The sequence below is a fragment of the Cavia porcellus genome, unplaced genomic scaffold (assembly GCF_034190915.1).
Source record: "Cavia porcellus strain 051 isolate PalLab524CR breed Dunkin Hartley unplaced genomic scaffold, mCavPor4.1 scaffold_17, whole genome shotgun sequence".
NCBI lineage: Eukaryota > Metazoa > Chordata > Mammalia > Rodentia > Caviidae > Cavia > Cavia porcellus.
In genome coordinates, this window is record NW_026947500.1 from 52423853 (window position 1) to 52568031 (window position 144179).

Sequence of the window (144179 nt, forward strand, 5' to 3'; positions counted from 1 at the left end):
ATTGTATCTAAGAGTCTTTCAAGCCACCAAGAAGAGCCCTTGGAGTTTAGGGGGTCTTCTATGTAGAGTATCATGTCATCTGCAAACAATGATAATTTAACTTCTTCTTTTCCTATCTTTACCCCTTTTATTTCTCTTTCTTGCCTAATTGCTCTGGCTAGTACTTCCAGTACTATATTAAATAGGAGTGGTGATAAAGGACATCCTTGTCTTGTGCCCGATTTTAAAGTAAAGGCTTTCAATTTTTGGCCATTTAGTGTGATGCTGGCTGTTGGTTTGTCATAAATGGCCTTTATTTTATTGAGGTAAAGACCATTTATTCCAATTTTCTGTAAAGTTCTTATCATGAATAAGTGTTGGACCTTATCAAAGGCTTTTTCTGCATCTATAGAAATGATCATGTGATTCTTATTTTTGGCTTTATTGATAAGGTGGATTACATTTATTGATTTGTGTATGTTGAACCATCCTTGCATTCCTGGGATGAATCCCACTTGGTCATGGTGTATAATCTTCTTGATGATTTGGTGGATCCTATTTGCCAATATTTTATTGAGGATTTTTGCATCTGTCTTCATTAGGGAGATTGGTCTATAGTTCTCTTTTATAGTTGGGTCTTTCTCAGGTTTTGGTACTAGAGTAATATTTGCTTCCAGGAATGACTTAGGAAGGATTGCTTCCCTTTCAATTTCATTGAATAGTTTGAGGAGTGTCAGCATTAGGTCTTCTTTATATTTCTTTTTTTTTTTTTTGTATTTAAGAGGAAAAAGAGAAAAACACAAAACAAAACAAAGCAGTGTAAGGTTACATATAATACAGAACTACAAAAAAAAGCATAACAGTAAGAAACCACCTGTTAATAGATTACATATTATCATCTTGGAAATAGTTGCTCAAATCACAGTATCAAAGAATACAAAGTAGACATTCAAACAGAGAGACTACAAACAGCTGTGTTCAATGATCCAAAAACATTAATATAGTCAGCTATTCAACATCCCTATACACACTTGCTGTTATATCCGTTAGAGCTCTTTTTTCCCCTTCCTCTCTTTTTACAACAAAATTTACACATTTTAGATTTTATTACTCCTTAGTCCTTATTACTTTTTTGGGGGGGGAGAATAAAGTCAAATATGGCAGAACCAAGCTGTCAGTGAAAACCAAGGATAGACTTAGCACATGATGTAGAACAGAGTATACGGTTATTAACAATAGTTATCAACGTTATCTCTTGTTTCCTTAAAAAGATTTGTCTATCTCATTAGATATTATAAAGTTGGACAAAACAGTAGAGAACAAGACCAATAAAACTTAGACATTGTAAACATTACAGGACTTCCAAAGGAGACAATAGTCAAACCAGAATGGGCATCTTAGTGAATCTTACTGCCTTCAAAGTAGTTGCCTATACCTTCAGACCTGATACTATCCCACAGAATGGAACAGAGTCTAATCAGTCAAAACAAGATCGTGGGAGCATTACAGGACTTCAAAACAAGTTAATAGGAAATCGAAAAGAGTTACTATTATATATCCTAATTTTTAAAATTTTTCCCTTAATTAAAATAAACATAAGAAATAACTAAATAATTTTTTTAAAGAATAATAGTTACCATAGTGTCTGTCTTTTTCCTTGAGATATTTGGATAAAACTTCATATACTATAGCTTCAAATATTTCCATATCAAGAAGCCCGGAATAAAGCCTTTCTAATTAATAAGTGAAAATTTTATAAGGCTTCAAGGCCACATAATGGGGAATCATGATTGCCACATATTTTCATATATTTGAATCATTACTTACATTAGGGAAACTATTCGGTATTCATACATGCGAGATTGATTTATTTCACTAATGAGTATGGTCTCAAGCTGCACCCATTTATTGATAAATATCTCAATGTGATCCTTCTTTATAGCTGAATAATATTCCATTGTATAGAAATACCACAACTTTTTTATCCATTCCTCAGTTGATGGACACTTGGGTTGTTTCCAAGATCTGGCGATTACAAATTGTGCTGCTATAAACATAGGTGCACATAAATCACTGTGGTATGATGCTTTCAGTTCTTCTGGGAATATGCCTAGAAGTGGAATAGCTGGAATAAATGGGATTTCCAATCCCAACTTTTTGAGAAACCTCCAGACAGACCTCCACAAAGGCTGTACCAGTCTACACTCCCACCAACAGTGCAGGAGAGTTCCTTTTTCCCCACATCCTCTCCAGCATTTGTTGTTGTTGGTTTTCTTGATCCTGGCCATTCTTTCAGGAGTGAGATGGAATCTCAGTGTGGTTTTAATTTGCATTTCTCTGATGACCAATGATGATGAGCATGTTTTCATATATTTATTTGCCATTTGCATTTCTTCATCTGAGAATTGCGTATTCATCTCAGATGCCCATTTTTGGATTGGATCTTTGAATTTTGCAGGTCTGAGTTTTTTTTAATTCTTTATATGTTTTAGACAAGAGTCCCTTGTCTGAGAGACAGTTCACTAAAATCTTTTCCCAGTTTGTGGGTTTTCTTTTCACTATGCTGGAGATTTCTTTTGACATGCAGAAACTTTTTAATAAGATGTGGTCCCAGTTATTGATTCTGGGAAGTGTTTCCCGTGCGGTTTGAGTCCTGTTCATGAATTCTCTACCTACTCCTATGTCTCCAAGGTTTCTACCCACTTTGTCTTCCAATAGATTTAGTGTTTTTGTTTTAATATTCAGATCTTTGACCCATTTAGATTTTAATTTAGTACATGGTGATAGACATGGGTCTAGCTTTAGTTTTCGGCAAATGGAGAGCCAGTTTTTCCAGCACCATTTATTAAAGAGACTATCGTTCTTCCAGTGAACCTGCCTGGCTCCTTTATCAAAGATAAGGTGGTTGAGTGTGTTTGTAGTTGTGGTTGTATCTTCTAATCTATTCCATTGATCTTCGCCTCTGTTTTGATTCCAATACCATGTTGATTTTACTACTGTTGCTTTGTAGTATAATTTCAAGTCAGGGATTGTGATGCCTCCTGCTTTGCCTTTGCTGCTTAGAATTGCCTTTGCGATTCTAGGTCTCTTCTGGTTCCAGATGAAATTTAGGAGTGATTTCTCTAGATCTATAAGGTATGTTGATGGTATTTCTATTGGGATTGCATTGAATCTGTATAAGAGTTTTGGGAGAATGGCCATCTTCACAATGTTTGTTCTTCCTATCCATGAGCAAGGGATGTCTTTCCATTTTCTGAGATCATCTTCAATTTCCTTTTTCAGTGTATTATAGTTTTCACTGTATAAGTCTTTCACTTCTTTCATAAGAGTAATTCCTAAATATTTCATTTTTTTGCTTGCTAATGTGAATAGTCCAGTTTCTCTTATTTCCCTCTCTGTAATTTTGTTGTTCGTGTATAGGAATGCTATTGATTTCTGAGTATTGATTTTGTATCCAGCCACATTACTAAATTTATTTATTGTATCTAAGAGTATTTCAATGGAGTTTAGGGGGTCTTCTATGTAGAGTATCATGTCATCTGCAAACAATGATAACTTCTTCTTTTCATATCTTTACCCCTTTTATTTCTCTTTCTTGCCTAATTGCTCTGGCTAGTACTTCCAGTACTATATTAAATAGGAGTGGTGATAAAGGACATCCTTGTCTTGTGCCTGATTTTAAAGTAAAGGCTTTCAATTTTTGGCCATTTAGAATGATGCTGGCTGTTGGTTTGTCATAAATGGCCTTTATTATATTGAGGTAAAGACCATCTATTCCAATTTTCTGTAGAGTTTTTATCATGAATAAATGTTGGACCTTATCGAAGGCTTTTTCTGCATCTATAGAAATGATCATGTGATTCTTATTTTTGGCTTTATTGATATGGTGGATTACATTTATTGATTTGCGTATGTTGAACCATCCTTGCATTCCTGGGATGAATCCCACTTGGTCATGGTGTATAATCTTCTTGATGATTTGCTGGTTCCTATTTGCCAATATTTTATTGAGGATTTTTGCATCTGTGTTCATTAGGGAGATCGGTCTATAGTTCTCTTTTTTAGTTGGGTCTTTCTCAGGTTTTGGTACTAGAGTAATATTTGCTTCCAGGAACGACTTAAGAAGGATTGCTTCCCTTTCAATTTCATTGAACAGTTTGAGGAGTGTCGGCATTAGGTCTTCTTTTTATTTCTTGTAGAATTCTGCAGTGAATCCATCTGGGCCTGGGCTCTTCTTGGTGGGTAAGGACTTAATTACATTTTCAATTTCAGTAACAGAGATTGGGTTATTCAACAGTTTTATATCCTCTTGATCTAGCTTTGGCACTTCATATGCTTCTAAGAATCTGTCTATTTCTTCTGTGTTATCAAACTTTTGAGAGTAGAGGTTTTCGAAGTAGGTGTTGATGATCTTCTGTATTTCTATTGGGTCTGTAGTGATTTCTCCTTTTTCATTTCTTATTGCATGAATTTGAGCTTTTTCTTCCCTTTTTTAAATAAGGTTGGCTAGGGGCTTATCGATTTTATTTATTCTTTCAAAGAACCAACTCTTTGATTTGTTGATTCTTTGGATTGTTTTCTTAGTCTCTATTGCATTGATTTCTGCTCTGATTTTTATAATTTCCTCTCTTCTTTTGGCTTTGGGCTTGACTTGCTCTTCTTTTTCTAGCTGTTTGAGGTGTAGCATCAAGTTATTTATTTGTATTCGTTCTGTTTTCCTGATGTGGGAACTCAGTGCAATAAATTTTCCTCTCAGGACGGCTTTCATTGCATCCCACAGGTTCCGGTAAGTTGTATCTGTATTTTCATTTTCTTTTAGGTATTGTTTAATTTCTTCTTTAATTTCCTCTGTGACCCACTGATTACTCAAGAGTGTGTTATTCAGTTTCCATGTGTTTGTGGGATTTTTGCAGTATCTTTTATCATTAATTTCTAATTTCAGAGCGCTATGATCCGATAACATGCAAGGGATGATTTCAGCTCTTTTCACTTGTTTAAATATGTTCTGTGAGCTAATATATGGTCTATTTTAGAAAATGATCCATGTACTGCTGAGAAGAATGTGTATTCTGATGTTGTTGGGTGGAACATCCTGTATATGTCTATCAAACCCATTTGTTCACAGGTATGATTCAGTTCTGTTATTTCTTTGCTCATTTTCTGTCTGGTTGATCTGTCCCTTGGTGTCAATGGCGTATTAAGGTCTCCTGTTACAATTGTGTTACTGATAATTTGAGTTTTCATTTCTGTTAATAATTGTTTTATATAACTTGGTGCTCTGGAGTTTGGTGCGTATATATTTAAGATAGTTATCTCTTCCTCTTGGAGTTTTCCCCTTACAAGTATGTAGTGACCTTCTTTGTCCTTTATGGTCATTGTTGGTTTAAAGTTCACGTTGTCTGCAAACAGAATGGCTACTCCTGCCTTTTTCTGGATTCCTGCTGCATGAAGAATTGTTTTCCATCCTTTGACTTTCAGTCTGTGAGTATCCTTCTGGGTTAGATGGGTTTCCTGTAAACAGCATATGGTTGGATTTTGTTTCTTGATCCATTCTGCTAGTCTGTTTCTTTTGATTGGTGCATTGAGACCATTTACATTAATGGTTATTACTGTTAAATGCTGGTTAATTGTAGGAATGTTATCTCTCTGCTGTTGCATCTTTATCTTTCTGTTCTGTTTAATTATTTGCTTTGCTTAGTGGTTTTTTCCTTTGTGTATCTAAACTGTCTTTCAATATTTTTTGCAGGTTCGGTTTGGTGTTCATGAAGTTCTTCAGCTGTTCTTTGTCATGGAAGTATCGTATTGCACCATCTATTTTGAATGATAGTTTTGCAGGATATATCAGTCTTGGTTGGAAATCATTTTGCTTTAGGATCTGGAATACTTCACTCCATGCTCTTCTTGACTTTATCGTTTGTGCTGAGAAGTCTGCTGTGATTCTGATAGGTTTTCCTTTATAAGTGATCTGTCTTTTCTCTCTGACAGCTTTTAGTAATCTATTCTTGTGTTGGATTTCTGGGATGGTGATTATTATATGTCTGGGTGTAGTTTTATTTTGGTTATGAGTGTTTGGAGTTCTATATGCTCCACTGATCTTGATGTCAGTTTCTGATCTCATGCTTGGGAAATTTTCAGCTATTACTTCTCTAAATATCCGCTTGACATGCTTTATGTTGTCTCCCTCTCTTTCATTAATCCCTATCATTCTTATGTTATTCTTCTTTGCATCGTCTTGCAGTTGTTGAATTGTTGTTTCCTGATTCCTTGTTATTTTCAAAAGATCTTTCCTTTCCTGTTCACTAGCTGCAATCCTGTCTTCAAGGTCTGAAATTCTATCTTCACTTTCATTAAGGCGGTTTTTACAACTTTCAGTGGTGTTTTTTATTTCCTGTATATCTCTGTGCATCTGCATTATGTATTCTGTTTGTTTCTTATATTGCTCGTCTAGGGATTCTATCTTTTTGTTTAGTTCCTCCAATTTTTTATCTGTGTTTTCTTTAGATATATTTAGAATCTCTTTCATTTCTTTTATCATTTCTTCTTTTATCTGGGAGATTATTTCGAGTTTGAATTTCTTTAAAGCTTCCTGGAGTTGTTTGTCAACTTCAGTAGCTATTATGTCCGATATATGAGGTGGATGGGATATATTTTCTTCTATATACATTGCTCCTAGGGTTTCCTGAGATGGGCTGGAGGTTTGAGGTTGTAATTTGGTCTTTCGTTTTGTCATTTTGTATATTTCTGTGTTTCAAGTGTTATTTTAAAGCTTCCTCAGGATCTGTTGAAAATCCCCTTGTATGCTTGGAGCTACTGAGCCTCTGACACCGCACTACCCCAAACCATTGGGCCTGCAGAACCAGTGTCCCTCCTCTGCCTGCACAGAACTCCGCAGTTCCAGACAAGCTGGGCCTCAGGGACACTGTGCGCCCATCTGCCCCTTGGAAGATCCACAGCTCTTCAATTGCAGCCAGGTTAGGTTGCTCTCCACAGGCCACAGTGCCTCAGGAGCCTGTGATCCCTCCCTGCTTGCAGAGATATCCACAGTCCTCTAGGCAAAGGAAGGGACTTCTGCAGGCACTCCAGATCCGCCCAGCTCTTCCTCTGCAGGCAGATGGCTAGGTGCGGCTGGGCTCGGGGGTTAGTGTAGGCCCGCCCATCTGTCAGGAGCTCAGCAGACTTCCAAGTGTAGCGGGGGGGGGGGATGGGGAGGCAGCTGTAGTGGCCTCTAACCCACTGCTCCACTTCACTGCACCCAGAAGCCTGGGGGGTCCGGAACAGTCTGAGATTTGGGCAGACTGTGCTGGGCACTCACCACAGGCTGAGGTGCCTCAGGAAGCTGCGATGCTGTTGGGAGCCGCAGCCCCGAGCCCGGTCGCCTCACTTGGCGGACGTGAGGCCTGTAGTAAAGAGTGAAGCCTGAGGTAGATTGCCCCTCCCATCGAGCACGTTAGTTTCCTGCTTACCGCGTAAACAACCCGCTCAACAATATAGTCTGCCTGGCAACTGATGATGTTAGCCAATCAGCTTGCCTTGCTTACTTTAACATGATTGGACACTGTACCCGTATATATACCGGTGCCACCCCTGGGCGGAAGAAGAAGCCAGGTAGAAGCCCGGAAGTAGAAGCCCAAAAGGAGCCGCGGAGAGCGGACCGGTAGAGGCTTTGGGGCAGACTGAAGCACAAAAGGAGCCGCGGGGAGCGGACCAGAGGAGGCTTCAGCTGGGAGAACCCAGGGCAGGCTGTACGGAGAAGAAAAATAAAAAGAAAAGGTTGTCCACTACCAGACTTTGTCGTGTGTCCTTCCTGCCGGCCGGGAGCGGACATCGACATTTGGAGGCCCGCCCGGGGACTGATCACCCCCGCGACGTGGAAGTGGACAACGCTCCAGTACAGAGCTGCGAGACAGGTGAGTTGGGGATAAGCCTGGGCTCTGGGTGGCGCGCACCTACAGGGCTTTTAGACTCCCCTCAGGCTCACGCGTAAGTGGCGGATTCCTTGGGCCTCACGCGGTGAGTAACATATTAAAAGATGGGAAACATGTTAGGTAGCAACACTAAGAGCGAGGGTGGTTGTGGAGAAAGCTCTCAAGAGCTTACAAAAGTACGCAGGGTATCTGAGCAGGCCCAGTCAGGGAGCTCCCGAGAGGGGTCCGTTAAGGGGAACAAGGATGCTAAGGAGGAGGACGGGGCTCTAGCCTCGGAGTCGTCTGACTCCGAGGACGAGGGAAAGTTGAATGGCAGGGAGGCCAAAGAGACCAGCTGTCAGGAGCCTAAGTCGCTCAATAAGGAGTCGCAGGGTTCTTTTCCAGCGTCACGCCGCGAATTGCGCTCTGCTCAACCTGGTCTGCGGAGGAGTAGAGAGCTCCTGAGTGCGCCCCGGCGCGAGAGGGAGGCGGTCCCTCGCCACGAGGCGGCCGCCTGGGAGCTCCCTCCCCTTTCGCCAGAACAGGAAGTGATGCACGGGCCCCCATTTTCCGCCCAATCACGGCCGCCGTCTTATGCTCCGCCGCCGGCGGGTCGGTATTTTTACAGGCGGCTTTGGCAGGGGGGACGCTTGTCTCATGAGGTACATCCACCTGGGATAGATAGTGGCCCCTACGGGATATTTCCTGTACAAGTAGCTATGGGCCAGAGACGCAATGCATGGGAGCCTTTTGAGATAAAGCAGATTAGAGAACTTAAAAATGCAGTTACAACCTTTGGGCCGACTGCGCCTTACACCATTGCCATGCTGGAGAACCTGTCTTCTGGGCCCCTCACCCCCGCGGACTGGATTCAGCTGGCAAAGGCCTGTCTGCCCTCGGGCAGTTACCTGGATTGGCGAGCCTGGTACGCAGAGTTCTCTGCAGAGCAGGCTGAGAGAAACGCCAATCGGGGAAACCGGGGGTGGAACAAGGAAATGCTTATGGGAGAAGGTCGGCACGCTGATGACCAGACCCAGTTCCCCGGCGCTCTCTGGCGGGGAGGAGATAGAGAGCCATCCGCTCCGCCCTGGAGCTGTTCTCCAGAAGCGGCTCCCCACCGAGAGGCCGCTACAGGGAACCCTCCCTTCTCTCAGCCGGCACAGGAAGTGACGCCCCGTTCCACTCTGTCTCGACCGCAGTCCTATGATTTTCATGGGCGGCTACTCTGCCGAGCAGGCTGAGAAAAACGCCGGTCGAGGAAAAATGGGCTAGGGATTTAGCTTAGCGGCATAAGCGCCTGCCTTGTAAGCAGGCAATCGCCAGTTCGATCCCTGGTACCAATAAAAAAAAAAAAAAAAAAAAAAAAAACCGAAAAAGATAAAAATAAAAATAAAAAAATAAAAAACAAAAAGGGGGAGTAAGCCAAGGCCTGCCTCCAAAGGCGCGGTTATCTATGGCATGACAATGGATGGGCCCGGATCCGGTAATCAGCTGGAACCGAGGCGCGGTTTGTGTTTTCCCACAGGAATCGGGACGAGAACCACTGTGGATACCGGAGAGACTGACACGGGCAACAAAGCCCTCGACTGAAGATCAGACCTGCCCTACTGGAGATCCATCACAGACCAACCAATAAGATGAATAGAAATAGCGGTAGCCCGAAATGGACAAGAAGATCCTCAGGCATATGCATGGCTTGCTCAATTGGCCCACGACCGAGTCTAGATATGGCGGGCATCCCTCATTCTCCTCCATAAGGTGACAATACACAGCAGGGTAGGTGAGTCAATGACGGGTAAGAGCGTGCCTCCCCAGCACGACTCGACCTAAGCCAGGCCCTACCCCATCCTGCACGTAAGCCGCTGGACTGTTAGATGCTGCCCAGGTCTAAATTTCTCTCCGAGGGGATTTCTTTACGGAGAGGAAATGAGTGCAAGCTTGTGTGCATCCAGGTTCCGTCCAGTTTGTGCCTGGCCCTAGAAAAAGGACGAGGGCCTCAGGGCCTTGGCAGACCATGGCATGGCCAACCAGGGTCTAAGCCAAGGACCTACGGTGGGCCTACACATAGGGCATAAGCCTCTGCACCCAGTCCAGGAAGGGCTACGATGCGCACATTCATAAAAAATAAAATAGGGGGAGATGTTGGGAGCCGCAGCCCCGAGCCCGGTCGCCTCACTTGGCGGACGTGAGGCCTGTAGTAAAGAGTGAAGCCTGAGGTAGATTGCCCCTCCCATCGAGCACGTTAGTTTCCTGCTTACCGCGTAAACAACCCGCTCAACAATATAGTCTGCCTGGCAACTGATGATGTTAGCCAATCAGCTTGCCTTGCTTACTTTAACATGATTGGACACTGTACCCGTATATATACCGGTGCCACCCCTGGGCGGAAGAAGAAGCCAGGTAGAAGCCCGGAAGTAGAAGCCCAAAAGGAGCCGCGGAGAGCGGACCGGTAGAGGCTTTGGGGCAGACTGAAGCACAAAAGGAGCCGCGGGGAGCGGACCAGAGGAGGCTTCAGCTGGGAGAACCCAGGGCAGGCTGTACGGAGAAGAAAAATAAAAAGAAAAGGTTGTCCACTACCAGACTTTGTCGTGTGTCCTTCCTGCCGGCCGGGAGCGGACATCGACACGATGCCTCCCTGCTTGCAGAAGTATTCAGTCCTTCAGACAAAGGAAGGGACTTCTGCAGGCACTCCAGATCCGCCCAGCTCCTCCTCTGCAGGAGATGGCTAGGTGCGGCTGGGCTCCGGGGTTAGTGTAGGCCCGCCCATCCGTCAGGAGCTCAGCAGACTTCCAAGTGTAGCCGGGGGGGATGGGGAGGCAGCTGTAGTGGCCTCTAACCCACTGTTCCACTTCTCTGCACCCAGAAGCCTGGGGGGTCCGGAACAGTCTGAGATTTGGGCAGACTGTGCTGGGCACTCACCACAGGCTGAGGTGCCTCAGGAAGCTGCGATGCCTCTCTGCTTGCAGAAGTATTCAGTCCTTCAGACAACGGAACGGGCTTCTGCAGGGACTCCGGATCCGCCCAGCTCCTCCTCTGCAGCGGTCTTCTTTATATTTCTTGTAGAATTCTGCAGTGAATCCATCTGGGCCTGGGCTCTTCTTGGTGGGTAAGGACTTAATTACATTTTCAATTTCATTAGCAGAGATTGGGTTATTCAACAGTTTTATATCCTCTTGATCTAGCTTTGGTATTTCATATGCTTCTAAAAATCTGTCTATTTCTTCGGTGTTATCATACTTTTGAGAGTAGAGGTTTTCGAAATAGGTGTTGATGATCCTCTGTATTTCTATTGGGTCTGTAGTGATTTCTCCTTTTTCATTCCTTATTGCATGAATTTGAGCTTTTTCTTCCCTTTTTTAAATAAGGTTGGCTAGGGGCTTATTGATTTTATTTATTCTTTCAAAGAACCAACTCTTTGATTCGTTGATTCTTTGGATTGTTTTCTTAGTCTCTATTACATTGATTTCTGCTCTGATTTTTATAATTTCCTCTCTTCTTTTGGCTTTGGGCTTGACTTGCTCTTCTTTTTCTAGCTGTTTGAGGTGTAGCATCAAGTTATTTATTTGTATTCGTTCTGTTTTCCTGATGTGGGAACTCAGTGCAATAAATTTTCCTCTCAGGACGGCTTTCATTGCATCCCACAGATTCTGGTAAGTTGTATCTGCATTTTCATTTTCTTTTAGGTATTGTTTAATTTCTTCTTTAATTTCTTCTGTGACCCACAGATTACTCAAGAGTGTGTTATTCAGTTTCCATGTGTTTGTGGAATTTTTGCAGTATCTTTTATCATTAATTTCTAATTTCAGAGTGCTATGATCCGATATTATGCAAGGGATGATTTCAACTCTTTTGCATTTGCTTAAATATGTTCTGTGAGCTAATACATGGTCTATGTTAGAACATGATCCATGTACTGCTGAGAAGAATGTGTATTCTGATGTTGTTGGGTGGAACATTCTGTGTATGTCTATCAAACCCATTTGTTCACAGGTGTGATTCAGTTCTGGTATTTCTTTGCTCATTTTCTGTCTGGTTGATCTGTCCCTTGGTGTCAGTGGTGTATTAAGGTCTCCTGTTACAATTGTGTTACTGATAATTTGAGTTTTCATTTCTGTTAATAATTGTTTTATATAACTGGGTGCTCTGGAGTTTGGTGCGTATATATTTAAGATAGTTATCTCTTCCTCTTGGAGTTTTCCCCTTACGAGTATGTAGTGACCTTCTTTGTCTTTTATGGTCATTGTTGGTTTAAAGTTCACGTTGTCTGCAAACAGAATGGCTACTCCTGCCTTTTTTTGGATTCCTGCTGCATGAAGAATTGTTTTCCATCCTTTGACTTTCAGTCTGTGAGTATCCTTCTGGGTTAGATGGGTTTCCTGTAAACAGCATATGGTTGGATTTTGTTTCTTGATCCATTCTGCTAGTCTGTTTCTTTTGATTGGTGCATTGAGACCATTTACATTAATGGTTATTACTGTGAAATGCTGGTTTATTGTTGGCATGTTGTCTCTCTGCTGTTGCATCTTTATCTTTCTGTTCTGTTTAAACATTTGCTTTGCTTAGTGGTTTTCTCCTTTGTGTATCTAAACTGTCTTTCAATATTTTTTGAAGGGTTGGTTTGGTGTTCATGAAGTTGTTCAGCTGTTCTTTGTCATGGAAGTATCGTATTGCACCATCTATTTTGAATGATAGTTTTGCAGGATATATCAGTCTTGGTTGGAAATCGTTTTGCTTTAGGATCTGGAATACTTCACTCCATGCTCTTCTTGACTTTATCATTTGTGCTGAGAAGTCTGCTGTGATTCTGATAGGTTTTCCTTTATAAGTGATTTGTCTTTTCTCTCTGACAGCTTTTAATAATCTATTCTTGTGTTGGATTTCTGGGATGGTGATTATTATATGTCTGGGTGTAGTTTTATTTTGGTTATGACTGTTTGGAGTTCTATATGCTTCACTGATCCTGATGTCAGTTTCTGATCTCATGCTTGGGAAATTTTCAGCTATTACTTCTCTAAATATCCTCCTGACATCCTTCATGTTGTCTCCCTCTCTTTCATTAATCCCTATCATTCTTATGTTATTTTTCTTTGCATCGTCTTGCAGTTGTTGAATTGTTGTTTCCTGGTTCCTTGTTATTTTCAAAAGATCTTTCCTTTCCTGTTCACTAGCTGCAATCCTGTCTTCAAGGTCTGAAATTCTATCTTCACTTTCATTAAGGCGGTTTTTACAACTTTCAGTGTAGTTTTTTATTTCCTGTATATCTCTGTGCATCTGCATTATGTATTCTGTTTGTTTCTTATATTGCTCGTCTAGGGAATCTATCTTTTTGTTTAGTTCCTCCAATTTTTTATCTGTGTTTTCTTTAGATATATTTAGAATCTCTTTCATTTCTTTTATCATTTCTTCTTTTATCTGGGAGATTATTTCGAGTTTGAATTTCTTTAAAGCTTCCTGGAGTTGCTTGTCAATTTCAGTAGCTATTGTGTCCGATATATGAGGTGGATGGGATATATTTTCTTCTATATACATCGCTCCTAGGGTTTCTTGAGATGGGCTGGAGGTTTGAGGTTGTAATTTGGTCTTTCGTTTTGTCATTTTCCTATATTTCTGTGTTTCAAGTGTTATTTGAAAGCTTCCTCAGGATCTGTTGAAAATCCCCTTCTATGTTTGGAGCTACTAAGACTCTGGCGCCACGCTACCCCAAGCCATTAGGCCTACAGAACCAGTGGCCCTCCTCTGCCTGCTCGGAACTCCGCAGTTCCAGACAAGCTGGGCCTCAGGGACACTGTGCGCCCACCTGCCCCTTGGAAGCTCCACAGTTCTTCAATTGCAGCCGGATTAGGGTACTCACCACAGGCCGCAGTGCTTCAGGAACCTGTGGACCCTCCCTGGCTGCAGAGATATCCACAGTCCTCCAGACACATGGAGAGGCCGATGCAGGCACCCCAAATCTGCCCAGCTCCTCCTCTGCAGACCAATGGCCAGGCGCGGCAGCTAAACAGGCTGGGCTAGGCTGGTAGTGTGGGCCAGCCCACCTATCGGGAGCTCAGCAGGTCTCCAAATGAAGCCGGGAATGGGGAGGCTGATGTGGAAGCCTCAAACCCACCTCTCCCCTTCATTGCACCTGGAAGCCTGAGGGAACTCCAGCAGTCTGGGTGCAGATATCCAGAGTCCTCCAGACACGCAGAGAGGCTGGTGAGGGCACCGCAGATCTGCCCAGCTCCTCCTCTGCAGGCCTATGGCCAGGCGCGGCAGCTAAACAGGCTGGGCTAGGCTGGTAGTGTGGGCCAGCCCACCTATGGGGAGCTCAGCAGGTCTCCAAGTGAAGCCGGGAATGGGGAGGCTGATGTGGAAGCCTCAAACCCACCTCTCTCCTTCACTGCACCTGGAAGCCTGAGGGAACTCCAGCAGTCTGGGCGCAGATATCCAGAGTCCTCCAGACACGCAGAGAGGCCAGTGAGGGCACCCCAGATCTGCCCAGCTCCTCCTCTGCAGACCTATGGCCAGGCGCAGCAGCTAAACAGGCTGGGCTAGGCTGGTAGTGTGGGCCAGCCCACCTATGGGGAGCTCAGCAGGTCTCCAAATGAAGCCGGAATGGGGAGGCTGATGCGGAAGCCTCAAACCCACCTCTCTCCTTCACTGCACCTGGAAGCCTGAGGGAACTCCAGCAGTCTGGGCGCAGATATCCAGAGTCCTCCAGACACGCAGAGAGGCCAGTGAGGGCACCCCAGATCTGCCCAGCTCCTCCTCTGCAGACCTCCCAAATTCAAAGTTCTATTGCAAAAATGGGCATCTGAGAGAAATATACAGTTCACAGTTGAAGAAATACAAATGGCAAATGAATACATTGAAAAATGTTCAGCATCATTGATCATTAGAGAAATGCAAATTAGAACCACACCGTAATTTTATGACTCCAGAAAGAATGGCCAGGCCCAAGAAAACTACCAACAACAAATGCTGAAGAGGCTGTGGAAAAAAGCAAATCCTCTGCCCTATTGGTGGGAGTGTAGACTGGTACAACCATTGTGGAAGTCAGTCTGGAGATGTCTCAAAAAGCTGGGAATGGAAGTCCCATTTGTTCCAGCTATTCCACTTCTAAGCATATTCTCAGAAGAACTGAAAGCATCATACCACAGTGATATATGTGCACCCATGTTTGTAGCAGCACAATTTGTAATAGCCACATTTGGAAACAACCTAAATGTCCATCAACTGAGGAATGGATAAAAAACTTGTGGTATTGTTATACAATGGAGTACTACTCAACTATAAAGAATGATCACATTGAGATATTTATAAATAAATGGGCACAGCTTGAGACCATACTCATAAGTGAAGTAAATGAAACCTACATGTATAAATGCCAAATAGTTTCCCTAGCATAAGAAATTGTAAGAATATGTAAAAGTATGTGATAATCATGATTCCCCATTTTATGGATGTACAGCTTTAAACTTATAATGTTTTCATTCATTAATTGCAATGATTTTATTCTGGGCTGTTTGATTTTATTATCTGTGATGATATTAGCAACTGTTTTGAAGAAAACATCATAATAGCTAGTGCTGATTTAATATCATCTTGTTTTGAAGTCCCATCAAGCTTTTGTTCTTCTGTCTCCATGGGTCTTAACATGTATATTATTCGATTTTATTATGTGTGATTGTACAAATGAAACTTTTATAGACAAATAGATAATATAGAAACCATTGTTCATTTTCTTTTAGTTGGCTCTAAATACCCTGTAATCCTGTCATTCTCTGGAATGGTTTTACATTGTCTTGATATGTTTGATGCTGCAGTGTATGAAGTTATACTCAAATATTCCAAGGAAACAGACACCATGGTAACTACTCTTATGTCAGGATATCTTGTGTTGATACACTATGTTACTTAAATTGTTATGTTCTGACCTGAGCTGTTGTGTTGTTATTTCCTCTTTTATCTCAATCTCCTGTTTATTATTTATTTATTTGTAATTTTATTTCTTTAGTTAAGAGAAAAATGAATTAAAAATAGCAGGATATATCATAGCAATCACTTTGACATCTTACTAAATTGATTTGAAACCCTGTATTACTCTCCCCATCTTGTTTTGACCGATTTTACTCTTTTCTGTTTTGCTTGATAGTATCAAGTTTGATGGTATAGGCAACTACTTTGAAGACAATAAGATTTACTATGATGCCCATTCAGGTTTGACTATTATCTTCTTTGGAAGTCCAGTAATGTCTCCAATGTTTTGGTTTCATTGGTTTTGTCTGTACTGTTTTGTTCAATTTTATTATAACTGATGATATAGGCGATTCTTTTTAAGATAGCAAGAAGCATTATGACAACCTTTGTTGATCACCTTGTATTCTGTTTTTACAACATGTACTGTGTCCATCCTTTTGATTTGAATGACTCTCTTTTGTTATGTCACATTTGGTTTTATTCTTTTCAAAAACAGTAATAAAAACCTTGGGAGTAATAAAACCCAAAATGTGTAATTGTTATTGTAAAAAGGAAAGGAAAAGAAAGAGCCCTAAAGGATATAACTGCATGTATATTTAAGTGTACAAGATAGATAATCATATTACTGAGTTTTTGTTGGATCATTGAACAGAACTGTTTTTAATCTCACTGTTTGTCCTCTTTGTATGCTGTAATTTTGTAACTTGAACAACTATTTCTAAGATGACAATATGTAATCTATTAAGTAGTGATTTTTTACTTTTGAAATTCTATATTTCTTGTACAATTTTTCTGTTTTTTACTCTTTAAATAAAATTTAAAAAAATAAAATATGATTTTCATTTTTTGATTTTTAACAATTAATGTAAATTTCTGTATTTGTTCCTCTGTGTTGTTTTATAGCTTTTAATAAATAATGATATGTATACAGTGTATGACACAATGTCACGAGGGATGTACAGGTAATAAAAGAGTTACTGAGTAGGTTGTTACAAAACAATGACTTCTACTGTGCAGAAATTTAATAGATCCATCACTTTGCATTATTACCCTACTTGATTTTGTATGAAAAACAGCTGCAACTCAAAATTTAGTATCAAATTCAGGAAAACATTGCTACCTATATTGTTCGTATTATACACTAGTTATTTAGACTGCTTCAAACTTAATAGGTGCTTTAATTCCTTTAACCTGCCTCTTCCCACCCTCTCCCTAAATAGCCACACTTTTGTCCTCTACTTTTGTATTCTATCTATTTATTTCAATTTTTAATAACTGATGTAAGTGATGTGGTACAAAATTTAACTTTCAACTTTCTGTTTCACTTATTTCTCTTAGCATAATTGTATACTTTACAACTTGCGTGCAACAATGGACTATATGTTTCAACCAAGTTAATTTTTGATTGGAAGGCTACTTGAATACTTCAAATATTTCAACTCTTGAGTTCTTTGATGTCATATTATTTTTATTTTTTATTAGTGTGTTTTTCAAATACATGTTGATCACATTCTATGACCATCCCATTGAAGCTAAGTAGAATTTGGCTTGGTTATTATTTAGTACTTGGATTGGCTACATGCATACACTAAGCATTTACTGAAAGCAACAATTATACTTTTACCTACAACAGAAAAAATTTCAACAACAATGATATGCAGCTAACTATCTAAGGGTTAACAAAGGTTAATGACTATACTGGTAAGATAGATGGGTGGTAAATGGAGAATGCAAGATGAGAGTTTGAAAACTTAAGGAATAAAGATGAGAAGGAGAAGAAAAAGGTGAGGTAAAGGATTATACTAAGACTTTAAAAGATAATAAGAGAATTAACTCAAGGTGCCTTTTCAGCCTGAGTTTAAACGTTTCAGAGATCGATGTCTAACCTATTCTCTATGGACAGCTATCTTCTGTGGCTGTTGCTCTCAGGCACTGTGGGAGGGGGTGGCCCCAGGGACCCTGAAGTGAAGGTGTTTTGGCTTTTTTCTGAATCTCGCTCTTCATTTCTCAAACACTTCCCTAACTGGGACTTGATCAAACTCTCACTGGCAGCAGAAGCCTCTTCATCAGTGGCCTGCTATGCTGCTTTCAAAATTCCCAAGCACTGTGGGCTCCTCCCTCCTTTGGCCAGTGCCACTGCCCTATGTGTGGCTTTTCTCCATGCAGGTGCAGGTCCTTGTAGCTTGCTTTGTGTCTGTGAAAAAGAGTTATTTCTGAAACCAAGGCAAGCTTCCAGATTGCTTCAGTCTCTTCTCTACATTGTGAGTCATTTTTCCAACTTCTCTGTACCTTCCTCTTTTCCCCCTAGATCCTTCTTAATTCTCAGTAATCTAGTTGTTTATTTCTCTTGATTGAACTGCTGTTTTCTGGGCTCATGATGGTGAGTCTCAGAGACGCTGTGTTTCACTGCTCATTGCTACACTGCTCTTTTGATTCCTCACCTATGTGGATTTTGATCTTATGTTTTCCAACGTGCTTAAAATATATTTTGTATTTAGAGTCTGCTAGTCACTTTAATAAAAGTATGCAACTGAAAATATATTTGAAGTACTGATACCTCCTTTTGCTTGAATATCTATCTAAAGCTTCTTAATCATCTTTCTATATTTAGGCCTTATTCTTCCCTGCTTGTAATGTGTCCCCTGCTCTTGTCAAATCTGTCAAAACCCATGTAACTGCAAATTTAATTCTACTGAAATATCACTCTGGAAAGCACTTTAATCCTCTCTCTTGCTTGCTAAAATTTCTATTTTTAATCGTCTCTTGACCAATCACATTTCTGTATCTTACAGTCTTTAAATAATAAAAAGTCCTGTAAAGAGAAGTTTGACTGACAGTGCAGGCCACAGCATCTTTACTGACCCAGAAGTGAGGTGGCACAAAGAGATACAGTGCACACCATAGCAACTTGACTGATTCCCAGTCTGTTGCGCTCCAGCCAATGCCTCTGTCACCCCCGGGCCACCAGCAAGACCTGTTGCTGTGGGCCTGGGAGTGAATTGGTACCCACTGGCTGCCCCCACACCTGCCCCTGCCACTGCTGATGACCTGGAGGGGAGGTGACACAAAATGTGCTGCCATTGCCACTGCTGCTCTGCTCCAGCCACTGCCACCTGGAAGGGAGATGTCACAATGTAATAAGGTACAGGCCACAGCACTTGAATGATATGGAGGGGAGGGGCCAGCATATGTTGTCCCTGTCTGAAACTCACTAGCACTAGGCAGAGAGAAGGGTCAGCTAGCCAGCACACTTCAGAAGAATTGGGACAAACAAAGAAAGAAACTGAGGGCTCCTGGAGAAGCAAAAAAGATGAGAAGAAGAAGCAACAACAAAAGTCCCAGGTTCCACCCTTGAGAACATGGACTCAGGACAGGTAAATACAAAGGAGAATGAGAACAGCAAACATACAATATCAGACACAGCACCAGTGGACATAAAGAGATATATTTGGGACCTCATAGATGAGTTCAAAAGTGAAATATTTAGTCAAATAAAGCAAGATATAAGAAAATTAATAAAAGAGATACTAAGCACCCCTCAAGCAGACACAAATGGAAGAAGGGAGGAACTCAAACAATGGAGACAACCATTTGATACATAATATAAAAAATACAGAATACATGAGGCAGATCCAAAGAGATCATGAAGAAATTAAAAACTCTATGGAAAGATGGCAAATCAACTTGAAAGAAACTAAGGATAGATTATCCAAACTGGAGGACAGTTTTGCAATGTGGGAGTAGGAAAGGGAAAACCTTTTAAAAATAACAAGTAAACAAGCAGTAACAGTACAAAGGCTAGAAGATGACAAAAGGATCTATAACTTGAGAATAAAGAATATGAAGGAAGAAGCTGGGGTACAAACAAAATAACTACAAAGATTATTCACAGAAATAATTAAGGAAAACTTCACAAACATAGGAAAAGGAAATGATATACTGATATATGAGGCCTACAGAACTCCAGCCACCTACAGCCAAAGCAGAGTTATATCCAGGCATATAATAATCAAGATCCCAGAAATTCAATATAAGGTCAGAATATTAAAAGCTGTTAGAGACAAGAAACAGATAATCTATAAAGGAAGGCCCATCAGAATAACAGCAGACTTCTCGACACAAAACAACAAGTCACGAATGGCCTGGAGTGAAATATTCCAAGCCCTGAAAGAAAATAACCTCCATCCCACATTGATATACCTACCCTGCCAAACTGTCTCTAGAAATTAATGGAGAAATAAGATGCTTCCAAGATGAAGATGAACTTGGGAAATTTGCAACCACCAATCCAACTCTAAACAGAATACTGCAGGGCATTCTAGAGAGAGAGAAAAGTACTAGGATTCCAAGAAGAGTGGCAGAGAAGCCTCAGTGAATGGAGCAGAAAACAGAATGAAGAAAATGAGCAGACAACTGATGGCAAAAAAGAGCATAACAGAAATGAGGCAGAGAAGATTTTATTCAAAACTGAAATGATTGATAGTATCAAGTCTGAGTGTATAGGCAACTACACTGAAGATGAGGAGACTGTCCGATACACATTCTGGTTTGATAACTGCCGGTTTTTGAAGTTCTATACTATATGCAAAGTTGTATTTTTATTGATACTGTGAATATATCAGTACATTTCACTTGTCCTATGTCTGATGATATAGCCAATTATATTGGACATAACAAGAGACAACACAGGAACCATGGTAGAACTCTTTGTATAGTCTTCTTGTATGTTTAGTTCATTTCATGTGTTTATAGGAATATGTTTTCTTTTGCCTTGCTTTGTTTTGTTTCTCCCTCTAATAATATAGAAAGGATAGAAATACATGTTAAGATTCGTGCGTGTGCAAGTCTATAAACAGCTTATGAGAACTGATTATATGACACATGATGAAATGAACAGATATTTTGAAGAAAGAGAGCCACTAAAATACCCAGTGCTGATCCTGGAGTGTCATAATGTGAAAGCCAGCAATAGTATTATTCTTTGTTTAGAGTGATATTAGCCTGCTTGTGTTTATTCAATCTCAACATAATTGAAGACATGGATAGCTGCATGCGTGTTTAAGAGTATAGAATTGATAAACATATTTCTAAGTTTTTGTTGGATAGTTGAACAGAACTGGGTGCAATCTCAGCCTTTGAATCCCTACTTTATATGCTACACTTTAGTATCTTGAATAAATATTTGTAAGAAGATAATCTGTAATCATCAACTAATGATTTCTTACTGTTTTTTTTCTTTGAAATTATGTGTTATTTCTACCTGTTTTCTGTTTTGTTTAGTCTTTCTTTAAATTAAAGAGAAAAGACACTACAGTACCCAGTGCTGATCACAGAGTGTCATGTTGTGAAATCCAGCAATACTATTATTCTTTGTTCCGAATGATTTTAACCTGCTTTAGTTTGTTTAATCTAAACATAAATGAAGATATGGATAACTGCATGTATGTTTAAATGTATATGATTGACAACCATGTTACTAAGGTTTGCTGGAGAGTTGAACAGATCTGTTTGCAGTCTCACTGAATATCCACTTAACATGTTCCACTCTTGTACCTTGAACACCTATTTGTAAAATGACAATATGTAAACATCAACTAGTGCTTTCTTACTCTTAATTTTTCTCTGAACATATGTATTATTTCTACTTATTTTGTTTTGTTTAGTCTTTTTAAAAATAAAATTAAAAAAAATTCCTATAACAAGAGCACAAGTGTTCCTGAATGCTCCTATATATCTTCACCCGATCCTGAAGTTCACCACTGTCCCATGATTCCTCTGGTCTGTGAGTTTCTGGAAGAGAAGGCTAAACAGTTATCACCCTGCTTCATTTGTGTTTCCCTGAGATTTACCCGCCTGCCCCTTCATTTTATGTAGCAAATATGGACACTATCATATCTATACCATAGTTGGCAACTTACCTGATCCTGAGGATGGACAACTACTGTATTAAAATCAGGCCACTTGTCCACCAGAGCCTTTAACTTGAAGGGGTTCCCCTGGTTCATGTGGAAGATGGTCCCATAAACCTGTCCCATTTCAACACAGTGGAAGAAGAAGCACAGAGCCAAAGTCAATATTGTGCTTGTGTGAAAAAGTGACTCACCCCTCTGAAAGTAGGCTGTGCAGCGATTAGAGTGTTTATTCCAATCCTTAGGTTACATTTTATTATCCCCCAAATAAGCAGAGTTTTGATGAAATCATAAATGAAATAAATTATCAATCACTCATTCTTGCACCACTTATTGTTTTTCATTTTTTCATGCATACACACAGTTATACAAAATTATCTTACATATATTTGTTTAACATCTATTATTCCCACATACACTATACTTGACCATATTTCCAGGTCATTAAACACTCATGTATGTAAAGCATACTTCATAACTATATAATACTTACTCTATATTTCAATTTTTACCTCTTTTTTGTTTTAAAGAGAATAAAATGAAACAAAGTAAATCCAAAGAGAACAGAGCAAAGTAGATCAGAGTGAAACAATGCAAATAATACAGGATTTCAGAAAAAGACAGCAGGAAATCAACAGTGGCTATCATGTCACTTGTGTTCTTCTAAATAGTTGCCCATACCTTTACTCACAATATGTTCATACACATCAAAATAGTATAAAAGCAATCAAAACACAAGAAAGAATGCCTCAAGGGCTTTCAAGACCAGATGCTAGGAAATCAATAATGCCTACCATAATGTCTCTCATTTTCTTCAAAATAGCTGCCATAACTTCATACATATTGGAATCAAATAATTGAAAACTGAATAAAAGCAATTAAAACTAAAAATAAAAGCATTGTTAACTTTCAAATAAAAATGATAAGAGGTCATCAATGTCTACCATTGAGTCTTGTTTTCTTCAGTGTAATTGTTTCCCTATCACACATATTAAAATCAATTCTTGTAAACTCTTTAGATGAATTTCTAGGTATACATAAGCATATACATGTGTATCTATCCTTTCTCTATTAGACAAAAAACAACAAATAAATAACTATATCTAAGAGCCCAAAACAATAACATTGTAGGCTTTCAAAACAAGGTGGCAGGAACACAATTTTTGTTCTCTTTCAAAGTATCTTTGTAAGTCTTTGAATTATCAGATACAGGCATGCAAAATTGATCTAATCCTATGGATGTTACTTGTTATTTTCCAAGAACTAGCAGAATTAATAGCACAGTCATCTTAGTAATCTTTATATATATACAAATTTATATCTTATTTTGTTTCTCTTCCTTCTGTTTTCTTTTTCCCTGTCTGAATTATTTTTCCTCTTTGACCAGCTTCTTACCCTTTCACAATATTTATTGAAGATTTTGTGTCTTATTTACTCTTTCAGTTTCTTACACTAGGGAGACAATATGGTATTTACACATGTGAGTTTTATTTATTTCATTTATAAGTATGGTCTCATATTACATCCATTTATTTATAAAAGCCTCAATGTGATCTTTCTTTATAGCTGAGAAGTAGTCCATTGTATAAAAATACCAGGTCTTTGTTTATCCACTCTTCAGTTAATGGGCATTGGAGCTGTGTCCAAGATAGCTATTACAAATTGTGCAATAAATATAAATATAGATGATATAGATATAGATATAGATATAGATATAGATATAGATATAGATATAGATATAGATATAGAGTGTGTGTGTGTGTGTGCACATATATATCACTGTGGCATAATGTTTTTTAATTTTTCTGGAAATATGCCCAGAAGTGGACTAGCTGGGTCAAATGGGATCTCTAATCCTGGTCTTTTGAGGCACCTCCACACTTATTTCCACAGTGGTTGTACCAGTCTGCACTCTCACCACCAGTGAAAAAGTGTTTCTTTTCCCACAGACTCTCCAGTATTCGTTCTTGGTGGTTTTCTTGATGCTGGCTATTCTTTTTGAGTAAAATGGAATCCCACTGTGGTTTTAATTTGCATTTTTCTAATGACCAATGATATTGAACATTTCCTCATGTATTTATTTGCCATTTATATTTCTTCAGCTGAGAAGTGTATATTCATCTCACATGCTCATTCTTGGATTGTGTCTTTGAATTTTGGGGGCTTGATGTTTTAATATTCATTATATGGTCTAGATAAAATTGCTTTGTCTGAGGGACAGTTGATTAATGCATAGGTTGTCTTTTCACTGGGTTGCACATTTCTTTTGTCATGCAAAAACTTGTTAACAAGATGAGATCCCAGTTGTTGATTCTGGGAAGTAGAATGACATTTTGACATTTTCACAAAATTTTTTCTTCCTATCCATGATCAAGGAATGTTTTTCCATTTTCTGAGGTCCTCTTCAATTACTTTTTTCAGAGTACTGTGAATTTCACTGAATAAATCTTTTACTTCCTTTGTTAGATTGATTCCTAGGTATTTTATTTTTTGGATGCTACTGAGAAGGGTCTTGTTTCTCTTATTTTCCTCCCAGTGAGTTTGTTGGTGTACAAGAATGCTATTGATTTTTGAGTGTTGACTTTGTAACCAGCTATGTTACTGAATTTGGTTGTTATATGTTGAAGTCTTTTTTTTTTTTTTTTTGAGATGGGGTCTCACTATGCAGTTCAGGCTGCCCTTGATTTCACTTTGTAGCCCAAGCTGGTCTCAAACTTGCAACGATACTCCCACCTCAGCTTCCTGAGTGCTGGGATTACAGGCATAAGCCACCATGCCCAGCTTACATGTAGAAATCTTTCAGTGGAGTTTTGGGGATCTTCTATATAGCATGTCATGTCATCTGCAAATAATGATGGTTTAATGTCTTCCTTCCTTATCTTTAATTCTTTTATTTCTCTTGTCTAATTGCTCTGGCTAATACTTCCAGAACAATACTTAATAGGAATGGTGATAGTGGACAGCCTTGTCTTGTTCTTGATTTTAGAGTGAAAGCTGTGAGTTTTTGACCATTTAACATGATGATGGTTGTTGGTCATAGGTGGCTTTTATCTGGTTCTGATAATGACAGTCTACCAATTTTCCATAAGGTTCTTATCATGAATTAGTATTGAATTTATCAAAAGCTTTTTTTTTTGCATCTATTGAGATGATCATGTAATCCTTATCTTTGGCTCTATTGATATGATGAATCACGCTATTTGATTTGCATCTAGTAAACCTTGCTTGAATTCCTGTGATGAAACCCACCTGATCATGTTATATGATCTTCTTGATCGTTTGCTGCATTCTATTTGACAGAATTTTTACATCTATGTTCATTAGGCAAACTGGTCTGTAGTTCTCTTTTTGTTTGTGTCTTTCTCTGGTTTTGCTTCCAGGAATGAGTTTGGAAGAATTGCTTCCCTTTCAGTTTCATTGAAGAGTTTGAGCAGTGTTAGCATTAAGTCTTCCTTGAATTTCTTGTAGAAATCAGCTGTGAATCCATCAGGACATCTGGGATTTTATTTATTGGTATGGTTCTAATTACATTTTCAATTTCATAAACTAAAATTGGCTTATTAAACTGTTTTGTATCTTCTTGCTCCAGCTCTGATAATTTATGTTTTAGTAGGCATTTGTCTATTTCTTCTATATTATCAAACCTATTAGTGTAAAACTTTTTGACGTAGGTATTGATGTGCTTCTGTACTTCCACAGGCTCTATAGTGATTTGACCCTTTTTATTCCTTATTGTCTGAATTTGAGTTTTTCTTTCCTTTTTAAAATAAGGTGGCCCAGAGGCTTATTGATTTTATTTATTCTTTAAAGTACTAACTCTTTAATTCATTAGTTGTTTGTATTATTCTCCTGGTCTTTATTGTGTTGATTTCTGCTGCAATCTTTATAATTTCTGCCCTTCTTTTGGCACTGTGCTTGGTTTGCTCTTATGTTTCTAGATGTTTGAGTTGTAGCATTAGGTTGTTTGTCTTTGTTCTGTTTATCTGATGTGTGAGTTCACCACAATAAATTTTCCTCTGAAGTCTGGCTTCTTTGTGTCCCAGAGGTTCTGGCAAGATGTATTTGTATTTTCATTTACTTGTAGATTATTGTTTAATTTCTTCTGAGGCCCATTGGTTGCTGAAGAGTGTATTATTTAATTTCTATGTGTTTATGGAGTTTTTGTAGTTTCCTTTGTCTTTAATTTCCAGTTTGATAGCACTATGATAAGATAATATGTGTGCAATAATTACAATTATTTTGCATTTACTTAAGCATGTTCTGTGGGTTAGTATATGGTCTATTTTAGAGAATGTCCCACATGCAGCTGAGAAGAATATATATTCTGACGTTGTTGGGTGGTATATTCTGTACACACCTTGTAAGTCCATTTGTTCACAATCTTGATTCAATTCTCTTATTTCTTTGCTGACTTTCTGTCTAGTTGATCTGTCTCTTGGTGTCAAAGGGGTGTTATTGCTTGTTTTATTTTTCATTTCTATTAGTATTTGTTTTACATAGCTGGGTGCTCCCATATTTGGTGCATATATATTTAGGATTGTTTTCACTTCCTTTTGAAGTTTTCCCCTAACTAAATAGTGACCTTCTTTATCTCTTCTGATCACTCTTGGTGTGAAGTTCACATTGGCTATAAACAGTACAGCTACCCATGCTGTTCTTTTGGTTCTTGTTGCATGAAGTACTTTTTTTCTATCCTTTGACTTTCAGTCTATATGTTTCCTTTTGGGTTAGATCCATTCTTGTATGCAGAATATAGTTGGATATTTTTTCTTGATCCATTCTGCCAGCCTGTATATTTAAGTGGATGAATTGACTCCATTTACATTAATGTTTATAGCTGATATATATTGACTCATTTTTATCATTTTATGTTTCTGTTGTTGGTTGTTTACCTTTCCCCTCTCTTTAGTATTTTTTAAATGTCTGCCCTGCTTAGTGGCTTTTTTTTTCTATTGACATTCTTGGAATTGTAGTTGTTTTTATCTCTATCTAGAATATTGCTCAGTATTCTTTACAGGGTTTGTTTGGTGGTCATGAAATTATTTAATTGCCTTTTGTCATGAAAATATTTTATTTTTTCATCAATATTGAAGGACAATTTTTTCAGGGTACATCAGTCTGTTTGGGAAGTCATTTTGCTTCAGAATTTGAAATAGTTCATTCCATGCTGTTCTTGACTTCATTGTTTGTGTTGAGAAAGTCTGCTGTGATTCTGATAGGCTTTACTTTATTGGTGTTCTTTTTTCTCTAACAGCTTTTAATATTCTGTTCTTATGTTGAATTTTTGAGATGTTGACTATTGTATAACTGGGTGCAGATTCATTTTGGTTATGGCTATTTTTGAGTTCTGTATGCTTTATTTATGTGTATGTCTGTTTCCTTTTCCACGTTTGGGAAATTTTCTGCTATTCTTTCTGTAAATAGCCTTTTGCTACCATTTGTGTCATCACTTTCTTTTTTCAATCACACCTATCAATCTTGTATTATTTTTCCTTACATCATCTGGTAAATGTTGTACTGTTATTTCCTAGTTCCTTGTTATTTTGAAATGACCTATCCTTTCTTGTGCATTATCTGCTATCTTGTCTTCTAGGTCTGCAGACCACGTTCATTAATGTGGTTTTGCCAGCTTTTGATGGTCTTTTTAATTTCCTGAATGTCTTCTTGAATCTGTTTCACATATTCTATTGTTTTCTTATGTTGTTCATGCAAGGTGTCCATGTTTTTGCAGTGCTCCTAGATTTTTAAACTAGGTCTTCTTTAGATGTGTTCAGCATTTCTTTCATTACATTTATCATTTCATCTTTTACCTGGGAGGTTGTTTCTGATCTTAATTCTTCTATAGCTTCCTAGAGTTGGTTCTTTACTCCAGTTACTATCATTTCAGAAGTTTCAGGTGTATGATTTACATTTTCTAATATGTCCATGTCTCCTAAGCTTGTTTGGGATGGGCAAAAAGTTTGAGATTGCATTGTGATCTTTCATTATGTCATTTTCCTGTATTCTCCAGGTCTCTAGTGGCTCTTAGAAGCTTGTGTGTGGGGGGTCACAATGGGTGGATCTTCAGCATGCCTCTCATGGCTCGCAGAATTACCCCACATGCTTGACATCAATGGGCAGGGCCCTATCAGGTTCTGAGTGGTGTACAAAGGCTGAATGGCATGTGGAGTATACTGGGAAGGCTTTTAGGTCATGATACATGACACACAAAAGCTCCCCAGTTTCTTGGGTTACCTGTGTGTGGTGCCACCAGGTTCCAAGCAGAGACTCACCACTGCACAGTTAGGTAGAGATTGCTGCAATCAGCTTCAGTTCATAAGCCATGGCTCCCAGATACCTGGAAGATGCCTTATGGGGCCTAACCAGGATCAGGTGATGACCCAAATGTCCTGCAGTGTTCAAGATGCTGGGCAGGATCCTAACAGGTTCCAGGCAGAGTCCTGTGGCTGCACAGTTAATCTCTGTGGCAGGCTTCAGCTTCCACGTCGAGGCTCCCTGTTACCTCAAATATTTTACATCTTATTGAAGACTTTTTCTGTTTTTTCAGATATTTTATTCTCATACCTGAAGCGAAATTTTTCCTTAGATCTTTGAAAATATAACTGTTTTTACAAATTTTAGAAGAAAACTTTGAAGATCAGATATCACATGTTTAGAAGTCTCTTTATCTCCTAAATATTTACACATTACTTTCCAGAAATTTGACATGGCCTCTCTCCTACTTAATAAGAAACAGATCACAGTGGTATAATCCTGGGCTCTGGTGACCAAACTCCAGAAACATCATGCATTTGAGAGTTCCACATTCCTGTCTAGAATGAGGTCTTCAAAGACCAGAGATATGAAGAGTGCTGAATAAGTTGAGGAAGATTTGCCAAGGTTAGAAGCGCTTGAGCTGTGAGGAAAAGGACACTCAGTGTGCACAGCAGCACGGTCAAGTGGAGAGCACGATCTCTCAACTGATGGAGCCAGAAGATGCCATAGGAGAAAGGGCGATGGAGCAAAAACCATTTTACCAACTAAGCCACAGCCTGCTCCTGAAGTTCCCTGTCCCTCCTTTGCAATAGTGCAAGTTAGACTAAGAAAAAAGGGAAGCAAAATTTTCACTTCACCACATTTATACGGAGTTCTTAAGTACTCTGTCACTGGGGAAGCTTGATATGGCAACTGAAGCCAGTTTTTGTCGAAATAATGATTACTTTTCCAAACACTGGAATTTGGAACTGGTGATTTTTAGATACACAATTTAAAAATAGAACTGGAGTCTGTGTTTCTCTCTCTCTCTGTCTCATTCTCAGTCTGTGTCTTTCTCTCTGCCTGTCTTTGTCTCTATCTCTCTGTCTCTCTCTGTCTCTGTATCTCTGTATCTCTGTCTCTGTCTCTCTCTGTCTCCTTGTTGCCATCTGACTGAATGAGATTTGATGTGTGACACAAGCTTATACTCTTTTCAGTATTTACTCTTTGCAGACACAACACCCAGTGCTTCAGGCCACAATACACAAATCTTTCTCTTAACAGAGATTTAATAACTGCTGAATGGAAATATCTACCATTTTGACTTTCTGGTTTTACTAATTTTACATGAAATTGCTGAGACTGAGCTCAAAATTTTGCAGTGCTTCTCATAAAACACTGAATTTGTTATGTCAAAGACATCTACCTCAGGACTCAGCCCGCTCAACAGCTCCCTTGTGTTACCTGCAATTGATCAGTGGTTGGTAGTTACCTAAAGCTCATGTGGCTTAATCCATAAATGACCTTTAAACAAAGCACATGATCAGTGGCAAAAGTTAACACAAGGTAGAATATTTTGCCTTTCTTACCAGAGTTCCTGTTGAAGAGACTGATGTCAGAGCTATACTAGACAAATCAACTTCCTGCTGCCCATAGAAGTCCAGGTAGTTGAGTCATTAGAAAAAAAATGTAGACTAACAAGGTTGTACAACTAAAGGTTTGTTTCTCCTTTAGTTTTTGTTTTGCTTAGGTGTAAATGGTACTGCTTTTTAACTTTCATGCTCAGGTGAGCATTGATAGTGCATAACAATGGAACTGATTTTTGTTATTTAATATATTAGAATTGACTCCTGTCACCTTGCTGAACTTATTACTACCTAAAGCTCTTTTTGTATCTTTCATATGATTTTGTAGCTTAGAAAATCATAATCTCTGTGTGCTTCTTCTCTCTATTTTGCTTCTTTTTGCCCACAGTGTATTCATTTCCTGCCTTTTATATTGGCTAGACCAACTACTGTTACTGTGAATATTAGTATTGAAGGTAGGTATTGCCTTGATGTCCATGGTAGAGAAACCCTCTTTCACTATTTAGTTAAATAGTAGCTGTAAATGTTATTCATTTTCTTTCTATCAGATTAAGGAAAATCCTTTTTTTTCCTAGGCTACAGTGGTTTTATGTTTATTCAGAATATCAAATTTGGTCAAATAATAGTTGTATAACTGTCAAGTAGATCATCTTGATTTTTTCCTTTAGTTTGCTGATATAGAAAGTGACATTATTGATTTTTGAATGTTGAGTCTTCAATTCTTAAGATAATTTCCAGTTGTTTGTGATACACTAGTTTTCGTAAATAGTGTGTTTGACCTCATGCTATCTTGTTACTATTTTTGCATCTGTGTTCACGGATGGACGTACTGTGTAGTTTTTACACTGTATATCTCCAGTCTTGCTATCAGGGTAATTCTAATCTCTTAGAATGAGCTAGTCAACATTACCTACCTTCCCCTCTTCTGGAAGACTTTGTGTGCCCTGGCACTATTTGTTCTTCACCCATGTGGTGGAAATTGGTCATGAAGCCATCTGGATGAGCAGTTTTCTTCTCAGAGTATTTTAAGTTACAGAAATAGGAAGATTTCAATTGTAAATTCTTTTTCAGTGACTTTTCAATGTTCATATTTTTTACAGGATAAATTTGAAATGTGTAAGCATGGTGTTGTTAAGAACATCTTTAAAGGTTTATAATTTCCATTGAGCTAATAGTGTTGTCTCCTGTTTCATTCTTAATATTAATAAATTATGACTATTCTCTCTATTTCTTGGTCACTTTGGTCAAAGTGTTTTCAACATTATTAAACTTTTCTGAGAATCCAGTTTTGGATGAACAGATGATGCATAGAATTTAGCTATTATTTTACTGTTTTCTCATTGACTTCTTCCTTTCCTCTTCCTCCTCTTCCAGTTTTTCCTTCACCCCATTCTCCTGTTTCCTTCATTTCACTCACTAAAGCAGTTAGTTCGTACTAATTTTTTAGATTTTAGGCTGGAAACCTAAATCATGTTAGATGACACTATCCATTTTTTAATTTTTTTTTAAAATAGCATTTAATGCCGTGCTTTTTCTAGTTGTCAATGATGGACTTAGGTCTCATAAATTGTATTATGCTGCACTCTCATTTATATTCAGGTAAAATACTCTAATTTTCCTTGTGACAGTAAAGGATGATATATTTAGAAGTGTGTTTATATCATTTGCAGAAGTTTAGGACCTTCCAGAAAAGTTTTAAATTTTAATTCCATTATTATTGAAGGACATTATTAAGATGATTATAATCATTTTAAAATGTTAAAAATATGTACTTCATCCAGGGAAAAGTATGTCTTAAGCACTTGAACAGCATATGTATTCTGATGTTATAAAGGAAATATTTTGGAAAAGTCAGTTTGAATTATTTCCTTACTTTGTTTAAGACTTCTATGTACATGCATATTTTCTGTCAGTTCCATAAAATACAGTAAGAAGAATTATACTGGCTACTTTCTACATTCGATTCTTTTTCATTTCAGCTCTATGAGATTTTATTTCCTGTAATTTCAGGCGCTGGGGCTGGTTGGGGACATGTCTCTGAGTACAGGAGTATTGGTCTCATTCTAAAGACATTTCTTGCTCACTCAAATCTAAAACTATTCATTTGAGACTGGAAAAAACACAAATTGATTTGTTCTGTTCATCAAGAAGGAACAGATAAGTGGATGTTTAAGAAAAGCAATTAAACATGAATATGATAGTTTTAGTCAAAGTTTGAACCTTTGAAAACTTCCAGATTTATATAATACAGTTTTCAGATAAGTAGCAGGAAATGTTTTGATTCATTACACCCCAAAGCTCAGATAAGATTCGAGTTGGCACATTGGCTATGGTCTTGGTCAGGTTATAGAACTGAGGGGTATGATACACATTTCTTGGATCAAGGCAATGCGATTTAAATGAGATAGTACATGCAGAGCACCTACCACACAGGTTGCTGAATGCTTTCTTCCCCACTTCTTTTATAGGCAGCTAAATGTCCTTATTTTTCTCTTGTGCATGTTCCACTCTTACCTTTATGGATTCAGGCAGGTGCTTCACTAAGGATTTCTCTAGCATCTGTAGCATCTGGGGACTTTGCAAATGGAGCATCCTGGTGGGTAACTTAACCTAAAGAGACAGTTGAGAAACATCAAAGAACTAGAAGACTGAGAAGTGATGAAGATGCAAGAAACAGTTCTGGTTAACTGTCTGGGCTCTAGTCCTGCTGTTTCTTGGATGGTCCACTCACTGAACTTCCTACTGTAAGAAAGATGAAGCAGGAGCAGGGCTGAGGTCTCTCTCTCTCATCACCAAAATCTTTCTTCACTTTCAAACATATTTCTGTAATTTTTCTTTCCACCTTTTTTTAACAAACAGATTTGCAACACGTAAAGTTGCCCCAGGATTAATGAGTCTATTATCAGAGAATGCCTGACCATTGTTTCAGTTTCCATTCATATCCAGGCAGCTCAGCCACTCTAGGATCCCCAGCTTGCCACTCAACTCTCTGATGTCTTGGTTCCTCATCTAACAATGGCAGTAAATGGTCACTTAGTTCACAGAATGAGACAAGGCAATAAGCCAGTGAATGTAAGGCTGAGCATCAGGAGAGAGCAAGTCCTCATGGTTAGGATGACTACTGGTCTTCTTTTCATCATTAACCATTTTATTTGCATGTATCAATAGGGTAGAGTGTGATAGCTTCATCCACACATACAGTGCAGGAGGAGAAATCAATGTTTACAGTTCCCATTTGTCTTCCAAACAAGCAAAAGTGAGCTCACACTGTCATCTAAATGATTGTGCTTAATGGTTTTTTTTCTGACCAACCATGGTGAATTTCAGATGAACTGGTAAACCCTAAATGCAGGTGACCCATGTAAATAGGCACATAGCACTTCAGATGGCTGGATTTAAGGCCACAACAATGTGCCTGGTTTGTGCAATACCCAGTTTGTACGAGGCAGCTGAACTATTATTGCTAGTAGTCTTGATATTAGATACCAAAGACAAAAAGATATGTTTAAAACTTTTCCTCTGAGTCTTTGCATAGAAGACATAATGATTCTGTGGTATAATTCAAATTTAAAAGAAAAAAAGAAAATCAAAGAAAAAAGTTTGATTATTAGTTAACCATGCATACAATTTACATTTATGTTCTATGTACACACATATATTGTTATATTTTTCAAGGAAGTCACTATTTCTTTTTATTTAAAAGGTCTCATCAACATATAAGGCTTAGAAATATGTAATATAAATAGTTCTATATATTTCTGTTAGTGTTGTAATCCTTCTTTGAGGTATAATTCACGCTCAGTAAAAGTCACCAATTTAAAGTGCACAGTCTCATACAGACTGATACGTGTACATACAGCAGAACCAGTATCCTAACAGGGAAGCCTACCTTTTCAAACAGAGCCCAAAAGTCCTTTTCTGCCTTTTCCCCATCAACCTCCTTTTCTCTTCCTCTGACTCTGAGCCCAAGGTATTCATTAACTTGTTTTTGATTCTACAATTTTCCTTTGACAAAATGTCAAAAATCTCAAATTATTTATTATGTAGCCATTTCAGACTAACCCCTTTTATTTACCAGATCGCAGTCATTGAAGTTTTCAATGGGATGGTCTTTTTATTGCTGAATAGCATTGCAGTATAGGCATTGTCGATGGATCAGATTTTTATGTATTAACGTTTTGGAGCACAATTCATTGCCTGTAATTTTGGCCAATTATCAATATGTTATTATAAAGATTAATGTACTAATATATGTATGCATGCATGGTTTTATTTACCACTGAGAATATTTCCAGAGCTGTGTGGTAACTGAATGTGTAACATGATAAGAAACTCTCCTCACTCTCCTCCAAAGTGAATGTGCTATTCCACATTTTCACAGTAATGCATGCAAGTCCCATACATTTCCCAGGATCTCACACACTTCTGTAGACAGAGGTTATCTATGCAGCCACACTCAGGTGTCATTGGTATACTGGATGAAATTCTTAACAATACCCTTGAATAAGAATTTCAGAAAATTCACAGAGCTTATTCACAAAAGGTAAAGACCAATGTGGAATTCAGCAGATGCTGTTCTCGGAGGAACACACAGCATTGAAATTTGCTTGCCCCTGTGAGTTGATAAGATAGGAATGATCAGGAAAGCCTTCAGGCTTCATCTTGTTCTGGAAACAGCTTGCTGCAAGGATCCGTCCTTCCCAATCTGAGACAGGACTCCCACATGTCCTCCTTACTTATCCAAGATCCGGCCACTCATGGATCTGCAAATCCTCATTCTTTGCTCCATAATTGATGAGCTAAACTGTTCATCCTCATTCATAAATATGGAAGTGTTTGTTAAGAACGTTCTTCTTGTCAGACATGAGTGGTGACTAGGCACAAATTGAGGTGATGCAAAACCCTGTTAGAGCAAAGCCACCTTTGACCTAACTTGATTGCCTCACTGCTACCTTCTGTCTGCCTCTTAGTTTTTGTTTTGTAATGCGCCTGGTCTTTTGTGTGTATGCATGTGTGTGTGTGTTTGTGTGTGTACTTAGCTCCTTGATGTCAAGGTGCTGACTCCAACTAGCTCCTTCTAGAGTCATTTGACTTCCAAATGCTCTTGTCATGTGTTCAAGAACTTTCTATTGTTACATCACTAGTTGATCTTTCTTGAACACTGATTCTGGGGGTTGATCTAATACAATCTGAGATTTTCAAAATACTGTTGATTGCTATCCATTTCTATGGGTTCTGAATTAACAATATTCCATTTTACCTATTGGTCTTGTTGCTTGAAAATACTGGAGAGTGCTTTGCCTCTGGAATATGATATTTCCCTGAACATTCCTTTAGTGGGACATGTACTTTAGCTCCTCGGAGGTGTCTTCCTTTACATCCTGCCTCCATGTTGCCATAAAACCTAGTTTTTATTTCCCTTACAAAGTCTTACTCCCACAGTGAATTTTCCTCCATTTCCTCCTTCTGGGGTGTGAAACGCTTGCACAATCAATTACTTTCTTCGCTCCTCTAGGATCACATACATATTTCAACCACAAATTTTTGAATAATGGCTTAGAATTGGTCTTCTAGCTTTAGAAATCGTCTGGACAAGACCTCAAGATTTGTGCTTCATTCTCCAATATTGTTGTAGTGTCTTACACAGATTTAGAATGTGTGATATGTCTATTTAATGATGTCATGTTTGAGGTAATTCTATCAACACAGCCATTTAGTCTTTTTGCTTGCTAAATGCAAAGATTCACCTATTCATTCAAGAAAGAAGCTGTTCTCTGCTTATCTATTTTCCCTGAATTCATAGGTTGAAATCCTGACTCCCAGGTGACACAGGCCAGAAGTGAGGCCTTCAGGGATTATGTCAGAAGCTCCATTGGAATAAAGCCCTGAGCATAACAGAAGAACAGAGCCCAAGTTTTAGAAAGTCTCCAGACAATAGTCTAACACGTCTGAAGGCTAATTGGATATTTTTTTCTAGAAGCATCTCAGAGCGTTACAAGAAAATAAGAAGCAATGTGGAGTTTGAAAACTCCATATGGAAATGGTAATATCCAAGTACTGCCATGTACACAGGGGACTGCGTTCTATGCACAGCTGCACAGGCACCCAGAGAACTCACGTTGGCTGCTCTGCTGCAGTTGCCTGGACAGAGAAGCCCAGGGAGTTGGCACACAGTGGAGAGTTACCAGCATTCACCATGCACAAAGGCCAAGGAGGGCAACTTTGGAATTCTGACCAAGTCAGGGTAATGCTCAGCCAAAACCAAAATTTTGATGAGGAAAACAATCTGTGAATAACTGTGCTGAGCATTGATAGCTACCTCATCATATTTGTGCACATTTTCATATACCACATATCTGAAACTCAGGAGGAAGCATGCAGTAATTCTCCAAGTCAATGATTTCATAAAAATTTACATAATTACTTGGTCAACTTGTATTTAACCTTTATATTGCAAACTACTTAGTACTTTTATGAACAAATAGGTTACATAATCTCCCTGGCCATCAGTTACCAACCTCACTACTTTCAGATGTTTCCAAAGAATTACACAGGAAAATATTTGCAAGGTATATGTAACTCTGTGTCACATGTCACCTGATGTAGAATGTTTCTTGCCAGTGTCTACTAGTTTTTCCCTCACAAACCGACCAAGTGCACACAACCACATATCTTCATATTTATTTAAAGACTTATAATAAATGTGGACTTCACTCAGCCAAGAATTTCTACGAGTTCTAAAATATTATCCCAAACATGATCATTACGTGATTTGTTTTTCTTTTTTTATTTTAAAGAGAAAAAAATAAAAATATAATAAATCAGAGCTTCAAAATGAGTTACTAAGACAGTTGCAATAATTAATTCATTGCCTGTTGTTTTCTTCATACTAGTTGTTCAGAGTGTAAGATACAAGCCTGATCTTCTCCCCAAACATTAGCACAAACTTTTCTTTTCAATGAAATAAAGAAGCACCCTGCACAGCTGTCTTATCTTGTATATATGTACATATTACTTTCTTTTTTCCTTTCTTCCTTTACCTTTTTCTCCATCATGGTTTGTCTGGTCTGATCTGCATTTTCAAATCAAGGAACTTCCTTTTCACCTGATATAATTCTCAACACATATAAGCCCAGCAACTCTTATCCACATTTGTCAGCAGTATTTTGAATCATTTCAGTTTGTTATGAAGCTAACAGTAAAAGAGTAGACCCAGAGCTTCTATGTTTCTTGGTTCTCACCTGCAATTCTGTCTTCTTTGTCTCTACAGCTGTCTCTAGGACAAGAAGCAGCACACTCTCCCAGAAGATTAATATAAAAGGCCTAAGAATGCAGGTTTTGAAAGATGTTCTTTGATCTGATTTTCTAGAACATGCTGAGCTCAACTTCCTAGAGGAACACACCCACTGACCAGTGCCATCTGGGTGTAGACTCAAGCTCCTCCCTCAGAGTTGTACATGGACGTAGGTGGCTTTTCAACTGATGTTTCAGCAAAGAACTTTCATTCTAGGGCTCTAGTAAAGCAGCCAGAATGCCCATGCCACAACGTGAGTATTAAGTTGTCTGGAGATTTTATCCACCAGTTGTTGTAGTCCATGGTATGGATTGTATCTACATATAAACCTTCATGCGGTCACAAGTGGGGTCTTTTCAAGGTGGATGGATCTGGGATGTGTGCTTCAGGGGTCCAGAATGTGATTCTGGGATAGTTTCACATTGCTGTGCTAGCATGAAGCTGCCCACCATGGGTGCTAGTGCCACCGCCCTAGGGCTGGGAAGCCTGCATATGCTGAAGGGAACAGAATAAGGTGGCTGCTTCTTGCTGGCTGCTTGCAGTTTGCTGCTTGCTGCCTTGCTGCCTCTGCCTGCCATGAACTGTTTACCCTCTGCCATTCCTCTCTGCCGTGTCACTACTTTTGAACCAGCCAATTATAAACTGAAGCCTCTAAAAATAAGGAGCCAAATAAACAGTTTCTCTTTTGGGTATTGGGCATATTATCTCAGCAACAGGAGGAAAGTAAAGAAGATAGTAAGCTCAGAAAATCCTTGGGAAACATGCACAATGTAGGCAGTTTCTGCCAGAGTATGGTCAGGCAGATGATTTCTCTGCCAACTGCCATTGGAATCTTTGTTCCCCTGTAGACATCTTAGAGCCTGGCCTTTACTCCCCACACTCTTAAGAGCGCTCTGCTCTCCGTCAGAACCTCCCATCAAGCTCAATGTAGAGCTTGTTGGGCTTGTCTAGCTCACATCTCTTAACATTTCCAAGTGCCTCCTGCAAGTGAGTTCCATTGCTAACCCACAGAGTCAGACACTTTTACAGCAAAGGTCCCAATCTTGGTGCAAATTTAGTGTACTCCTCAGCTTCTGGTGCTGAAACACAGTACCTGACACTCGTGAACTCAAGGAGGGGAGACATCATTTGGTTTAGTTTATGATGTGACTTAACCTAGAGGTGCCTGGCTGTGAGACAGAAGCATCATGGAAGGAGATCATGGTAGAGCACAGCTACTTATTTCATGGCAGCCAAGAGCCAGAGCAGAACAGGGCTCCTGAGGAAGGAATGATAACTAGAGATGAAACAGGACTTACAGAAAAATGAGTTTTCCTGTTAGAAATCCCCTCTTCCCAGCAGCTATAATTCCTTGTTCTGTTACAGTATATCATTTGCTATTGTGTGACTGTAAGCAAGGCCTATGACTTGTCATCATCTGTTTTCCTTCAATAATACAGGTAAAGGTGACATGTGTTTTCCTGTATTCACCATAAGCTGAGTCTTATGACATGCTGAAGTTTGGCTTCTTAGAAGGCCTATCATTGTCTTCCTTCATATAAACCTGTTTCATTGCCTACAAGTTCTTGATTCAAGATCACACTTACTCCTGGACTATGTGAATGAAACTGGAGCCTTTCCTTTGTCTGATAATCAGTCACTGGGGCCAGAGTCCCCGATGATGCAGGTGTGTCCCTAATAAAATCCTCCTTTCTCTCCATTATTTTCTCTCATATTTGTATCGGCAACAGAGATAGGCACCAAAGAATTTCCTGTGTGACTCATCCAGGCAGATCCAGAAGTGTGTCCTCCTAACCCTCAAATCGAGTCTACAGCCCATCAATTGGACACTACACCACAATCACTATGCATACATACAACTGCATGACTTTTTCTTATTTGGCAGCGTTACTGCAAAGAAAAAAAATCCAATAAAAGCAATGCTACAAAACTTCAAGGCAATATTGTGGGAGAGTAACTATAGTGCATTGTGTATTGTTAGCTTTAAAGTAGCAAATGTACTTTTTAATAAGGGGGAAAGAAACCGGGGAGAAATGGTTTTTAATGACTCGTGTGACCTTGCATAAAATGCTCCATCACAGAAGATATTATAATCAGTGGAATTATTCAAAGAGAGAAAAATCATATGATCCCAGTATATGGAATCATCAAAGGATTCAAAGATATAGATACAGAGAACTAAAGTGTGCTTTACTCAGAGAGGAGGATGGAGGTGAGAAATGACAGAGATGTAAATCAGAGGATACAAACAGCTGTTACATAGAATGAAAAGTTCTAGCGATCTAATGGGTAAAGTGTTGAAACTGTCATTTATACAAAATGAGATTTTCAGACATTGTGGGCTTGAAAAAAATGTGCAGTTATCGGAAATCATGTACCACTTAATTTGCATTGTTACAGTAACCATTTTCCTATCACCATTGATTTCCCAACCTCATACTATGGGCATTAAGTATGCAGAATAAGCTTCTCCTGGGTCATATACACCTACAATCATATAATTGTGAAGTATCTAACATGATTTCTTCTCATTTTTAGTAGTGCATGTTAGTTTACGTGTATGATCAGTTTCACTGCCATATTTTCATAAATTAACATGCTTATGAAGCCGGAATGTAAATAAAGGGCTTCTAGTAGAATAATCACTTTGTAATACTTGCAGAACTGGCAGGACACTTGGCCCACTGAATAAAGAGATCAGAGAAAAACAAACTATATGCTACTCAAGGATGACAAGACACCACATCTTGACAATTAAGAGATATGAGACAGGAGTTCCTGGAAAAGAAATGAGGCAGCCCCTAGGAGACTAATGGAGGCAATAGGATCCAGAAATACAGAACATGGGACACAGACTTTGGCCACTTCAGAAAACTGTGGTGACTTCAGAAAGGTGCAGGCCATGCCAGGAATGCTAGACCTCAAAAGTAATGTGGCTTCAAGAACAAGACATCCCATTGACCATTGGCAGTGTTTCCATAGAGCTCAAACAATGCCCACCCTTCCCTGCTGCTTGTGACTTATTCATTCTGTCTATTTAAGTCACATCACAGCCCTCCAACACTTTTTCGTATTCAGAGACAGCTTCTCAGAGGCATGCAGTTCCACTGGTTCCAGTCACAGGGCATAGTGTCATAATTCAGATTGCTACTTATTTTGTGTACAGCTTTGTTGTTTTTGGCAGTATGGCTATACAGGGGGAAGCTAACATTTTCTAGAGTCTGAATCTGGATGTGTGCGAGATAAGATCCAAGGCCCAAGCCCCGGTACTCAGGCACAGTGGCTCCCATTCGCAGCTCTCCAGTGTAGTCCATCAGGACCCAGGTCACAGGAGTCTTCTCAGGCCCCAGCAGACAGAAGGTGGGGAAGGTCCGGATACAGTGCTCGATAAATCTCTTGCTCCTCTCATTACCATCAAAGCTCCAGAATTATTCACTAAGGCAGCATGAACTACATCCAGCGATGAGAGTTTAAACATCTCTTGATTGCTGCAGAGAAAAAGGAAAACTAACGGCATGTAATACCAAATACATTGTTTCCCCCAGGAAGCAAATTGAGAAGAAGTAGGAAAACAGGTAATGAGAAAATCTCAGCAGTCATAATCTCACTAACTGTATGCTTTGGGGCAGGTAGCTTATATCTCTGTATCTCTATTTCTTGTGGTCTAAAATAAGGATACTAATTGCATTTCTGTGAACTGACAGAAAAAATAAGATCTGTTGCATACAGGCATACCAAGCACCCAGACACACACACAAGAAAAAACTCCATTAAACTTAAGTATTATTATCATAGTAGCTTTGTAGTATAATTTCAAGTCAGAGTATGCGATGCCCTCTACCTTGACTTTGTTGCTTAGACTGATCCATCTTATCTTTGACAAAAGTTCCAAACATATTCACTGAAACAAAGCCTCTTTAATAAATGGTGCCAGTAAAACTGGCTTCCCTCATGCCAAACACAAAAACTAGACCATATTTCTCTCCATTCACTAAACTGAAATCAAAATGTATCAAAGATGTAAACAAGCAAAAAAAAAAAAAAGAACATTAAACTATTGGAAGAGACAATAGGTAGGTCTCTTAAACAAAGAGGTGGAGGCAAAGATTTCGTAAACAAAAGCCTGACCACATGGAAAATAATATAAATTACAGACAACAGAGATCTCGTCCTGTCCTAAAGCTTTGGCACACAAAAGAAATCACCAAGAGAATGAAAAGGCAGCTCACAGAGAGGGAAAATACCCTAGCCAATTGTCCATCAGACAAGGGACTGATATCTAAAACACATACAGAATTCAAAAATACTATATCTTCAAATTTAAAGACGCAGTCCAAAAATGGGCATCTGAGATAAATACACATTTTTCAGAGGATGAAATTAAATAGCAAATAAATATATGAAAACATGTTCAAGATCACGGGCCATTCTAGACATGTAAATTAATCAACACTGTGATTCCATCTCACCCCAAAAGAATGGCTATTATTGAGACATCAAGCAATACCAAATGCTGGAGGGACTGTGGGGAAAACGGAACCCTTCTGCACACTTGGTGGGTGTGTAGACAGGTGCAAACACTGTGTTAATCAGTGTGAACATGCCTTAAAATACTACAATTAGAGACCCCATTCGAACCATCTCTTCCCATTGTATCTTCAGAAGAATTGAAAACATCATACCACAGTGATATATGTGCACCCATGATTATAGCAGCACAGTTTGTAATCTTGGAAACAAACCAAAGGCCCGTCATACAGAAAAATGACTTTTAAAAAAAGCTATGGTAAAAGCACCCAGAGAACAGTGAACCAAAAGCAAAAAACCATTTCCATATTCATAGCTAAAGGACCAATGAGAGGAGCACTGCTGTTACAGTCCACAGGCCATGGCTACCAGGTGGAGCATGCACCTCAGAGGAGGCTGATTGGTGCAGAAGAGCATGAAGCAATCCAATGTGACTACTGAGGTCCAGTGGAAGTTACAGCTACTGAGGAAGACTGTCACATGAGGACTCAGAGCCTAGGGCAGAACAGGAAGAAAGAGATTAACTGGCTTCTTCTCTTCTCCTATCATCTAGATTTCCTGTAGCGTCTCTCATTAGCTGAAGCCCAGAAGACATTGAAAATAACACTGGAAAGCATAGTGGAGTAATTGCAAAATGCTGGATTTATAGGTATGTGCCACCACGTTCCACTTTTTTAACCCACGCCCAAGCAGCAGGTCATGGCAAAGTATGTGGCAAAGTAAATTTGTTCATGCCATGGCAACTGGGAAGCAAAGAGAGAAAGAGAGGAAAAGGAGGGCTTGGTGTTCCCATATCCCCACCCCCAGGAATCTAACCTTCTCCCACTAAAACCCATCACTTACAATCCTTCCTTTCCACAAAGGAAGCCTTCAGCAAAACAGCCTTTGAAAGATGCTTCAGATTCAAACCCAAACATCATGTCTTCCTTGTATCCAGTAAGACCTTTGTCTTAGCCACAGAGGCAGAATAAGAATCTGTGAACCTTTCTGGACAAAAGTAAATAATCCACGCTCTCCAAACCAGATTCTTGATGATCTACAGAGATTTTTTTAAAGCCTCTTTTATTGGTCTATAGAGTCTTCCCTTTCATTCATTTGGAAGATATTGGATATCATGAAAATTTTTGTAGTTGGAAGCATCTCTGAAAAATTTTAATATATCATCTTTATTACTCTGTCACCGTTAGGATCAAGAATCCACATGCCACAAATAAACTAGATATACTGGCTTAATATATATTAGGTCTAACAGATCAAGAAGACTCAGGTCAAATGACTTTTACTGAATAAATGATGAATAGCACTGAGAGCAGCAAAGCCACATCCTGCCACCTATACCATCTAAGCCCTGCTTCCTCCAGTGCAAATCTCTTATTGAAATGTAAAAGTGCTTTCTAAATCTCAGTATTATATGCATATAAGGTATGAAAATCATTAAATTCCTTGTTTCCCTGATTTTTAAAATTATGGTAAATGGGGGCTGGGGATTTATCTCAACGGCATAAGTGCCTGTCTTGTAGCAGGCAGTCGTGTGTTTGATCCCCGGTATCGATGAAAAGGAAAAAGACAAAAAAAAAATTATGGTAAATGGACCAGCTTCTTAAGTATTGCTGGTGTATGGAACTGTGCCAATTTTCCCAGCTAAAGAAATTCATTTCTGTCATCCACAGCACAGTTACTACTGTTATTACTGACTAAATACAATATATTCATTCCCTGTTACTGCTAGGCAGTTTAAAATTTCCTGCTCTTTTTTTGTTTGTTTCCTTGTAACCTGTAAAGCAGTTAATATTTTTAACCCAATTTTATGGAATTCTAAAGGACAAATTATATCTAAGTTTTTCAACCTTCCAAAAAAAAAAAGCTATGGATTTTTTAATCCAATCGAATATTACTCTTCCACAAACAAGGATAAATCTGAGACATTTCTAAGTAAATGGATGCAACATGAGACCATACTGAAGTGAACTGAATCAATCACACATGTGTAAATATCCCACATTTTCTCCAGCATAGGACAATGAAATAATAATTAATGACCAAAGTATAGAATAGGCACTGTGAAATAGGAAGAAATGTTTCAAAGGAAAAGGGAACCTGGCACAGGAGGGGATGGAAAAGAAAAGAAAAAATGAGAAAAGAAGGATAAAATAAAGCTTCATAAAGAAGGAGTGGAAGTGGGACCAAACGGAGGGAAAAACAAAGAGGAATCAAGACACAAACACACAGGTAGAAAATCTTTAGCTTGATGTGATCATTCTGTATAGCTAAGTTAGAGCAATCAATTTAATTTTATAGAAGAATCACAGCAAAGTGTTTCATCAGATTACATGGTGAAATTTGTTAAACTTCAGATTATTTTCAGTTTGGCTGTGAAGCTGCTTAGAAGCTAAGGCAGAAGATATCAGCTTCATTGTACAGATGAGAAGAGTAACTCATCAGAACGTGAGTCAGAACCACAAGGCAAAGCCAGTGAGCAGCAGAGCCAGCATTTGGAATCATGAAGGTTAGCATCCATGGGTCCTCAGCCATTGTGCTGCATACAGGGTGAGTCTGAAGTTGAAAGTCAACGCTTTGGAGCCCAGGCAGCTCCTGAAACAGAACACGGAGGAGTAAGGGCTCGCAAAATGGTGTCATGGGCTTCCAGGGGCTCCACGGGAACCCACTGCGTGGCATTAGATCCACATTCAAACCACAGTTATGCCATTCACCAACTATGGGGAACCAGTCCCTTCATCTTCAGAACCTGCCCTGGCAGGAGATGGAATGTCTTCTACCTGGATGGTCTCCTGGACCGAACCAGAAGTACTAATGGGGCTCTAAGTGACTCTGCACCTCCAGTCTGTGCAGTGACACATTTCCCTAAGGGAATGAAGGTCTTCCTGTCACACTGATGCACAGGTATTCAGCAGCTGCAAGGCAAACACACACATCATTTTTCAGACCTATTCCTTCTTACACTAGAAAAAAACAAGAGAAGACACATAACTTATTTTCTTTGTTGGAGAACTTTTTCACTGTGCCTATGCCTAGGGAACCTTTAGGATGAGTGGGAGGCTCATAAAGCGGGAGAAATGCATGAAGATAACAGGAAAGTGCTGTGTAGGCAGGCAAACAGCAAGCCCACCTCCCACATCCCTGTGTGAGTGAGCATGTGGAACTGAGTGGCAGAGGAAAGTCCAGAGATGCTGCTGGGAAGCTGCAGGTCATGCTGCACCTGGAGAAGGAATTCGGTTTCATTCAAAGTGCTGAGAGGCCTTGATGGCTCCCAACAGGTGAAGCACAGAACCAAAATGGTGCTCTGGAAAGACCACCCTAGAAATCACTTGTAGGTCAGCAGGAAAGACTGTGGCCAGTGAGGCTGGTAAACCACTTTCATTAAGGATGTCAGCATACTGGAAAGTGCTACTACAGTCAAACTCACATGATGCTGGGAGTCTCAGATTTTAAATGCTGTGTACCCAACAGGGAAGGCACCAGTTTCTTTACTGTCATTGGCATCATATAAAGGATGCACTGTGTTTTCTTGACCTTGACCAATTTAGCAGCCTCAACACTTTGTATCACCTCATCCAGGCTTGACTGTGCACCTAGAGGGGCAGAAGTAAGGATAACCAAATGAAGCACGCTTTAGCATCAGAGAATCTGGCTCCTATCATTGCCACTTACTAGGAGTGTGTTCAGGTCACTCTCTGAGCATGCTTTCTCTTATGTAAAATACGCAATCTTAAAAAACCTTTCAGTTACTGTGCAAAGGAAGAGTGATATTGAAATTTTAGCAACCAATCTTATTTTTGTACATAACTGTTAGGGCACTGGTCAAATACTACTTCATTTTATCTTCCTACAGACACTATGTTGTAGGGTTTATGTTTTTACTATCCTCATTTTTACAAATGAAGACACAGAAGAATAGTTAAGTTCCTTGGTTACCAGTGCTTACAAAAAGGCTGAACCAGGAAGCAGCATTCAGTGTTACTAGGGAGAGCAGGATTATAGCCCCAGCAGCTGGACTTCATGGCCCTAAGGAGCCCTGTGGAGCAATGAGTTCCTGTTACTACTCCAGGAATGAGAGGCCTGAGGGAGAGCTCTGTTCTCACATCCAGGCACCCTGGGGGCCCATGTGTATATCATGAATCCTCAGCTAAGGAGAAAGTCCCTTATCCAATGTTCCTGGCATCTGAACCCTACCTGCAGCATTTAAATCCCACACCTTTCAGTGTGGGTGGCCAAATAGAAGGATCAAGCACTAGGAAGAAGTGAAAGTTTGTGGGGAAGGTGCTCAGGATGGGAGGTGACTCTACCCTAGTAGCCAGCACACACCCCACTTTCCTTATTTTGGATTTGCAAATGTTGTTTCCAGTTGATGACATCTGGTTTTTCAAGGAGTTCTTGACAGTTTGGGGTCCTTAGAAAAGATTTGGTAGGTGTTGGTGTAGTGATCAAGGTCATCGGTCATCTCCTGTGTGGTTTGGCAACATGGTTAATTGGTTAATTAAACCAACATGGTTAATTAAACCAGTTATACCAAGACATTTCAATATTTGTTACTTAGCTTTTATGATTGTAGTATTTTCCTAAGTGAAATATGTCTGTTTCACATATTTTTATTTATACTAAATCATTTATGTCAAAAAAACCAATGTCAACTATTCTACTTGCTTTATGTTTTAAAAAATATCGTCTGGCCAATTATTTATGTGTTGCATTACAATTTAATGTGAAAAAAGTTGCACTGGTTTAAGTAGAATTCCTCCATGATTTTATTCTTCCGGAGAAACAACAAAAATAATATTGTCCATGGAAATCTTTAATTGCAAGACTAAATACTTTTCTGTTTCAAGGAGTTTCACAACAAATTATTTTGTTGTGAAATATGACAGTATTGAAATTGATCCCCTAAACTGCATTGAAAGACTCTTAGATACAATAAATAAATCCAGTAATGTGGCTGGATACAAAATCAATACTCAGAAATCAATAGCATTCCTATACCTGAACAACAAAATCACAGAGAGGGAAATAAGAGAAACTGCACTCTTCACATTAGCAAGCAAAAAAAAAAAAAAAAAAGAAATATTTAGGAATTACTCTTGCAAAAGAAGTGAAGGACTTATACAGTGAAAATTATAATACACTGAAAAAAGAAATTGAAGATGATCTCACAAAATGGAAAGACATGCCTTGCTCATGGATAGGGAGAACAAACATTGTGAAAATGGCCATTCTCCCAAAACTGTTATACAGATTCAAAGCAATCCCAATAAAAATACTGTCAACATACCTTATAGATCTAGAGAAATCACTCCTAAATTTCATCTGGAAACAGAAGCGACCTAGAATAGCAAAGGCAATTCTAAGCAGCAAAGACAAAGCAGGAGGCATCACAATCCCTGACTTGAAGTTATACTACAAAGCAACAGTAGTAAAATCAACATGGTATTGGAATCAGAACAGAGCCGAAGATCAATGGAATAGATTAGAAGATACAACCACAACTACAAACATACTCAACCACCTTATCTTTGATAAAGGAGCCAAGCAGGTTCACTGGAAGAACGACAGTCTCTTTAATAAATGGTGCTAGAAAAACTGGCTCTCCATTTGCCAAAAACTAAAGCTAGACCCATGTCTATCACCATGTACTAAATTAAAATCTAAATGGGTCAAAGATCTGAATATTAAAACAGAAACACTAAATTTGGAAGACAAATTGGATAGAAACCTTGAAGACATAGGAGTAGGTAGAGAGTTCATGAACAGGACTCAAACCACACAGGAAATACTTCCCAGAATCAATAACTGGGACCACTTCTTATTAAAAAGTTTCTGCATGTCAAAAGAAATTTCCAGCATAGTGAAAAGAAAACCCACAAACTGGGAAAAGATTTTAGTGAACTCTCTCTCAGACGAGGTACTCTTGTCTAAAACATATAAAGAATTAAAAAAAAAAAACTCAGACCCCCAAAATTCAAACATCCAATCCAAAAATGGGCATCTGAGATGAATACGCACTTCTCAGATAAAGAAATGCAAATGGCAAATAAATACATGAAAAAATGCTCATCATCATTGGTCATTAGAGAAATGCAAATTAAAACCACACTGAGATACCATCTCTCTTCTGAAAGAATGGCCAGGATCAAGAAAACCAACAACAACAAATGCTGGAGAGGCTGTGGGGAAAAAGGAACTCTCCTACACTGTTGGTGGGAGTGTAGACTGGTGCAGCCTTTGTGGAGGTCAGTCTGGATATTTCTCAAAAAGCTGGGATTGGAAGTCCCATTTATTCCAGCTATTCCACTTCTAGGCATATTTCCAGAACAACTGAAAGCATCATGCCACAGTGATATATGTTCACCTATGTTTATACAGCACAATTTGTAATCGCCAGATGTTGGAAACAACCCAAGTGTCCATCAACTGAGGAATGGAGAAAAAATTTGTGGTATTTCTATACAATGGAGTATTATTCAGCTATAAAGAAGGATCACCTTGAGATATTTATCAATAAATGGGCACAGCTTGAGACCATACTCATAAGTGAAATAAATCAATCTCACATGTGTGAATACCAAATAGTTTCCCTAATGTAAGTAACGATTCAAATATATAAAAATATGTGGTAATCATGATTCCCCATTATGTGGCCCTGAAGCCTTATAAAGCTTTCACTTATTAATTGTAAATGCTTTATTCTGGGCTTCTTGATATGGAAATATTTGAAGCTATAGTATATGAAGTTTTATTCAAATATTTCAAGGAAAAAGACAGACACTATGGTAACTACTATTAAGTCGGGTTATTTGGTGGTGAAGCACTAGGTTGCTGAAACAGTCATGCTTTGACCTGTATTGTTATATTATGTCCTGTTTTATCTCAATCTCTCCCTTATTCTTTAAAAAAATTAGTTATTTCTTAGGTTTGTTTTAATTAAGGAGCAAAATTAAAAAAAATTAGCAGGATATATAAGAGTAACTTTTTTTGATTTCTTATTAACTTGTTTTGAAATCCTGTAATACTCCCACGATCTTGTTTTGACTGATTAGACTCTGTTCCCTTCTGTATGATAGTATCAAGTTTGAGGGTATAGGCAACTACTTTGAAGGCAATAAGATTCACTAAGATACCCATTCTGGTTTGACTATTGTCTCCTTTGGAAGTCCTGTAATGTTTACAATGCCTAAGTTTTATTGGTCTTGTTCTCTACTGTTTTGTTCAAGTTTATAATATCTAATGAGATAGACAATTTTTTTAAGGAAACAAGAGACATCGTTTATAACCATTGTTGATAACCTTGTACTCTGTTTTACATCATGTGCTATGTCTATCCTTGGTTTTGACTGACAGCTTTGTTTTGCCATATTTGACTTTATTCTCTCCCCCCCAAAAAAGTAATAAGAACTAAGGAGTAATAAAACCCAAAATGTGTAAATTTTGTTGCAAAAAAGAGAGGGAAAAAAGAGCTCTAAATGATACAACAGCAAGTGTGTTTAGGGGTGTTAAATAGCTGACCATATTAATGCTTTTGTTTGGATCATTGAACACAACTGTTTGCAGTCTCACTGTTTGACTGCCCACTTTGTATTCTTTGATACTGTGATTTGAGCAACTATTTCTAAGATGATAATATGTAATCTATTAACTGGTGATTTCTTACTTTTTTTTTTGTAGTTCTGTATTACTTGTACCCTTTCACCACTTTGTTTTTTTGTGTGTGTTTTTCTCTTTTTCCTTTTAAATAAAATTTAAAAAAAGTTTCTGCATGTCAAAAGAAATCTCTAGCATAGTGAAAAGAAAACCCACAAACTGGGAAAAGATCTTAGTGAACACCCCCTCAGACAAGGGACTTCTGTCTAAATCATATAAAGAATTAAAAAAACTCAGACCCCCAAAATTCAAAGATCCAATCCAAAAATGGGCATCTGAAATGAAAACGTAATTCTCAGATGAAGAAATACAAATGGCAAATAAATACATGAAAAAATGTTCATCATCATTGGTCATTAGAGAAATGCAAATTAAAACCACACTGAGATTCCATCTCACTCCTGAAAGAATGGCCAGGATCAAGAAAACCAACAACAACAAACGCTGGAGAGGCTGTGGGGAAAAAGGAACTCTCCTACACTGTTGGTGGGAGTGTAGACTGGTGCAACCTTTGTGGAGGTCAGTCTGGAGATTTCTCAAAAAGCTGGGATTGAAAGTCCCATGTGTTCCAGCTATTCCACTTCTAGGCATATTCCCAGAGGAACTGAAAGCATCATACCACAGTGATATATGTGCACCCATGTTTATAGCCGCACAATTTGTAATCGCCCAGTCTTGGAAACAACCCAAGTGTCCATCAACTGAGGAATGGATAAAAAGTTGTATTATTTCTATACAAAGGAGTATTACTCAGCTATAAAGAAGGATCACATTGAAATATTTATCAATAAACGGGTGCAGCTTGAGGCCATACTCATAAGTGAAATAAATCAATCTCACATGTGTGAATACTGAATAGTTTCCCTAATGTAAGTAATGATTCAAATATATAAAAGTAGGTGGTAATCATGATTCCCCATTATGTGGCCTTGAATCCTTACAAAGTTTTCACTTATTAATTGGAAAGGCTTTATTCTGGGCTGCTTGATGTTATTGCCTGTGATGAAATGGATAGCTATTTTGAAGAAAATAAGTCATCATAATAGCTAGTGCTGATTTACTATCATATTGTTTTGAAGCCCCACCAAACCATGGCTCTTCTGTCTCCATTGGTTTTATCATGATGTATCTTGCTGGATTTTATTATATGTGATAGTATAAACAAAAATTGTTATAGGCAAAGATATAATATAGAAACCATTGTTTAGTTTCTGTTAGTTGGTTCTAAAAACCCTACAATTCTTTCATCCACTTGGATGGTTTTACACTGACTTGATATGTTTGAAGCTATAATATATGAAGTTATATTCAAATATTTCAAGGAAAAAGACACTATGGTAACTACTATTAAACCGGGTTATTTGGTGGTGAAGCACTAGGTTGCTGAAACTGTCATGCTTTGATATGTACTGTTATGATATTATGTCCTCTTTTATCTCAATCTCTTCCTTATTCATTAAAAAGTTAGTTATTTTTAATGATTTTTTTAATTAAGGGGAAAATATAAAAAAAACTAGCAGGATATATTATAGTAACTTATTTGATTTCCTACTGACTTGATTTGAAGTCCTGTAATAGTCCCACTATCTTGTTTTGACAGATTAGACACTGTTCCGTTCTGTATGATAGTATCAATTTTGAACGTATAGGCAACTACTTTGAAGGCAAGAAGATTCACTATGATGCCCATTCTGGTTTGACTATTATCTTCTTTGGAAGTCCTGTAGTGTATACAAGGTTTAGGTTTTATTGGTCTTGTTCTCTACTGTTTTGTTCACCTTTATAATACCTAATGAGATAGACAATTCTTTTTAAGAAAGCAAGAGGCATTATGGTAACCATTGTCGATAACCTTGTACTCTGTTTTTACATCATGTGCTATGTCTATCCTTGGTTTTGACTGACAGCTTTGTTTTGCCATATTTGACTTTATTCTCCTCCAAAAAAATTAATAAGAACTAAGGAGTAATAAAAATCAAAATGTGTAAATTTTGTTGTAAAAAAGAGAGGAAAAAAAGTGCTCTAATGTATACAACTGCAAGTGTGTTTAGGGGTGTTAAATAGATGCCCATATTCATGTTTTTGCTTGGATCATTGAACACAACTGTTTGCAGTCTCAATGTTTGATTGTCCACTTTGTATGCTTTGATAGTGTGACTTGAGCAACTGTCTCTAGGATGATAATATGTAATCTATTAACTGGTGATTTCTTACTGGTTTTTTTGTAGTTCTGTATTAATTATGCCCTTACACTGCTTTGTTTTGTTTTGTTTTTTTCTCTTTTTCCTTTTAAATAAAATTTCAAAAAATAATAAAATAATTGATGTAGAAGACTTTGTAGTATTAGAACTTCTATTCCAAATCAGAAACAGTTGTCATATCAGGAAAACAGAATGAATACAAATAAACAACCTGATATTACACCTCAAACACCTAGACAAAGAAGAGCAAGTCCAGCCCTAGGCCAAAAGAAGAGAGGAAATTATAAAAATCAGAGCAGAAATTAATGCAATAGAGACTAAGAAAACAATCCAAAGAATCAGTGAATCCAAAGGTTGGTTCTTTGAAAGTGTAAGTATAGTGGTTAAGCCCCTAGCCAAACTTATTTTAAAAAGGGAAGAAAAAGCTCAAATTCATGCAACAAGAAATGAAAAAGGTGAAATCACTACAGACTCTGTAGAAATACAGATCATCAACACCTAATTTGAAAACCTCTACTCTCATAGGTTTGATAACACAGGAGAAACAGAGATTCCTAGAAACATGTGAAGTAACAAAGCTAGGTCAAGGAGATGTAAAACTGCTCACCAGGCCAATCTCTATTAATGAAATTGAAAGTGTAATTAAGTCCTTACCTATAAAGAAGAGTCCAGGCCCAAATGGATTCACTGCAGAATTCTACAAGAAGTGCAAAGAAGACTTTGTACTGCAACACTCCTCAAACTTTTCAGGGAAATTGAAAGGGAAGCAATCCTTCCTAAGTCATTCCTGTTAGCAAATATTACCAAAACCTGAGAAAGACCCAATTAATAATGCGAACTACAGACAAATTTCCCTAATGAAAACCGACACAAAAATTTTCAATAAAATATTGGCAAATAGGATGCAGAAAATCATCAAGAAGGTTACACATCATGACCAACTGGGATTCATCCCAGGCATGCAAGAATGTTTTAACATACATTAATCAATAAATGTAACCCAACATGTCAATAAAACCAAAAGTAAGAATCACATGACTATTTCATAGATGCAGAAAAGCTTTTGATAATGTCAAACATTCATTTATGATAAGAACCTTACAGAAAATTGGAATAGATGCTCTTTACCTCAATATAATAAAGGCCCCCAAGACAAACAACCAGTACCATACTAAATGGCCGAAAGTTGAAGGCCTTTACTTTAAAATCAAGCACAACACAAGGATGTCCCTTATCACTGCTCCTATTTAATCTACTGGTGAAAATACTGGCCACACCAATTAGACAAGAGAGAGAAATAAAGATGGTAAAGATAGGAAAAAATGAATTTAAATTATCATTATTTGTAGATGACACGATACTCTACATAGAAGACCCCCTAAACTCCATTGAAAGACACTTAGATATAATAAATAAATTCAGAAATGTACCTGGATACAAAATCAATACTCAAAATGAATAACATTTCTATACACTAACAACAAGGTCACAGTGAGAGAAATAAGAGAAACCACATCCCTCACACTAGCAACCAAAAAAATGACCTATTTAGGAATTACCCTGATGAAAGAAGTGAAAGACCTTTACAAGAAAGTTATGATACACTGAAAAGGAAATTGAAGAGCATCTCTCAAAATGGAAAGACATCCTTGCTCACGGATAGGAAGAATAAATACTGTGAAAATGGCCATTCTCCCAAAACTCTTATACAGATTCAATGCAATCTCAATAAAAATAACATCAAAATACATCACATATCTAGAGAAATCACTCCTAAAATTCATCTGGAGCAAGAAGAAACGTAGAATAGCAAAGACAGTTCTAAGCAGCAAAGGCAAGGCAGGAGGCATCACAATCCCTGACTTGAAGTTATACTACAAAGCAACTGTAGTAAAATCAACATGGTACTGGAATCAAAACAGAGCTGAAGATCAGTGGAATAGATTAGAAGATACAACTACAACTGCATACAGTTCAGCCACTTTATCTTTGATAAGAGAGTTAAAAACATTGAATGGAGAAAATAGTCTCTTCAATAAATGATGCTGGAAAAACTGGCTCTCTCTATGCTGAAAACTAAAACTAGACCCATGCCTGTTACTGTGTACTAAACTTAGTCTAAATGGATCAAAGATCTAAATATTAAAACAGAAACACTAAATCTGTTGGAAGACAAAGTAGGTTGAAATCTTGAAGCCATAGGGGCAAGTAGAGAATTCATGAACAAGAACCAAACTGCATGAAAAATACTTCCCAGAATAAATAACTGGAATCATGTCCTTTTAAAGAGTTTTGCATGTTGAAAGAAATCTCCGGCATAGTGAAAAGAGAACCCACAAATTGGGGGGAAATGGTCTGGGGACCATTAGTAGATATTCCGTCAGACAAAGGACTTATGTCCATAACATATAGACAATTAAAAAATCAGATCCCCAAAATTCAAAGACCCATTGCAAAAATGGGCATCTGAGATAAATATACACTTCACAGAGGAAGAAATACAAATGGCAAATAAATACATGGAAAAATGTTCAGCAACATTGGGCATTAGAGAAATGCATATTAAAACCACACTGAAATTCCATTTCACTCCAGAAAGAATGGCCAGGCCCAAGAATACTACCAACAGCAAATGCTGAAGAGGCTGTGGCAAAAAGCAAATCCTCTGCACTGTTGGTGGGAGTGTAGACTGGTGCAACCATTGTGGAAGTCAGTCTGGAGATGTCTCAAAAAGCCGGTATTGGAAGTCCCATTTGTTCCAGCTATTCCACTTCAAAGCATATTCTGAGAAGAACTGAAAGCATCATACCACAGTGATATATGTGCACCCATGTTTGTAGCAGCATAATTTGTAATAGTCACATCTTGGAAACAACCTAAGTGCCCATCAACTGAGGAATGGATAGAAAACTGTGGTATTTTTATAGAATGGAGTACAACTCAGCTATAAAGAATGATCACATTGAGACATTTATAAATAAATGGACACAGCTTGAGACCATACTCATAAGTGAAAGAAATCAAACCCACATATGTAAATGCCAAATAGTTTCCCTAGTATAAGAAATGGTAAGAATACATAAAAGTATGTGATAATCATCCTTCCCCATCATATTGCTTTAAGCCTTATAATGTTTTCATTCATTAATTGGAATGATTTTATTCTGGGCTGTTTGATTTTATTATCTGTGATGGTATTAGCAGCTGTTTTGAAGCAACAAGACATCATAATAGCTAGTGCTGATTTAATATCATCTTGTTTTGAAGTCTCATCAAGCTGTTGTTCTTCTGTCGCCATGGGTCTTACCATGTATATTAATATATTTTATTATTTGTGATAGTACGAACAAAACTTTTATAAACAAGCATACAATATAGAAACCATTGTTCATTTTCTTTCAGTTGGCTCTAAATACCCTGTAATACTGTCATTCTCTTGAATGGTTTTACATTGTCTTCATATGTTTGATGCTGCAGTGTATGAAGTTATACTCAAATATTCCAAGGAAAGAGACAACATGGTAACTACTGTTTTTTCAGGATATCTTGTGGTGAAACACTATGTTGCTTAAATTTTTATGTTGTGACCTGAGCTGTTGTGTTGTTATTTCCTCTTTTATCTCAATCTCCATTTTTATTATTTATTTATTTGTATTTTTATTTATTTAGTTAAGGGAAAAATGAATTTACAAATAGCAGGATATATTATAGTAACCACTTTGACTTCTTTCTCACTTGATTTGAAGCCCTGTATTGCTCTCACCATGTTGTTTTGACTGATTTTACTCTATTCTGTTTTGCTTGATAGTAACAAGTTGGAGGGTACAGACAACTACTCTGAAGACAGTAAGATTCACTATAATGCCCATTCAGGTTTGACTATTATCTTCTTTTGAAGTCCAGTAATGTCTCCATTGTTTCAGTTTTATTGGATTGTTCTGTACTATTTTGTTCAATTTTATTATAAATGATGATATAGGCAATTCTTTTTAAGATAGCAAGAGGCATTATGACAACCTTTGTTGATCACCTTGTATTCTGTTTTTACATCATGTACTATGTCCATCCTTTTGATTTGAATGACTCTGTTTTGTTATGTCACGTTTGGTTTTATTCTTTTCAAAAACAGTAATAAAAACTGTGGGAGTCATAAAACCCAGAATGTGTAATTGTTATTGTAAAAATGAGAGGAAAAGAAAGTGCCCTAAAGGATGTATCTGCATGTATATTTAAGAGTACAAGATAGATAACCATATTACTGAGTTTTTGTTGGATCATTGAACAGAACTGTTTGTAATCTCACTGTTTGTCCTCTTTGTATGCTTTAATTTTGTAACTTGAACAACTATTTCTAAGATGACAATTTGTAATCTATTAAGCAGTGATTTTTTACTTTTGAAATTCTATATTACTTGTACACTTTTCTATTTTTTCTTTTTCTCTTTAATTAAAATTTTAAAAAATACAATATGATTTTCATTTTTTGAATTTTAGCAATTAATGTAAATTCCTATATTTGTTCCTCTGTGTTGAGTTACAGCTTTTAATAAATATTGATATGTATACAGTGTATGACATGATGTCACGAGGGACGTACAGGTAATAAAAGAGTTACTGAGCAGGCTGCTGCAAAACAATGACTAGTACTGTTTAGAAAATTAAAAGATCCATCACTTTACATTATTACCCTACTTTCTTTTATATGAGAAATGGCTGGAACTCAAAATTTAGTATAAAATTCAGGAAAATGTTGCTACCTATATTCTTCATATTATACACTAGTTGTTTAGACTGCTTCAAACTTCATAGGTGCCACTTCAATTCCTTTAACCTGCCTCTTCCAACCCTCCCCCTATATAGCCACTCTTTTGTCCTCTAGTTTTGTCCTCTATCAATATATTTCAATTTTTAATAACTGATATAAATGATATGGTGCAAAATTGAACTTTCAACTTTCTGTTTTTCACTTATTTCTCTTTACATAATTATATGCTAGGAGAACAACTTGCATGCAACAATTGCCTATATGTTTCAACCAAATTGATTTTCGATTATTTGGCTACTTGAATAATTCAAATATTTCAACCCTTGAGTTCTATGATGACTCATTAGGTAGATTTTTTATTTTTCATTAGTGTATTTTGGAAATACATGATGATCACATTCTATGACCATCCCACTGAAGCTAAGTAGAATTTGGCTTGGTTATTATTTAGTACTTGGATTGGCTACATACACTAAGCATCTACTAAAATCAACCATTATACTTTTACCCACAACAGACAAAATTTCAACAACAATAATATGCAGCTAACTATCTAATGGTTAACAAAGGTTAATGGCTATACTGGTAAGATAGATGGGTGATAAAATGGAGAATGCAAGATGAGAGTTTGAAAATTTAAGAAATTAAGATGAGAAGGAGAAGAAAAAGGTGAGGAAAAGGGCCCTACTAGGAATTTTAAAAATAATAAGAGAATTAGCTCAAGGTGTTGGAAAAGAACAAATAACTAAAACAAGATAAAAGAAAAAAGAGTGAACCTGAGAAAATAAAGACCAGAATATTAAAAGGAAAATGTTAGAAAGAAAAAGAACCAAAGAAAAGAAGAGAAAGAACAAGTCCACCCCCCCTCCAAAAAAAAAAAAACCAGTAAATAAGGGACAGCAAAAATACTTAGTCCAAAAATGCGAAAAAGGTGTTTTGAGTGAATGGTTTCACTTCGTGACCCATAATTTTGGAATCCAGCAGGTCACAGTTTTTTTCACCTACCTTTGCACTCTGTGGGTTTTTAAGGTGCCCCTCCTCCAGATGCCTCTCTGTCCATTGACCCCAGGTTGTATCAACTGTCCAAGCCAAGGCATACACTTTCTTATCTTGGTAGATGGAAGGCAATCTGACCTCTGATCTATGCTGGATAGTATCCAGCAGGGAGAGGTTAAAGAAACCCACTAAAGGTAATACCAGTTCTTTCAGAGCCAGCCATTTCTGAACATAAGGTAAGCTGGCTTTTCAGCATGAACGAGAGGGCCCATGTCCTGTTCAGCCTGAGTTTAAACTTTTCAGGGATCGATGTCTAGCCCATTCTCTATGGACAGCTATCTTCTGTGGCTGTTGTACTCAGGCACTGTTGGAGGGGGTGGCCCCGGGGACCCTGAAGTGAAGGTGTTTTGTCTTTTTTCTGAATCTTGCTCTTCATTTCTCAAACCCTTCCCTAAACAGGACTTGATCAAACACTCACTGGCAGCAGAAGCCTCTCCAGCAGTGGCCTGCTATGCTGCTTTCAAAGTTCTCAAGCACTGTGGGCTCCTCCCTCCTCTGGCCGGTGCCACTGCCCTATGTGTGGCGTTTCTCCCTGCAGGTGCAGGTCCTTGTACCTTACTTTGTGTCTGTGAAAAAGAGTTATTTCTGAAACCAAGGCAAACTTCCCAATTGCTTCATTCTCTTGTCTACATTGTGTCATTTTTCCAACTTCTCTGTACGTTCTTCTTTTTCCCCTAGATCCTTCTTAATTCCCAGTAATCCAGTTCTTTTTTTCTCTGATTGAATTGTTGTTTTCTGGGCTCCTGATTCTGAGTCTCAGAGAGGCTGTATTTCACTGCTCATTGCTATTCTGCTTTTTTGATTCCTCACCTGTGTAGATTTTTATCTTATGTTTTTCAACTTGCTTAAAATATATTTTGTATTTAGAGTCTGTTAGTCACTTTAATAAAACCATGCAACTGAAAATGTATTCAAAGTAGTGATACCTTCTTTTGCTTGAATATCTCCCTAAAGCTTCTTAATCATCTCTCTCTATATTTTAGGCATTCTTCTTCCCTGCTTGTAATGTGTCACCTTCTCTTATCAATCTGTCAAAACCCACTTAACTGCAAAATTTAGTTCAAGTGAAATATCCCCCTGGAAGGCACTTTAATCCTCTCTCTTGCTTGCTGAAATCTCTATTTTTAATCATCTCTTGGCCAATCACATTTCCATATATTACCGTCTTTAAATAATAAAAAGTCCTATAACAGAAATTTGACTGACAGTGTAGGCCACAGCAGCTTGACTGACCCAGAAGGGAGGTGGCACAAAGAAATATAGTGCACACCACAGCAACTTGACTGATCCCACTTCTTCTGCACTCCAGCCATTGCCTCTGTCACCTCCGGGCCAACAGCAAGACCTGTTGTTGTGGGCCTGGGAGTGAATTCTCACCCACCGGCTGCCCCAGCCTTGCCCCAGCCACAGCTGAGGACCTGGAGGGAACATGGCACAAAGTGTGCCGCTGCTGCCACTGTTGTACTCCAACCACTGCCACCTGGAGGGGAAGTGTCACAAAGTAATACATTGCAGCCCACAGCACTTGAATGATATGGAAGGGAGGGGCCAGCATATGTTGTCCCTGTCTGAACCTCAGGAGCACTAGGCAGAGAGAAGGGTCCACTAGCCAGCACACTTTAGAAGAATTGTAACAAACAGAGAAAGAAACTGAGGCTTCCTGGATGAAGCAAAAATATGGGAAGAGGAAGCAACAACAGAGAGTCCCAGGTGCCAACCCTGAGAACACTGACCCAGAATAAGTAAATACAAAGGGGAATGAGAACAGCAAACATGCAATATCAGACACAGCACCAGTGGACATAAAGAGATAAATTCAGGACCTCATAGAGGAGTTCAAAAGTGAAACATTTAGTCAAATAAAGCAAGATATAAGAAGATAAATAAAAGAGATACTAAGCACCCCTCTAGCAGACACAAATGGAAGAAGGGAGGAACTCAAACAAAGGAGAGAACCATTTGATTCAGAATATAAAAAAATACAGAATACATGAGGCAGATCCAAAGAGATCATGACAAAATTAAAAACTCTATGGAAAGATGGCAAATCAACTTGAAAGAAACTAAGGATAGATTATCCAAACTGGAGGACAGTTTTGTAATATGGGAGTATGAAAGGGAAAACTTTTTAAAAATAACAAGTAAACAAGTGGTAAAAGTACAAAGGCTAGAAGATGACAAAAGGATCTATAACTTGAGAATAAAGAATATGAATGAAGAAGCTGGGGTACAAACAAAGTAACTACACAGGTTATTCACAGAAATAATTAAGGAAAACTTCACAAACAGGAAAAGGAAATGATATACTGATATATGAGGCATACAGAACTCCAGCCACCTACAGCCAAAGCAGAGTTATATTCAGGCATATAATAATCAAGATCCCAGAAACTCAATATAAGGACAGAATATTAAAAGCTGTTAGAGACAAGAAACAGATAATCTATAAAGGAAGGCCCATCAGAATAACGGCAGACTTCTTGACACAACCGTGAAGTCAAGAAGATCCTGGTGTGAAATATTCCAAGCCCTGAAAGAAAATAACCTCCATCCCAGATTGATATATCCTGCTAAACTGTCTCTAGAAATTAATGGATTAATAAGATGCTTACAAGACAAAGAGGAACTTGGGAAATTCGCAACCACCAGAGAATACTGCACTACAACACTACAGAGAAGACTGCAGGGCATTCTAGAGAGAGAGAAAAGTACTAGGATTCCAAGAAGAGTGGCAGAGAAGCCTCAATGAATGGAGCAGAAAACAGAATGAAGAAAATGAGCAGACAATTGACGGCAAAAAAGAGCATAACCGAAATGAGGAAGAGAAGATTTTATTCAAAACTGAAATGATTGATAGTATCAAGTCTGAGAGTATAGGCAACTACACTGAAGACGACAAGACTCTATGATACACATTCTGGTTTGATAACTGCCAGTTTTTGAAGTTCTATACTATATGCAAAGTTGTATTTTATTAATACTGTCAGGTACTGATATATTCAATTATCCTATGTCTGATGATATAGCCAATTATGTTGGACATAACAAGAGACAGCACAGGAACCATGGTAGAACTCTTTGTATAGTCTTCTTGTATGTTTTGTTCATTTCATGTGTTTAAAGAATATGTTTTGTTTACCTTGCTTTGTTTTGTTTCTCCCTCTAACATAGAAAGGATAAAAATACATGTTAAGATTCATGCGTGTGCAAGTCTATAAACTGTTTATGAGAACTGGTTTTATGACACATGATGAAATGAACAGATACTTTGAAGGAACAGAGCAACTAAAATACCCACTGCTGATCCTAGAGTGTCATAATGTGAAACCCATCAATAGTATTATTCTTTGTTTAGAGTGATATTAGCCTGTTTGGGTTTATTCAATCTCAACATAATTGAAGACATGGATAACTGCATATATGTTTAAGAGTATAGAATTGATAACCATATTTCTAAGTTTTTGTTGAATAGTTGAACAGAACTGGGTGCAACCTCAGCCTTTGAATCCCTACTTTATATGCTCTACTTTAGTATCTTGTATAACTATTTTTAAGAAGACAACCTGTAATCATCAACTAGTGATTTTTTACTGTTTATTTTTTCTTTGAAGTTATGTGTTCTTTCTACCTGTTTTCTGTTTTGTTTAGTCTTTCTTTAAATTAAATTATAAAGAAAAGACACTTCCGTACCCAGTGGTGATCACGGAGTGTCATAATGTTAAATCCAGCTATACTATCATCCTTTGTTCAGAATGATTTTTAACCTGCTTCAGTTTGTTTAATCTAAATATAAATGAAGATATGGATAACTGTATGTTTGTTTAAATGTATATGATTGACAACCATGTTTCTAAGTTCTTGCTGGACAGTTGAACAGAACTGTTTGCTGTCTCACTGTTTGAATTTCCACTTTACATGTTCCACTCTTATACCTTGAACAACTATTTGTAAAATGACAATATGTAAAGATCAACTAGTGATTTCTTACTGTTTACTTTTTTCTCTGAATGTATGTATTGTTTCTCCTTATTTTCTGCTTTGTTTAGTCTTTTTACAAATAAAATATAGTAAGAAAAAAATTCTTATAACAAGAGCACAAGTGTTCCTGAATGCTACTGTACATCATCACTTGATCCTGAAGTTCACCACTGTCCCATGATTCCTCTGGTCTGTGAGTTTCTGGAGGACAGGGCTAACCAGTTATCACCCTGCTTCATTTGGGTTTACCTGAGATTTACCCACCTGCCATCTTTATTTTATGTAGCAAATATAGACACTATCATATCCACACCATAATTGGAAACTTACCCGATCCTGAGGACCGACAACTATTGTATTAAAATCAAGCCACTTGTCCACCAGAGCCTTTCCGTTGAAGGGGTTCTCCTGGTTCATATGGAAGATGGTCCCATAAACCTGTCCCATTTCAACACAGTGGAAGAAAAAGCATAGAGCTCACGGTCAATATTGTGCTTGTGTGACAAATTGACTCACCCCTCTGAAAGTAGGCTGTGCAGCGCTTAGAGTGTTTAGTCCAATCCTTAGGTTACATTTTATTATCCCCCAAATAGGCAGAATTTTGATGAAATCATAAATGAAATAAATTATCAATCACTCATTCTTGCACCACTAATTCTTTTTCATTTTTTCATGCATACACACAGTTATACAAAATGATCTCACATATATTAGTTTAACATCTATTATTCCCACATACACTATACTTGACCATATTTCCAGGTCATTAAACACTCATGTATGTAAGCATACTTCATAACTATATAATGCTTACTCTATATTTCAATTTTTACCTCTTTTTTATTTCAAAGAGAATAAAATGAAACAAAGCAAATCCAAACGGAACAGAACAAAGTAGAGCAGAGTGAAACAATGCAAATAATACAGGATTTAAGAAAAAGACAGCAGGAAATCAACAGTGGCTATCATGTCACTTGTGTTTTTCTTAGTAGTTGCCCATATCTTTACTCACAATATGTTCATATACATCAAAATAGTATAAAAGCAATGAATCAAAACCCAAGAAGAATCCCTCAAGAGCTTTCAAGAAGACACTAGGAAATCAATAATGCCTACCACAATGTCTCTTGTTTTCTTCAAAATAGCTGCCATAACTTCATACATATTGGAATCAAATAATTGGAAACAGACTAAATCAATCAAAACCAAAAATAAAAGTATTGTTATCTTTCTTTTTTTTGAAATTATACAACAGTCAAATTCAGAATAAAGCCAACTTAGATCATACAGTGAAATTGGTACAGGGCTTCACAGCATGTTACTGGGATAACAGTAATAGGTATTACAGTATATTTTGTTATCTTTATAATATTTGTTCTTTCAGTCACGTATATCAAAATGAGATGAAATGTAGAACACTATAGAACTTATCAAAACAGAATATTGAATAGAGCAGTACCATTAAGTAGAAAAGAACAAAACAGTAATAAAAATATTTGCGTTCAAAGAAATGGTGGAACAAAAACCTCCATATTTGCTATGGTCAACCTGCCAGAACATACACAGATTTCTGGTTCCCATTTGCCAATGGGCGGGTGGGGGGCGGGGGAGGAGAAGGAGGATAGGGAAAGTGGGATATCTGACTCTAGGCTATGTAGCAGTAGGTTCACTATTGCTAAGCAGGGAGGCAGGATGGTCATTTGTTTTCACAGCCTCCTCAGTTCCAACATGGTGTAGATCTCAGGAGACACTGCTGGTTCCCCCCCTGGAAGGGCTGCCTCTGCTTACCAGGGAGGGGAGGTGCTTGCTTGGATTCCCAGAGTCCTAAGTTCCAACATGGTTCAGATATCGGGAGACACTGGTGGTTCTCCCCCTGGAAGGGCTGTAGTCTGCCACCCTGCCTCTCCTTACCAAGGAAGGGAGGTGCTTGCATGTCTTCTCCGAGTCCTAAGTTCCAACGTGGTGCGGATATCAGGAGACACTGCTTGTTCTCCCCCTGGAAGGGCTGCAGTCTGCCACCCTGCCTCCGTTTACCAGGGAGGGGAGTTGCTTGCTTGGCTTCCCAGAGTCCTAAGTTCCAACATGGCATGGAACTCAGGACACACTCGCATTGTTAACTTTAAAATAAAAATGATAAGCGGTCATCAATGGCTACTATTGTGTCTAGTTTTCTTCAGTGTAGTTGTTCCACCATCACACATATTCAAATCAATTCTTGTAAACACTTTAGGTGAAATTCTAGGCATACATGAGCATATACATGTATATCTATCATTTCTGTATTAGACAAAATACGACAAATAAATAACTATGTCTAAGAGCCAAAAACAATAACATTGTAGACTTTCAAAACAAGGTGGTAGGAACACAATTTTTGTTCCCTTTCATAGTATCTTCATAAGTTTTTGAATTATCAGATATGGGCATGCAAAATTGATCTAATCCTATGGATGTTACCTGTTATTTTCCAAGAACTAGCAGAATGAGTAGCACAATCATCTTAGTAATCTTTGTATATATACAAATTTATATCTTATTTTGTTTCTCTTCCTTCTGCTTTCTTTTTCCCTGTTTGAATTATTTTTTCTTCTTTGAGCAGCTTCTTACCCTTTCACAATATTTATTGAAGATTTTGTATCTTATTTATTCTTTCAGTTTCTTACACTAGGGAGACTATATGGTATTTACACATGTGAGTTTGATTTATTGCACTTATGAGTAAGGTCTCATATCACATCCTTTTATTTATAAAAGCCTCAATGTGATCTTTCTTTATAGCTGAGAAGTACTCCATTGTATAAAAATACCAGGTCTTTTTTTATCCACTCTTCAGTTAGTGGGCATTGGCATTTTTTCCAAGATAGATATTACAAGTTGTATATATATGTATACAATTGTGTATATTGTATATATATGTATATTGTATATATATATACACACACAATATTTATATCTGATAAAGTAGCAATACTCATAGATATAGATATAGTGTGTGTGTGTGTGTGTGTGTGTGTGTGTGTGTGTGCGCACATATATATCACTGTGGTATAATGCTTTTAATTTTTCTGGGAATATGCCCAGAAGTGGAATAGCTGGGTCAAATGGGACCTCTAATTCCAGTCTTTTGAGGCACCTCCACACTGATTTCCACAGTGGTTGCACCAGTCTGCATTCTATCAACCAGTGAAGAAGTGTTTCTTTTCCCCACAGACTCTCCACTTCTTTGTTCTTGGTGGTTTCCTTGATTCTGGCTATTCCTCTTGGAGTAAAATGGAATTTCACTGTGGTTTTAATTTGTATTTTTCTAATGACCAATCATGTTGAACATTTCCTCATGTATTTATTTGCCATTTATATTTCTTCAGCTGAGAAGTGTATGTTCATCTCACATGCTCATTCTTGGATTGTGTCTTTAATTTTGGGGGTCTGATGTTTTAAAATTCTTTATATGGTCTAGATAAAAGTCCTTTGTCTGAGGGACAGTTGACTAATACACAGGTTGTCTTTTCACTCGGTTGCACATTTCTTTTGTCATGCAAAAACTTTTTAATAAGATGAGATCCCAGTTGTTGATTCTGGGAAGTAGAATGACATTTTGACATTTTCACAAAGTTTTTTCTTCCTATCCATGATCAAGGAATGTTTTTCCATTTTCTTTGGTCCTCTTCAATTTTTTTCAGAGTACTGTGATTTTCACTGAATAAATCTTTCACTTCCTTTGTTAGATTGATTCCTAGGTATTTTATTTTCTGGATGCTACTGTGAAGGGTGTGGTTTCTCTTATTTCCATCCCAGTGAGTTTGTTGGTATACAAGAATGCTATTGATTTTTGAGTGTTGACTTTGTAATCAGCTATGTTACTGAATTTGGTTGTTATATGTAGAAGGCTTTTTTAATTTTTTTTTTTGAGCCGGTGTCTCACTATGCAATTCAGGATGGACTTGAGCTCACTTTGTAGCTCAGGCTGGTCTCAAACTTGCAAGATACTCCCACCTCAGCTTCCCGAGTGCTGGTATTACAGGCATGAGCCACGATGCCAAGCTTACATGTCGAAATCTTTCAGTGGAGTTTTGGGGGTCTTCTATATAGCATGTCATGTCATCTGCAAATAATGATAGTTTAATTTCTTCCTTTCCTATATTTAATTCTTTTATTTCTCTTGTCTAATTGCACTGGCTAGCACTTCCAGAACAATAATAAATAGGAATGTTGATAGTGGACAGCCTTGTCTTGTTCCTGGTTTTAGAATGAGAGCTGTCAGTTTTTGACCAGTTAATATGATGCCGGTTGTTGGTCATAGGTGGCTTTTATCTGATTCAGATAATGACAGTCTGCCAATTTTCCATAAGGTTCTTATCACGAATGAGTATTGCACTTTATCAGAAGCTTTTTTGCATCTATTGAGACAATTATGTAATCCTTATCTTTGGCTCTATTGATATGATTCATCATGCTATTTGATTTGCATCTGGTCAACCTTCCTTGCATTCTTTTGATGAAACCCACCTGATCATGGTATATGATCTTCTTGATCACTTGTTGAATTCTATTTGCCAGGATTTTTACATCTATATTCATTAGGCAAATTGTCCTGTAGTTCTCTTTTTGCTTGGGTCTTTTTTTGGTTTTGCTTCCAGGAATGAGTTTGGAAGAATTGCTTCCCTTTCAATTTCATTGAAGAGTTTGAACAGTGTTGTCATTAAGTCTTCCTTTAATTTCTTGCAGAAATCAGCTGTGAATCCATCAGGACATCTGGGATTTTATTTATTGGTAAAATTTTAATTACATTTTCAATTTCATAAACTAAAATTGGCTTATTAAACTGTTTTATATCTTCTTGCTCCAGCTTTGATAATTTATATGTTAGTAGTCATTTGTCTATTTCTTCTATATTATCAAAATTATCAGTGTAAAACTTTTTGACGTAGGTTTTTTTTTTATTTAAGAGGAAAAAGAGAAAAACACAAAACAAAACAAAGTGGTGTAAGGGTACACGTAATACAGAACTACAAAAAAAAAAACATAGCAGTAAGAAATCACCTGTTAATAGATTACATATTATCATCTTGAAAATAGTTGCTCAAATCACAGTATCAAAGAATACAAGGTGGACATTCAAACAGGGAGACTGCAAACAGCTGTGCTCAATGATCCAAAAACATTGATATAGTCAGCTATTTAACACCCCTAAACACACTTGCTGTTATATCCGTTAGAGCTTTTTCTTTTTTTTTCTTTTTTTCCCCTCTCTTTTTTACAACAAAATTTACACATTTTGGATTTTATTACTCCTTAGTGCTTATTACTTTTTTGGGGGGGAGAGAATACAGTCAAATATGGCAAAACAAAGCTGTCAGTCAAAACCAAGTATAGACATAGCACATGATGTAGAACAGAGTACAAGGTTATCAACAATGGTTATCAACGTTGTCTCTTGTTTCCTTAAAAAGAATTGTCTATCTCATTAGATATTATAAAGTTGGACAAAACAGTAGAGAACAAGACCAATAAAACTTAGGCATTGAAAACATTACAGGACTTCCAAAGAAGACAATAGTTAAACCAGAATGGGTATCCTAGTGAATCTTATTGCCTTCAAAGTAGTTGCCTATATCTTCAAACTTGATACTATCATACAGAATGGAACAGAGTCTAATCAGTCAAAACAAGATCATGGGAGTATTACAGGACTTCAAAACAAGTTAATAGGAAATCAAAAAGAGTTACTATTTATATATCCTAATTTTTAAAATTTTTTCTTTAATTAAGACAAACATAAGAAATGACTAAATAATTTTTTTAAAAGAATAAGGGGGAGATTGAGATAAAACAGGACATAACAATATAACAATAGAGGTCAAAGCATGACTGTTTCAGCAACCTCGTGCTTCACCACCAAATAACCCGATTTAATAGTCTGTCTTTTTCCTTGAAATATTTGGATAAAACTTCATATACTGTAGCTTCAAATATTTCCATATCAAGAAGCCCAGAATAAAGCCTTTCTAATTAATGAGTGAAAACTTTAAAGGCTTCAAGGCCACCTAATGGGGAATCATGATTACCACATATTTTTATATATTTGAATCATTACTTACATTAGGGAAACTATTCGGTATTCACACATGCGAGATTGATTTATTTCACTTATGAGTATGGTCTCAAGCTGCGCCCATTTATTAATAAATATCTCAATGTGATCCTTCTTTATAGCTGAATAATACTCCATTGTATAGAAATACCACAACTTTTTTTATCCATTCCTCAGTTGATGGACACTTGGGTTGTTTCCAAGATCTGGCGATTACAAATTGTGCTGCTATAAACATAGGTGCACATATATCACTGTGGTATGATGCTTTCAGTTCTTCTGGGAATATGCGTAGAAGTGGAATAGCTGGAATAAATGGGATTTCCAGTCCCAACTTTTTGAGAAATCTCCAGACAGATCTCCACAAAGGCTGTACCAGTCTACACTCCCACCAGCAGTGCAGGAGAGTTCCTTTTTCCCCACAGCCTCTCAAGCGTAGGTATTGATGATCTTCTGTACTTCCACAGGCTCTGTAGTGATTTCACCCTTTTTATTCCTTATTGTCTGAATTTAATTTTTCCTTTCCTTTTTTAAAATAAGGTGGCTCAGAGGCTTATTGATTTTATTTATTCTTAAAAGTACTAACTCTTTGATTCATTAGTTTTTTGTATTATTTTCGTAGTCTTTTCTGTGTTGATGTCTGCTGCAGTCTTTAAAATTTCTGCCCTTCTTTTGGCTTTGTGCTTGGTTTGCTCTTCTGTTTCTAGATGTTTGAGTTGTAGCATTAGGTTGTTTACTTGTCTTTGTTCTGTTTTTCTGATGTGCTAGTTCACCACAATAAATTTTCCTCTGAAGTCTGGTTTCTTTGTGTCCCACAGGTTCTGGTAAGATGTATTTGTATTTTAATTTACTTGTAGAATATTGTTTAATTTCTTCTGAGGCCCATTGGTTGCTCAAGAGTGTATTATTTAATTTCTATGCATTTATGGAGTTTTTGTAGTTTCCTTTGTCATTAATTTCCAGTTTGATAGCACTATCATCAGATAATATGTGTGCAATAATTGCAATAATTTTGCATTTACTTAAGCATGTTCTGTGGGCTAGTATATGGTCTATTTTAGAGAATGTCCCATGTGCAGCTGAGAAGAATGAATATTCTGATGTTGTTGGGTGGTATATTCTGTACACACCTTGTAAGTCCATTTGTTCACAAGCTTGATTCAATTCTCTTATTTCTTTGCTGACTTTCTGTCTAGTTGATCTGTCTCTTGGTGTCAATGGGGTGTTATTGCTTGTTTTATTTTTCATTTCTATTAGTATTTGTTTTACGTAGCTGGGTGCTCCCATATTTAGTGCATATATATTTAGGATTGTTTTCACTTCCTTTTGAAGTTTTCTCCTACCTAAATTGTGACCTTCTTTATCTCTTCTGATCACTCTTGGTTTGAAGTTCACATTGGCTATAAACCGTACAGCTACCCCTGCTGTTCTTTTGGTTCTTGTTGCATGAAGTACTGTTTTCCTTCGTTTGACTTTCAGTCTATATGCTTCCTTTTGGGTGAGATTTTTTTCTTGTATGCAGAATATACTTGGATGTTTTTTCTTGATCCATTCTGCCAGGCTGTTTCTTTAAGTGGATGAATTGACTCCATTTACATTAATGTTTATAACTGATATATATTGACTCATTTTTGTCATTTTATGTTTCTGCTGTTGGTTCTTTATCTTTCCCCTCTCTTTAGTATTTTTTAACTGTCTGCTGTGCTTAGTGGCTTTTTTCTAATGCTATTCTTAGAATTGTAGTTGTTTTTATCTCTATCTAGAATATTGCTCAGTATTCTTTGCAGGGTTTGTTTGGTGGTCATGAAATTCTTCAATTGCCCTTTTTCATGGAAATATTTTATTTGTCCATCAATATTGAAGGACAGTTTTTTCAGGGTACATCAATCTGGGTGGGAAGCCATTTTCCTTCAGGATTTGAAATAGTTCACTCCATGCTGTTCTTGACTTCATTGTTTGTGTTGAGAAAGTCTGCTGTGATTCTGATGGGCTTTCCTTTATTGGTTATCTGTCTTTTTTCTCTACCAGCTTTTAATATTCTGTTCAGATGTTGAATTTTTGGCATGTTGACTATTGCATATCTGGGTGTAGATTTATTTTGGTTATGGCTTTTTGGAGTTCTATATGCTTCATTTATCTGTATGTCGGTTTCCTTTTCCACATTTGGGCAATTTTCTGCTATTCTTTCTGTAAATAGCCTGTTGCTATCATTTGTGTCATTACTTTCTTTTTCAATCACACCTATCAATCTTGTATTTTTTTTCCTTACATCATCTGGTAAGTGTTGTATTGTTATTTCCTAGTTCCTTGTTATTTTGAAATGACCTATTGTTTCTTGTTCATTATCTGCAATCTTGTCTTTTAGGTTTGAAGACCACATTCATTAATGTGGTTTTACCAGCTTCTGATGGTATTTTTTATTTCCTGAATGTATTCTTAATCTGTTTCACATATTCTATTGTTTTCTTATGTTGTTCATGCAAGGTTTCCATGTTCTTGCCATGCTCCTAGATTTTTTAACTAATCTTGTTTAGATGTGTTCAGCATTTCTTTCATTACATTTATCATTTCATCTTTTACCTGGGAGATTAATTCTGATCTTAATTCCTCTATAGCTTCTTAAAAGTTGGTTCTTTACTCCAGTTCCTATCATTTCAGAAGTTTCAGGTGTATGATTCACATTTTCTAGTATGTTTATGTCTCCTAGACTTGTTTGGCATGGGCATAATGTTTGAGGTTGCATTGTGTTCTTTCATTATGTTATTTTCCTGTATTCTCCATGTCCCTAGTGGCACTTAGAAGCTTGCTGGAGGGTTGGGCACACTGGGTGGATCTTCAGCATGCCCCAAATGGCTCACAGAATTACCCCACGTGCTTGAGGTCACTGGGTAGGGCCCCATCATGTTCTGAGTGGTGTAGCAAGCTGAATGGTATGTGGCGTATACTGGGAAGGCTTTTAGGTCATGCTATATGACACACAAAACTCCCCAGCTTCTTAGATGACCTGTGTGTGGCACCACCAGGTTCCAAGCAGAGACTCACCACTGCACAGCTAGGTAGATATTGCTGTGATTAGCTTCAGCTCATAGGCAATAGCTCCCAGCTATCTGGAAGATGCCTGGTGAGGCTTAACCAGGACATAGGTGAAGACCCAAAGGCCCTGCAGTGTTCAAAGATGCTGGGAAGTGTCCTACCAGGTTCTAGGCAGAGTCCTGTGGCTACACAGTTATGTAGGGATCTCTGTGGCAGGCTTCAGCCTCCACATTGAGCCTCCCTGTTACCTCAAATATTTTACATCTTATTGAAGACTTTTTCTGTTTTTTCAGATATTTTATTCTCATACTTGAAGCAAAATTTTGTCCTTAGGTCTTTGAAAATATAACTGTTATTACAAATTTTAGAAGAAAACTTTGAAGATCAGATATCACATGTTTAGAAGTCTCTTTATCTCCTAAATATTTACATATTACTTTCCAGAAATTTGACATGACCTCTCTCCTACTTAATAAGAAACAAATCATAGTGGTATAATCCTGGGCTCTGGTGACCAAATTCCAGAAACATCATGCATTTGAGAATTCTACTTTCCTGTCTAGAATCAGGTCTTCAAACACCAGAGATATGAAGAGCACTGAATGAGTTGAGGAAGATTTGCCAAGGGTAGTCAAACCAGAATGGGCATCTTTGTGAATCTTATCTTGGATCATTGAACACAGCTGTTTGCAGTCTCTCCGTTTGAATGTCTACTTTGTATTCTTTGATACTGTGATTTGAGCAACTATTTCCAAGATGATATTATGTAATCTATTAACAGGTGATTTCTTACTGTTATGTTTTTTTTTGTAGTTATGTATTATGTGTAACCTTACACTGCTTTGTTCTGTTTTGTGTTTTTCTCTTTTTCCTCTTAAATAAAAAAAAAAAAAAAAAAAAAAAAAAAAGATTTGCCAAGGGTAGTCAAACCAGAATGGGCATCTTTGTGAATCTTATCTTGGATCATTGAACACAGCTGTTTGCAGTCTCTCCGTTTGAATGTCTACTTTGTATTCTTTGATACTGTGATTTGAGCAACTATTTCCAAGATGATATTATGTAATCTATTAACAGGTGATTTCTTACTGTTATGTTTTTTTTTGTAGTTATGTATTATGTGTAACCTTACACTGCTTTGTTCTGTTTTGTGTTTTTCTCTTTTTCCTCTTAAATTAAAAAAAAAAAAAAAAAAAAAAAGATTTGCCAAGGGTAGAAGTGCTTAAGCTGTGAGGAAAAGGACACTCAGTGTGCACGGCAGCATGGTCAAGTGGAGAGCATGGTCCCTCAGCAGATGAAGCCAGAAAATGCCACTGAGAAAGGGCGATGGAGCAATAACCATTTCACCAACTAAGGCACAGCCTGCTCCTGAAGTTCCCTGTCCCTCCCTTCCAATAGTTCAAGTTAGACTAAGAAAAAAGGGAAGCAAAATTTTCACTTCACCACATTAAATACTCTGTCACTTGGGGAACCTTGATATGGCAACTGAAACCTGTTTTGTGGAAAAAACGATTACTTTTCTAAACATTAGAATTTGGAATGGGTGATTTTTAGATACTCAATTTAAAAATAAAACTGGAATCTGTGTTTGTCTCTCTGTATCTCTCTCTGTCTCTTTGTCTCTTTTTTCTCTCTGTATGTCTCTGTTTCTCTGTCTTCTCTCTGTCTCTCTCTCTCTGTCTCTGTTTCTCTATCTCTCTCTCTCTCTGTTGCTGCAACCTGACTGAATGATATTTGATGTGTGACACAAGCCTATATAGTGTTTACTCTTTGCAGACACAACAACCAGTGCGTCAGGCCACAATACACAAATCTTTCCCTTACCAGAGATTTAATAACTACTGAATGGAAATATCTACCTTGTTGACTTTCTGCTTTTACGAATTTTACAAGAAAATGCTGCGACTGAGCTCCAAATTTTGCAGTGTTTCTCAGAAAACAATGAATTTGTTATGTCAAAGATGTCTACCTCATGACTCAGCCCACTCAACAGCTGCACTGTGTTAACTGCAATTCACCTGTGGTTTGGAGTTACCTAAAGCTCATGTGGCTTGATCCATGAATGACCTTTAAACAAAGCACATAATCCGTAGCCAAAGTTAACACAAGGTAGAATATTTTGCCTTTCTTTCCAGAGTTCCTGTTGAAGAGACTGATGTCAGAGCTGTACTAAACACATCAACTTCCTGCTGCCCAGAGAAGTCCAGGTACTTGAGTCATTAGAAAAAAATGTAGACTAACAAAGTTGTACAACTAAAGGTTTGTTTCTCCTTTAGTTTTTGTTTTCCTTAGGTGTAAATGGTACTGCTTCTTAAGTTTCATGCTTAGTTGAGCATTGATAGTTCATAACAATGGAACTGATTTTTGTTATTTCATATATTAGATTTGAATCCTGTCACCTTGCTGAACTTATTACTACCTAAAGCTCTTTTTGTATCTTTCATATGATTTTCTAGCTTAGAAAATCATAATCTGTGTGCTTCTTCTCTCTATTTTGCTTCTTTTTTCCCACAGTGTATTCATTTCCTGCCTTTTATATTGGCTAGACCAACCACTGTTACTGTGAATATTAGTATTGAAGGTAGGTATTGCCTTGATGTCCATGGTAGAGAAACCCTCTTTCACTATTTAGTTAAATAGTAGCTGTAAATGTTATTCATTTTCTTTCTATCAGATTAAGGAAAATCCTTTTTTTCCCTAGGCTACAGTGGTTTTATGTTTATTCAGAATATCAAATTTGGTCAAATAATAGTTGTATAACTGTCAAGAAGATCATCTTGATTTTTTCCTTTAGTTTGCTGATATAGAAAGTGACATTATTGATTTTTGAATGTTGAGTCTTCAATTCTTAAGATAATTTCCAGTTGTTTGTGATACACTAGTTTTCGTAAATAGTGTGTTTGACCTCATGCTATCTTGTTACTATTTTTGCATCTGTGTTCACGGACAGATGTACTGTGTAGTTTTTACACTGTATATCTCCAGTCTTGCTATCAGGGTAATTCTAATCTCTTAGAATGAGCTAGTCAACATTACCTACCTTCCCCTCTTCTGGAAGACTTTGTGTGCCCTGGCACTATTTGTTCTTCACCCATGTGGTGGAAATTGGTCATGAAGCCATCTGGATGAGCAGTTTTCTTCTCAGAGTATTTTAAGTTACAGAAATAGGAAGATTTCAATTGTAAATTCTTTTTCAGTGACTTTTCAATGTTCATATTTTTTACAGGATAAATTTGAAATGTGTAAGCATGGTGTTGTTAAGAACATCTTTAAAGGTTTATAATTTCCATTGAGCTAATAGTGTTGTCTCCTGTTTCATTCTTAATATTAATAAATTATGACTATTCTCTCTATTTCTTGGTCACTTTGGTCAAAGTGTTTTCAACATTATTAAACTTTTCTGAGAATCCAGTTTTGGATGAACAGATGATGCATAGAATTTAGCTATTATTTTACTGTTTTCTCATTGACTTCTTCCTTTCCTCTTCCTCCTCTTCCAGTTTTTCCTTCACCCCATTCTCCTGTTTCCTTCATTTCACTCACTAAAGCAGTTAGTTCGTACTAATTTTTTAGATTTTAGGCTGGAAACCTAAATCATGTTAGATGACACTATCCGTTTTTTAATTTTTTTAAAAATAGCATTTAATGCCGTGCTTTTTCTAGTTGTCAATGATGGACTTAGGTCTCATAAATTGTATTATGCTGCACTCTCATTTATATTCAGGTAAAATACTCTCATTTTCCTTGTGACAGTAAAGGATGATATATTTAGAAGTGTGTTTATATCATTTGCAGAAGTTTAGGACCTTCCAGAAAAGTTTTAAATTTTAATTCCATTATTATTGAAGGACATTATTAAGATGATTATAATCATTTTAAAATGTTAAAAATATGTACTTCATCCAGGGAAAAATATGTCTTAAGCACTTGAACATCATATGTATTCTGATGTTATAAAGGAAGTATTTTGGAAAAGTCAGTTTGAATTATTTCCTTACTTTGTTTAAGACTTCTATGTACATGCATATTTTCTGTCAGTTCCATAAAATACAGTAAGAAGAATTATACTGGCTACTTTCTACATTCGATTCTTTTTCATTTCAGCTCTATGAGATTTTATTTCCTGTAATTTCAGGCGCTGGGGCTAGTTGGGGACATGTCTCTGAGTACAGGAGTATTGGTCTCATTCTAAAGACATTTCTTGCTCACTCAAATCTAAAACTATTCATTTGAGACTGGAAAAAACACAAATTGATTTGTTCTGTTCATCAAGAAGGAACAGATAAGTGGATGTTTAAGAAAAGCAATTAAACATGAATATGATAGTTTTAGTCAAAGTTTCAACTATGGAAAACTTACAGATTTATATAATACAGTTTTCAGATAAGTAGCAGGAAATGTTTTGATTCATTACACCCCAAAGCTCAGACAAGATTTGAGTTGGCACATTGGCTATGGTCTTGGTCAGGTTATAGAACTGAGGGGTATGATACACATTTCTTCAATCAAGGCAACATGATTTAAATGAGATGCTAAATGTAGAGTACCTCACACACAAGTTGATGAATGCTTTCTTCCCCACTTCTTTTATAGGCAGCTAAAGGTCCTTTTTTTCTCTTGTGCATGTTCCACTCTTACTTTTATGGATTCCGGCAGGTGCTCCACTAAGGATTTCTCTAACATCTGTAGCATCCCTGGACTTTGCAAAAGGAACATTGTGGTGGGTAACTTAACCTAAAGAGACAATTGAAAAACATCACAGAACTAGAAGAGTGGAAGTGATGCAGATGCAATAAACAGTTCTGGTTAACTGTCTGGGCTGTAGTCCTGCTGTTTCGTGAATGGTCCACTCACTGAACTTCTTACTGTAAGAACGATGAGGCAGGGCAGGGCAGAAGTCTCTCTCTCTCATCCCCAACATCTTTCTTTAATTTCAAACATATTTCTGTAATTTTTCTTTTAAGCTTATTTTTTAAGAAACAGATTTGCAACACATAAAGTTGCACCAGGATTAATGAGTCTATTCTCAGAGAATGCATGAGCATTGTTTCAGTTTCCATTCATATCCAGGCAGGTCAGCCACTCTAGGATCCCCAGCTTGCCACTCAACTCTGTGATGCCTGGGTTCCTCATCTAACAATGGCAGTATATGCTCACTTAGTTCACAGAATGAGACAAGGCAATAAGTCAGTGAATGTAAGGCTGAGCATCAGGAGAGGGCAAGTCCTCATGGTTAGGATGACTACTGGTCTTCTTTTCATCATTAAGCATTTTATTTGCATATATCGATAGGGTATAGTGTGATAGCTTCATCCACACATACAGTGCAGGAGGAGAAATCAATGTTTACAGTTCCCATTTGTCTTCCAAACAAGCAAAAGTCAGCCCATACTGTCATCTAAAGGATTGTGCTTAATGGTTTTTTCTGACCAACCACTGGTGAATTTCAGATGAACTGGAAAACCCTAAATACAGGTGACCCATGTAAATAGGCACATACCACTTCAGATGGCTGGATTTAAGGCCATGGCAATGTGCTTCTTGCTGCCTGCTTGCAGTTGGCTGCTTGCTGCCTTGCTGCCTCTGCCTGCCATGAACTGTTTATCCTCTGCCATTCCTCTCTGCCATGTCACTACCTTCGAACCAGTCAACTATAAACTGAAGCCTCTAACAATAGGGAGCCAAAAAAACGGTTTCTCTTTTGGGTGTTGGGCAAATTTTCTCAGCAACAGGAGGAAAGTAAAGAAGACAGTAAGCTCAGAAAATCCATGGGAAACATGCACAATGTAGGCAGTTTCTGCCAGAGTGTGGGCAGGCATATGATTTCTCTGCCAACTGCCACTGGAGTCTTTGTTCCCCTGTAAACATCTTAGAGCCTGGCCTTACTGCCCGTGACATGATGAGCACTCTCCTCTCCATCAGAATCTTCCACCAAGCTCAGTGTAGAGCATTTTGGGGCTTGTCTAGCTCACATCTCTTAACATTTCCAAGTGCCTCCTGTAAGTGAGTTCCATTGGTAACCCACAGAGTCAGACACTTTCACAGCAAAGGTCCCATTCTTGGTGTAAATTTATTGTACTACTGAGCTTCTGGTGATGAAACACAATACCTGACACTCATTAATTCAAAGAAGGGAGATATCACTTGGCTCAGTTTATGAGGTGACTTAGCCTAGAGGTGCCTGGCTCTGAGACAGAAGCATCATGGAAGGAGGGCATGGCAGAGCACAGCTGCTTGTTTCATGGTAGCCAAGAGCCAGAGTAGAAAAGGGCTCCTGAGGAAGGAGTGATAACTAGAGATAAAACAGGACTTACAGAATAATGAGTTTTCTTGTTAGAAATGCCCTCTTCCCAGTAGCTGTAATTCCTTGCTCTGTTACAGGATAACATTTGCTATTATGTGACTGTAAGCAAGGTCTATGACATGTCATCATCTGTTTTCCTTCAAGAATACAGGTAAAGGTGACAACTGTTTTCCTGGATTCACCATAAGCTGTGTCTTGTGACATGCTGAAATTTGGCATCTTAGAAGGCCTATCATTGTTTTCCTTCATATAAACCTGTTTCATTGGCCACAATTTCTTCTTTGAAGATCACCCCTATTCTTGGACTAAGTATATGAAACTGGAACCTTTCTTTTGTCTGATGTTCTGCCACTTGGAGCCAGAGTCCCCAATGATGCAGGTGTGCCCCTAATAAAATCCTCTTTTCTATCCATTGCTTTCTCTCATTTTTTGATCTGGAACAGAGATAGGCCCCATGGACATTCCTCCGTAACTCCGCCAGGCAGACCCAGAAGTGTGTTCTACAGACCCTTAAGTTGAGTCTAAAGCCCATCAATTGGACACTACACCACAATCACTACACATACATGCAATTGCATGACTTTTTCTAATTGGGCAGCATTACTTCAAAGAAAAAAATCCAATAAAAGCAATGCTAAAATATTTCAAAGCAAGATTGTAGGAGAGTAACAATAGTGCTTTGTGTATTGTTAGTTTCAAAGTAGCAAATGTACTTTTTAAGGAGGGGGAAAGAAACAGCGGAGAAATGTGTTTTAATTACCCATGTCACCTTGTATAAAATGAAAGATCACAGAAGCTATGATGGTGAGTGGAATTAGCGAAAGAGAAAAATCATATGATCCCAACTATATATAGAATCTTCAAAGATTCAAAGATTTAGAGACAGAGACCTAAAGGGTGGTTTTGTCAGAAGTGAGGCTGGTGGTGAAAAAAGAGAGAAATATGAATCAGAGCAGACAGAACAGCTCATATATAGAATGCACAGCTCTAGAGATCTAATGTATGAACTGATGACATTGTCATTTATACAAAATGAGATTTTTAACTGTTGTGAGTGTGGAAAAAATTGTGTAGATATGACAAATGATGTGCCATTTAATTTGCTTTGTTATAGTAACCATTTCCCTATCATCATTTGTTTCACAGCCTCATACTATGGGCCTTAACTATACTTAATAAATTTTATTTTTGAAAAAGAAATTTCTCCTGTATCATACCTACCTATAATCACATAATTGTGAAGTATTTAACATGATTTCTTCTCATTTTTATTAGTGCATATTATTTTACATATATGATAGGTTTCACTGCCATATTTTCATGGATTAACATGCTTATGAAGCCGGAATGCAAATCAAAGGGCTTCTAGTAGAATAATCATTTTGTGATACCTACAGAAGTGGCAGGACACTTGGCCCACTGGATAAAGGGACCAGAGAAAAACAAACTATCTGCTACTTAAGGATGACAAGACACCACATCTTGGCAAACCGTTAAGCTTTTTCAACTAACAATGAGATATGAGACAGTTCCTGGAAAAGAATTACAGCAGCACCTAGGAGAATAATGGAGGCAATAGGATCCAGAAATACAGAACATGGGACACAGACTTTGGCCACTTCAGAAAACTGTGGTGATTTCAGAAAGGTGCAGCCCGTGTCAGGAATGCTAGACCTGGAAAGTAATATGGCTGCAAGAACATGACATCCCACTGACCACTGGCAGTTTTCCATAGAGCTAAAACAATGCCAACCCTTCCCTGCTGCTTGTGACTTATTTGTTCTGTCTACTGCAGCCACATCACAGCCCCCCAACACTGTCTGGTGTTCAGAGACAGCTTCTCAGAGGCATGCAGTTCCACTGGCTTGAGTAACAGGGCATAGTGACATGACGCAGATTGTCACTTATTTTCTATACAGCTTTGTTGCATTTGTCTACATGACTATACATGGGGAATCCAAGTTTTTCAAGGCTCTTAGTCTCAATGTATGAGATATATGACATGAGACCCAAGCACTGGTACTCAGGCACAGTGGCTCCCATTCGCAGCTCTCCAGTGTTACCCATCATGGTCCAGGTCACAGGGGTCTTCTCAGGCCCCAGCAAACAGAAGCTGGGGAAGGTCCGGATACAGCACTTGATAAATCTCTTGCTCCTCTCATTACCACCAAAGCTCCAGAATTTATTCACTAAGGCAGCATGAGCTACATCCAGTGATGAGAGTTTAAACTTCTCTTGATTGCTGCCGAGAAAAAGGAAAAAGAACAGCACATAATATCAAATACATTGTTTCCTGAGGGAGACCCTAAAATGGCAGCTTGCTAGGGGATCAGGCGGAAAGTCTCCCTGGAAAAATCATATTAGATGCTAGAAATCATATTAGATGCTAGAATCATATTAGATGCTAGACAACATCGAGAGGGCCAGATGAATGGATAATGATTCTTATTAACCAAGACAGCGTGGCTGGAGGATTTAAAGGCGTGCTGAGACTGAGAAGGCTGATAAAGGGAGGCTGCAAATCCCGTGCCTTTAATGCAGCAAACTGACCTGTGGACCCAACAAGAAAAGCTGTGTTGGCTTTTGGTGACTGCTGGAAATTGAGACCCGGGACACTGAGAAGCAGCCAGGACTGCCCCGCTGCACCAGAGGAGATTGTGAGAGGCTCTGGAACTCTGAAGCTGAACACTGTGCAGTTTTCTGACCATTCCACACTGTGCCAGGAGCGCAGTGAGGGCAAGCAGCATGGTGTGCAGTAGATTCAAGAGGAGGACCTGCACGGAGCCCTAGTGAGTACTGGGGACTGGGTCCCACAGCTGCTGGGGTTGGCCAGAGAACATCTTGGAACTGGGCAGCGCCCGCCACCACGGGGATATCAATAACACAGAGTATGGCGGAAGACATCTTAGAGTTGGGCAGAAACTGCGGCTTGGTGACATCACCGAGTCACCCCTGTAGAGAGGTCTGGTGGAGGACATCTTGAAATTGGGCAGAGCCTGACGCTGTGTTGGCTTCAGCGTCATACAGAGAACTAATGGAAGACATCTTGGAATTGGGCAGACCCGCTGTCCTGGTGATCCTGTCACAAAGAGGTCTGGAAGAAAACAGCTGGGATTTGGGCAGAACCCTGTGCCATGGTGACATTAGTCAGCTGCTTCTGGCACAGAGAGAACTGGCAGGATCTGCTGGGGCTGACCAAGCCTCTACTTCAGGCCCAGTAAGCAGATACAAAATAGTCAAATCTCAGTGACATCCAGAAAGTACAGCCTAATTTATGGATTGACTGGAACAGAGGCTGGAGGCTAGCCTGTACCACCCCTGCATCCCAGGCTGCCCCAGATAACAGCAAATTGGGGAGGACAGCAAAAACTCATGTCAGCATGCTTATGAAAGGCCCTAAGCAATAAGGAGAGGGCCAGAGACGCCCAGGACACTCCAGTCTGAATGAATCCAGAAACATGACAAGAGATAAAAATTAAAAAAAAAAATCTCCAGCTGCCCAACATGAGAAAATAAGCCAAGGAGAAGTAAACACTGAAGAGAACAAGCACAGTAACCATCCAATACTGGACACAGCATCTGCCGAAATTAAAAAATACCTCCATGACTTCATAGATGAATTTAAAGCTGTACTCCTGATCCAAGTGAGGCAAGTTATAAAGAGATTAGTTAAAGAAATGACAAGCCCCACTCAAGAGAATACAGATGGAAGAACTAAGGAAATCAGAAAAGAAAGAGAAACTTCTGAAGAAGAATTTAAATATAACAGAATACATGAAACTGATCCAAAGAGATTACCAGGAAACTAAAAACTCCATTGAACACTGGCAAAACATCCTGACAGAAACTAAAGACAGCCTTCTGAAACTTGAAGAGAGATTTATGGCATATGATTGTGAAAGAAAAAGCCTCTTAAAAATAACAAGGAACCAGAAAGAAGCAATTCAAAGGCTAGAAGATGACAAAAAGATACATAACTTAAGAATAAAGAATGTGAGTGAGGAAGTAGGAGCAACCAAAAATGAAATAAAAAGAATATTCACAGATATATTAAAGCAAAATTTCCCACGTATAGCAAAAAGAAATGATATCCAGATAAAAGAGGCATACAGAAAACCAGCTACCTACAACAACCAAAACCGATCTATGCCTAGACATATAATAATCAAGATTCCAGAAATCCACCAAAAGAACAGAATATTAAAAGCAGCCAGAGAAAAGAAGCAGATTACTTACAATGGGAAAATTATCAAAATAACAACAGACTTATCCACACAAACTCTTAAGTCAAGAAGGGAATGGGTAGAAATATTCCAAGTCCTGAAAAAAAATAATATACAACCAAGGCTTAAATACCCGTCAAAATTCTCTCTCAAAATTAATGGAGAAATAAGATGCTTCCAAGACAAGGAGGAACTGTGGGAGTTCGTGGCCACCAATCCAACCTTACAGAGAGTGCAGAAGGACATTCCAGAGAAAGAGAGGAAGGGATACCAAGATTCCAGCAACAGTGGCAGAGAGGCCTCAATGAAAGGGGGCAGACAGTGGAATGAGGGAATAAGGTGGACAAATTATAGCAGAAAAGTGGAGTAGCAGACATGAGGCAGAGATGGCAAGCTATAGTCTTTAGTACAGACAGCTCTGAAACATTATAAATAAAGGCAGTGGTCATTGTTAATAGTGTATCAGGATTTAAAAGACACAGTAGTCTTATCGCCATATTTAGTTTGAATTTAGTTGGTTCTGATCTGTTCACTCATGTCAGATTTGAGGGCACAGACATCTGACCCAAAAATAGCAGGTTATACCATGGTAACTATCCTTACTTTCCTACTAACTTAAACTGAAATCCTGTATTACTTACATTGTCTTACTATGACTGATCTTAACTGAATCTGAATCATAAGACCATGGGTTGGCCTTGGCGGATTTTATTTGAATTTGGTATGCTTGTTAGTATCAACCATAAAAGTAGAGGCAACTACTCTGAAGATGACAAGATGTAAAGGATATCCACACTGGTATTAACTATTAACAGCTCTCAAATCCTACAATGCTTTCAAAGTTGTGTTTTTATAAAAATAGGCAATACTATGTTTAACTATTCTAAGCCGGTGTTGTGGACAAATCTATTGAAAATAACAAGAGAAAACATAGTAACTATAGAAGATCACTTATATTGTGGTCTTATATGTCTTATCCATTGCATGTTTTTCTAGGAATTTGTTTTGCTGTCTTGTTACGACTTGATTTTCCCTATAACACAGAGAGGATAGATATATATGTAGAAATTCACACATGAGTTCTTTTTAAAAAATTATTTACAGAAACAGATTATATAATGCAAGATGTAATGAACAGATACTCTGAATAAGAGATGCTAAGAAACACAATGCTAGTTTTGTAGCATTATGATATAAATTCTAGCATTACTATTGTTCGCTGATTAGAATGACATTGGTCTGGTCTCTTGAGTTCAATTTCAGCATATGTAGAGATGGGGACAGCTACCACGAAGAGAATGAGAGATGCGATGGTAGTTATTATTGTCTTCCCTAGTGTTGGATCTTGAAGACCTAAAAAGCCTTCATCATCCTGTAATTATTCAATTGGTTCTATAATATGCAATAAGTATATAAAGTGGGTGAAGATGGGGACAACTATTTGTAAGAAACTAGAGACAGTTAGATATACAGTGAAGATCTCCAGTGGACTTGCTTTGAAATCTGTATTTCTTTAAATTATTTTTTAACTGCTTTGTTCTGTTTTGATGTGTTTAATCTTACCCTCTTTGAGATGTAAAACAAGTGTGGAGGACTGATAACCGTATTACTGAGTTTTTGTTTGATCATTGAGCAGAACTGTTTGTAGTGTCATTTTTTGAATGTCATTCTAAATACTTTAATTTTGTAACCTGAACAGCTATTTCTAAGATGACAGTATGTAACTTATCACCCAGCGATTTCTTACCATTTGTTTTTTTTTGTAATTTTGTATTATTTCTACCCTTTCTTATCTCCATGTATTTTTTTGTTTCCTTTTCTTTAAAGAAAAAAAATACATTGTTTCCTTCCAGAGAGCAAATTGAGATGGAAGTAGGAAGACAGGTGATGAGAAACCTCAGCAGTCATAATCTCACTAACTGTGTGATTTTGTGCAGATAACTTGTATCTCTATGCCTCTTTTTCTTCTGGCCTAAAATAGAGATATTAAAATTGCATTTCTGTGAAGGGACAGCAATAAATAAGATCTCTCACAAACCGGCATAACAAGCACCCGGCCACACACACACAAGAAAAACTCCATAAAAGTTAATTATTGTTATCACAATAGCTTTGTAGTATATTTTAAAATCAGAGCATGGGATGCCATCTACTTTGATTTTGTTGCTTAGGACTGAACTTTGACAAAAGTTCCAAATACATTCATTGGAAAAAGATAGCCTTTCAAAAAAATGTGCCAGGAAAACTGGCTTCCCACATGCCAATCGTGAAAACTAGACCATCTGTTTCACCATTCAGTAAACCAAAATCAAATGGATCAAAGACCTAAACATTAAAAGAGAGAGAATTGGAGGAGAGAATAGCTAGGACTCTGGAAGACTAGGCAGTCAAAGATTTCATGAACAAAAGCCTGACCACATGGAAATAATATCTAGGACTGACAACAGAGATCTCATCCTATTCCAAAGTTTTGCACACCAAAAGAAATCCTCAAGAGAGTGAAAAGATTACCCACAGAGTGGGAAAAAATCTTTTCCTCTTGACCCTCAGACAAGAGATTTATATCTAGAACATATAAAGCAGTAAAAAAGAATCAGACCCTCAGATTTCAAGATGCAATCCAGAAATAAACATCAGAGTAAATACGTGTCTCTCAGAAGAAGAAATAAAATAGCAAATAATTATTTGGAAAATGTTCACCATTAGTGGTCATTCTAGGGATGCCAATTAAAACAGCACTGAGATTCCATTTCACTCCAGAAGCAATGGCTATTATTGAAAATCAAGCAATCACAAGTGCTGGAGGGGCTGTGGGGAAAAGGGAACCCTTCTGCACTTTTGGGGGGAATCTAGACTGGTGCAACCTCTGTGGAAATTGATGTGGACATGCCATAAATATGAGGATTAGAGGCCCCATTCAACCATCTCTTCCCATTGTGGGTATCTTCAGAAGAATTGAAAATATCATATCACAGTGATATAAGTGCACCACGTTTGTAGCAGCAAAATTTGTAATAGCCAGATCTTGGAAACAAACCAAATGCCTATCAACAGTAAAGTGGATTTTTAAAAATCTTTGTTTTTTTTTACTCTATGCATGTTGCTCATCCACAGAGAAGTATAAATCTGAGACATGTCTAGTAAATGGATGCAATGTAAGATCATACTGAGGTGAAATAATTCAGTCAAACTTGTAAATATCCCATGTATTTCTGGTGGTGAAGCTGAAATCATAAATAAGCACCAAAATTTTGACTACTTATTGTGAAATAGGAAGAAATGGTTCAAAAGACAGGGCAACCTGGGAGAGGAGGGAATGGAAGGGAAAAGAAAAAAATGAGAAAAGTGGGATGAAATGAAACAAAGCTTTGTAAATATGGAGTAGAAGACAGGCTGAAGGTGGGGGAGAGTGGGAAAAATAAAGAATCAAGGTGCAAATATATGGGTACAAACTCTCTATATGAATATAATCTTTATGTATATCTAAATCATAACAATAGATTTAATTTTCTAAAAGTCTAACAGCAATGTGTTTCATCAGAATTGCATGGCAAGATTTGTAAAACTTCAGTATTTTTTACGCATTGACTGTGAAGCTGCACAGAAGCTAAGGCAGAAGACATCAGCCCTATTGTACAGATGAGGACAGTAGCTCAACAGAAAATGAGGCAGAACCACAGAGCAAAGCCAGTGAACAGCAAAGCCAGCATTTGGAATCATGAAGATTAGCATCCGCGTATCCTCAGCCATCATGCTGCATACACTGAGAACCTAAAGTCCAACGTCAATGCTGTGGAGTCCAGGCGCCTCCTGTAACAGAAAATGGAGGACTAAGGGCTCCGAACATGGGGTGATGGAGCTACCAGAGACACCTGGTTAGGGGGACCCCACTGGGTAGCATTAGATCCAAATTCGAGCCCCAGTTAGGCCATTCAACAGCCGTGGTGTGTGTGTGTGTGTGGGGCACCAGTCCCTTCATCTTCAGATCCTGACCTGGGAGGAGACAGAAACATGTCTCATACCTGGATGGTCCCCTGGACAGAACCAGGGGCACTAATAGGGCTCTAACTGACTCTGCATCTCCAAGATGTGCAGTGACACACTTCATTAAGAGAATGAAGGTCTTTCTGTCACACAGATACACAGGCATTCAGCATCTGCAGGGCAAATGCACATCGTTTTTCAGCCCTATTCCTTCTTATGCCAGAAATACACAGAAGAGACACACCTTATTTTCTTTGTTGGAGAATCTTTTCACTATGTATATTTATTAAGAATCTAAGAGATGCCAGGCAGTGCTTGTCTAATGCAGAGCAATCAGCAAGGCTTTCAGATCAGATGCCTCCACCTACGGAGACTTTAGGATACTCAGGAGGCTTCAAAGGACAAATTCATAGATTCACAGACAAACAGGATGCTTTCAGATGTGGACAAGGACAATAACTAAAATCAAAATGTGAGTTTATGGTGAGGATTGATGAAAATGAAAGTCATTATAGGTAAGGAACTCTAAAAGGCATCTGGAAGCAAATCAGAAATTTGAAATTGAGGGCAGTGATCACAAAAAGGGAGAAATGCATGAAGATAACAGGAAAGGGCTGTGTAGGCAGGCAAACAGCAAGTACATCTCCCACATCCCTGTGTGTGTGAGCACGTGGGACTGAGTGGCAGAGGAAAGTCCAGAGCTGCTGCTGGGAAGCTGTGAGAGGGATGGGGATGGTGCAGGTTATGCTGCACCTGGAGAAGGAATTTTGTTTCATTCAAGGTGCTAGCAGAGGCCTTGATGGCTCCCAGCAGGTGAAGCACAAAATCCACATGGTGCTTTGAAGGACCACCCTGGAAATCACTTGCAGGTTGGCAGGAATGGGTACCAGGAGTGAGGTTAGGAAGCCACTTTGATGAAAGTTGTTAGTGTGGTGGGCAGAACATCTATAGTCAAACTCACATGATACGAGGAATCTCTGATTTGGGATGTAACTGTTGTGTATCCAGCAGGGAAGGCACCAGTTTCTTTACTGTTGGTGGCATCATGTAGAGGATGCACTGTATTTTCTTGACCTTGACCAATTTAGTTGCTGCAAGACATTGTATCACTTCATCCAGGCTTGACTGTGCACTTAGAGGGGCAGAAGCAAGGACAACCATTCCGCTCCTTGTAGAAGGTTATGGAGAGGTTCCACAGAATGAAGCAGGAGTTAGCACCAGACAATCTGGCTCCGTTCATTGCCACTTACCAAGAATGTGAACAGGTCACTCTCTGAGCATGCTTTCTCTTATGTAAAACAAACAATCCCAGAAATCCTATTAATTACTGTGCAAAGGAGGAGTGATATGGAAATTATAACAGCCCATCTTGACTTTGCACATGATATCTGCCAAGGCACTAGCTGAATGCTACTTCAATTTACTTTTGCACAGGCACTATTTTGTAAGGTTTTAGTTTTTATTATCTTCATTTGTGTAAATGAAGACACAGAGTAATAGTTAAGTCATTTGGTTACCAGTGCTTAGAAAGAGGCTGAACCAGGAAGCACCTTTCAGTGTTACTAGGGAGAGCGGACTCACAGCCTCAGCAGCTGTACTTCATGGCCCTAAGGAGCCCTGTGGGACAATGAGCTGCTGTTACTACTGCAGGAATGGGAGGCCTGAGGGAAAGCTCTGTTCACACCTCCTGCGACACTGAGGGCCCATGTGTACACCATGAATCCTCAGCTAAGGAGAAAGTCCCTTATCCAAAGTTCCTGGCATCTGAACCCTACCTGCAGAATTTAAATCCCACACTGTGCAGTGTGGGTGGCCAAATAGAAGGACCAAGCACTAGGAGAAAGTGAAAGTTTGAGGGGAAGGTGCTCAGGATGGGAGGTGACTCTACCCTAGTAGCCAGCACACACCCCACTTTTCTTAATTTGGATTTGCAAATGTTGTTTCCAATTGATGACATCTGGTTTTTCAAGGAATTCTTGACAGTTCTTGGGGTCCTTAGAAAAGATTTGGTAGGTGTTGGTGTAGTGATCAAGGTCATCGGTCATCTCCTGTATGGTTTGGCAACATGAAATAAGTCACATCAGCTCTACCAAGTCATTTCAGTATTTGTTACCCACCTTTTGTCATACTGGTACTCTGCTAAGTGAAATATGATTGTTTTCACATATTTTTACTATCTCTCAATCATTTACATAAAACCAGATCAAGGGCTCTATTTGATTTATGTTTTATAAAGTCTTGGTCAACCAACTATTTATGGGTTGCATTGCAATTTAGTATTAACCAAAAGTGCACTACTTTACAAAGTCTTCCTCCATATTTTGTATTGTTCAGGAGAAAGAATAAAAGCTATATTGTCCAAGGCAAGCTATGGGTGCAAAACTAAAGACTATTCCTTTTCAAGGTGTACCAGAACCAATTATTTTCTGCATACAATGTGCATATTGATGCAGAAACCCTTATAGTGCTAGAACTTCTATGATGATGCACAATATCTTAAAAACTACAAACTAGCACTGGTTAAAAGACTAGTTTGATATTCTACTATTTCAAAACACACAGTTTATTCAAGTAAACACTTGCAGACTTAAGAAATAGAGGCTGGGGTTATTTAAAGAAGGACCAGAGGACAAATATCCAGAAAGGGTAGAACAGCTGGAAAATTTTTCATAGAAATACTAATCCACAATACTACCATTGACAATCAAGATTTTAAACATAATATTTAAAAATATGATTTAATTTTTAGATTTTTAAAATGTATGTAAATTTCTCTGTATTGGTATTCTCTGTTTATGAATTTTAATTACTATATGTGTATATACTTTAATTACTATATGGTATATGACACGATGGTAGGAAGCACACACAGTTAATAAAACAGTTACTACTGCAAACCAATGACTGGTGCTCTGAAGAAAATTAGCAGATCCATCACTTCACATTGACAACCAACCTTTTTTTTTGGGTGAAAAACAGCTGGAACTCCAAATCTGTAGCAAATTCATGAAAATGTTACCATCCCTATTCTCCATGGTACACATTAGATATTTAGACTTCTTGCCTCTCTAGATGCTGCTTTGATTCCTTTAACCCGCATCTTCACACCCTCTCAACTAGCCACTGTTTGTCCTCTGCATCAACATATTTAAATTTTTACAAATTAACATTAGTGAGATGGTGCAAAATTGTAACTTGTCATGATTCACTTATTTCTCTTGGCATACATATATGTTTTTCAAACCTCTGGGGAAAAATTGGCCATGGTCCAATCATTTGGCTTTACAATTACTGGACTTTTGAAATACTTCAAACATTTCAAATGTTGAGTTCTATGAGGTCTTCATAGTTTGATTTTTTATTTTACATTAGTGAGTTTTTGAAAAATGTGATAATCACATTCTTTTTGTAGAGTTGGTGCACATACAGACACATCTTAATGATCTTTGGGCCTCTCTTTCCCCACTTCTACCCCCGTACACCTCCCTCTATCACTTGGTCCCTTTCTCTTTTGTAAAACATCAATTCCCTATTTAGTATTATCTTTCACTTTATTCCTCATTTATATTTTGAGCTACTCATATAACAAAAAGCATGTGACATTTAAGGTTGTGTGTCTGATTTATTTCAGTCAATATTATGTTTTCGACACGCATCCATTTTGCCACACAATCCTCAATTTTATAGTTTACAGTAGCACTCCATTGTGTATAAATACAATATTTTCTTCATGCATTTCTTGATGGACACAGGTTACTTCCAAGATTCAGCTATACAAATTGCATTGTTGTAAACATAGCTATCAGGGTATGAGTGAAATATCTTCAGATCCATGGGGAGGGTATTTAGCAGGAGAATAGTTGTGCTGAATGGAATATCTAGTTTTAGTATTTTGAGCCATCTCCACACTGATTTCCATAGTGCTTGTACCAGTTTGCATTCCCATCACCAATGGAGAATTGTTTCTTTATCCCGCAACTTCACCAGCCTGTTATTGTTTCATTGTGGAATGCCAGATGTAGTTTCTAAAGTGGGATGAAATCTCAGTGTTGTTTTTAACGTGTATTTCTCTAGAGGCCAGAAGGTTGAACTTTTTCACATGTTCACTGGCTATTTGTTCTTCTTCTTCTGAAAAGTGTGGATTCGTTGTTGTTAGCCATTTTTGATTGGGTCTTTTATGTTGAGACATAGGATTTTCTTGAACTCTTGATATTTTCTAGATATTGCTCTGTCTAAGGAATAGCTTGCAAACTCTTTCCCCTGTTTTGTAGGTTGTCTCTTCACTGTCGATTGTGTGCTTTACTGTGCAGAATCTTTTTAATTTGATATGACCTTATTATGTGATACTTGGTATGATTATTTGTGACATTAACTTTGTGTCCAAAAAGTCTTTGTCTTGCCTGTCTTGAGGAGCTCCAACTTTTTTATCTTCCAGCAAGTTCTTTCTATTTTAACATTCGGAACTTTGATCCATTTGTGAATGGACTTCAGTACTGTTGATGACACAAAGGTAATGTTAGCATCAGTTTAAAGAAACCTATTCCATTCTGGGAGAACATGGCAGACAGATAGCAGCACCTATGGAGGCTCTCTGAAAGACCCAGCTTAGAATTCAGGAATGGTGCTGAGTAAGGAATCATAAGCAAGAGGAGATATGCCCCCGTGACCCAAGAACGAACTGGGCTGAGAGAAACCAACTGGGAATGCAATCCTGGTGCTATAACAGAAACAGATAAAGCCTCAGCTTGGAAGCTGGAGCCTGTGCCATCGGAAGCCGTGATTTGGGTTTCCCGCCACTGCGGCTGCGTCTGCATGGGCTCAGAAGGGAGAGAGATGCGCGGAAGCTCTGAGAACAGGAATCGGTGAATGGAGTTGAGAGCGGGACAGGCGGGGAGCCATGCATCAACCTCTGGGAGGTGACGGAAAACTGGGACTCTTCCACGGTCTAGGAGACTCCAACGGAGGACATTCTGGGACCAGGTAGACTTGTGGGAACAGGGCGTTGCAGTGACTTCAGTCACCAATCCCCTTCTCAAGCGGGATTGGTGAGCAGTGCCTAGCCCATGTGATGCTGCTGGTTGAGACCCAGTAGGCTAGCACAACTGTGCTCCCAGCACCTGAAGGTGACCTGGAGGGGCGGGCCCTGCATAGGCTGCCTGGTCTGCAACTTCCTGCTGTGCTGCATTGGGCAGGAACACCTAGTCAGCGCAATTCAATTGGACTGTGATTGACAGGGAAGGAAGCTGGGCCTCCTATATACATTTGCATATATAAGGAACAAAGAATATGGGAAGAGGCAACAACAAGAAAGGGTCCTTGACCCCCAATCCTGAGAAAGAGCAACAGCAGACACAGAACCAATAGACATAAAGCACTATCTTGAGAGCCTCATAGACAAGTTCAGGAATGAAGTTATTAATGACTTGAAGGTAGATATAAGCAGAATAGTTAGAGAAATGCTAAGCACTACCCAAGAAAAAACAGATGGTGGAATGGAAGAACAGAAAAAGAGGGGAGAATTGTTTAATGGAGAAAATAGAGAAAGCATAGAATACATGAAGCAGGTTCAAAGAGAATACCAGGAAACTAAAAAGTCTCGAAAACTGGCATAACAGCTTGAAAGAAACTAAGGACAGATTATCTGAACTGGAGGGCAGATTTGTAATATGGGAGCATGAAATGAAAAACTTCTTAAAAATAGCAAAGAAATAAACAGCAATAATACAAAGACTAGAAGATAAGAGGGTCTATAACTTAAGAATTAAGAACAGAAAAGAAGAAGTAGGGACACAAACAAATGAACTACAAAAGCTACTCACAGAAATAATCCAGGAGAAATTTCCTAATTTAGCAAAAGGTAAAGATACTCAGTTGTATGAAGCATACAGGTCCCCAGCCACCTACAATCCAAACAGAGCAACACCCAGGCATATAATAATTAAAATTTCAGAAATCCAATACAAGAACAGAATATTAAAAGCCGTCAGAGACAAGAAACAGATCACTTACAAGGGAACACCCATCAGAATTACAGCAGACTTCTCGGCACAAACCATCAAATCATGAAGAGCGTGGGGGGAAATAATTCAAGCTTTGAAAGATAATAATCTCCAGCCAAGATTGATATATCCTGCACAACTATCCCTGGAAATTGATGGAAAAACAAGGTGCTTCTAGGATAAAGAGGAACTAGTGGAATATGCAACCACCAATTCAACTCTACAGAGAATACTGCAAGATATTCTAAAAAAGAAAAATACGAAGAATCCAGAAGTAGCAGCAGAGAGGCCACAACGAATGGAGCAAAAAACAAAATGAAGAAGACAAACTGACAACTAATGACAGAAAAAGAGCTCAACAGAAATGAGGCAGAGAAGATTGGATGATAGGAACAGCTGCTTTGGAGAAAATGACATCTTAAGAGGTAATACTGATTTAGTATCATCTTGTTTTGAAGTCTCATCAAGCTTTTGTTTTTCTGTCTCCATTAGTCTAAACAGGTGGTATCTTATTGGATTTTATTATATATGATAGTATAAGCAAACCTTTTATAGACAAGGAGATTATACAGAAACCATTGTTCATTTTCTATTAGTTGATTCTAAATACCCTGTAATGCTGTCATTCTCTTAAATGGTTTTACATTGTTTTGATATATTTGATTCTACAGTATACGAAGTTATGCTCAAAGATTTCAAGGAAAGAGACAATATGGTAACTACTTTTATGTCGGGATTATCTTGTGGTGAAACACTATTTTGCTTAAATGGTTATGTTTTGTTCTGCGCTGATTTGTTGTTATGCCCTCTTTTATCTCAATCTCCATTTTATTATTTACTTTTTTGTCCTTTTAATTAAGGGAAAAATAAATTTAAAAATAGCAGGATATATTATAGTAACCCACTTTGACTTTCCATTATCTTGATTTAAAGCCCTGTATTGCTCTCACAATCTTGTTTTGACTGATGTTCCTCTATTCTGTTTTGCTTGATAGTACCAGGTTCGAAAGTTTAGGCAACCACTGTGAAGATAGTGGGATTCATTATGACACCCATTTTGGCTGACTATTATCTACTTTTGAAGACCTATAATGTCTCCAATGTTTTGGTTTTGTTGGTTTTGTTCTTTACTGTTTTGTTCAATTTTATTGTAAATAATGATATAGGAAATTCTATTAGAGATAGTGGAAGGCATATGGTAACCATTGTTGATCACCTAGTGTTATGCTTTTACATTATCTATTAAGTCCACCCTTTTGATTTGACTGAGTGTTCTGTTATGTCACATTTGGTTCTACTCTCTTCCAAAAAAGTAATAAGAACTGTGGGAGCAACAAAACCCAAAATGTGTAATTGTCATTGTACAAAAGAGAGGCAAAGAAAGTGCTCTAAATGATATAACTGCATGTATATTTAAGTGTATAAGATAGATAATGATATTACTGAGTTTTGTTGAATCATTGAACAGAACTGTTTGCAGTCTCACTGTTGGAATGTTGACTTTATAAGCTTTAATTTTGTAACTTGAACAATTTTTTCTAAGATGACAAAATGTAATCCATTAACTAGTGATATCCTACTGTTTATTTGTTTCTGTAAATCTGTATAACTTGTACCCTTTCTCTGCTTTTTTTTTCTTTTTCTCCTTAAACAAAATTAATAATAATAATAATAAAAAAGAAACCTATTCCACCCAGGTAATAACAAATATATCAACAAAATGAATATTGTTCAAGACAAAATCAATGCTGACATACTGTCAGGGCCAATAATGTACCACTTGGAATGTTTTTAAAAGCTCTATAATTATGTTATAAACACTAAGAAAACACAGACAAGGACAGTACCACTATGGTCAAACCACACTGAACATTCCTGAGCTCTTTTGATATTGGAAGTCAACTGTGATTGGGCCTGGTTAATATTTGGTACTTGGATTGGCTACATACTCTAATCATCTACTAAAAGCGACATTTACACCCCCACTCACAATAGAAAATAATTCAACAGTAGTAATGTACAGCTAACTATCTAAATGTTAATAAAGTTTAATGGTTATACAACTAAGATATGAATGAGTTGATTTGGAGATTGAAACAGGTTAATTTTAAAAATTGAACAGTGGAAAATAAGGAGGAGAGAAAGGTGACATAAAAGATCCTGCTAAGGATTAGAAGAAGAAAAATAGAATTGAATAATGGTATTGGAAAAGAACAAATAACAAAAATCAAGAAAATGCAAAAGAGTGAACATTAAGAAATACAGGAGAGAAAAGTTTTAAAAAAAGAAGGGAAAAAGAAAAATTCCCAGAACTCTTAAGAACAATAACAAAAAAGAGAGAAAAAAAAATGAGCTGAAAAACTAGAGGGAGGGGGAATGTATTTTTGAGTGAATGGTTTCACTTCGTGATCCACAATTTTAGAATCCAGCAAGTCACAGTTTTCTTCACCTACCTTTATGCTCTGTTGGTTTTTAAGGTGCCCCATCCTCCAGATGCCGTGTGTCAACTGTCCAAACCAAGGCATATACTTTCTATTCTTGGCAGATGGAGAGGAAATCATACTTCAGATTTGTGCTGAATCGTTCCAGCATGGAGAGGTTAAAGAAACCCACTAGAGGCAATACTAGTGCTCTCAGATCCAGCCATTTCTGAACATAACATGAGCTGACTTCTTGGCATGAACAGGAGGGCCCATGTCCGGTTCAGCCTGAGTTTAAATCTCTCAGGAGATTTGTGTAGCTGATTCTCTACCTTCAGCTATCTCTTGTGGCTGTTACACTCAGTCATTATGGAAGGGTTAGACTGGGAACCCTCAAGTGCAAGTGTTTTGTTGTTTTTCTGAATCTCACTCCTAATTTCTCAAACCCTCTCTGAGACAGGCTGTGATCAAACTCTCACTGGCAATGCAGCAGGCGCTGCACTCTCCAGCAGTTGCCTGTTGTGGTGAAGTGGCCTTGAAGGCAAAACCCCATGATGCTTTGCAGTTCACAGGCACTGTGGCTCCTCCCTCCTCTGGCCAATGCCACTGCCATATGTGCCATTTCTCCCTGGAGGTGCAAGTCCTCATGGCTTACTTTGTGACCGTGAAAACAAATTCTGCTTGCCAGAAATATTGCAAGTTTCCAGATTGCTTCATTATCTTCTCTACATGGTGATTCTTTTTTTTTCTACTTGTCTCTACCTTCTAAATTTCTCCTAGTTCCTTTTTAATTACAAGTGATCCAGTTCTTTATTTCTCTTGGTCAAACTGTTGTTTCCTGGTTTTCTTGATTCTGGGTGTTACAGAAGTTGAATTTTTTAAAAGATAATAAAATCCAACAAATCAAAACAGAACAAAGTTTTTTAAAAAAGCAGCAAAATTGGTACAGAACTTCAAAGCACGATGCTATGAAAACAACAATAACTACCACAGTATGTCTTGTTATCTTCATAATACTTGTCCACTCATCAGGTATAGCAATATCAAGCCAAAGTAAAACAGAATAAAACCAGTCCCAACAGAACACTGAATAAAGCAAATCAATTCATCAGAATGAAACAAAATAGTGAGAACAATATTGGCCTTCAAAGACAGGATAGAAGGAAATCCCCTGTTTCTGCTGTATGGCATACCATCATTCTCCCAATAAATGCCCAGACTGCAGGTCCCAAGCGTGCAATATCTACCAATAAATGTAAACATTTAGATGGTTTTTGTACCTTAGCTGCTGTCAAGTTAGCCTGTCTTCAGAACCAGTTGGTTGCTTACAGGGGGAGAGGATACTTGATTCTCAGCTCATGTGTCTATAGGCTTATGGGTGGCCTTATTTGATTTTTCTCTCCCTGGGCCCCCATGGCTTGCATGCTTTATCAGAAAGGCTGGCTGGCTTCTTGATGATCTCCTCCCAGTCCCAGCATGACCAGTTCTCAGGAGGCACTGACTTTTCTCTAAGAAGCTAAATTTTGCTACTAATCACTATTCTGTTCTTTCGGTTTTTCGCATATGTGGATTTTTAATTTTTGTTTCTCAACGTGTTCAAAACATTTGTAGATAGAGTCTTTAATCATTTTGATTGAGTGATTTATAAAAGTCTTCAACTGCAAACATGTTTAAAGTACTGATAATTCCTTTTACTTGAATATTTGCCTAAATCTTTCTTAATCATCTTTTTATATTTTAGGCATTATTCTTCCCTGTTAGTAATGTGTCCACTGCTGTTGTCAGTCTGTCAAAATGTGTGAACAGCATAATTCAAGTCAAGTGAAATATCTTCCTGGAAGGCACTTTAGTCTCCCTGCACCTGCTGAAATCTCTATTTTTAATCATATTTTGGTCATTCCCATTTCTGTGTCTCATACTCTTTAAATAATAAAGATTCCTATAACAAGATCATAAGTGTTCCTCAGTGCTGTTGTATTTTTTCATACAATCTTGAAATTCACCCACATCCCCATGATTCCTCCAGTCTGTGAGCTTCTGGAAGACAAAGCTAATCAATCATCAACCTGCTTCATTTGTGTTTCCCTGAGATTTACCCACCTTCCACCCTGATGTTACATAGTAAGCATAAACACCATCATATCCACACCATTGATGTCAACTTACTTGCTCCGGAGGACGGACAACTACTGTATTAAAATCAGGCCACTTGTCCACCAGAGCCTTTACCTTGAAGGGGTTCCCCTGGTTCATGTGAAAGATGGTTCCATAAACCTGTCCTATTTCAACACAATGGGAAGAGAAGCACAGGGCTCAAGGTCAGTATTGTGTTTCTGTGACAAAATGACTCGTCCCTCTGAAAGTAGGGTATGTAGTGCTTATAGTGTTTAGTCCAATCCTTAGGTTACATTTTGTTATCTCCCAAATAAGCAGAGTTTTGATGAAATCATAAGTGAAATAAATTATCAATCACTCATTTTTGCACCATTCATTCCTTTTCATTTTCTTTCATGTATTTACATTGTAATTAATTGAAACTTACATTGTAATTTCATGTAATTACAAAAAATTATCTCATATATTTAGTTTGACACCTATTTTTCCTTTCTATACTCTGCATGGGCATATTTCCATGTCATTAAATACTAATCTGTGTAATCTCACTTCATAATTAAGATTAACTCTATGTTAAATTTTTTTACCTCTTATTGAAGACCTTTTCTGTTTTATCTGACATTTTATTATAATTCTTGAAAGGAAATTTTTGCTTGAGTCTTTGAAAATATTCCTGTTGGTACAAATTTTAGAAGGAAAATTTCTAAATCAAACATGATATACTCAGAAGGATTTTTGTCTTCTAAGTATTTACACATTACTTTCTGGAAAGTTTACATGGCCTCTTTCCTACTTAGTAAGAAACAGATCATAGTGGTATAATCCTGGGCTCCAATGGCCAAACTCCAAAGAACTTCACTCATTCAGAGTTGTTTCTTGGTGTTTAGGAACAGGTCTTCAAACACCAGAGACTTGCAGAACACTGAATAAGTTGAGAACGATTTGCCAAGATTAGAAGTGCTCAAGCTTTTCCTCACAGTGTGCACAGCAGCACGGTCAAGTGGAGAGCAGGATCTCTCAGCTGATGGAGCCAGAATATGCCACACAAGAAAGGGCGATGGAGAAAAACCATTTCACCAACTAAGGCGCAGCCTGTCTGAAGGTCCCTGTCCCTCCCTTAAAATAGTTCTAAGTCAGACTAAGGAAAAAGGGAAGCACAGTTTTCACTTAACCACATTTACATGGAGTTACTAAATACTCTGTTATTTGAGGAAGCTTGATGTGGCAACTAAATCCAGTTTTGGTGGAAATAACGATTATTTTTTCTAAACATTGGAACTGAGAACTGGTGATTTTTAGATACACAATATAAAAATATAACTGGAGTCACTACTTCTTTTCTTTTTTTGCTACAACCTGACTGAATGAGATTTGGCATGTGTCACAAACCTACTCAGTATTTATTCCTTGGAGACACAATACCCATTACTTCAGGCCACAATACCCAAATCTTTCTCTAACCAGAGATTTAATAACTACTGAATGGGAATGTCTACCATGTTGACATCCCTGGTTTTACTAATTTCACATGATAATTCTGAGACTGAGCTTAAACTTTTGCTATTTTGCTTAGAAAATAATTGGTTATGTCAAAGACATCTACCTCTGGACTCAGCCCACTCAACAGCTGCCCTGTGAGAGTCACCTAAAGCTCGTGTGGCTTAATCTGTAACTGCCCTTTCTCCAAGGTACAAGGTCACAGGAAAGGTAACAAAAGATGTAATATTGTGTCTTTCCTACCACAGTTACCATTAACTGTGGAGTCAGAACCACAGTAAATACACCATCCTTCTGTTGCCCTGAATAGTCCCGGTTCTTGAGTCAGCAGGAAAAAAATGTAGAATAACAGTGTCTTACACTTAAAGATTTGTTTTTACTTTAGTTTTTGTTTTTCTTTAGATGTTATTGTAAATGGTACTGCTTTTTAAGTTTTATTTTCAATTTTGTATTGCTAGTGCTTATAAATATAATTGATTTTTGTTGTTCCATATTTTCGCCTTGAATCTTATCACCTAGCTCAATTTATTAATACCTAAAGCTTGTTTTGTATATTTCATAAGATTTTCTACATTACAAAATTATGACCTCTGTGGGGGAAAAAAACTCTTTTTATTTCCTTTTTGCCAGTATGTATTCTTTTCTTTCCTTTTTCTGCCTTTTATTATATTGTTTAGAACAACCAATGTTACGTTCAATATGAGTATATAAGTATTCAATATTCAATATGAGTATTCTTGCCTTAATATTTATGGTACAGAAATCATCTTTCACTATTTAGTAAATATTAGTTGAAACTTTTTATATTTTCTTTTTATCAGTTTAGAAGAAATTATTTTATTCTAGGCTGAAGAGGTTTTATGTTTATTGAAAATATTAAATTTGATCAAATAATTGTTCTCTGTCAGGAGAAAATCATCTGGTTTTCTTCTTTAGTTTATTGATAAGAAAACTTAGGTCATGGTTTATGTTGGTGGTCCCTAAGCCTCATGCCTTTGCATTGTGCATTTGTGATTTGTTCATTGTCCAGTGCTTGGATTGATGGTTTCAGTGCTATACCCACTGACAACATCAATTCAAACCAGAGGTGGAACCAGGATGTGATGTAATGGCAGAAAAAATGCATGTCTCTCTCTCTTGCCAGTTTCTGCCTTGCTGTTTATGGTCACCATGAACTGCAGCCTCACCATGCCACTCTGCTTTGGAGCCAACTGAGTTTATAGACTAAAATCTCCAAAAACTATGAAAAATAAACTTTCCTTTCCCAACTTTGGGCATCAGGTATTTTGTCTCAGTGATGAGTAAAAAATGACTAAGACAGCATACATTATTGACTTTTGAATTTTGAACCTTGAATTCTTAACATAAATTCCCATTAGTTATGATTAGCTATTGTTTTTAAATGTGGTATTTATCTTCCTAGTATTTTGTTAGTATTTTTGCTTCTGTGTTGTTGATGGATATATCCTGTGTTTTTCTTAAAAAATTATTTCCAGTTTTGCTATCAGGGAAATTCTGGTCTCATAGAATGAACTGGGTAATGTTCCCTTCTTTGTCCTCTTCTCAAAGAGTACATTGATTTTTTTTTTAATCACCCATGTGGTAGAAATTGGTAATGAAGTCACCTGGATAGCAGTTTTCTTCTAGGAGTGTTTTAAGTTACAGATACAGGACAACTTAGATTGTAAATTTTTCTTTAATGACTTTTCATCATATGTGTTTTTCACAGAATAATTTTTGAAATTTATAAGCATGGTGTTGTTAAGAACATGTTTATTAGGTTTATAATCTTCATTGAGCTAATGGTGATGTCTCATCCTCTATTCTTAATATTAGTCACCTGTGACTTTTCTTTTTCTGGTCACTTTGATCATAGTGTTTTCAACATTACTGAGCTTTCCCAAGAATCAGATTTTGGATGAATACATGATACATAGAATTTTGCTATTATTTTATTGTGTTCTCATTGACTACTTTCTCCTCCTCCTCCCCTTCCTCTTCTTCCTCCTCCTCCTGCTTCTCATTCTTCTGTTTCCTTCATTCCACTCACTAAGAGGTTAATTTGTACTCATTTTCTAGTTTCTAGGATGAAAACTTAAATCTTTTGAGATGAGATCATTCTTAATTTTTTGTACTAAGCAGTTAATGTATATTTTCTAGCTGTCGAGGATTTACCTGCCTTCACAAATTATCCTATGCTGCACCTTCATTTTCATTTATTTAAAATACTCAAATTTGCCTTGTAAACTTGTAGGACGGTTCGTTTAGAAGTGTGCTTATATCATTTGAAGAAATTTAGGAAGCTTCCAGATAGCATTTAAATTTTAATTCCATTGTTATTAAGAACATGTTTAAAGTGATTATAATCATTTTAAAATGCTCAAAATGTATGATTTATCCCTTAAGCATATGAACAGCACATATATTCTGGTATTATGAGGGAGATACTCAAATGTCAGTTTAAGGTGTCACCTTTCTTTGTTCAGGACTTTTAAATATATATACATACACATTTCCTGTTGATTCTATAAATTACTGTAAGAAGAATTATACTGGTGAGTTTCTCCATTCTTTGTTTTTTCTTTCAGTTGTACTAGCTTTTGTTTCTTGAATTTTCAATCTTTGTGGCTAAGTAGAGAAGTGCGTCTGTGTACAAGATTATTGGTCTCATTCTAAGGCACATAATTTTACTCATCCAGATCTACACCCAATAATTTGCTATTTGACAAAACACAGACTGATTTCATCTTTCTATCCAGGAGGAACACATTAATGGCTATTTAGGAAAATGAATTAAACATGAATGTGTTAGTTTTAGTAAACTTTTCAACTCTGAAAATCTTTAAGATTCATATCACACATTCTTAGATAAGTAGAAAGGAATGTATTGAGTCACCACACACCAAAGCTCAGACAAGTTTAGGGTCAGCATATTGGCTATGGTCCTGATTATAGAACTGATAGGTATCATGCACATTTCTTGAATCAAGGTGATGTGAGTTAAATTAGATGCCACACAGAGAGCATCTACAGCACAGAACACATAGTTGCTGAATGCTTTCTTCCCCAACTTCTTTTATAGGCATATAGTGGTCCTTTTTTTCTCTTGTGTGTGTTCCACTCTTACCTTTATGGCTTCAGGCAGGTTCTTCACTAAAGATTTATCTAGCATCTGTAGCATTTGTGGACTTTGCACATGGAACATCTTGGTAGGTAACTTAACCTAAAGAGACAAGCAAAAAACATCAAAGAATGGGAATTGTGAGAAGTTGTGCAAATACAATAAACAGTTCTGGTTAACAGTCTGGGCAATGGTCCTGCTGTTTCGTGGATGGCCCACGCACTAAACTTCTTACCTAAAGAAAGAATAGGTTGAGGCAGAGGAGGGATTCTCTGTGAAATCAACACCAACATCTTTCTTAACTTTCAAAACTATTTCTGTAATTTTTCTTTTCACCTTTTATTTTAACACACAGAATTCAACAAGTTACACCAGGATTAATGAATCTATTATCAAAGAATGCATGACCATTGTTTCAGTTTCCATCCATGTCCAGGCAGCTCTGCCACTCTATGACCCCCAGCTTCCAACTCAACTCTCTGATGCCTTGGTTCCTCATCTAAAAATGGCAGTAAATTCTCACTTGGTTCACAGAGTGAGTGAGACAAGGCAATAAGTCAGTGCATGTAAAGCTGAGCATCAAGATAGAGCGAGCGCTCATGGTTAGGAGGACTAGTGGTCTTCTTTCCATCACTAACCATTTTACTTGCAGATATCGATAGGGTATAGTGTGATAGCTCCGTCCACACATACAGTGCAGGAGAAGAAATCAATGGTTATAATTCCCATTTGTCTTCAGCACAAGCAAAGGTCAGCCCTCACTGTCATCTAAAGGAGTGTACTTAATGGTTTTTTCTGATTAACCAACCACTGGTGAATTTCAGATCAACTGGAAAACATTAAAGGCACATGACTAATGCAAATAGGCACACGGTGCTTCAGACAGCTAGGTTTCAGACCACAGCAGTGTGCCTAGCTTGCACAATACTCAGTTTGTGCCAACCAGCTGAACTGTTACTGCCGTTAGTGTTGATATCAATGACAAAAGAAGAAAGAAATTTCAATAACTTTTCCTCTGAGTCTTTACATAGAATGCAAAATGATTCTGTGGTGTAATTCAAATTTGAAAAAAAACACAATCAAAGAAAATATTTGATTATTAGTAAGGTATGCTTATATTTACACTTCCATTATATGTGTATGCATATATTATATTATTTTTCAAAGATGCCACTATTATTTTTATTTAGAAAGTCTTCTGGATTTACCAGGCTTGGAAATCTGTAATTTAAATAGTTCTGTGTATTTCTGTTCTACTGTCACTCGTCTTTGAGGCATAATACACGCTCAGTAAATTTAAATTTGTGTATGGTTTCATGCATATTGATAGCTGTACTTACTGGCAATACTAGTATCCTAACATGGAGGCACCCCCTTCTAACAAACCCCTAAAGAACTTTCCTGCCCTTTCACCATCGACTCCTTTTTCTTCCTCTTATTCTGAGCCCAAAGTAATCATTAACTTGCTTTTGACTCTACAATTTTCCTTCGACAAAATGTCAAAAATCTCAAATTGTTTATTATGTAGCCTTTTCAGACTAGCATCTTTTATTTATATCTTAGTCATTGAATTTTTCAATAGAACCATCTTTTTATTGCTGGATAATATTCCATTATAGGCATTGTGTGAATGGATCAGCTTTTTATCTATTAATGTGTTGAAGGACACTTGGTTGTCTGTAGATTTGGCCAATTATCAATGTTATTATAAAGACTAACGTACTAATGTATGTATGCATTTATGAGTTTATTCCCCTCTGAGAATATATTTAGAGCTGTGTGGTAACTGAATGTGTAACATGATAAAAAACTGCCTTACTCTCCTCCAAAGTGAATGTGCTATTCCACATTTTCACTGTAATGCATGCAAGTCCCATGTGTTTCCAATGGTCTCACACACTTCTGTAGACAAAGTTTTTCTATGCAGCCACAGTTAGGTGTCATTGGTATACTGGATGAAATTCTCAACAATACCCTTGAATAAGAATTTCAGAAGATTCACAGAGCTTATTCTCAAAAGGTAAAGACCAATGTGGAACTCAGCAGATGCAGTTCTCTGAGGAACACAGAGCATTGAACTCTGCTCCATCCCTGTGAGTCAGCAAGATAGGAATGATCCGGAAAGCCTGCCTGCCCCATCTCGTTCTGGAAACAGGTTACTGCAACAATCCATCATTCCTCACCTGAGACAGGACTCCCACATGTCCTTTTTGGTTACCCAGGACCTGGCCAAATATGGACCTACAAACCTTCATTCTTTGCTCCATAAATGATGAGCTAAACTGTTCATCCCCATTCATAAATATGGAAGTATTTGTTAAGAAGGTTCTTCTTGTTAGATATGAGTGGTGACTAGGCACAAATTGAGGTTATGCAAAACCGTGTTAGGGCAAAGCCACCTTTCACCTAACTTGTTTACTCACTGCTACCTTCTATCTGCCTCTTAGTTATTGTTTTGTTATGATCCTGAGACTGTTGCAGGGGATCGAATTTGGCTTGTTGATGTCAGGGTGCTAACTCCAGCTGGCTCCTTCTAGGGTCACTGGCCTTCCCAAGGCTCTTTTTGTATGTTCAAGACCTTTCCACTATTACATCATTAGTGTGACCTTTCTGGAACACTGATTGTGCAATGATCTAACAGAATCTGAACTAGCCATAATGTTGCTGGTAGTTCTTGATTTCTATTGCTTCTAAATTACCAACATTCATGCAACTTTTGGATCTTGTTGCTTCAAAATTCTAGGGAATGGCTGGACTGGGAAGCATGATTTTTCCCAAAACAATCTCTGTAATGGGATATCTACTTCAGCATCTTGGAGGTGTCTTTATTTATATCCTACCTTCAAGAAACTCACAAAGCTTAGTTTTTATTTGCCTTACAAAGCCTTCCACACATAGTGGATTTTCCTCAGTTTCCTCTCTCTGAGGTGTGATACCCTAACAGAATCAAGCACATTCTTTGCTCTGCTAGGATTATGTATGTATTTTAACCACAAAACTGGAACAATGGATTATACTTGGTCTTCTAGTTTGTCAGTTCCTCAGGACAAGCCCTCAAGGTGTATTCTTCTTTCTCAAAAATTATTGCAGTTTCTGATACACTTGAAAGACTCATGACATGTCCATTTAATGATGTACTGTTTGAAGAATGTGTATCAAGATAGCTATTTATTTAGTCCTTTTGCTTGTGGAATGTAAAGAATCGCCTATTCATTCAAGAAATAAGCCATTCTCTGAGTATCTGTGCCCTCTCTGAATTTGTATGTTGAAATCCAGACCCCCATGGTGATGCAGGCTTAGGGATTAGATCGTAAGGACACTGTGTCCACCAAACGAGAATGCAGAAGAAAGTATTACCATTAATCAGCAAACAGCCCTCTCCAGACACTGACACTGTAGGAATACATTTCTGCTGTTCACAAACCACACCATTGAAGACACTGGATTCCAGCAGCCCAATAATCTGGATTAACTGTATACTGAAGGCCAACTATTAGTGTGGTTATTGTCAGATACTTTATTGAGATAAAGCCCAGAGCAGAACAAAGTTTTAGAAAGAATCCAGACAGAAGTGTAAGATGTGTGAAGGCTAATTGGATGTTATTTCTAGAAGCATCTCAGAACATTACATGAAAATAAGAAGCAAGGTGGAATTTGAAGACTCCATATGGAAGCAATAGTATCCAAGTACTGCTAGGTATAAAGGGGACTGCAGTCGGAGCACAACTGCACAGGCACCCAGAGAACACAGTTCTGCTGCTCTGCTGCTACAGCTGCCTGGACAGAACAACCCTGGGGAGTCGGCCCATACTGGAGAGTTAACAGCATTCACCATGTACAAAGGCCAAGGCAGGGAACTTTGGAACTTCTGACTAAGCCATGCCAGTGCTCAGCCAAAAACAAAATGCCTATGAGGAAAATACTCCTGGGAAGAACTGTGCTGAGCATAGCTACTCATCATATTTGTGCACATTTTTATATACCACATATACGAAACTCAGAAGGAAGCATATTGTAAACCTCATGATAGATGACTTTTTAAATATTTAAATGATTCATCACCTTTGTATTTTAGCCTCTGTGCTAGAATCTGCTTAGACTTTTCATGGTCAAATAGGTTACATAATTTCCCTGGTCATTAGTTATCCAAGCTGACTACTTTCAAATGTTTCCAGAGAATTACACAAGAAAATATCTACATACAGGACAAAATCTGCACAGTCTATGTAACTCTCTGTCAAATATCACCTGAAGCAGAATGCTTCTTGCCAGGGGTTACTACATTTTCCATCACTCACCTCCAAGTGCACACACTAGAATCTCTTCATATTTATTTACTGATCCATAATAAAACTGAACTTTACTCAGCCAAGAATTTCTCTCAGACCTACCACACTACCCCACATATGGTCATTATCTGATGTTTTTTATTTTGCTTTTATTTTTAAATTTTAAAGAAAAAAAGATAAACATAACAATGAAACACAGCTTTAAATAGGTTAGTAGGACAGTTGCAGTAATTAATACATTGCATATGGTTATCTTCGTACTAAGTATTCAGAGTAAAAAATATAGGCAAGATTGCCTGCCTCACCAAACAATATGAGCACAAGATTTTCTTTTCAGTGAAATAAAGGAGCTAGTTGTATAACTGTTTTATCTTGTATACACATATATGTTCTTTTCTTTTTTCCTTTCTTCCTTTCCCTTTTCACGGTTTGATCTAGATTTTCAAATCAAGTGAACTTCCTTTCCTCCTAATTCTCAACACAAGGAAGCCCAGAAACACTTATCCACATTTCTCAGAAGTATTTTGAATTGTTCCGCTTTGCTAGGGAGGCAACAAAAATGAGTGTCCCCAGACTATCTATAGGTCTGTGTTCTCACCTGCAAACTGTCTTCTTTGTCTCTACAGATGTCTCTAGGTCAAGAGGCAGGAGGTTCTCCCAGATGATTAATAAAAAAGTTCTGAGAATACAAATTTTGAAAGATGTCCTTTGATTTCCTATAAAGGTGTCCGCTGATTTCACAGAAAGTGCTGAGCTGAAGTTCCTAGTGGAATACACCCACAGAGATGTGCCACATGGGTATAGACTCAAGCTCCTCCCTCAGAGTTCTACATGGAGGGATGTGGCTTTGCAAGTGATGTCTCAACAAAAAGCATTCATTCTTCGGTCCTTTCACAGAGACTCTGGCCTTCTTCAGCCACTCTGAGCTACTCCTAGGAGGTTAATGTGTAAATGAGTCCCTTCCTACCACTTGATACCTTCTGTGAAGCAAGAGCTGACTGCTATTCTTATTAGATATTTAGAATCAAACTTTTTTCTCAAATATTAGTAATATTTGTCTGAAGAGACTTACAAATATAGATGCTAACTTTTGAAATGTGCTTAGGGAATTCCATATAAAACAAGCATGAAGAAAACTATAGGAACACACTCCAATCATCACTCAGTAGACCTCCCACTATAGGTAGCTAGCATGGGCTGGGAAAAGCAGCAGCCAAGCCCACACCAGCCACTGGATACCCATAGCCAGTACTGGCCAGTCACACTTCAGAGAAACCGTAGCTAACTTCAGGGAAGTGTATGGGATCTCACCACTGACTTGTCTTGAAGAATGCAATAAAATGTCAAGATGAAGAAGCAAAAAGCAATCTCTGTGCTCCAACCCACACAGAGCAGGTCCAGGAGATAGAAACATGGAAGAGTTGGGAGTCACACACCTGAAATTTCTGAAGTGATAGCAACTAAAGTAAAGAAACAACTTCATGAGGCTATGAAAGAAAGTAGGACAGAAATGCTATCTCAGGTAAAATAAGAAATGAAAAGCATAATAAAAGAATTAGTAAGTACCTCAAAAGAAGGCATACATAAAAAATAGGAGCATAGGAAAATGAGGGAAACCTTGAATGAACATTATAAAAAATTTAGTTCATGAAACAATTCAAAGAGATATCCATGAAATCAAAAACTCCATTGAAAGCTACCAAAACTGCTTGAATGAAACTGTAGAGTTTCAGACCTTGAATACAGGTTTGCAGCTAACAATTGCAAAAGGAAAGATCTCTTAAAAACAACAAGGAACCAGGAAATGAAAACTCAATTGCTGTAAGATGGTACAAAGAAAAATAGCTTAAGAGTAATAGGTGTCAGCAAAAAAGCAGGGGTCAACAAAAGTGACTTAAGAAATCTATTGACAGAAGTAATAGCAGAAAACACCTCAAGCAGCGGAAAAGGATGTTATACACATAAATGAGGCATATAAAACTCCAGCTAGCCATAACCAAAATAAATCTACAAACAGACATATAATAATCAAGATTCCAGGAATTTAGCACAAGAACAGAATATTATAAGCTGTTAGAGAAAGAAAAACAGATCACCTATAAAGGAAAACCCATCAGAATCCAGCCAATCTTCCGACATGAACCATCACGTTAAGTAGATCTGGAAGTATTTCAAATCCTAAAAGAAAACAACTTCCAACCCAGATGGATGTATCCTGCAACACTATCTTTCACACTTAATGGAGAAACAAGATATGTACATGACAAAGTACAACAGAAGGAATTAATGACCAGCAAACCAACCCTACAAAGAATACTGAAGGACATTCTAGAGAAAAATAAAAAAAGTCCATGGTTCCAGAAACCACAGCAGAGGGGGTCTCACTGAGTGGGGCAGACAGTTGAATGGAGGCGGAAAGCAAGCAACCAACAGCAGGAAAATGGTATGGCAGAGATGTGGCAGAGCATGTTGGCCATAATCATTAATGTAGATGGCTTTAATCCACCAATAAAAAGAAACAGGCAGAGTGGATCAGAAGACAGGATCCATCAAATTGCTTTATACAAGAAACATATTTAACTTGAAATAAAATTCATAGACTGAAAGTCAAAGGAAAGAGAACAATTCTTTATGTGACAGAGAATCAAAAAAAATGTAGGGGTAACTTGCCTATCACGTGTAGAATAGATAAGAAAGATCTGGCATTTTTATACAATGGAAAGTCACTCAGCTATAAAAAAAAGATAATCTTGGGGCCATAAATTTAGCTCAGCAGCATAAGTGCCTGCCTGACAAGAGCAAGGTTATGAGATCAATCCCTCGCACAAAAAGAAGAAACAGAAGGAGGAAGAGGAGAAGGAGGAGGAGGAGAAGGAGAAGAAGCAGGAGGAGGAGGAGGAGGAGGAGACAGAAAGAAAGATAATCTCAAGGTGCCTGTAGCTAAGTCGATACAACTTGAGATCACGCTCATGGATGAAATGGTTCAGAGTTGCATGGGTGAGCATCATGTTGTCTCCCTAGTATATAAAACTCAAGGAGTTGGTGGCATCCAAATTGTACAATAGATACTGTGAAAGTGTAGGAGAGGAAGTGTCTAAAAGGGGAAGGCAGTAGCCATTGTTAATCTATTATCATGCTTTGAAACCCTGTATTATTTTCATTTATCTGTCTTTATTTGTTTGGTTTTATTATATGTTATAGCATGGATATCTATTTCAAAGATAACAAAAAATACTGTGGTAGCCATTATTGATTTCCTGCTTTGTTTTTCTTTGATTGATTTTATTCTATTTTGTTTTCTTTTATTTTATTATGTCTGATGGTATAGGCAGCTACTCTGAAGACAAGAGGCATTATGGTAGCCACTGTTGTTTTCCCATTATCTTGTTTTGAAGTCCTATAGTGCTGTCACTGTTTTATTTTGACTGATTTTATTGTGTCCTGTTTTGTTTGATTTTACTACACCTAGTGGCATGGGAAGATTTTTTTCAAGATAACAAGAGATATTATGGTAGCCATTATTAATTTCTTTTTATCTCATTTTGAAATCCTGCACCACAAATCTGTTTAGTTTTGTTGTGACACATTTAGAATGTGTTTTGTGTAGTTTTGCTTCACTGTATTCTGTTTTATTTCATTTGGTTTTATTCTCTTCAAAACAAACAAAGAAAAGGAAAACTTAACCCAAACATATGATTATTAAACTACTGAAAATTGAATATAAAGATAAAATCCTAAATGAAGAGGAAGAAAGACACATTACAGACAGGAATAATGGTGCAAATAACATCTGTCATTCAGAAAGTGTATAGGGTCCAGAACACAAGAATGGCATTTTTTAAATACCAAGGAAAAAATTCCTCAGCCCCAAATTTCATGTCAAACAAGATGTTTTCCTACCAAACTGGAGCCAAATATAAATACTTTCAGATGAATCAAGCAATCCTGACAGAGTGTTAGAACTACAGGTAGGAGGGAGAACATGGTAACTACCTAAGCTGTGCTCTGGTTGGCTGGCACCTTTAGGACCAGTTTGAATCCTGGCTGTTAAAGCTTTGGTTGGGGCAGCTCACAGGGAAGCTGGTACATTTGCTCTGACATGGCATGGAATTAGGATCATGAATGAAGAGGTGAGGGGCACTCCAGTAAAAGTGCTATGGTGTCACCTTCTGGTCCCTGGAGAGATCAGGGAAAGTTGTGGAATGTGCCTCGGGTGGTGGTGGATAATGATAAGTCCTTTGCCTGTGATGCTGTGTTTGACGCCTTGGCTGAACAGGAAGAGATATTTAATACAGTGGTGGCCCCACTCGTAAAGTCCTGTTCAGAGCATGTGCAGCACACAGGGCAACTGGCTCTGTAAAAGCATGTTCACTGGAAGGCCCATACTCTGCAGAGTATGGCAAGAGAAGGAACCAACAGTCAGGGTTTTTTAGGGTAATGCAACTGTTCTTCAAAGAAACTGGGAAGGAGAGTGACTGAGTTTACTCTGAAAGATTTGCAAAGGAGATTTACAATGAAGAAATTTTGGATCTTCTGGGACCACCTTGAGAGAAAGCCACTCAAATACACATCTTGGAGGAACCTGAAGGAATCGTGAAGATTTTGGGGCTCACTGGGAAGACTGTTTTAGCAGCTTTTGATACTGTTTTCTGTCTGAGGCAGGGCAACAAATATAAGAGCAGACTGTGGTCTCCACAGCACTGAACTGGCAGCTGTCCAGATCTCATGCCATCTGCACAGTCTCTGTAAAGCAAAGAAGGAGCAGCAGTGTTCAGTAGAAGCTCCCACCTGGTAAGGCTTGCTGAGTCACAAAGACAGAGGAAAACCAAGGCAGAAGGGATCATCAAAAGGAAGCTATTGGTATTCAAGGAGGCTTCCTTTGTTGTAATTGGTGTTCTCAGATATGAGACAGAGTGGTGGTTTGGGCCCAGGAAAGATTCCAATTGTCTCAACTGTTTCCAGATGTTGTAAGCAGTAAAGTCATAACCTCATGGCAGCCTGGGTGAGTTCTGCTGATGCCAATCTAGAGGAAGCAGTAAATACCCTTCACTATGCAGACAGAGCAAGGAAAATCAAATGAAACCCATTGTGAGTATCAATCCTCAGACAGCCGAACTCAGTCATCTTAAATACCAAGTCCAAGAGCGGAAGCTCTCATTACTGCAAGCCTGTCAAGTCCCATTCCTGGATGAATTTATGTGGAACCATCAGGGAATCTGCAATCCCTTAGGGAGAAGTATCAGTCCCTGGAAGAGGAGAATGAAAACTTGAGTCATGGTGTGCACATGGCACTGGTCACACCGCTCAGCTACTGGACAGAATCATTTTAAAGAACAAGAGAAGGAAGAACTGAATGCTGAGATAGCACAGTTCAGGCAGCCTGCACACTGGATCTTTAAAAGCAAGTGGAAAGGCTGGAAGATCAGGAATTAAAAGGAAAGCAGAGATAATCCATAACCTCCAAGTGACTGTCCTTCACTTTTAGTTGCTTCCACTGTCTAAACTTCTCAGTGTTCTCTCTCATAGGATGCATTAACTTCCTGCTGTGTGTTCATCCTCTGTATTTCCTGTCCTGTTGAACAACAGTGTTGGTTGTGGGGTTGATGCCATCAGAACCGCCATGGAAGCAGAAGTTTGAGTAGAACCTAGTCTGGGTACCAGCAGGTCTCTTGGTGCTTTCACCAACTAACATTCCCTGAAGCAAGTTTGGACTTCAGAGTGGCTGATTGAGCTGAACAAAGTCCTCACACTGAAAGATGCCCTAACTATGAAGATGACACTAAATGATGGCCAGAAATCAGCCATACAGTTCCAGTGTCAGCATAACATGAAAAAAATCTAGAATTAGAAGTCAGTAGGCTGCAAAAGGAAACGGAAGAATACTTTCTTGATCTTCAGGCAGCAAAATGAATGTCAAGCAAGCCAAGTTGAGTGGGTATCATTGCAAACCTCCCCAGGACTGGGAGGGTCACAAAGCTGATTTTAAGATGAAACCAGGTAAACAATCCAAACTTCTGAATCTACAAGGTACTGTCACCAGACTGACTCAGGAAATACAGAGGACGAATACACAGGAGGAAGTTAATGTGTCATATGAGAGAGAACACTGAGAAGTTTAGACAGTGGAAGCAACCAAAACACCAAGAAGCCATCCAGTTAAAAGGAGGAGACAGTAAGAGGCAATTCAAGCAGCTTAAACTTGAAAGCAACTTCCAGAAGTAGTCAGGTATGCTAAGATGCAAACTGAAGAGGCAGCAACTGCTAACAAGTGTTCTGAGGATGCACTCTACAAGCAACAGACACTCACCGATGAGTGGAAAATGACTTGGGGCGCTGGGGTGGGAGATGCTGCAGCTCTAGTGAACAGTTGGCTTGGAAATAAAGTTGAGGTAGTGATCAGCACTGAAGAAACCAAACATCACCTGAATGACCTTCTTGAACATAGGAAGACCCTGGTTTAGGATCTAGCTCAACTCAAAGAAAAACATGATTTGGGGGCATATGAACCTTTGAAACTCTAGAGGCACACATTCTCACATGTTGTTGCAGGTGTGCAAGGTTGGAGGTTAGAGGACTATACTGCAAAGCAGATGCAAAGCCTGAAGATGGGAAGAAAACTCAGGAGCGCTCAGATCGCTGACTCCTAACAGCAGCCCCTCTGAGCCAGCAGTGAAGGAGCCAAAGCAACGCTAGAAGAACACTTCAGAAGCCACATAGGTCTTGAAATGTGTGCTTGGAGAGCTGGTCTCCTCCAAAATCCAGGTCAATAAACTGGAAAAAGCAGCATAAAATGAGTGAGGCCAGGTGGGCCGATATGCAGTGGATTTTGTCTGAGAAGCACAATCGTTTTGCTAACACAGAGGGAGAATTGCAAGCCGAGATCATCAAATGGGAGCAGCAGCAGCCTGAGAAGATGCCACACATCCTCAGCCAGCTACAGCAAAGCCACATGATAGAGGAGCAGCTGGAGGAGGCAGTGCGGTGGAAAGGAATAGCTGCTGCTGGGCACCCCGGGGGGGGGGCAGCAGGAAGAGCTGGAGAAGGTGCAAGAAGTGTATGAGCAAAATCAGCTGCTTCTGCAGACTCAAGCAGAACTGACTCACCTCCAAGTAGCCAGTGGACAGAAACTTCATCTTCCTAATGACACTGTCTTCTGTGAATGTGTCCCACCTAAGCTCAGACCTTCCAGGAAAAAAGTTTCTGTGGCAAAGTGAGGACACTGAAGATCTAAACTATCATTCAGAGCATTCTGTGACTGAGCATGAGGACCATCATGGCAGTGGTGACGATGGAAATAAGGAATGGGAGCCAACAATATTAATCAAGACATCCAGGAAGAACACAATGCATGCTCCTACCAGGACAGGTGGGGAACAAGAAGTGCAGGTGCAGGAACAAAATCAGGTTTTCTTTGACCTCCCAGAACCAAAAAATTTAGTAACAAAATCCCAAGAAAATAAGGCCCCAGAGAAGAAACAGAACTGCCAGCAACTGCAGCTTTGTCTCTGGCTGTTCCCTATCAAAGAAGAGGTCCACTGTAGTTAGAATTATCGTCTGAACCCGAGTCTTCCCTGGAAAGTACTTTCTGGTTGCATCTAGGAGAGGCTTCTTAAGAACGTCTCTCAATTTCAGGCTTCTTGCTATGGAGGAAAGGGATGAAGTGTCACTGAAAGGAAGGGAAATTATGTTGTGTGTTGTCTCTCAGTCTCCAGGCCCTTGCCCCAGTGCTAACTCCTGCTCCAGCAGGTGCTGAGCTGTCTACAGAAGACAGAACCAACAGACCTCCCAGCGGCTCAGCAGGAGCCAGTGCCCAGGAGCTGTGGACTGTTTCTTATTTGGGAGCAGTTAGGTCTGTCTCCTAGTAGAGATAAGGACAAGGGTTTCTGGTCTAGCTTAGGAGCTTTGGAGATCTTAGTAAAGTGACTCAGCCTAGAAGAACTAAAATCCTCCGCACCCCAGTGCTATGGAGCTGGGTCTTTTCCCCCCAACTCTCCCTGGACTTCAGGTCTTTTATGAGAACCTTCAACTATCTGCCATTTGACTGAAGTAAGTGCAACATTCTTAAATGTTAATAAAGAAAGTTTAACTAAAAATACTTTTAAATTTTTTTCTTTCCCAAATTTCTTTTAACATTTTGATTGTAATTCAAATACAGTAACCATTCCACAGTTACAGCATATGTAGAAGTAAATTGTTCAACAATAGGAAAAGGTAGCAAATGGAATTATGAAGTCGCTGCATTCTTATGATTTAACATGATTCCAAGGTTAAGTGTGATAGGCTAACCATTCATGGTGTTATTATTAGTCTTTATCAACTATAAAACAGATACGAAGAATAAAAACCTAAAAGTTAATATATATGATATCTAGAAAATATAGCCTTTGCTAATTGGGTGATTTTCAGAAATATTTGTACTTATAAAAGTTGGTGAACCTGAGTCTGAGGTTATTTGTTTAAAATTTTGTACTATGGCAAAAAATGATTTTTTTTAATTGGGGAAGAAAAATCATTTGTATTCAAATGCTTCTGAAAAAAACAGGATATTGAAATATTGGATTTTATGTCTCTGTCCACTTAACTTACCAAGAACTTAAATGGGGAGGAGAGAGCATATTTTGAGGCAGCGCACGAATCTTTATCAGATTCATTGCTGATATCTCCTAAAAACTTTAGCTACAAACCCAGCACCATAGAGTGAGTAGTGATTAATGTAAATCAGTGATTTTTGAAGTATAATTTCCCAATTCTTAGAGCTCCCTAAAAGCCCACTTTACTTTGATTCAATTATGTATGAAGTCAGGAGTAGGATTTTTTGACATGCCTTTTATCAACCTAAGGAAGTTAACTCTCTTCCTAGCTTGCTAAGAGATCTTAGCAGAAATAAATACTAGATTTTTAAAAGTATTTTCTCTTAAATTTGGAGGTAAAGCTTTACAGTGCTTTTTAAATTTGTTAGTGCTCTGAGTTGAACCAATTTGTGAACAAAAAGGTTTCACACAGATTTACATCTCCTACTTGTTTTCTGCATTTATTTTGAGATGTCTCTCCCTGTGTTAATAAGTTTCCCAGGCCAGCCTTGAACTCCTTTTGCCCAGCCTCCAAACTGCTGAGATTGTGAGCTGTATACCACAACACCTGGCTCAATTTACTTCTATAATATGGAAACAAACTTGCATTCCAACATGAATCATACTTGGGCAGATTTATTCCAACTTTTATTCTTTGTGTCAGTGCTCTAAAACTCAGGATTCCAATGGAAACGATGGCAAATTCTCTCTCTCTTTCTCTCTCTCTCTCTCTCTCTCTCTCTCTCTCTCTCTCTCTCTCTCTCTCTCTCATTATCCATATCGGGATCAAACTCATGACCACCTGCTTGCAAGGCAGGTGCTTATGCCGCTGAGCAAAATCCCCAGCCCCATTGGCAAACTCTTTTTCACACTGAGTCTAAAATTCACTTGGATATATGAAAAACAAAGAAAGAACAGTAAAAATAAGAATGGAATCTAGACAATATTATCTAATTTCAAGACCTATTATGAAACTACAGTAATCAAGAGAGTGGGATTTTTGGTAAGACATACATCACCATGAAAAGAATACAGACAAGAAACAAAACCACACATCTATGAATAGTCAATTGTTTAAAAACATTTTTACTAGTGCCTGTTAGTTTTACAAACTATAGGTTTTCAATATAGTGCTTTGATACATGTGCACACTTCAGCACGTCTATACCCACCACAGTCCCTTATACATCCTCTACTTTCTTTCCCTGTTCCCTTGCTCTTATCCAATAATAGTCACTCTCCTACTTTCACGTCATTCTATTTAGATTTTTCATATCAGGGAAAGCATATGATACTTTTCTTTCTGAGTCTGGCTTATTTGCTTGACATGATGGTCTCCAGTGCCAGCCATTTTCTTGCAAATGATGCGATTTCCTTATTCTTTGTAACTGGATAATACTCCCTGGTATATTTAAACCACATTTTCTTTACCCATTCTTCTGTTGATGGGCACCTAGGCTGCTTCCATATTTTGGCTATTGTGAATTGTGCCAGAGTAAACAAGGTTATGCAGATAACCCTATGGTACACCAATGTTAGTGCATCAGGGCATAAACACCCAAAGAGTACCATAGCTGGATCAGGTATAGTTCTACTTGGACTGATGTTGGCTGTTGATTTTTTTATGCACAAACTTTATTACATTGAGGAATGATCTTTCATATCTACTTACTGCATGAATTCTATCATGAACTAAAGTTGAATTTTGTCAAAGGCCTTTTCCTGTGACAAAAAAGATGATCACAGGATATTTGTCTTTGATTACATTAACATGGTATATTACACTTATTGATTTGTGTATGAGTCATCCTTGCATCTGAAGAATGAAACCAATTTGATCAGGGCATGTGATCTTCATAAAGTTATACAACTGAGTTTTGACAAAGTTACAAAATCATCTTATTATTTTCAAGAGTAGTTCTCAAAATTAATGAACTTCAAGCCCTGCCATGCACATATACTAATATAAACTCTGAGTAGTGATGGGTTCAAAGGTAAAGCCTAAGCACATAAAACTTTTAAAAGAAGATGAGACAAAAGTCTGGGACATTAGGCCGAGTGTTTTATAAGAAGCCAAAACCATGACTCATGGAAGAAAGAAATATTGATGAATGTCATTTATCAAAATAAAAATTCTGCTTCTCAAAGGATTGTTAAAACAATTAAAACAAGTCAAAACCTTGAAAAAATCCAGACTATCCAAATTATCAAGACTCAGTAGTGTGAAAAATTCTCAATAATAAATGGACAAAAATTTGACAGTCATATCTATTACACTTGCCATAAGTGAGTAGGCCAGGAGAAAGCAGCCAGCTGGTTCATGGAGAGCCCACCCAGTTGAATTCAGAGCTGAGACTAAGATTTTACCACTTCTAGATAGTGAAATGAAAGAAATGGAAGCATTTAGAGCTATGACTCTAAATGGCCAGTAAACAACAAAAATAATGCTCAATTGCACTAGTTGTTAGAAAAATGTAGGTTAAAACCACAATAAAGTACAGTTTCTATTTAGTACAATGGTTTTAATTTTTTTAAAGAGGAAAATGAGTTAATAAGGTTGCAGAAAAAATGGAGCTAACTGAACTTTGCTTGAGAGAATGTAAAAGGTACAATAACTGTAGAAAGTTGTCAGACATTTCCTAAGGAAGTAAAATGCAGAATCAGTGTACGATTTAGAATTTCTGCTACTAGGTGTATACTGGGAAGTGCAGAAAGTCAAACAGGTATCTACACTGATATGTGCATCGTAGCACTGGTCACTGTAGTCAAGGGTGGGAATTCCCTGGATGCCTATCACCAGATAGGTGGGATAAACAAAAATAGAGTATACAAATAAAATGCATTGTTATTTAGCCATTAAAGAATTAAACTTTTTATATGTGACAATGCGAATGAGCCTTGATACAATATGACACATTAAGTGAGCCAAATGTGTGTCATAGTTCCCCTTGATTTTCAGTTTAATTGGCTTGAGAGCACCATCTGAATGTGTCTGGTTCATTGTGGAATGATCTCAGGATCCCAGGTTGCTGGTGCCTGGTCTCTTCCTTTCTGGGCTCTTCCTCTTACTTTCTGTCTCCTGTGTGCCATGAATTGAGCAGCTTTCCTTCCTCCTGCCCTCCATGTGCATTATTTCTGCCTTGGAGGAGCCAACCATAGACTGAAACCCATGCTTCCATGTGTGCATGCGTATGTGTAAAAACCACACATGAAGAAAGCCAACTTTGAGTCACAGGCTATCATCCCCCCTGGAATAAACTTACCCTTTTACCTGGAAATCTATACCTTTGTATCTGTATTTATCCTTATGTAAATAAAGCCCTAAAATGAGAAGACAATTAAAACCCTGTTGTTAAGGGCTATACAAGGAAAATGAGTCTGAAAATTTTTTTGTACTGCTGTCAGTTGGTTTCTAGACCCTATCTGACATACCAAGAGGAGTGAGAGCATACCAACAATAAACTCATTAAAAGTTTACTTAAGTTGATTAGTTAAAACTGAAGTAATAAGATCAACTTGAGTTTCTCTGAGAAAACAAAACCATGTCATTTGTGGAAAAACAGAAGGAACTGGAGATCAATGGAGGACAAGCACCATTCTTCTACATACTGTGTAGAAATGAAGGAGAGGCAGGCCCGGAGGAGTAGACAGGAGGAGGGGTGGGAGGGAGAAAGAGAAGAAAGAAACCTGAGCACAGCACCGGACCACTGGAGAAAAGAAAGGGCTTGGAAAGGAAAGGCAACAGGGAAAGGCAAGAAAGGGATGTAGGGAGTGTGGAGACGATTAATGTAGGATGCATAGATGGATGCAAAGGTGTAGTCTAGCCTATTATGGAAATAATTAATGTTAATATTTATAATATAATAAGCAATTTAAAAAATAAGTGTGACTTCAAGCTACAGAACACAGTGTCATTGTAAAAGGCCTTTGATCCCAGGGAAGACAAAAAATACTTTCATTTCCCCATCAATTAACACACATCTAACAGTTTTACCTCCATTGATTATTTTTTAATTATCATAGTGAAATTGGAACAACTTCCAAAATAGCCATAGGCTTAAAATATTTGCGAGTTGGCCTTTTAGGAAAATGTTTGCACGTTCTTAAGTTTTCCATCCACAAATGTGTTTTGGGAGATGATGTCCATAGTCTTCTTGGGTATTCAATGACCAAAGTATAGCAAAGAGCTGTGGCAGAGTTTTTTACTACAGGCATTTGAGAACTTCAGAGAATTCTTGATAACATAAAAATACAAAATGGCCACAGAATGGTCAAAAAGAAAAAGTCCTTTTCTGATCCTTACAGAATTTATTCACAGGGGTAAACTGCCACATGGATGTCACACCAGGAACTGAATCTGCTACAAAAACTTTGTGGAATCTACAACACATTGCAAGATTTGGGAAGCTGGGTTGTTTATTTTGCTTCTTGACCTGAACATTCCAGGGAATGTACAATCATCCTGATGCAAGGCTGAACTTTCTCCAACCTGGCTTATCTACCCCCCAAATACCAAGATGCACTACCCACTGCTTGTTTGAAAATCCCAAGTCCACATTCCTTTCATGGATGGTGGTTCAATATGCCTTTTGTGGACATTCTAAGTATCTGAAGATCTATTCTGCACCCAAACCAAGCTTGCTTTGCTGTCATCTCATGATTTCTTGGCTTTATTCCACCAGGGGGAAGAGCATGGAATTTGCAGTCATTCCTATGAGGTTTCAAAGTCCGATTTTGCCACTTGTTTCTGGTAGCAGTTAAGGAATTTACTTGGACTCTGAACTTTGATGTTTTGGGAAGAAGATGAGTCCAAAGGCACTGACACATGAGTAAATGATCAGCCTGCTACGGAGCCTGTTTACACCTGGGTTGCATGAAAAGAAACTTCCAAGTGGTCAACCTGCTCATGCTTGGGCTGCAAGAGGGGAAACTTCCCAGAACTGTTCCAACTGCAAAAGTCAACCCTGTCCAGGAGGGTACCCAGTGATGACAACGTCACACTCTGCTGCTTGCACCTGACTCACCTGTAGAGCACCCTCTTCTCCTCCCCCCCCCCCTCAAAAAAAACATGCTTACAAATTTTCCCCCAGCCAAATGGTGGCTATCTTGATCCGCAAGACCATGATGCTGCTGCTGTGTGTGTCCCAGGAGCTGTGGGCCCTGGACAGGTCCCCAGTGTGGTGCAGCTCTGAGTCCGCCCACAGTGTTGGAACCATGGGAGCTGGGGTGTGAAAGTCAGTGTGGGGAGGAGGAGGAAGCAGCGTATCAAGTGTGACTGAAATACCGGTGAATGTTAGAGCATTTCCAGTTATTACCAAAAAGGACACACTGCCACACTTCCCCTCATTATTCCCTTCTCTATCGCTTCTTTCTGTCACTTTCTAAAGTGCTTCTGAAAGTCCTTTTCCTGAGTTTCTTTAGGAGGTGTGATCAAAAACATGGTGAATGCCACTGCCAAGTATCTTCCAATGGAAAGGCAGGGTCATAAAGATGTTCTGCTGTGACCTCACAATCTCATTCACCGGATATGATCTTCTCTCCATAGGATGAGGATGAAACGTAACATCTTGAATTGATTCAGGACATCAAAGTGTCATAAAAATGGTGGCCCATCTAATCATCGCCATTGCTGTTGTCCTGCCAGCTTCCATAACTGTCTTCGTCATCATACAGGACCCCATCTGTGAGGATGTGGTTCCTAGCCACTACTCTTCCCCGCTGTGCCTCCTCAAATATCATATCAACTGTGGAAACCCCTTCAGCATGGGGGTGCTGGGGGTCTCCTGGACAGAGGATGAGACAGTTACAAGCAGACCCCCAAAATAGGAGGTGAAACCAATCACCTCCAAAGGGTGCAGGAGCCAGCTTGGTCCAGTAGCCAGACTCAGTAGGGAATTCTGTGATGTCAGAGAAAAGACACTCCCATGACACAGCATCTTGGATGGGCTCCACATGTGTACTCGTCCTGTCAGCCCAGACTCATTAAGCAAGGTGGGAGAGAGGAGCAAGAGGAGGAGGAGGGCAAAGGAGGAGGGTGACACTGGCAGATCCAAGGATATTTGTGGGGGACAGGGCAGTTTCAGAGTCTGAAAGTCTGATATTCTAGAGGAAAAGAGAAGCACCCAGTACACTAGAGCTTGACTTCTGAACAGGGTGGAGCCGCTCTTGGGAGTCAGCAACAGGACTCACCCACTGCTGAGCCATGAGCAGTGGCTTCCCAGGCAGTGAGTTCTATCCTAGGGGCAGATATTAAATGACGCTGGAAGCACGAGTCTTGTGTCCTCAGAGGCCACATATGAAAGCCAACCGAGTCCGAATTCTGTGGCCCATTTCGCTAGCTGTTTAGCCATGGGAATTGCTCTGGATTCATCTCATCACTTGCAAAACAGTAAGTGTATTCCTTTTCTTATGGACTCATGTAAGGTTTAATTGGGATGATTTATAGCAAAGATTTAGTACATGGCACATGACTGTAAATCCTACCTACCATCATTTGGCTGCAGCCATACTAGGGAGCAAGCGATTGAGTTAAACGCACACTTGGGCACACTTCCACCCTACAGCCCAGTGCTGTCGAACTCAATCAGTGAGTCCAAGGTAGTCCAGCTGCACAGTGGGTAGAGACACTGACTTCACACAACAATAAACTATCCCAGGTCAAAACTGGTTTAGGATCGGATACAGAGAGGAGCCCTACACTGTGGCAGGGGAGATCAGAGGTCAGCATCAGGTAAACCCAGGACTCTACTCTGGGCACTTTCCCTAAGGATACTCATTTGCTCATCTGGTAATTTGGGTTCAAGAATTAATACTTTGGTCACTAAATTCCACAGCCCACCATTTTCAAATGTGATACTGCAAATGACTACAGGTTACTAACTATTTCTCCTTACTTCAATAACTTTGTAGCTGTCATGCACATGTGAGTAATACAACAATAGAACCAAATCCATGGTTTCATATTTTCATTGAAAAAGTCTAGTTTGTTTTATAAAAATTTAGCCAAATAAAAGTATAGAGATTATATATACATATACATATATAATCACAAATGAAAAATAAAAATGAAACAAAAAAAGAAAACTTGTAAAAATGAAACTGAAAGAGTTTTGGCCCCAACAGGACACTATAGCCGGTGAGGCTTAAAGGCAGAACCAAGGAGCTCCTATCTCCCCCACCCCTAGGGATTTACCTGTGACTCCATCTTCCCCACCCCTAGGAATTTATCTGTGGCGCCCAACAAAGACCAGTGGGCTACTTGTGCATCCCTAATGCCCCCTTAGGTTCCACCCCAAACCGAGGCTACCTATGTGCCTCATTCCATGTGTTCCATGGAGAGATCCCTGACCCTGGGGTAGAGATGCCATGCCCTGGAGGATCAGGGGTATCTCTCCCCGCTTTCTCAAAATAAAGGTCATTTATATTTCATACTTCTTATCTTTTCAGCCACCGCCGGTCCCCCACAGTTCTATCAGAAACAAAAAATGAAAAGTTATAAAATAAATACAATTTGCAGTGAAATCATTCCTCTAACCTGATGCCTTAGCATACTATGCTTCTTTCAGTATTAAAAAATCCATTTAATTTGAATAAAACCTTTTAGGGATGAAATGCAGGAAAATTTATCCAGAAAAAATTTTAACTTTTTTATTAGCTACTTGTTAATCACAAAAGTAAACATACAGGTTATAAAAGTAAGATGCCCAGCATTGCTTTTTTTCTTTTATGAAAAAAAATTTCCTAACAAAATAATAGAAGAATAACAGTGGTCAATACACTGTATTATTATCTTTAAAGTAGTTGCTCAAAGTACCAGACAGACAAAAACAATTCTCTCAACATTGTTTTTAAGTTAATAAATTTTTGTCCTTTCATAACTCTAGAAGTATCCCTGCTCATACTAACACACATGTGGGAATCTGCTATCTTTTCTTCATAACTTTTAAACTTTGCCTTTAACTTATATTATCCCTGTAGCTCAATTGATACAGCACAATTTTTCTTTCTTTTTCTTGGGCTGGGGATTGAACTCAGGGCCTCACACATTCTAGAAAGTGCTGTAGCACCGAACCCTAACCCCAGCTTCTCACTCTTTCTCATAATTGTATATTGGATAGAGTGGGTGCCCTGCAATTCCATCAGTCACACTCCCTGCTAGGTTCTGCTAGCATGGGGTTTAGCTCCATCCTCTCAACTTGGTACCAGACCCAGAGAAACAATTTATCTCTCCAAGAGTAACTTCTCCATTCTCCTAATTCCAGAGGTAACATTCTGCTCCCTTTTGCATGTGGGTGGAGCCCTCTCCAATCCCACAACCACCCAAGCCTCCACCCCTAGCCCCCAGTAAACATTTCTGTTTCCTGTCTTACATAGGCAGATGCTCCTTCAAGTCAGCAGTTAATATGTCATTTTGCCCACCTCCCAAACTCCTCCCTCAATCAGAACTGGTAACAGTAGCCCCATTTCTTTGTTCTCCTTTGAGAGCCTGTATACCCCTGCCCCAGGAAGCTCTCCCATGCCCACATTAAAGGTCTCCTCCTTTTGTGTCCTCCTTATCTCTCTCACTTCTCCACTTCTTATGGAGTGCCAAAAATACTTTATCACTCACATCACTGAATTCAAATTTTTCAGAGTTCTTTGCCACTACAAACAATGCTTTAATAAAATTCTTGCCAGATACATTTACACTTTCGACCCTCTCTCATATAACTGACATCTAAAATAGGCAGTCCCAAATCAAAGCATATCTTTTTCAAAAAAGATTCTGGTAGGTGCTGTCAGATGACTTTCCCAAAACGTTGGCACAGTTTCATTCCCATTAGCAGAAAATGAAAGCGCTATTTCCCAAATTCTCCCCAGCACTGGAGAGCAACTTACACCAAAACTATGGATGAAAAATGGCAAGTCACTGTAGATTTAACTTGCATTTCCTTCACTGGTGAGACTGGACATACATACTTTCATAAGCTTATCAATTGTGTGGAGTTTACTTTTAAACTTTCACTGATATTCTTGGACCCCTTTTAAACTAGGATGTTTATGTAATTTAAAATTCTGTAAGTTTCTAAATTACAGTTATGAACATGAGTCATCTGCTACAAATCTGTTCCCCAGTGTGTAATTCTTTTTCCTTATTGATGGAGACTTTGAAATGCAGAATTTTAATTTTTATGTGACCCAATATGTTATTTTGTATGCTGAGTTTTTATTTCTTTTAACCAGGGTGATTTTTTCTACTGTGAGATTGTACAAATAGTTTCCTATTTCTTTTAACACAGGTTAATATTTACCTTTTCCATTTCAATTTCTGGTTCAGCTAGAATTTGAGTGTATTTCTTTGGCATAGCATGTAATCTTCCACAATTTCACCACTTTGTCTGTCTTCCTTTTCATCCTCAGCACTGTGTGCTTTGTTTTCATGTTTTATCTATTTTTTTCCTTAAAAAGTCTTACCAGAGGTACATTTTTCTCTCCTTTGTAGTGCTTAAAAATAAGCTTTAAACTCTATAATATGTCTTGTTCCCCATTTGTATTTTCAGTTTTCACTTTCATTAATTATTCCCTTTGTTTTCTATTGGTTCCTTTTTGAAATTCATTTTGTAGTTTTTTGACTGTTTCTTTGATTATTTTCATTCTTTTACAACCAGGCCTCTTAAGATATCTACTATTTTGAGATATCGAAAGTTTTGTTTTTGGTCACATTTAGGAACCTGCATTTACACACTCACTCTCACATTTTTAAGGCTGAAAGCTTCTTTATGCTTAGTTGCTCTATTGGTGGGGGCAGGATTTTGGTTTTGAGGAACAGAGTCCCACTATATAGTCAAGGCTGGTTTTGAATTGGGGGTCTTCCTGCCTCAGCTTCTTATGTATGTCACCATGATTGGCTTTACATTTCATTATTCAGTGATATAACTTCCAGGATAATACATTCACTGCTGAAACTAGCTGATGGTTTCCTCAGGATATTAATCTTACTTTGGAATTTGTGGATTACAAGAACAGGAGCAGGATCTCCTCAGACCCAGCAGACTGCTATGTTCATTTAAATGAAGGAGAAGAGAAAGCCAGAGAGGAAACACACTATTTTGGATTCAAGGGATCGATAAGTCTTATAAAAAACTGGAACCAGGAAGTTGGGGTTGTGTGAAAATAGCTATGTTCTAGGCCTCAATGTGCAAATGCAAACACAAGAATTGAAGAAAGAGAAAGAAAATTGAACTTTGCTGCTTCAAAACAGAGCCCTAAGTAGGTCCTGTGAACTGAAGAGGACCTTTGCCAGGGCTGGCGGCCCAGAGCAATCAGCACATCTTGGGCTTGTTCCCCATTGCCGGCCTGGTTCCCACCTCCAACCCGAAGGGCTCTGAGAAGATAACAGTTCTCAAACTGCGACCCAGTCCTTGACTGAAGAAATAAGAACACATGTCAAAAAGGAAGGAGGTTTTTTGGTTTTTTGCCAAAAATAAGTCAAAATAGTCAATGACCACAATAAGAATGAGACCACAATAAGAATGAGACCATTAATTTTTGCACTGAATTATCTGAGCTAGGCATCAAGGTTCATTCCTCTAATCCCAATTTCTCAGAAGGCTGAGAGAGGAGGGTCATGAGTTCAAGACCAGACTGGGCAATGTATGAGAGCACTTATTAAAAAAACAAAAACAAATGTGTACCTTTGTCTCATACTGACGAAGTCTAAGATGCACATATTAGTCTGCTAATGCTGCCATAGTAAAATACTACCGACTGAGTAGCTTAAACAAAAAATCATTTTTCACTATTCTAAAGAATGAGAGGGCCAATAGCAAGGTGCCTTTTATTCTGAGGCCTCTTCTCTGCTTGTTAGCAGTTGTCACCTCACTCGGGATAGGGGAAGGAGATGGAGGAGGAACAGAATTCAGCCTCTCACTTTTCTGAGGATACTGATTCCATCACTGGGGCCTGGCTCTTATGAATAAAATTCAATCAAATCAGAGGTCAAAGAAGTTGACAGAAAGGTGTGTGTGTGTGTGTGTGTGTGTGTGTGTGTGTGTACGCACATGTCCACATGTGAATGTGTCAGGGTACCTGAAAGAACGCAAAATGATATGAAAAGTGGAGGCTGAGCTGAAAGCAAAGTGATAAGATCAATACCAGACTAGATAGGACTTCAGCTAGTCCAAGGTGAGGCTGTGGGAGACACCCCCAGTGACTCCCTTTGAATCCAAAACAATTACTGTGACTTTGATTATTTGGAGACTCATTTCCTTATACTGACATGTAAAAGGTTGGCATGTAAAAGTTTCGCTAGGGTATTTCCTTCTTTCTTTACTGGTTCTAAGCATTGCAAATAAGGCTAGCCAAGGTGCTAATATGCAAACTCTATAGTCAACAGACAGTCCTGTTTCCTCACATAGGCACACTACAGAACATAGTGTTTTCCTCACATGTGGCGCACTACAGAACATAGTGTTCTCCACAATACAAATATGTACAGCATTGAGCATGCTAGATGTTAGAGCAGATAGCTTGGGGAATATCAACTGGGTAGAAACCTCAAGAGAAAGAGGCTATGACTCCCCAAGCACAAGAGTTTGCATATCAGAAACTGAAGCAGATCCTCTCAAAACAAATCAATTGCTACCTTAATTGTATTATGTGAATTGATCCTTCTGCATATCTTTATCTCTGCAATTACAGAGATGCCATTCTTGCACCTGGCCAGCCAGCTCAAGTTACATAATTCCCACCATCCTCTTTGTCACTCATCCCCTTCTTCAGATAATAAATTCTGGGAGAGGCCTAGGATCAAGGCCTTTGTCCGAAAGTCCTTATGCAAGTCCTTATGGGAACCGGATTTAGGACCCCTTGGCTGCCCTTAACTTAGAATATGTCTTGGTGATTTTTTTCTTGCCGTGGGTTGCATTAGAGGTGGTAGATTGGAATTAACTTGCTGGGATTCCAATCACATCTCAATGGGATTATAAATATAAATTTTTGAATTGTCAGGAAAATTAGAAAGAGGATTACAATACTTGGATGACTGAACTCCATATTTGGGTTTATAATAGAGGCCACTGTGCACCAATCCCCTGGAGGTCACAGAAAGATGCCCATGGATTTAGAAAGTTCATGTGGCATATGTGCCACACAATGCATGTGGAACATGCTGGAGAAAAAAGTCCTAACCCAACAACACATTTTACCTTCTCCCTTTCACGCATAAGAAACCTGATGCTCAGAGAAGGATGGCAGTCTGCTCAAGGCACTCAGCTAGAGAGAATGAGAAACAAAGTGGCTTTCATGATCCGTCCTGCAGATCAGTCCATGGGCCTCACCTGGAGAGGGGACGGAGATGAAGGGCTGGGCAAGAGAAAAGAGACATGGACACTTGTCGGTATTCCATTCAAGTCTCATTTATTCTTAAAATGGCTACAACTTATATAGGGTGGAGGAGGGCCAAAGGGGCAGGAAGAGGGCACAGAGTGTTATCTGATCATCATGACATTCGGATATATGATGTAAGCCGGAGAGGATTATGGGTAATGTAGGAAGACATAAGGATCATGGGAAATGTAGGCTGAAGCAGGAAGTTGCTTACATCATGCACATTGTAGGCAAGGGGAGGATCATGGGAAACGTAGGCTGACACATAAAATGCCCTCAGTTGGGAGGGGCAAGGCAGCAGCAGCCATTCTGAGCCATTCCCTTCACTTTCAGACTGCAGTAACAGCATCAGACAGTAAGCCAGGTTGTGATAGCTCGGACCCCGGAATAAAATCCAAGGAAGCAAGAAATTAAAATTGAGAGAGCAAAGGCTTTATTTTAGGCCAGGCCTGGTGACAGAGCCTCTGGGAACCAATATGGAAGACTGTGTGTCTGACAGCTAAGGGGCAGGGTTTTTATCTTGTAAAACCACAAACAGCTGCTGGTCTCACAATTGAAGGAGGGGGTGGGTTTGTGGCACACTACAGAACAGGAAAATACATATCTTGGGAAGAGCAAGGTGCAGGTAAGGGTTGGGCTAACAAGCAAGTTTAGATTAGGCAAACACCCTTTAGGGTAAAGCACATCTTGCAAACCAGCAAGTTTCCCTCCAAACAAGCTAGTTTAGATTAGAAAGACATCCTGTAAATTCCTTGTAGTTAAACCATTTCTTAAGGAACAGTACATTTTATTACAGATAGGCAGAAGGGGGTGGGGTGGGGTTACAAAAGACTGAAACTTAAGGTTTTTATGGGAAATGGAAACTTACCTAACCTAAAGGAAGGAGGGGTGCAGCGCATACAGAACAAGAAAGAGGTGCAATTGTTGTAACTAGGCTATAACAAGGTCAGGCCTGCCCTAAAGTCTCTGAATTGAGTAGCTGCAGAAACAGCACAGGAAGCACCCAGGACCTCAAGAAAGGCAACAGAGCAGCCTACATCAGCCTCAGGTCCCATCGCCTTACTGGGGCCTTGGTTGCTGAAGATCAAGTGCAGGGTCCAGTCCAAGGCCGCTGCACTGTGCACTGCCCTGATGGCCTCGCTGGTTGCAGAACACTCTGGCGCTGTGTGACCCCTCCTAACGGAGAATACATGGAGCCCCTTAAAGATATATCACAGAGTAAATCAGGTCTAAGCAGAGAGGTGGGTTTCTCAGGGTGCTACCAGCAGCCTTGCAGCATTCCTCATCCGGATCTGGGTAGGAAGAACAATCAGATTTACTCTAGCTAAATGCCTGTGGCTCTCCTGGATATACTATGAGTACAGACAGGAAATTCAACCTGTGCTGAGCACAGATCTCAACATGAATATTTGTATCCCTTTTTCTTTATGTCTGAGAGCTTAGTCTTGAGTCTTTAAGTAGCCATTTGACACCAGCTCTGAATGCACAAACAAGGAATCTCGTGGCCCATTGGTGAGGATGGGGGATGGTGGTGGTGGTGGTGGTAGGAATCCTGGTGCTTCAAAGTCAGCCCTGGGCAGACAAAACACCTCAGGGTCTAGCTTCTCGCAGGAGTGAAAAATCATCGGAGTAACACTCTTGGGGCAATGGTTTAGTTGATTCCTAATTTATGAAACAGGAAATGAGTTACTCAAATGGATCAGCATGGAGCCAGGGCAGTCTTTGGTCATCACACTGCAAGTCATCATGAGGAAGTTCCGTGTAAGGGAGCGGGGTTCGGCCAGTCCTGCCCCAGTAACTCTGGAGCAGGAGTGGCATGGGCAGCCACCTGGGTGTCTCCTGGGGCAATCCCGCTGCATCGGTCTGTCAGTGGTGCACATGAGTGTCAGTCTTCTTGGTCCCGCCTCCGGGCTACTCCCCTTTGCCGCAGGCTTGCCCTCTCTTGCCATCTTTAGGTGGTGAGTGTGAGGACTCGCAGCACCGATCCCCCTGAGCCCAACCAGCTCTGAGCCCAGAGAGGACACTCCATGGAATCATATAAATGTAGGCCACTGGGGGCAAAAACATGCAATGCACAGTTACAGATTTTCAGGGAGACACTCGGGCTTTTGCTTTATTTGCTGTGGCATCCTGCTATTAAGTTCTCTCCTTCTTACCTGGCCTTGCCAGACCAGGCCAGCACAGTCACCATCCCAAACCCCTGTCTCCCCTTGGCTATCTCCTCTGCTTCACTGTGATCTTTGTTCTTCCCTACTGTGTCCCATCCTTTTCCCTCCCTGAGCTTCCCAGAACATTTGCTATTTGCTGTAAATCAGCACATTAATGTCTCCAAACCCAAGTGTCACAATTCGAATCACAATATACACAATCATCCTACCCCACCACCCACACACACACCCCACTGCTGGCACACAGAAGGGCTCTTTCCTTAGGCTTCCGTCCACTCCCCATCCACTCATGTCAGAAGCCAAGAATTGCTGTGAGGCCCTCTTTTTGCTCCTGGGTGGGAAAGACCATACTTAAGCAGATTCCTCACACTTACCCTTCAAAACAAACACAGACCCCAACCATTCTGTGACACTTCCCCACCCAACCAGCCTGCCCTTCAATTCTCTGGAGTCCCAAGGCAGCCCAAGGTGCCTTCTCTCTACTCCGGTTGCCTCAAGGACCTTTGTCCATGCAACTGTTTGAGTAATTTTAAACAATAGCAAATCACAAGTATGACTACCAGATTCAGATCCTCCATTTAGAGCAAATTTCACACATTTTCAGGGAAATCCCGTTCCCTATTGTGACCTACAATGTGGAAAATACATGGAAATCCTCCTTCCTTATGGTAAGAGACATACAAGGATGTTTCCACAACATGATTCTACATGTCTCTTCTCTGTCCACTGCGTGTGTGTGTGTGTGTGTTGCAAAATTGTGTTTATTTTTAGTATTTTGTGGCCCTGTTTGTAACACACAGTGAGCACTTGTGTGGAGGTGGTTCATGGACCTAACATGTCCAATCCTTCTTCTGTCCCCTACCCCTCCATGCTCTTTCTGACTCTGCTCTCAATTTGAAAAGCTCTCATTCCATTTTTTTAACTTCCTGCTACTCTTTAGTGAAAAGACGCTCATCAAGGACCCTTGATTCTGCACTGTGTACACATCTGAGCCAGGCATGGGTAACAATTCAAAGTAGCATCCCAGACCTCAGCTGTAGACCAGTAGCAGAATGGGTCCCTTAGGAACCTGTCCCCAGGCAAGTGATGGCTTGTTTCTCAGATGAGGTGAGTGCTGCTGCCAACTCTCTGTTGGAGGGATCCAGGGTGATCAGTCTCCAAACCAAACCACCTCCTCCAAATTTGCACCCCAGGGTGATAAAATTCTCCTCTGGAATGTCAGTCCCTGGAGGCCAAAACACTGTGGGACTCAGATTTTAAAAAATAACCCAGATTTGAGCAAGCTCTCCCCACTTCTTTCATTTTAGTTTTCTTCAAATTTTCACAAGTATCCCCTTTAATTTCAGCACAAGTTATGGGGCATGACAAAGCCCAGCAGTAAGCATAGCTGCTCTGTGTATGTTATGGATTAAAAACTGGTGATCAACTTAATACAAGCTGGATTACATCACCATGCTGCTGAGTGTAGATGTTTCACCTGAGGGAAGTTGCCAGCACAAATACAGACTTAGAGAAAGAGAAGCTATCTGTGAGGCATTGAGGCATTGTGGGTTCTCCTACGTGTTGCTGTTTGAGCCATTAGGTTCTCCTGGAGGAGCTCTGGTCCTCATATTGAGCATTGCTTCCTGGGTCTGGAGAGGAAGATGTCTGCTGCTTGGCACGCAGGATGAACTCATCATGCTGGCTTCCTGGCATATACTCAATTGTACTTTGTAGGAGGAGCTCGGGGTCTCCATGTTACTCAGATGGCTGTGGTGCTTTTATCAGGACAGCCCTGGTCTTGCTGTTAGTGTGACTTCTCAGCTCCAGTGTGTAGAACCTTCAACCTATCAGCGCAGTTCCTGCACCCTGCTGGTATAGAGTTTCTAGTGTCCACCATTAACATTTGGGCCTTCCTAGGATGGATACATAAAAGAGACTTGTATGAGTCCTTCTTGTGGGATCTAGACCTCCGGTTGGACCCATGTGAGGCATTGTCATGAGCTCTGGGTCTTCATCTGGATTCATGTGGGACATTGTTGTGGGATTCAGGCTCTTGGCTAAATATTCTGTCTTTAATGTTGTGGATAGATTTCCTGCATTTTCTTGTGTTAATTCTGGATGACCATCATAAACCAATATTATAAACTCTATGTCCAGATTCCAATTGTTCTTCTCATAACCTGACTACAACAGTGTAGATCTCACAATGGTCAGGAAGAACATTCAGGCCTCTCCCTTCCATTCCTCAGCTGTCACAAAGACCATTTCCAGGAGTTACGGAAGATCTAGGATCACCCTATCCCAATCTTTCACACCTCTCATTGCTCCCTGATACCAAAGGCATCGGGCCTGCTGTGTTCTGAACAGTAAAGCCTTTTCCGAAGCCCCACACAAGTACACCTTCCATGCAGGGATTGCTCCCCAGGACCTGCATTGGCCAAAGAGCTCTGTGCACCTACTCCTGGGTGCCCGGGGAAATACACTTACCAGAGAGTCCCAGCTCTGGTCAGCTCCCCCTGCACACCTAGCCCTGTCCTGGAGCTGCTGTTAAGAGAGCCCAGGGACAAGGAGCCCCCAGCTTTGAGCACAGAGCACCTTGCTGCGGTGCTCATTGTGACCAGGCCCTGGGCCCCACCCTGTTTGCACAAACACCTGACCCCAGCTCTGCTCTGTACTGGCTAGCTCTGACACTTCAGGGATGGGGAGGGGACAGATCCAACCTTGGGGGTTGGGTGGGAAATGCACCCCAGACTTCTGGGCAGGACAAAAGTGTTGGGCCAGGGCTGACAGGCTTATACTGTCCCACCTTTCCACTCAACCTCTCAGGGTGCCTGGGCTCTACAACTAGGCTTCCTGCCAGCACCTTCCCTGAGACCTAAAGTCTTTGGAGCCCTGGCTTCTCTCCTCCTGAGCAGTGTGTTTTTCCTTGAGCTCATCCTCCTTAGGAATCCATTTTAGTGGGGATGAGTTCCAGCAGGAGCCAGGAGAGCCACCTCTGGAAGGGCCCCTCCCTAGGTTGTAGTGGAGTTCTTAGAGTGCCTGGCTAGAGCACCAGACTCCGTGGCACAGTGTCTCAGGGCAATGCAAGGGGAAAAGGCCAGCTGTCCACTGGGATCTCTACCCCTACCACAGCCTCTAAAAAGTGCCTGGAAGCATTGGGGACATCAAAATGAGGCCCAGGGTGCAGAGAGGTAGGGGAACAGGATCTAGTCCTGTGTTCCTTACCTGCTCCTCTCAGGAATGGAATCAGAATCCCTGAGGTTGTGGCCTGGAATCAGCTTTCATTTTAAGGAGATCACAAGGAAACATTCACAGCAAAAGCAAGAGTTGGCTCTCAACCCACCTCCCAGGTTTGGCAACAAGTAAATGATGTCACAGAGGGGAACAGGGACAGGGCATATCTCACCCTTGAGGTGCTTCTTCCTGACAGTAGGAGGTCCCCTCATTCAGCCCTCTCAGAACACATCCACTTAAGGAAAATGCAGGACTCACACAGGTCCAATTGGGGGCCCTGCTCTGTGTGCTGGAAACAGGATGCCCCACCGCACCCCAAAGGGCATTCATAGCAGCTTGGGCTTGCTGTTCTCCTGGAATGGGGTGTTTTTCACTGTACTCAGCTATAATGTTGTATATGGTTTAAATTTCTAATTTTTCTCTGGAAAATACATAACTGTTAGCATCCTATTTGTATTAGAATGTTAAAACATCCATAGTTAATAGGAAGCAGTGTTTCCATTTAGTTTTATGAGGTGTTTCCTATTTAGGTAAGGTAGGAATGTTAAGCTTGATATCTTTACCACACTGTATTATTATCAACTTTCTCTTCTGGATGTTCAACCTCTGAAGTTTGACCAAATATTAGAGAGTTAGATGGCTGAGAGGATAGCCAATATTTTGACCCTGGCCTTCTGAGGTCAGTGAGGACCCAGGACATAAGAGAGCCTCTGCTGTGTCATCCAATACTCAGTGAGTCCCTGGCCCCTGATTAAGGAGATCATAAGACTGCAGAGGAAAGTGGTCATCAGTGTGTGGAGTGCCTAAGGAGAGTAACCAGGAGAATATTTCTCAAGCTTTCATTGAGAGCAACTTGGAAAAGCAACCCAGTGACTCATCCCAGGACTGACACAGACAGAAGAACTAGGAGGATCTATTCAAGTCTCCAAGCTAATACCTGAGAACACTTCACTGAAGTTACACGATAGTAAGAGACTGACCGTATCTAGTACAAGTCTCATCTTGACCTGGTCTGCATGCTACAATGGCATAGTAAAATTTAACTATAAAAGAAGCTGAAAGCTTCTGACCATTGCTGGCTCCACTAATCACCGACTACGGTTACGGATTAATGGACTGTCAGTGTTTACATGTTGAAATCCAGATACTCAAAATCCTGGACTGCACTTTAAATGAAAAGGGGTCAAAATGAAAAGATCTTCTACAAAGTTTTTCAAATATAGCTTCTCAAGCTTTAACTGACCACCGAACCCATGCTACAATAAAAATAAAAGTGTGAACTTTAGGAGCTATGGAAGCTGGGAATTCACACCTGCAGAGACCAGCCAGCCAGATGAGAGCACAAAGACTGCCTGGGGCGAGTTGCAGAAACAGGTGACTCTGGGCCCCCAAATTCAGGCCCTTGGGTGGCCATGCATGCAGATTACTAGGCAATGGAGCATCATGTTGAATTATTAAATATGTAAATAAATGCCCCTACAGTGAGGGGGCAGGTCCTTTCCTCTCATCAGGAGAGAGGGCTCCACCTGACCCCAGCTTTCATCTCCTCTTTATTTTCTCATTTTTATCAAGTCTCATCATTTTTCCTCCTCGAAAACATGTGGACCTGCAGGAATTGCAGGACAGGCCCTGAGATCAATTATCAGCAGGGAAAAATGAAGAAAGAAGTTGAAAAAGGAAGGAAGAAAGAGAAAGAAAAGTAGGAACAGAAAACAAGAGGAGCAAGGAAAGAAGAAAAGAAAAGGATTAGAAAAATGATAGAGTTTGCTCAATTTCCCCCCACAGCGGTATGTGGTCAAAGAGGGCTTTTTGGTGGAGTCTGGATCTAGGATTTATAATTGTGTCTTAGTTATTTTTGTTCTTTCTGAGACAAGATACCTGACACTCAAAGTTAAAGGAAGAAAGATTGATTAGCACACAGTTTGTAGAGGTTTTAGTGCAAGGCAGAGTGACAGATGGCAGAAGACAACAGCTCATGACAGAAGACAACAAATTTAAGGTAGAGTGAAATGAGACAATTGCTGTATATCATATCCAGTAACTGGGATTAGGGTGGTGCCAATGGAGCCAGTGGCCTGTTCCAGCAGTCACCCACCCTTATTCCCAGGATTGCATGATGACTCAACTACAAGTTCTAGATACAACTGCTTCCAAAAAACCTGTGACCTCATGAGGCTTTGGGGGGACACCCAGACACAAACCATAACAGCTGCTGTTATCAAGGATGTGATGCTGGGATTGATTTACTGTGTGACACCAGGATTAAGGGTGGGAGTGCAACCTGTCCTAAGGTATAAGATGCAACGGACAGAAACAGCTGTGGTCCTCCCTTCTTGCCTGTATCTTGCTGCATTTGCGATCTTCTGCCCATCATCTTCTGCTTTTCCTTTGCTCCTCTGTGACAGCACCTTGCCTTTTTGTGCCAGTTGGCTATGGACTGAAACCTCTACAAACTGTGTAACTGAAACAAACCTTTCCTCTGTTAAGCTTGAATGTGAGGTATTTTGCATTAAATTAAATAAAACAGAGAAACATTAAATAAAACACAGATCAAAGCATTCAATTCCATTATGATTAGGAAACAAGTGTTTAATCCACCAGCAAAATTCTATGTACCACCTAAAAGGTTATCCAGCACTAAAAGTTGGACAACACAAAATCTAAGTGAACTTGTTAAATAATGAAGTCCCTCATTTCCCACAACCTAGCAGTGCAAACTGACACAATCCTTTTGGAATACAAACTCACAGTACCTAAAATGGTCAATCAGCATTTGCTCAAGGGGAGCAAGTGTGAGTGTGTGGTGGGATGGCTTGGCACACATGCAGGTGAGATCCTGTTCCAGGACCCATGCCAGTGTTTATGGAAGAATGCCCACAAATGTACACAAATGGTTAATTTCTTCAATAGATTTGATGCCAGTGAATGGAGCATTCCTTCAAGTAGGATGAGCATCAGAAGGCACTGGAAAAAATAGTACAGCAAGAGTCAACCACAAAACTAAGCAACGTGTCGCTTTTAATATATATAAAGGCTATATGTACTTGTATACATGTGTGTGAGAGAGAGAGAGTGTGTGTGTGTGTGTGTGTGTGTGTGTGTGTATTTAAAAAAATGTAAGACCAGAGAGAACTGTGGAGATTCCAGCAAGCAAGCAGTCGCACACTATCCCTGGAGCCTAGTCTATTTGGGACTCTTGCACCATCTGGGAGCAGAGAAAGTGCTGGGCGGATTTGGGGCACCTGTATTCGCCTCCACGTGTGTCCGGAAGACTGTGGATATCTCAGCAAGCAGGCGAGCATCACCAGTTTCAGAGGTCCTGTGTCCTGTGGAAACTGCCCAGTGCACTCTGCCCTAAGCCCTGTCTGTTTGGGACCCTCCAGGCTTCCAGGTGCAGTGAAGTGGCTAAGTAGGTCTGAGGCATCTACATCTGCCTCCCCATTCTGGCTGTGCTGGGAGAACAGGGGAGTTTCCAGCAAGCAGGTGGGTGCACAGTGTCCCTGGAGCCCAGCTGACCTGGAACTACGAAGTTCTAAACAGGCAGAAAAGGGCCACTGGTTCTAGAGGCCCAGCAGTCTGTGGGAACTGGGTGCCATAGTCCCAGGAGCTGCAAACACAGAAGTCGATTTCCAACAGAACCCAAGGGAGCTTTCAAATAACACTTGAAACACAGAAATAAAGGAAAATGACAAAACGAAAGACCGAATTACAACCTCAAACCTCCAGCCCATCTCAAGAAACCCTAGGAGCGATGTATATAGAAGAAAATATATGACATACACCTCAAATATCGGACAAAACAGCTACTGAAATAAACACACAACTCCAGGAAGCTTTAAAGGAATTCAAAATCGAAATAATCTCCCAGGTAAAAGAAGAAATGACAAAATAAATGAAAGATATTCTGAATATATCTAAAGAAAACACAGTTTAAAAATTGGAGGAACTAAACAAATAGATAGAATCCCTAGATGAGTAATATAAGAAACAAACAATACATAATGCAGATGAACAAAGATATACAGGAAATAAAAACTCCACTGAAAGTTGTAAAAACTGCCTTAATGAAAGTGAAGATAGAATTTCAGACCTGGAAGACAGGATTGCAGCTAGTGAACAGGAAAGGAAAGATCTTTTAAAAATAACATGGAATCAGGAAATAACAATTCAACAACTGCAAGATGATGCAAAGAAAAACAACATAAGATTGATACGGATTAATGAAAAAGAAGGAGACAACATAAAGGATGTCAAGAGGATATTTAGAGAAGTAATAGCTGAAAATTTCCCAAGCATCAGATCAGAAACCGACATCAGGATCAGTGAAGCGTATAGAACTCCAAATAGTCATAACCAAAATAAAGCTACACTGAGACATATAATAATCACCATCCCAGAAATCCAACACAAGAATAGATTATTAAAAGCTGTCAGAGAGAAAAGACAGATCACATATAAAGGAAAAGCTATCAGAATCACAGCATGCTTCTCAGCACAAACAATAAAGTCAAGAAGAGCATGGAGTGAAGTATTCCAGATCCTAAAGCAAAATGATTTCCAACCTAGACAGCTGTAACCTGAGAAACTGTCATTCAAAAGTGATGGTGAAATACAATTCTTCCAGGACAAAGAACAGCTGAAGAACTTCATGCACACCAAACCAACCCTGCAAAAAATATTGAGAGGCAGTTTAGATACACAAAGGACAGAACCACTAAGCAAAGCAGATAATTAAATAGAACAGAAAGATAAACATGCAACAGCAGAGAGATAACATGCCAACAATAAACCAGCATTTAACAGTAATAACCATTAATGTAAATGGTCTCAATGCACCAATCAAAAGAAACAGACTAGCAGAATGGATCAAGAAACAAAATCCAACCATATGCTGTCTACAGGAAAACCATCTAACCCAGAAGGATACTCACAGACTGAAAGTCAAAGGATGGAAAACAATACTTCACTCAATAGGAATCCAAAAAAAAAAAAAAAAAAGCAGGAGTTGCCATTTGGTTTGCAGACAATGTAAAATTTAACGATCATAAAGGACAAACAAGATCATTACATACTTGCAAGGGGAAAACTCCAAGAAGAAGAGATAACTATCTTAAATATATATGCACCAAACTCCAGGGCACACAGTTATATAAAACAACTATTAACAGAAATGAAAACTCAAATTATCAGTAACACAATTGTAACGGGAGACCTTAATGTGCTATTGACACCAAGGGACAGATGAACCAGACAGAAAATGAGCAAAGAAATAACACAACTGAATCACACCTGCAAACAAATGGATTTGATAGACATATACAGAATGCTCCACCCAAAAACATCAGAATACACATTCTTCTCAGCAGTACATGGGTCATTCTCTAAAATTGACCATATATTAGCTCACAGAACATATTTAAACAAATGCAAAAGAGTTGAAATTATCCCTTGCATGTTATCGGATCATAGCGCATTGAAATTAGCAATTACTGATAAAAAATACTGCAAAAATCCAACAAACACAGGGAAACTGAATAACATACTCTTGAGTAATCAGTGGGCCACAGAAGAAATTAAAGAAGAAATTAAAAATACCTACCAGAAAATGAAAATGCAGATACAACTTACTGGAATCTGTGGGATGCAATGAAAGCCGTCCTGAGAAGAAAATTTATTGCACTGAATTCCCACATCAGGAAAACAGAATGAATACAAATAAATAACCTGATGCCACACCTCAAACAGCGAGAAAAAGAAGAGCAAGTCAAACCCAAAGCCAAAAGAAGAGAGGAAATTATGAAATTCAGAGGAGAAATCAATGCAATACAGACTAAGAAAACAATCCAAAGAATTATTGAATCAAAGAGTTGGTTCTTTGAAAGAATAAATAAAATTGATAAGCCCCTAACCAAACTTATTTAAAAAGGGGAAGAAGAAGCTCAAATTCATGCAATAAGAAAGGCATTTCTGTAGTGAAATCACTACGGACTCTACAGAAATATAGAACATCATCAACACCTATTTTGAAAACCTCTACTCTCAAAGGTTTGATAACACAGAAGAAATAGACAGATTCCTATAAACATATGAAGTACCAAAGCTAGGTCAAGAGGATGTAAAACTGCTGAATAACCCAATCTCTATTAATCAAATTGAAAATGTAATTAAGTCCTTACATACAAATAAGAGCCCAGGCCCAGATAGATTCACTGCAGAATTCTATAATAAATAGAAGACCTAATTCTATAATAAATAGAAGACCTAATGCCGACAATCCTCAAAATATTCAATGAAATTGAAAGGGGTGCAATGCTTCTTAAGTCGTTCCTGAAAGCAAATATCACTAGTACCAAAACCTGAGAAAAACCCAAATAAAAAAGAGAACTATAGACTGATCTCCCTAATGAACACAGATGCAAACATAAAATATTGGCAAATAGGATGCAGCAAATCATCAAGAAGATTAGACATCATGACCAAGTGGGATTCATGCAAGGAATACAGGGGTTGTTTCAACATACGTAAATCAATAAATATAATCCACCATATCAATAAAGCCAAAAGTAAGAATCACATGATCATTTCTATAGATGCAAAAAAAGCTTTTAATAAGGTCCAACATTCATTCATGATAAGAACTTTACAGAAAATTGGAATAGATGGCCTTTATCTCAATATAATAAAGGCCATTTATGGCAATCTAACAGCCAGCATCATACTAAATGGCCAAAAATCGAAAACCTTTACTTTAAAATCAGGCACAAGACAAGGCTGTCCTTTATCACCACTCCTATTTAATATAGTACTGGAAGTACTAGCCAGAGCAATTAGGCAAGATGGAGAAATAAAGGGGGTAAATATAGGAAAAGAAGAAGTTAAATTATCATTGTTTGCAGATGACATGATACTCTACATAGAAGACCCCCTAAACTCCATTGAAAAAATCTTACATATAATAAATAAATTCAGTAATGTAGCTGGATAAAAAATCAATACTAAGAAATCAATAGCATTCCTATACACTAACAACAAAATCACAGAGAATGAAATAAGAGAAACCACGTTCTTCACACTAGGAAGCAAAAAATGAAATGTTTAGGAATTACTCTTACAAAAGAAGTGAAAGACCTGTACAGAGAAAATTATAAAACACTGGAAAAAAATTGAAGATGATCTCAGAAAATGGAAAGACATCCCTTACTCATGGATAGAAAGAACAAACATTGTGAAATGGCCATTCTCCCAAAACTTTTATGCAGATTCAATGCAATCCCAGTAAAAATACCATAAACATACCTTACAGATATGGAGAAATCATTCTGAAAATTCATCTGGATCCAGAAGAGACCTAGAAAAGCAAAAGCAATTCTAAGCAGCAAAGGCAAGGCAGGAGGCATCACAATCCCTTACTTGAAGTTATACTACAAAGCAACAATAGTAAAATAAACATGGTGTTGGAATCAAAACAGTGCCGAAGATCAATGGAATAGATTAGAAGATTCAACCACAACTACAAACACACTCAACCAACTTATCTTTGATAAAGGAGCCAACCAGGTTCATTAGAAGAATGACTGTCTCTTTAGTAAATGATGCTGGAAAAATTGGCTCTCCATTTGCCAAAAACTGAAGCTAGACCCATGCCTATCATGATATACTAAATTAAAATCTAAATGGATCAAAGATCTGAATATTAAAACAGAAACACTAAATCTATTGGAAGACAAATTGGGTAGAAACCTTGAAGACACAGGGGTAGGTAGAGAACTCATGAACAGGACTCAAAAGGTACATGAAATACTTCCCAGAATCAATAACTGGGACCACCTCTTATTAAAATGTTTCTGGATGTCAAAAGAAATCTCCAACATAGTGAAAAGAAAACAGACAAACTGGGAAAAGATCTTGTTGAACTTCCCCTCAGACAAAGGAATTTTGTCTAAAACTTATAAAGAATTCAAAAACCTCAGACCCCCAAAATTCAAAGAACCAATCCAAAAATGGGCATATGAGATGAATATGCTCTTCTCAGATGAAGAAATACAAATGGCAAATAAATACCCGAAAAATGTTCATCATCATTGGTCATTAGAGAAATGCAAATTAAAACCACACTGAGATTCTTCAGCTGAGAAGTGTATATTCGTCTCACATGCTCATTTTGGACTGTGTCTTTGAACTTTGGGGGCCTCACATTTTAAAATTCTTTATATGATCTAGATAAAAGTCCTTTGTCTGAGGGACAGTTGACTAATACATAGGTTGTCTTTTCACTCGGGTGCACATTTCTTTTGTAATGCAAAAACTTTTTAATAAGATGAGATCCCAGTTGTTTATTCTGGGAAGTAGAATGACATTTTGACATTTTCACAAAGTTTTTTCTTCCTATCCATGATCACGGAATGTTTTTCCATTTTCTAAGGTCCTCTTCAATTTCTTTTTTCAGAGTACTGTGAATTTCACTCATTAAATCTTTCACTTCCTTTGTTGCATTGATTCCTAGGTATTTTATTTTTGGATGCTACTGTGAAGGGTGTGGTTTCTCTTATTTCCCTCCCAGTGAGTTTGGTGGTGTACAAGAATGCTATTGCTTTTTGAATGTAGACTTTGTAACCAGCTATGTTACTGAATTTGGTTGTTATATGTAGAAGTCTTTTATTTTTTTATTTTTTATTTATTTATTTATTTTTTTGTGTGAGACGGGGTCTCACTATGCAGTTCAGCCTGGGCTTGAGCTCACTTTGTAGCCCAGGCTGGTCTCAAAGTTGCAATGGTACACCCACCTCAGCTTCCTGAGTGCTGGGATTACAGGCATGAGCCACCATGCCCAGCTTACATGTAGAAATCTTTTAGTGGAGTTTGGGGGTCTTCTATATAGCATGTCATGTCATCTGCAAATAATGATAGTTTAATTTCTTCCTTTCCTATCTTTAATTCTTTTATTTCTCTTGTCTAATTGCACTGGCTAGTACTTCCAGAACAATACTTAAGAGGAATGTTGATAGTGGAGAGCCTTGTCTTGTTCCTGATTTTAGAGTGAAAGCTGTCAGTTTTTGACCATTTAATGTGATGCTGGTTGTTGGTCATAGGTGGCTTGTATCTGATTCAGATAATGACAGTCTGCCAATTTTCTATAAGGTTCTTATCACGAATGAATATTGCACTTTACCCGAAGCTTTTTTTTTTCCCATCTATTGAGACGATTATGTAATCCTTATCTTTGGCTCTATTGATATGATTCATCATGCTATTTGATTTGCATCTGGTCAAACTTCCTTGCATTCCTGTGATGAAACCCACCTTATCATGGTATATGACCTTCTTGATCACTTGATGCATTCTATTTGCCAGGATTTTTACATCTATGTTCATTAGGCAAACAGGCCTGTAGTTCTCTTTTGGCTTGGTCTTTCTCTGATTTTGCTTCTAGGGATGAGTTTGGAAGAATTACTTCCCTTTCAATTTCATTGAAGAGTTTGAGCAGTGATGCCATTAAGTCTTCCTTGATTTTCTTGTAGAAATCAGCTGTGAATCCATCAGGACAGCTGGGATTTTATTTATTGGTAAGGTTTTAATTACATGTTCAATTTCATAAACTAAAATTGGCTTATTAAACCATTTTATATATCTTCTTGCTACAGCTTTGGTTATTTCTATGTTAGTAGTCATTTGTCTATTTCTTCTTTATTATCAAACCTATTAGTGTAAAATTTTTTGAAGTAGGTATTGATGTTCTTCTGTACTTCCACAGGCTCTGTAGTGATTTCACCTTTTTTATTCCTTATTGTCTGAATTTGAGTTTTTCTTTCCTTTTTAAAATAAGGTGACCTAGAATAGTCTGTACACACCTTCTAAGTCCATTTGTTCACAAGCTTGATTCAAGCTTGTTTTATTTTTCCTTCCTATTAGTATTTGTTTTACATAGCTGGGTGCTCCCATATTTACTGCATATATAATTAGGATTGTTTTCACTTCCTTTTGAAGTTTTGCCCTAACTAAATAGTGACCTTCTTTATCTCTTCTGATCACTCTTGGTTTGAAGTTCACATTGGCTATAAACTGTACAGCTACCCCAGCTGTTTTTTTGGTTCTTGTTGCATGAAGTACTGTTTTCCATCATTTGACTTCAGTCTATATGTTTCCTTTTGGGTTAGATGAGTTTCTTGTATTTTTTAAAATTTTATTAAAAAGGAGAAAGAGAAAAAACAAAACAAACCAGTGTAAGGGTACAAATAATACACAACTGGCAAAAAAAAAAACAGTAAGAAAACACCAGTTAATAGATTACATATTATCATCTTAGAGATAGTTGCTCAAATCACAGTATCAAAGCATACAAAATGGACATTCAAACAGTGAGACTGCAAACAGTTGTGTTCAATGATCCAATCAAAAACATTAATATGGTCAGCTATTTAACACCCCTAAACACACTTGCTGTTGTATCCTTTACAGCACTTTTATCCCTCTCTTTTTTACAACAAAATTTACACATTTTGGGTTTTATTACTCCTTACTTCTTATTACTTTTGGGGTGGGAGAGAATAAAGTCAAATATGGCAAAACAAAGCTGTAAGTCAAAACCAAGGATAGACATAGCACATGATGTAAAACAGAGTACAAGGTTATCAACAATGGTTATCAACAATGTCTCTTGTTTCCTTAAAAAGAATTGCCTATCTCAATAGATATTATAAAGTTGAACAAAACAGTAGAGAACAAGACCAATAAAACTTAAGCATTGTAAACATTGAAGGACTTCCATAGGAGAAAATTGTGAAGCCAGAATGGGCATGTTAGTGAATCTTATTGCCTACAAAGTAGTTGCCTATACCCTCAAACTTGATACTATCATACAGAATGGAACAGAGTCTAGTCAGTCAAAACAAGATAGTGGGAGTATTACAGGACTTCAAAAAAAGTTAATAGGAAATCAAAAAGTTACTATTATATAACCTGCTAATTTTTAAAAATTTTCCCTTTAATTAAAAAAATAAAAATAAGTAATAATTTTTTAATGAATAAGGGAGAGACTGAGATAAAAGAGGATATAACAATATAACAATACAGGTCAAAGCATGACTGTTTCAGCAACCTAGTGCTTCACCACCAAATAACCCAACTTAATAGTAGTTACCATAGTGTCTGTCTTTTTCCTTGAAATATTTGAATAAAACTTCATATAATATAGCTTCAAATGTTTCCATATCAAGAAGCCCAGAATAAAGCATTTACAATTAATAAGTGAAAACTTTATAAGGATTCAATGCCACTTAATGGGGAATCAAGACTATCACATTTTTTAATATATTTGAGTCATTACTTACATTAGGGAAACTATTCGGTATTCACACATGTGAGGTTTATTTATTTCACTTATGAGTATGGTCTCAAGCTGCGCCCATTTATTGATAAATATCTCAATGTGATCCTTCTTTATAGCTGAATAATACTCCATTGTATAGAAATACCACAACTTTTTATCCATTCCTCAGTTGATGGACACTTGGATTGTTTCCAAGGTCTGGCGATTACAAATTGTGATGCTATAAACATAGGTGCACATATATCACTGTGGTATGATGTTTTCAGTTCTTCTGGGAATATTCCTATAAGTGGAATACCTGGAATAAATGGTACTTCCAATCCTAGCTTTTGGAGAAATCTCCAGAATGACCTCCAAAAAGGCTGCACCAGTCTACACTCCCACCAACAGTGTAGGAGAGTTCCTTTTTCCCCACAGCCTCTTCAGCATTTGTTGTTGTTGGTTTTCTTGATCCTGGCCATTCTTTCAGGAGTGAGATGGAATCTCAGTGTGATTTTAATTTGCATTTCTCTAATGACCAATGATGATGAACATTTTTTTCATGTATTTATTGGCCATTTGCATTTCTTCATCTGAGAAGTGCGTATTCATCGCAGATGCCCATTTTTGGATTTGATCTTTGAATTTTGGGGTCTGAGTTTTTAAATTCTTTATATGTTTTAGACAAGTGTGCCTTGTCTAAGAGAGAGTTCAGTAAAATCTTTTCCCAGTTTGTGGGTTTTCTTTTCACTAAGCTGGAGATTTCTTTTGACATGAAGAAAAATTTTAATAAGCAGTGGTCCCAGTTATTGATTGTGGTAAAAATGTCCCGTGCAGTTTGCATCATATTCATGAATTCTCTACCTACTCCTATGTCTTCAAGGATTCTACCCAATTTGTCTTCCAATAGATTTAGTGTTTCTGTTTTAATATTCAGATCATTGACCGATTTAGATTTTAATTTAGTACATGGTGATAGACATGGGTCTAGCTTTACTTTTTGGCAAATGGAGAGCCAGTTTTTCCAGCACCATTTATTAAAGAGACTGTCATTCTTCCAGTGAACCTGCTTGGCTCCTTTACCAAAGATAAGGTGGTTGAGTGAGTTTGTAGTTGTGGTTGTATCTTCTAACCTATTCCATTGATCTTCGGCTCTGTTTTGATTCCAATACCATCTTGTTTTTACTACTGTTGCTTTGTAGTAAAACTTCAAGCCAAGGATTGTGATGCCTCCTGCTTTGTCTTTGCTGCTTAGAATTGCCTTTGCTATTCTAGGTCTCTTCTGGTTCCAGATGAAATTTAGGAGTGATTTCTCTAGATCTAAAAGGTATGTTGATGGTATTTTTATTGGGATTGCATTGAATCTGTATAAAAGTTTTGGGAGAATGGCCATTTTCACAATGTTTGTTCTTCCTATCCATGAGGAAGGGATGTCTTTCCAATTTGTGAGATCATCTTGAATTTCTTTTTTCAGTGTATTATACTTTTCACTGTATAAGTCTTTCACTTCTTTCATAACAGTAATTCCTAAATATTTCATTTTTTTGCTTGCTAATGGGAAGGGTATAGTTTCTCTTATTTCCCTCTCTGTCATTTTGTTGTTCATGTATAGGAATGCTATTGATTTCTTAGTATTGATTTTTATCCAGCCACATTATTGAATTTATTTATTGTATCTAAGAGTCTTCCAATGGAGTTTAGGGGGTCTTCTATGTAGAGTATCATGCCATCTACAAACAATGATAATTTACCTTCTTCTTTTCCTATCTTTACCCCTTTTATTTCTCTCTCTTGCCTAGTTGCTCTGGCTAGTACTTCCAGTACTATATTAAATAGGAGTGGTGATAAAGGACATCCTTGTCTTGTGCCTGATTTTAAAGTAAAGGCTTTCACTCTTTGGCCATTTAGTATGATACTGGTTGTTGGTTTGTCATAAATGGCCTTTATTATATTGAGGTAAAGACCATCTATTCCAATTTTCTATAAAGTTCTTATCATGAATTAATGTTGGACGTTATCGAAGGCTTTTTCTGCAGCTATAGAAATGATCATGTGATTCTTACTTTTGGCTTTTTCTGCATCTTGATATGGTGGATTACATTTATTGATTTACGTATGTTGAACCATACTTGCATTCCTAGAACGAATCCCACTTGGTCATTGTGTATAATCTTCTTGATGATTTGCTGCATCCTATTTGCTAATATTTTATTGAGGATTTTTGCATCTGTGTTCATTAGGGAGATCGGTCTATAGTTCTCTTTTGTAGTTGGGTCTTTCTCAGGTTTTGATACTAGATTAATACTTACTTCCAGGAATGACTTAGGAAGGATTTCTTCCCTTTCAATTTCATTGAATATATTGAGGAGTGTTGGCATTAGGTCTTCTTTGCATATATTGTAGAATTCTGCAGTGAATCGATCTGGGCCTGGGCTCTTC

General features: G+C 38.5%; 2 pseudogenes; both read right to left on the reverse strand.

Moving 5' to 3' along the window:
* Window positions 1-21759: 21759 nt before the first annotated feature.
* LOC134471114 (glycine N-phenylacetyltransferase-like) lies at window positions 21760-61489 on the reverse strand (annotated as a pseudogene).
* A 13925-nt stretch (window positions 61490-75414) lies between these two features.
* On the reverse strand, window positions 75415-105003 carry LOC134470976 (glycine N-phenylacetyltransferase-like; annotated as a pseudogene).
* Between the last annotated feature and the right edge of the window lie 39176 nt (window positions 105004-144179).